The 144,179-nt window shown below is 43.1% G+C and overlaps 5 protein-coding genes and 1 pseudogene across 6 annotated transcripts in view; 4 read left to right on the top strand and 2 right to left on the bottom strand.

Annotated features, from left to right (window-relative positions):
• The window catches only part of LOC129867291 (AP-1 complex subunit mu-1-like), a 31,549-nt gene extending 10,190 nt beyond the window's left edge, over nucleotides 1-21,359 (bottom strand). Inside the window, exons 1-10 of the mRNA XM_055940586.1 lie at nucleotides 21,137-21,359; nucleotides 16,440-16,596; nucleotides 16,081-16,148; nucleotides 15,711-15,841; nucleotides 15,327-15,474; nucleotides 15,011-15,137; nucleotides 14,540-14,682; nucleotides 4,639-4,710; nucleotides 4,339-4,497; nucleotides 4,035-4,160 (exon numbers count right to left, since the gene is read on the bottom strand). Of these exons, the coding sequence (XP_055796561.1) occupies nucleotides 4,035-4,160; nucleotides 4,339-4,497; nucleotides 4,639-4,710; nucleotides 14,540-14,682; nucleotides 15,011-15,137; nucleotides 15,327-15,474; nucleotides 15,711-15,841; nucleotides 16,081-16,148; nucleotides 16,440-16,596; nucleotides 21,137-21,178 (1,173 nt within the window). The 5' untranslated portion in view covers nucleotides 21,179-21,359. The remainder of the gene's footprint in view (nucleotides 1-4,034; nucleotides 4,161-4,338; nucleotides 4,498-4,638; nucleotides 4,711-14,539; nucleotides 14,683-15,010; nucleotides 15,138-15,326; nucleotides 15,475-15,710; nucleotides 15,842-16,080; nucleotides 16,149-16,439; nucleotides 16,597-21,136) is intronic.
• Nucleotides 21,360-24,524: 3,165 nt separating this feature from the next.
• On the bottom strand, nucleotides 24,525-26,144 carry LOC129867290 (protein FAM32A-like). The gene is made up of 4 exons (XM_055940585.1): nucleotides 25,978-26,144; nucleotides 25,500-25,641; nucleotides 25,303-25,356; nucleotides 24,525-25,201 (listed from the first exon to the last, which is right to left on the bottom strand). Exons 1-4 carry the CDS (start codon nucleotides 26,127-26,129, stop codon nucleotides 25,133-25,135), a joined length of 417 nt encoding a protein of 138 aa, XP_055796560.1. The 5' UTR covers nucleotides 26,130-26,144; the 3' UTR covers nucleotides 24,525-25,132.
• Nucleotides 26,145-32,491: 6,347 nt separating this feature from the next.
• On the top strand, nucleotides 32,492-34,413 carry mrpl54 (mitochondrial ribosomal protein L54). Its single transcript, XM_055940584.1, has 3 exons — nucleotides 32,492-32,698; nucleotides 33,404-33,560; nucleotides 33,763-34,413. The coding sequence occupies exons 1-3, from the start codon at nucleotides 32,515-32,517 to the stop codon at nucleotides 33,893-33,895; spliced, it is 474 nt and encodes a 157-aa protein (XP_055796559.1). The 5' UTR covers nucleotides 32,492-32,514; the 3' UTR covers nucleotides 33,896-34,413.
• Nucleotides 34,414-35,095: 682 nt separating this feature from the next.
• Nucleotides 35,096-40,572, top strand: LOC129866551 (mucosa-associated lymphoid tissue lymphoma translocation protein 1-like; annotated as a pseudogene).
• Nucleotides 40,573-42,914: 2,342 nt separating this feature from the next.
• On the top strand, nucleotides 42,915-52,354 carry LOC129867288 (scaffold attachment factor B2-like). 2 transcript variants are annotated; one of them, XM_055940582.1, is made up of 19 exons: nucleotides 42,915-43,189; nucleotides 44,162-44,252; nucleotides 44,357-44,421; nucleotides 44,528-44,710; nucleotides 44,837-44,902; nucleotides 45,021-45,066; nucleotides 45,814-46,243; nucleotides 47,007-47,053; nucleotides 47,203-47,312; nucleotides 48,822-48,971; nucleotides 49,135-49,208; nucleotides 49,478-49,610; nucleotides 49,712-49,854; nucleotides 49,990-50,295; nucleotides 50,582-50,722; nucleotides 50,982-51,024; nucleotides 51,161-51,252; nucleotides 51,359-51,475; nucleotides 51,604-52,354. In XM_055940582.1, exons 1-19 carry the CDS (start codon nucleotides 43,025-43,027, stop codon nucleotides 51,722-51,724), a joined length of 2,523 nt encoding a protein of 840 aa, XP_055796557.1. In that variant the 5' UTR covers nucleotides 42,915-43,024; the 3' UTR covers nucleotides 51,725-52,354. The 2 variants fall into 2 exon arrangements, with proteins under 2 accessions (XP_055796557.1, XP_055796558.1); XM_055940583.1 differs by lacking the exon at nucleotides 50,582-50,722.
• A 15,094-nt stretch (nucleotides 52,355-67,448) lies between these two features.
• Nucleotides 67,449-134,775, top strand: si:ch1073-396h14.1 (disintegrin and metalloproteinase domain-containing protein 10). The gene is made up of 15 exons (XM_055940581.1): nucleotides 67,449-69,199; nucleotides 70,467-70,614; nucleotides 70,739-70,857; nucleotides 70,987-71,142; nucleotides 85,315-85,400; nucleotides 88,855-88,977; nucleotides 102,429-102,521; nucleotides 102,749-102,917; nucleotides 121,534-121,697; nucleotides 127,314-127,485; nucleotides 129,052-129,196; nucleotides 129,524-129,707; nucleotides 130,352-130,451; nucleotides 130,743-130,972; nucleotides 133,097-134,775. The coding sequence occupies exons 1-15, from the start codon at nucleotides 69,139-69,141 to the stop codon at nucleotides 133,199-133,201; spliced, it is 2,055 nt and encodes a 684-aa protein (XP_055796556.1). The 5' UTR covers nucleotides 67,449-69,138; the 3' UTR covers nucleotides 133,202-134,775.
• The last annotated feature ends 9,404 nt before the right edge of the window (nucleotides 134,776-144,179 follow it).

Here is a 144,179-nt window from a genome sequence, read left to right as displayed (position 1 = left end):
CTACACTACCAGTTAGTCACAGACAGTAACAAGGTTGGCTGATACGATTCTGTAATAAAACACAGCTAAATCGAGGTGTAGCCTACTATATTCTATGTCTAAGTTGTCTGGAGCCTTACAATTTTAGATGTTTGTTGTTATAAACTACTGTAAGACCAAAGCAGGCACGATTTGGCAACATTTTTCACACAGTCGGTATAAAAGTTTCAGACACATTTGGAGCAAGCTAAATATGCCATATTTCAAGGACACCCTCTTGAAATACAGCATATTTAGCTTGGGGATGAATGTGTCCTCAGTCTTCAAGGATTTCTCTGAGTGTATTCACATTCTGTATCGAGACAGTAGTTGTTTATAAGAGCTTTCTTCAGGCTCTGGTAGATCATTCACCATTTCAATAGCTCTTTGCCTCATGCTGATCAAATTAATAGCTTCAATTAATGCTGAAGCTAAAATAGGCACTGAACCTGTCAACCAGGGTCCAATAAACAACTTGTTTTTGAAGTTCTTCTTTGAAACAACTAGGTCTACATGACAGCTCTACTACCTACTGATAGATGTTTGATAATAAAATAAGTAAACAGAAATAAAACATTTTTAACCTTTATTTAACTAGGCAAGTCAGTTAAGAACAAATTCTTATTTACAAATGACGGCCTACAGTGGGTTAACTGCTTCGTTCAGGGGCAGAACGACACAGATCTTTACCATGTCAGCTTGGGGATTCGATCCAGCAACCCTTCGGTTACTGGCCCAACGATCTAACCACTAGTATACCTGTGCCACCCCAAAACAGGAACAACTTAATGTACATCAAATTAAGATCAAATGATCATGTGCTTACAAAACTTACAGCAAAGGCACATCCATCAATCAATTTCTTGGGCACCTGAATAGTACCACACAATAATATCTACTTTTCAGGATATCTGTCATGATGTCTGTGCCAAACACAATTCTTATTTTCATACACAGTACAAACATAATATGGACTATGATGTATTTATTGTACATTTTATAGTACATGAATACTTGCAGTTGGTCATGTGTTCTGTTCTGGTGGTTGACTGGGCCTATATGGAGTACATCTCTAAGGGGCTGGTGGGTCACGCCACTGTGTCTGAGGGGAGGGGGAACCTAGCTGTAATTATCCCCTAGAGGGGGACAGATGAGCCCTCATGTGGCTCCCCTACAATCAGCAGGCTATAAAAAAAAAAATGCTGCCCCTGCCTCTACAGCAGTCCAACCACTCTGGTGTTAAACTTCCCTTTTCTACCTCAGATGGGGTATGGCTGGGGAGCTTGATGCACATCTGCCTGTACGCCTGGCAGTGGGGTTAAACACCACTTTGATACGCTCTGATATACCACACTGTCTAATTAAGGAGCTGATGATGTGGTTCCTCTTTCTTTTTTTTGCTGGTGCCGCGTGTCGTGTGCGAGAGACAAGGGAGCGTGGAGAGTAAGCACGCACATTCGCACACATACGCTCACACATGTAGCCAGGCATACGCAGAGGCACGCATACATACGCCCACACACCAGGGTTTCTGTGAGGAAAATGTGACACCGGACACTTGACTGGCAGCATTTTAATTTACTGGACATTTAAGAAATGTACCGGACCAATATGCATTGGATGCATGACCTGATTAGGGTGTCAACCCACAATGCTCAGAATGACTGAAATCACATGCAGATTATAGTAGGCCTAATTAATTTTAACAGGACAGGATGCAATAGTGTGCGTCCTTATTAACGAATTCCGATCCCAATTTGAAGATGTTAGAATAACGGTCCACATTTACTTTTCCTCAGCCAACAAGATGAGTAACGAACAGCAAAATCACAAACCTAAGTCAATCTTACTATCCTCCATAGTAGAAAAGTATACCTATTCTATTGGTCAGCTTGTCATTCTGTGCGAGAAAGAAATAACTTATTCCAAACAGACAGAGTTGTCAGATGATTGATCCCAAACAACCAGTAGGCCTAAGCTACATCCAAAAACATTTTAAAAGCAATGAGGCTCATACAACAGATCAGATTTTTTTTGCTTAAAATGTTGATAAACTAGATTGAACAAAAATATAAACGCAACATGAAACTATTTTACTGGCTTAGAGTTCATAAGTCAATTGAAATAAATTACATTTAGCCCTAATCTATGGATTTCACATAATAAGTCCAAGCTGCCTAAACGTTCCCTCCATGCTAGAAGAGATCCTTGGTGGCGTGCGGTGGGCTCAGGGGTTCTGCACAATTCAAGAGGACCTGGAACACCAGCGAAGCGGCCTTGGGGTCAGCTAGAGCCAAAAAACACAGTAGCTCAATCAAACGCCCTAAATAGCAGCTTCCAGCGGCATCTCTCTGATGATGTCTCCATTGATCTCTGGTTGAGTGAGTTATTTTGAGGAGCTGCGGTTTACAAGCAACTCTTTCCTCAAGGTGCCATTAATGGGGTTAAGTAGGCCTACGTGTTGCTACGTTAACGAGAGCATCTTGGAGTGATGATGAAACCTTTCAGTGACCGTTCTCTGGTAGAACATAACAGGAAGACACTGTCAATATCTCCAATCGCTTGATTTCATTACAAAGTCCCCATTTTCCATTAGTGCCAAAATGTCCTGATTTCCAGAGAAATTCAAGCAAAGTGTAATTTAATCCCCTGCCTCTCAATTATGTGTGGGATGTTATTGAATGTGCTGCGTCCAGTGCAAAACATGATACGGGTTGTTTCACCTCAGAAAGCACTAGAGGATTGACACCCACCATCTCAGATTGTATCTGTTTCTAACAAACAGTTTCAGACCAATTACCATAATTGCAACATTCTGTTGAAATATAATTTGATCTGAGAAATTAAACTAATTGATTGCACCCAAATTGACCATTTTAATTTATAGGATTCATATCATATTCAATAAATATAGAAACTAACATCTGATTTGGACGAAACTTTTCTAACAACGAGTTCGACATGAGGAATCCAAAGAAATGGTCAAAAGCCCCCCACGGACCCACCACACCAATCAACCCCAAGAACAGGTAGTACGGAGGTGCCGGAGTACTGCATCTTCATCCAATGTAAAGTTCTCCCAGTGAATTTGGTGATGTTTTTTTTCTTCCACCTGTTCAGAGAAATGAGTCACAACTGTGGGAAGCATTGGAGTCAACATGGGCCAATATCCCTGTGAAATGCTTTCGACACCTTTCCCAGTCCATGCCCCGACAAATTTAGGCTGCCCTGAGGGCATACAAAGACACGAGGCGAGAGAACCTCCTCTGAGCCAATGAAAAGGCTTTCCTTTGATTCTCTGGGCTACGAAGTCATTTCCCTGGTGGCAGATCTGGAGGTTGATTGGATCGATCAGGGGACCCACAGCTCCCAGAGGGCTGTCAGGGAGAGAATGACATTGACCTACAACAATACAGACCTGCACACTGTACTGTGCTCCTAATTGTTCTTCACTTAACCATCAACAAGCTTTTGACCATTATGTCACAGTATTTGTCAAAACAATGTCTCAATACAACAAGGCAATTTTGAGTGCTAAAAGCAGTGTGTGTGGATCGTGTTTTTATTTTTGGGCAATTTCCTGATGCTGGCTATACAGCACCTGTGCAGATCTTTCTGGATACAGTGCACACATTCTGCTGTTTCCCAGAAAGAGAGCAACTTGTCAACTCCAAAGCTCTCCAGTGTAGCTTAGTGACAGAGAGGCCAACATCTCTGACAGAGACCCACCAGGCAAACACTATGGTGATGAAGGGATGATGTTCTCCCTGTGTTAACTGACAGTGTCACATAGTCTGTAGTCAAAATACCACATACAAACAGCACCAGTACCCGAAGCAGCAAACCAAGCGCACCAAACCAGACAGACCTCAGGTCTCAGCTTGAACAGGCAGACCTCATATGTGTTACAATAGCTCCATCATGTGTTAGAATGATTACCAGTTTCCCACTACTAAAAGCAACAAGAGACACCCCTGGTGGATAAAAGAGGTACTGCAGCAAGGAAGGCATCTTACCTGGATGCCAGAAGTAGTGAAGTAGGGGATCTCAAACTTGACACTGATGGGGGGCTTCCCCTCCTTGTCCTCTGCTTCCACACTGGGCAGACCGAAGTGGGCCCTCATCAGATACTCCTTACCCCCCTGGGACAAGACAAAAGAGCAACAGTTAGGATCATGGTGTTGTTTTATACATACATTTATTCAGGTTAGTTGTGACACTTGAGATCTGTATTTGTGGTTATGATGATCAGTCACTCAAAGAACCCCACTTTGAAAAATATGGTCTACTTTAGCATGCAGTCCAGTGTGTTGTACTCACCGGGAATGACTTAATGGACCAGATGACCTCGCTGTTCTCTGGGATCCACTTGACACTGCCCACCGTGGTCTTGAACTTGGGCGAGTCGGCATCTGTGGGAACTGGAATGTGGATCTCCACATTGTTGGCTGTGGACCGCCTCTTGAACTGACTCTTAGCCTGAGTGAGTGAGATCAATATATTGTATTTCAGAAGATCATGCTTATTGTGTTTATGATAGCTTCGTGGTTAACTATTGATTTGATACCTAAGCATACTGTTATCTTAGCTGCTGGGTAACGTTGCAGGGCTGGTGTTTACCTTAATCATGTACTCGATCCTGCTGTGAGAGTGTTTCTCTATCACAGACTCAATCCAGATCAGGGGCTTCACCTGGGGACAACACATTTCTAAGGCTTAAAAAAACAACTTCTCAACAATGCATCGAAAGGGTCATTTCTGCTTTGACACATCTTTCTCATATATGCATAATGTCACAATCTCATATGCATAAAGAAATATGATTACCTTAAAGCTGAAATCTGCATAAGGTGAAACAGTGCTACTGTTCAGCGCATGTATTATTGTTTTTGTTAATGAAACCAGATGAGCATCGAGCATCGTAGCAACAAAAAAAGTACACTGCTGTTCTATCGCACATGCAATGACGTCCGAGGGAAGAAAACAGTAGTCGTTGTTTGAACTAACTTCTTTGTAGTTGTAATGTCGCAAATGGATGTGGCAGTTTCACCAAGTACGAATTCCAACTTATAACACTTCTAATGGCATGCGCATCCCAAAAGGAGCGGTTTCCCGGACAGATATAAAGCCTAGTCTTGGACTAAGAAGCCATTTCAACTGAGAATCTCCATTAAAACAGGGCTTTGAAGCCCTTTGAATGGAGAATATCCATTAAAAAAAAAAAAAAAAACATGGGCTTGCAGATTCAATGACTAAAGATGCACCATGCAGAAATCGCGCTGCCATTTCCTGGTTGCTAAAATTCTAATAGTTCGCCTAATGTCAGTTTGTGAGACAAAACAAGCATTCATTGAGTTGAGAATCATTGTACCATCTACACTGCTGTGAAATACATTTTCCATAACCAAAAATATTGTATACTCAACAAAAATAAAACCCTACATGCAACGTCACTTATTTTACTGAGTTAAAGTTCATATGAGGAAATCAGTCAATTGAAATAAATTCATTAGGCCATAAACTATGGATTTTACATGACTGGGAATACAGATAAGCAGCTGTTGGTCAGATACCCTTAAAAAAACGGTATTCGTCACGGTATTTTTGTGCATTCAAATTGCCATCGATAAAATGCAATTGTGTTTGTTGTCCGTAGCTTATGCCTGCCCATACCATAACCCCATCGCCACCATGGGGCACTCTGTTCACAACGTTTACGTCGGCAAACCGCTCGCCCACACACCACCATACACGCGGTATGCGGTTGTGAGGCCGGTAGGACGTATTGCCAAATTCTCTAAAACAACATTGGATACGGCTTATGGTAGAGAAATTAACATTAAATTATCTGGCAACAGCTCTGGTAGACATTCCTGCAGTCAGCTTGCCAATTGCACATTCCCTCAAAACTTGGCATTGTGCTGTGTGACAAAACGGCACATTTTAGAGCAGCCTTTTGTCCCCAGCACAAGGTGCACCTGTGAAAAGATAATGCTGTTTAACCAGATTCTTGATATGCCACACCTGTCGGGTAGATGGATTATCTTGGCAAAGGAGAAATGCTCAATAACAGGGATATAAACAAATGTGCTCAACATTTGAGAAAAAAGCTTGGTATGTATGTAAAATATCTGGGATCTTTTATTCAGCTCATGAAACCAACACTTTACATGTTGCGTTTATATTTTTGTTCAGTATATTCAGCTGTTTGAAGCTGGTGTACAAAACCAAAAGACACAAAAACAAAACTTCAGAACGGGAAGCATAGAAATAGCACACACAGAACAGATCTACCGCTTTGTAGACTTGCTTTCAACGGGAATGAAAGGTCTAATCTCTCTGAATTTGGTCGGTTCCCCAACAAAGTAGCTTTAAATCCCTGCTGAATATACATTTTTATAAAGATGCTTTTAATGTATGACTTTATTTGGCCATCTTTTTTCATTCTCCTTCCTCCCGTCTTTGTTTCTTTGTAAGTACTTCTATTTTATGATGTGAAGCACTTGCATTGAAAAGCGCTATACAAATAAAGTTGAGGGGATCACAGCGAAGCTATTGTTATTCTTAGATTATTATTTGTCCTTGATATGGTCAAAACTTTAGCACACATTGAGTAACTTCGTCAAAAAGAATGGTACTGATTGGCCTATAGGTGGCGCTGTTATAAGCAATCTCACTTAAACCCTCACATCCACTATCCTCATTGACCTTGAGACTACATTTTTTATGTACAGTTGAGGTCGGAAATTTACACACACTTAGGTTGGAGTAATTAAAACTTGTTTTTCAACCACTCCAAACTTCTTAACAATCTATAATTTTGGCAAGTCGGTTAGGACATCTATTTCGTGCATGACAAGTAATTTTTCCAACAACTGTTTACAGACAGATTATTTCACTGTATCACAATTCCAGTGAGTCAGTACATACACTAAGTTGACTGTGCCTTTAAACAGCTTGGAAAATTCCAGAAAATTATGTCATGGCTTTAGAAGCTTCTGATGGGCTAATTGACATCATTTGAGTCAATTGGAGGTGTACCTGTGGATGTATTTCAAGGTCTACCTTCAAACTCACTGCCTCTGTTTGACATCATGGGAAAATCAAAAGAAATCAGCCAAGACATCAGAAAAAAAGAATTGTAGACCTCCACAAGTCTGGGTCATCCTTGGGAGCAATTTCCAAACGCCTGAAGGTACCACATTCATCTATACAAACAATAGTACGTATAAACACCATGGGACCACGCAGCCGTCATACCACTCAGGAAGGAGACGCGTTCTGTCTCCTAGAGATGAACGTACTTTGATGCGAAAAGTGCAAATCAATCCCAGAACAGCAGCAAAGGACCTTGTGAAGATGCTGGAGGAAACAGGTACAAAAGTATCTATATCCACAGTAAAGAGTCCTATATCGACAACCTGAAAGGCCGCTCAGCAAGGAAGAAGCCACTGCTCCAAAACCACCATAAAAAAGCCAGACTACGGTTTGCAACTGCACATGGGGACAAAGATAAAGATAGTACTTTTTGGAGAAAAGTAGTTATAGAATAACTATCTTCAAAGGATTGACTCAGGACGTCAGGTTTGATATGAAAGCTTCTTTTAGTAATAATACTTGTTCAAGTTACATTTACAAACTTTAGATTCTACAGAACAATGAATAATGAGTTGCTAGCGCTAAGGAGTCAGGATAATCACCTGTCAATTGCACTTAACTAGCGCATTCTCTCTCTACTTCCTGTCGCAAGGCATTCTGGAACTTGCAGTCAAAAGCCTAATTCAATACTAACCAGTACAAAATATGTATGTAGTTCTCTCAATCTCCAACACCCAAATTCTAATACAATTACAAATATCTTTAGATAGAGCTCGATTAATTAACTCAAACATGAACTCTGTGACCCATTAAAGTTACAACAGTAGTGTCATACCCAAGAAGACGCAAAACTGTAATCCCTGCCAACAGTGCTTCAACAAATTGCTGAGTGAAGGGTCTGAATACTTATGTAAATGTGACATTTCTGGTTTTTATTTGTAATAAATTTGCAAAATGTTCTTAACTTGTTTTTGCGTTGTCATTTTGGGGTATTGTGTGTAGATTGATTAGGGTGTGATTAGGGTGCAGGCCAGGCAAGCTGGCAGGCTGTTAGCCAGCCTGCCAGCTTAGTGGAGTCTGCCATTAGCAGTCAGTCTAGTCAGCTCAGCTATCCCCATTGAGACCATGTCTGTGCCTCGACCTAGGTTGGGCAAAACTAAACATGGCGGTGTTCGCCTTAGCAAGCTCACTAGAATAAAGATAACCTCCATTCCTGCCACTATTGAAAGAGATCATGATACCTCACATCTCAAAATAGGGCTACTTCATTTTAGATCCCTCACTTCCAAGGCAGTTATAGTCAATGAACTAATCACTGATCATAATCTTGATGTGATTGCCCTGACTGAAACATGGCTTAAGCCTGATGAATTTACTATGTTAAATGAGGCCTCACCTCCTGGTTACACTAGTGACCATATCCCCCGTGCATCCCGCAAAGGCGGAGGTGTTGCTAACATTTACGATAGCAAATTTCAATTTACAAAAAAAGAAAAAAAAAGAAAAGACGTTTTCATCTTTTGAGCTTCTGTCATGAAATCTATGCAGCCTACCCAATCACTTTTTATAGCTACTGTTTACAGGCCTCCTGGGCCATATACAGCGTTCCTCATTGAGTTCCTATCGGACCTTGTAGTCATAGCAGATATTCAAATTTTTGGTGACTTTAATATTCACATGGAAAAGTCCACAGACCCACTCCAAAGGGCTTTCGGAGCCATCATCGACTCAGTGGGTTTTGTCCAACATGTCTCTGGACATACTCACTGCCACAGTCATACTCTGGACCTAGTTTTGTCCCATGAAATAAATGTTGTGGATCTTAATGTTTTCCCTCATAACCCTGGACTATCGGACCACCATTTTATTAGGTTTGCAATCGCAATAAATATTCCTTGATGCCCTTCCAGACTCCCTCTGCCTACCCAAGGACGTCAGAGGACAAAAATCAGTTAACCACCTAACTGAGGAACTCAATTTAACCTTGCGCAATACCCTAGATGCAGTTGCACCCCTAAAAACTAAAAACATTTGATATAAGAAACTAGCTCCCTGGTATACAGAAAATACCTGAGCTCATAAGCAAGCTTCCAGAAAATTGGAACGGAAATGGCGCTACACCAAACTGGAAGTCTTCCGACTAGCTTGGAAAGATAGTACCGTGCAGTATCGAAGCGCCCTCACTGCTGGTCGATCATCCTATTTTTCCAACTTGATTGAGGAAAATAAGATCAATCCGAAATGTATTTTTGATACTGTCGCAAAGCTAACTAAAAAGCAGCATTCCCCAAGAGAGGATGGCTTTCACTTCAGCAGTAACAAATTCATGAACTTCTTTGAGGAAAAGACTCCCCTTTAACCTCATTAGGATAGGGGGTGCTGTTGTCACTTTTTCTGGAAATCGTGTAATTTTTAAACGGCTTCCTACTCAATTCTTGCTCGTACAATATGCATATTATTATTATTATTGGATAGAAAACAGTCTCTAGTTTCTATAGCCGTTGAAATTTTGTCTCTGAGTGGAACAGAACTCATTCTACAGCAATTTCCCTGACATGGAGTCAGATTTCACACATCTTGGCCCCTGATCTGGAGTCACTTTAAAGGTCTCTGTGAATGCTATGAGGATACTAACACTGCTTACGTCTTCCCCTGGATGTCTTTACGTGATGACGATTTGAATGGAGTCGATTGCGCAATCACAGCCTCTATAAAACAGATCAACGTGTAGGTAGTAACTCTTTTCCAGCTGCGCCGGACGCGCGGTGGACACCGACCTGCTCTTTTTCCAAGCTTTAGTGTAGCCAGTAATATTTCTCCGGTCATGTTTTTACTTGTAATAGGTGTTAAAGACATCATAAGGTAGTTAATTTAAACCGTTTTATAGCAATTTATATCCATTTAGTGCGATTTTGGGACATTTCTTTCTGAGACAATTTCAAGCTCTGGGCACGTTTCCAGTTCATGCCGTACGCAGTGGGCATTTCCACATGGGAAGAGGACAGCTTTCGACCAAAAGACGATTAGACCCAAGAAAGGATTCATAGCCCAAGATTCTGATGGAAGAACAGCTCAAAGTAAGAGCAATTTATTATGATAAATCGTGTTTGTCGAAAAATGTTAATCGCTTATGCCGCCATTTTGTTAGATGTAGCTTCGCTTGGCGCAAACTGTATTGAAAAGTAAGGTTAATTTAAAAAATGTAAATCAGCGATTGTATTAAGAATTAAATTGTCTATCAATCGCTGTCCACCCTATATTTTTTAGTCACGTTTATGAGTATTTATGTATACGACTAGATCACTGTCTAATATGGCGCACGACATTTTCTGACCAGCTGGGCAACTTTTGTCATTGTCTAACCATGATTTTGGTGGCTAAATATGCACATTTTCGAACAAACTCTATATGTATGTTGTAATATGATGTTACAGGAGTGTCATCTGAAGAATTCTGAGAAGGTTAGTGAAAAAATTAATATATTTTGGCGATGTTGACGTTATCGCTCTCTTTGGCTAGAATCAATGCTCTGGTAATGTTTGCACATGTGGTATGCTAATATAACGATTTATTGTGTTTTCGCTGTAAGACACTTAGAAAATCTGAAATATTGTCTTTATTCACAGGATCTGTGTCTTTCGATTAGTGTATGCTGTGTATTTTTACGAAATGTTTTATGATTAGTAATTAGGTAATACACGTTGCTCTATGTATTTATTCTAGTCGATTTGTGACGGTGGGTGCAATTGTAAACTATGATATCTACCTGAAATATGCACATTTTTCTAACAAAACCTATCCTATACCATAAATATGTTATCAGACTGTCATCTGATGAGGTTTTTTCTTGGTTAGTGGCTATCAATATCTTAGTTTAGCCGAATTGGTGATAGCTACTGGTGTTGGTGGACAAAGAAAAAATGGTGTCTTATGCTAAGGTGTTTAGCTAATAGATTTACATATTGTGTCTTCCCTGTAAAACATTTTAAAAATCGGACATGTTGGCTGGATTCACACGATCTGTATCTTTCATTAGCTGTATTGGACTTGTTAATGTGTGAAAGTTAAATATTTAAAAAAAATATTTTTTTTGAATTTCGCGCCCTGCCTTTTCAGTGGAATGTGGGAGGAGTGCCGCTAGCGGCACCCCTGGCCTAGACAGGTTTTAAATCTGCTTAGTTGTCCTGAGTCTGCACAACTCTGCCAGGAGAGACACTTAAGTGTTAAGTGACACTTAAGTGTTTTAGTACTATATCTCTTGACACAATGATGAAAATAATCATGACTTCTAAACCTTCAAGCTGCATACTGGACCCTATTCCAACTAAACTACGTACTGAAAGAGCTGCTTCCTGTGCTTGGCCCTCCTATCTTGAACATAATAAACGGCTCTCTATCCACTGGATGTGTACCAAACTCACTAAAAGTGGCAGTAATAAAGCCTCTCTTGAAAAAGCCAAACCTTGACCCAGAAAATATTTATTTAAACTAAATCGGCCTATATCGAATCTTCCATTCCTCTCTAAAATCTTTGAAAAAGCTGTTGCACACTGCCTTCCTGAAGACAAACAATGTATACGAGTCTGGTTTTAGACCCCATCATAGCACTGAGACTGCACTTGTGAAGGTGGTAAATTACCTTTTAATGGCATCAGACCGAGGCTCTGCATCTGTCCTCGTGCTCCTAGACCTTAGTGCTGCTTTTGATACCATCGATCACCACATTCTTTTGGAAAGATTGGAAACCAAAATTGGTCTACACGGACAAGTTCTGGCCTGGTTTAGATCTTATCTGTCGGAAAGATATACATTTCTCTCTGTGAATGGTTTGTCCTCTGACAAATCAACTGTACATTTCGGTGTTCCTCAAGGTTCCGTTTTAGGACCACTATTGTTTTCACTATATATTTTACCTCTTGGGGATGTAAATCGAAAACATAACGTTAACTTTCACTGCTATGCAGGTGACACACAGCTGTACATTTCAATGAAACATGGTGAAGCCCCAAAATTGCCCTCGCTGGAAGCCTGTGTTTCAGACATAAGGAAGTGGATGGCTGCAAACGTTCTACTTTTAAACTCGGACAAAACAGAGATGCTTGTTCTAGGTCCCAAGAAACAAAGATATCTTCTGTTGAATCTGACAATTAATCTTGATGGTTGTACAGTCGTCTCAAATAAAACTGTGAAGGACCTCAGCATTACTCTGGACCCTGATCTCTCTTTTGACAAACATATCAAGACTGTTTCAAGGACAGCTTTTTCCATCTACATAACATTGCAAAAATCTGAAACTCTGTCCAAAAATGATGCAGAAAAATTAATCCATGCTTTTGTTACTTCTATGTTAGACTACTGCAATGCTCTACTTCCCGGTTACCCGGATAAAGCACTAAATAAACTTCCGTTAGTGCTAAACACGGCTTCTAGAATCCTGACTAGAACCAAAAAATTGGATCATATTACTCCAGTGCTAGCCTCCATACACTGGCTTCCTGTTAAGGCAAGGGCTGATTAAGGTTTTACTGCTAACCTACAAAGCATTACATGGGCTTGCTCCTAGCCATCTTTCCGATTTGGTCCTGCCGTACATACCTACACGTACGCTACGATCACAAGATGCAGGCCTCCTAATTGTCCCTAGAATTTCTAAGCAAACAGCTGGAGGCAGGGCTTTCTCCTATAGAGCTCCATTTTTATGGAATGGTCTGCCTACACATGTGAGAGACGCAGACTCGGTCTCAACCTTTAAGTCTTTACTGAAGACTTATCTCTTCAGTAGGTCATATGATTGAGTGTATTCTGGCCCAGGAGTGTGAAGGTGAACGGAAAGGCTCTGGAGCAACGAACTGCCCTTGCTGTCTCTGCCTGGCCGGTTCCCCTCTCTCCACTGGGATTCTCTGCCTCTAACCCTATTACAGGGGCTGAGTCACTGGCTTACTGGTGTTCTTCCATGCCGTCCCTAAGAGGGGTGCGTCAATTGAGTGGGTTGAGTCGCTGACGTGGTCTTCCTGTCTGGGTTGGCGCCCCCCCTTGGGTTGAGCCGTGGCGGAGATCTTTGTGGGCTCCACTCGGCCTTGTCTCAGGATGGTAAGTTGGTGGTTGAAGATATCCCTCTATTGGTGTGGGGGCTGTGCTTTGGCAAATTGGGTGGGGTTATATCCTGCCTGTTTGGCCCTGTCCGGGGGTATGATTGGATGGGGCCACAGTGTCTCCTGACCCCTCCTGTCTCAGCCTCCAGTATTTATGCTGCAGTAGTTTAGACACTGCCCTGTGTAGGGTGCCGTCTTTCAGATGGGACGTTAAACGGGTGTCCTGACTCTCTGAGGTCATTAAAGATCCCATGGAACTTATCGTAAGAGTAGGGGTGTTAACCCCGGTGTCCTGGTTAAATTCCCAATCCGGCCCTCAAACCATCACGGTTGCCTAATAATCCCCAGTTTACAATTGGCTCATTCATTTCCCTCCTCTCCCCTGTAACGATTCCCCAGGTTGTTGCTGTAAATGAGAATGTGTTCTCAGTCAACCTACCTGGTAAAATAGCAGATAAATAAATAAAATGTGTCTGGGGGCTAGGGTCAGTCTGTTATACCTGGAGTATTTCTCCTATCTTATCCGGTGTCCTGTGTGAATTTAAGTATGCTCTCGCTAATTCCCTCTTTCTCTCTCTGAGGACCTGAGCCCTAGGACCATGCCTCAGGACTACCTGGCCTGATGACTCCTTGCTGTCCCCAGTCCACCAGGCTGTGCTGCTGCTCCAGTTTCAACTGTTCTGCCTACGGCTATGGAACCCTGACCTGTTCACCGGACGTGCTACCTGTCCCAGACCTGCTGTCATACTCTCAATGATCGGCTATGAAAAGCCAACTGACATTTACTCCTGAGGTGCTGACTTGTTGCAACTACTGTAATTATTATTATTTGACCATGCTGGTCATTTATGAACATTTGAACATCTTGTCCATGTTCTGTTATAATCTCCACCCGGCACAGCCAGAAGAGGACTGGCCACCCCTTATAGCCTGGTTCCTCTTTAGGATTCTTCGTAGGTTTTGGCCTTTCTAGGGAGTTTTTCCTAGCCACCGTGCTTCTACACCTGCATTGTTTGCTGTTTGGGGTTTTAGGCTGGGTTTCTGTACAGCACTTTGATATATCAGCTGATGTAAGAAGGGCTATATAAATACATTTGATTAGGGGGAAAAACAATTTAATACATTTTATAATCAGGCTGTAACATAACATGTTGGAAAAGACAAGGGTTCTGAATACTTTCCCAATGCACTGTATATTTATTAAAGCCCTTTCAATGGAGAAACTCCATTATTAGTCTAAGACTACACTTAATCTTTGTCCGGGAAAACAAACTATAATGACAAGCCCATCTTATGCAATTAAACTGGCCCGTCTCTGATACAGTACATACGTGTGTGTTGAGGCGGTAGGACATGAGCTCAAACTCTCCATCGGGAGGAATGAAAGAAATGGTGCGGTCATTCTCAAAGCGGGACAGACGCACACACTGGTGGAACTTCGTGTCCTCCAGCTCCACTGATTTACTCTTCCCACCTGTGATGAGCACAGCAATAGAAAAATATGGAGAGTTGGAGGGCATTAGAGGATTGGTCTTGGTACAAGTACAGTTCTGAGAAAAATGAAAGCTATGTTTAATTGAAATAGATTTAGAGGTAAGAGCTGAATCCTAACTTGAGATGTGTGCACAACTCCAACTGTCTTGAAAATCATGCATTGCTGTCTATGGGAAATTGTGAGCAAAAGGCTAAGTGTCTAAAGTTAGGGCTGAGAATCCACACAGAAGCAGCTTTGAAGTCTACATGCATTTGGCTTTTAACTGAACTGTAACCCATTCAGTGGTAAACAGTGCAGAGGAACTCACGTCCAGTGTTCTCAAAGAGAACTTTGTCGTTGAGCCCCAGACGCAGCTCAGGCATCCCTGACAGGAACACCCGCATCTTGATGGAGCCCACGATCTCACTGCGCAGCACGTTACCATTCGCACTGACCTGCACATCCATGAGAAAAGGGGAAGTAGTCATTTTACAACAATTGCTCAAATGTGTCTAAGATCAAATGGTTGATAGTATTTCAATAAAACACTGAATGATTTTGTCATAGACAAAAATAAACATTGCAAGCCACGACTGTATTAGAGGGAAGGGAGTGTTAGAACACAACGTGACAAGGCGCCTCACCAGAAGATTAACAGACTCAATGACGTCCAGGAAGACTTCGTTCTTCCTGTACTTGATGCCCTCTGACCTCCAGGACACTGCGTTGGTGACGGTTGCAGGGGGGCGCGGGCCCCCCGTGTCTAGCTTGTGCCCCTCTTGGGTGATGTACCTAAAAACCAACAGAGACAAACAGGGTGAGAGGATAGGACAACAATGACAGATACCACTCTGTCTGCAGCCATACTGGGTGCTTAGGTGAAATTCTAGATTTACGGTACATACACTACTGTAGATCACTACGTATCTTGTGTTTAACTTGGAGGAATTTGAAAATGTTTAATGGAAGCAAAACATAGGTTTGTACAGAGTTTAGGAGACTGATTAAGGGCTGGAGAGGATACTCACTCTTGAAGGATCTTGCTGTCAGTGGTCTGGGGGTAGCCAAAGTCCATCAACTCATCCATCAACTCATAGATGATGACAAAGTTATCTCTGATACTCTCCTCTTCCAACTCCTTAAAATACTCTGAGAAAACCTGAAGAGACAAAAGGACTTGAATAAAGTTACCCACCTGCATTTTCTCATGAAGTTGGTAGCAGTGCATCATATAATAATTTAAAGACAAGCTATAACACATTTCTTACCAGTTAAACATCTGTAATAACATATGGGTAATAATTGGCCAAATAAGACTACGATTTTCATCACCCTCCATAGTAAACACTCCATTGGACACCATTTTATACCGCATAATAGACAAAATATGCAACTCACCTGAATAATTTTGTAGAGGAAAGAGAAGACCAATGAGACACAAGCATTTTTCTTAGACGTTGCTACAACTGATTGAAAATATATTAAGGTGAAGTTGATGTGGGGTTGATAAGTAAAACTAACATGAGCTGGAAAAGGAGGTCAGTTTGAGAAATAACTGAAAGTGGTATTTACTGGAAGTGATCCTTTTGTGAGCTCTCAGGGAGTAGTAGTATATTTGACATAAGCAATCAAACTAACCATCACTCCCTTTTACCAAGCGCAAGTATAATTTTCCCATTTGTATTGGGTGCTCTAATATTGGAAAGGCAAAGGAATATTGAGGCAGTAGTAGGATGAGTGAGTGGCAGTAAGGATACGGTACAGGTTGTTGTGTTTGATCCACATGAAGCGGACACCTCCGTGGGCCAGGATAGGGGATAAGTTACCCTCCTCCTCTCTGTCCATGAGGATGGGCATAAAGTGCTCAATCTCTGACATGTCCACATCTCCTCTGTAGTTACGGCAAACCAGCACCTGAAAAGGTGAAACAAAACAACAGGAACTTACTCTCACTTTCTCTATCCTTCATGTTAGGACATCTACATCGCCTGTGTCTCCTGACGACATCCTGAACAGGAATCACTGGCAATGTATTCATATCTTCCATTGTCCTTGATATGGAACACAAAAATCTACATAATTGGACTATGCATTTGAGCTTGTCACACACAGCGGACAGTTTTTTTTAGGCACACCACCTGGTTCAAATGGTTCGCTCCTATGTACGTTGAGTGACGTGGATGTGGCTTGCTATAAAAAGCAGGCAGACAGAGGCATCCAGTTAATGTTCGATTCGACGTTAGAATGGGCAAAGCGAGTGACCTAAGAGACTGATCGTGGTATGATCGTCGGTGCAGGGCGTGTTGGACTTTCCACACACAACTATGTTTAGGATTTACTTAGAATGCTGCAATAAACAAAAAACATCCAGTCATCAGCAGCCCTGTGGGTGAAAACAGCTCATTGATGAGAGGTTGAAGGAGAATGGCAAGACTCTTGCAAGCCACAAACAGGCAAATAATGGCACAGTACAACAGTGGTGTGCAGAATGGAATCTCGTAACGCACAACTCGCCGGTCCTTATCACGGACGGGCTATTGCAGCAGAGGCCCATACATGGTTATCAGCAAAAACGACTCGTGGACACGCGATCACCACTGGACTATTGAGGAGCGGTCCAACGAATTCCAGTTCCTGTTGCGTCATGCTGATGGCAGAGTCAGGATTTGGCATAAGATGCATGAGTCCATGGCCACATCGTGGCTGTGTCAAAGGTACAGGCTGATCGCGGTGGTGTAATGGTGTGGGGAATGTTTTCCTGGCACACGTTAGGTCCCTTGATATCAATTGAGCAATGTTTCCATGCACCGAAGCATTCCGGCTGTTCTGGAGGAAAAGGGGGTACCGACCCGGTAGGAGACGGGTGTACCTAATAAATTAGCCTTTGGATGAGGGCAACAGTTGGTGGTCACGACAACCATGGATTATAACACCTCTCGTCTACTATTCACAAGGCCACCACCATTATCATAATCACCTTCATTGCAGAATTTGTCTTTAATGCATCACGTGATCCAATGAAACAGTCCATTCAAAAGCTGGTGGGGTAGCTAGCTAAGTAACATTATTTTCCCGCGGTTTTCAAAGCACTACTGATCTGATCGTTTCAAAAGGAACATTATTACTTGATCAATGATGTCCGAAGATTTGTTTGATCACATGGTTTTTCAAACGTGTGTTGCAAAATGCGAGATGCCACTGATGTCGCCGTGGTTCCGGTGAATTCTATGACTCCAAGCTTCTTTCAAACACGGACCTCTACTGGACACCGTACTTACAATGTACCGTATATAGACTTTTTCATGTAGCGTCACATGAACGATAGCTCAGCAGGTAGTCGCGGGGTCTAGAACACTCAAATGACAGGGAATGGGGCGAAGGCATTTAAAAAAAAAAATGTGTTTTATGCGACACCACATCATTTCTGCACATTGTTACTCAAATATGCACTATGCAGATGTAACAGTATAAACTTTACTTCGTCCCCTCGCCCCGACCCGGGCGCGAACCAGGGACCTTCTGCACACATCAACAACTGACACCCACGAAGCGTCGTTACCCATCGCTCCACAAAAGCCACGGCCCTTGCAAAGCAAGGGGCAACACTACTTAAGTCTCAGAGCAAGTGACGTAACTGATTGAAATGCTACTAGCGCGCACCCGCTAACTAGCTAGCCATTTCACATCCGTTACACTCACCCCCCTTTCAACCTCCTCCTTTTCCGCAGCAACCAGTGATCCGGGTCAACAGCATCAATGTAACAGTATAACTTTACGTCGTCCCCTCGCCCCGACACGGGCGCGAACCAGGGACCTTCTGCACACAACAACGGTTGCCCACGAAGCATCGCTACCCATCGCTCCACAAAGGCCACGGCTCTTGCAAAGCAAGGGGCAACACTACTTAAGTCTCAGAGCAAGTGACGTAACTGATTGAAATGCTACTAGCGCGCACCCGCTAACTAGCTAGCCATTTCACATCCGTTACACAGACACTGCTCAGTCACTTCCTGGTTGTTAAAATTCTAATAGTTTACCTAATTTCAGTGTGTGTGACAAAACAGGCAAGTGTAGTGTAGAGAATCATTGTATTTTACCTTTATTTAACCAGGTAAGCTAGTTGAAAACAAGTTCTCATTTACAACTGCGACCTGGCCAAGATAAAGCAAAGCAGTTCGACACAAACAACACAGAGTTACACATGGAATAAACAAGCGTACTATCAATAAAACGATAGAAAAAATAAAGTCTATATACAGTGTGTGCAAATGGTGTGAGGTGGTAAGGCAATAAATAGGCCATAGTAGCAAAAGTACTTAATTTAGCAAAATAACACTGGAGTGATAGATGAGCAGATGGTGATGTGCAAATAGAAATACTGGTGTGCAAAAGAGCAGCAAAGTAAATAGAAACAATATGGGGCTGAGGTAGGTAGATTGGGTGGGCTATTTACAGATGGGCTATGTACAGCTGCAGCGATCGGTTAGCTGCTCAGATAGCTGATGTTTAAAGTTAGTGAGGGAAATATAAGTCTCCAGCTTCAGCGATTTTTGCAATTCGTTCCAGTCATTGGCAGCAGAGAACTGGAAGGAAAGGCGGCCAAAGAGGTGTTGGCTTTGGGGATGACCAGTGAGATATACCTGCAGGAGCGCGTGCTACGGGTGGGTGTTGTTATCGTGACCAGTGAGCTGTGATAAGGCGGAGCTTTACCTAACAGACTTATCGATGACCTGGAGCCAGTTGGTCTGGCGACTAATATGTAGCGAGGGCCAGCCGACTAGAGCATACAGTTCGCATTGGTGGGTGGTATAAGGGGCATTGGAGACAAAACGGATGGGACTGTGATAGACCGCATCCAGTTTTCTGAGGAGAGTACTGGAAGCTATTTTGTAAATGACATCGCCGAAGTCGAGGATCGGTAGGATAGTCAGTTTTACGAGGGTATGTTTGGCGGCGTGAGTGAAGCCGGCTTTGTTGCAAAATAGGAACTGGAGATGTTTTGGATTGGAGATTTTTAATATGAGTCTGGAAGGAGAGTTTATAGTCTAGCCAGACACCTAGGTATTTGTAGTTGTCCACATATTCTAAGGTAGAACCGTCCAGAGTAGTGATGCTAGACGGGTGGGCGGGTGTGGGCAGTGAACGGTTGAAAAGCATGCATTTGGTTTTACTAGCGTTTAAGAGCAGTTGGAGGCCATGGAAGGAGTGTTGTATGGCATTGAAGCTCGTTTGGAGGTTAGTTAACACAATGTCCAAAGAAGGGCCAGATGTATACAGAATGGTGTCGTCTGCGTAGAGATGGATCAGGGAATCACCCGCAGCAAGAGCGACATCGTTGATATATATACAGAGAAGAGAGTCGGCCCGAGAATTGAACCCTGTGGTACCCCCATAGAGACTGCCAGAGGTCCGGACAACAAGCCCTCCAATTTGACACATTGAACTCTGTCTGAGAAGTAGTTGGTGAACCAGGCCAGGCAGTCATTTGAGAAACCAAGGCTGTTGAGAATGCCGATAAGAATGCGGTGATTGACAGAGTCGAACGCCTTGGCCAGGTCGATCTAAACTGCTGTGAAATATATTTTCCATAACCAAAAATATTGTATTTTCAGCTGTTTGAAGCTCGTGTACCAAACCGAAAGTAAAATAATGAAAAGTAAAACTTAAGACCGTAAAGCATAGAAATAGCACACGTAGAACAGATCAACCTCGTCTTACTTGCTTTCACCGAGAATGACTGATCTATAACTTACTTTTCTATGCAAATTTTGTTGGGTCGCCCAAAAACCTACACATTGCAGCTTTAAACAATTACTTGTCTTAAGGATCTTAGATAATACCATAGATTCCGTTTTTGATAGCAAAAAAATGTGATTCAAAGCAAAAAAAAGGAAAGCATAATGTAAGGTGCAATGGTAACTAATTGTAGGCTACGAAGACGAGCGAATAACCGCTGCACCATTGAAATTTGATGAATAGTGTGGGAAAAAACGTATAAAACATCAAACGGTACTTTTCATTGCTGACCAGAAGATGTCATTTACATTTTAGTCACTTAGCAGACGCTCTTATCCAGAACGACTTATGTATGTGAGTTCATACATTTTAACAACAAAAAAATGTGTACTGGAACCGGCACGCTTGGCACCGACGATCATCACTAACGTGAATTGTTAAAAAGCTCCGAGTAATTAACCGTTTTTCGGCACAATTTGGTAAAAGCCCCAAAGGCTTCAGAAAGCCTCGGTTTCCCATCACTACTTTCCCATGTCAACATAAAGCTCTCAAATTCAATACTCTATATTTTTCTTATAACGTAAACTAGCTAGCTTTATATTGTAACTTGTTCATCAAATCGTGCAACTCATTATTATCTAAACATTTTAATGTGAAACACTTGTTATTTAGCTAGCTAGCTAACGTTAGCTAACCCAAATCTGTCATGTCCTCTTACCTTGCCTTTGAGGTCTAACACGTAAACAGCACTTGCTGACATTTTGCTTCTAGTTCGCCGTAGCTTACCACGAGTTGGTGATAAATATATTTATAATATCTAAATATTACAATATAAAAAAAATGCGGTAGGGTAGCATCCAACTAGGGGTGCTAGGTGTTTTTCGCTACCATTGACCGGGTTTTGTGCACACGTCACTTCACAAACCAGAAGACACAAAACGTTATATGCGCCACTTCCGGGAAGCTGTCACCGCCTTCTTCGGTGGGGTTTATCGGCGGTTGGCATCCAACGTTATGGTGCATTACCGCCACCTACTCTACTCGAGTGTGAGCCAGAGACAAGGATAAACGAAATCCTACCTGCCAGCCCCGTTGCTCAAAAAATATAAAGTACTTGAGACTATATCTAATGAAGTTCCACCCAATATACTCTTTAAACTAATTTCCTGTATCTCCTTCTCCCTCATACTAGATCTAAGCCTCTCTCTATCCCTCTGATCCTACCCACACTGTAACAATACATGCTCCACGGTCTCTGTTTCCTGGCAATAATCACACTTTCCCGTTGGATGCTTTCCAATCACATTTAAAGTCTTATTCAACTGGCTGTGTCCCACCCGTAATCTTGTAAAAATAGCCTCCTCTCTTCTGTCCCTTCCTGCCGTCCTCCCCTCCCCGACTTTCCCCCGAACTTTAAATAAATGCCCGCCCTTAGTATCTCTATTCCACTGCTCCTGCCATCTCTCCACCATCACTGTCCATATCAGGCTTTTTGCCTCTGCTTTGCTTACTGAAACTACAACATCCCTACTACTAAGTGCTTGTTTAGCCAGTACATCAACTGCCTCAGTCCCCTCCAGCCCCACATGGTCTGGGACCCAAGTAAATCTTATCTGTATACCCATCTATCTAATCCTGCAATGGATTTGTAGAACTTCATAAAGTAGGCGTTGTCTGCTACCTGAGCTAAAGGACTGCAGACTCATCAACACTGCACATGAATCAGAGCAAATAATTACTCTGGCTGGCTTGACTTCCTCCACCCACTGCAAGGCCAACAGTATGGCCATCAGCTCCGCCGTATATACAGCAAGATGATCTGTAATATGTTTCCTGACTGCCACCCCACATTCCTGCACTATCTTTTGAACCATCTGTGTAAATGGCCACAAAATCCTGATACACAGTATACAGACATCTCTTAAACAAATCAGATGGATCAACACCATCCCTATCTTTCTGTAGTCTCTCCAACACTTCTAGAACTACTGGAGGCAGGAGTAGGGGCGAGGTAGATTTATAGGAATAGCTACCGTTGGACTGAACTCCCTTCCATATAGTCCTATCTCCTTCACCTGGGTATTACCCACCGACCCAAAGCTTGTGTTCTGTCCTCACTCATGTTCCCAGCATGCCTGTAAAATCCCTTTCGCAGGATGAGACACCCCATGTTCCTGTAGGTTGACCCAATAATTAATTGCCAGATGCTGTCTCCTAATCTGCAATGGCATATCCCCTATCTCCAGTGAAGTAAAAGTTGTCAAAAATATTAATGGTAAAGTACAGATAACCTAAAAAACTAGTTAAGTAGTACTTTAAATTATTTTTACTTAAATACTTTACACGACTGAAAAGATAGCTACAACAGTCTCCTTGTTCACCTGAGCCTTCGTGACCTCTGCTTCTAAGCAGAGCACTGGGTCCATAGTTCCCCTACCCTTCCTGAACCCACTCTGACAGGGTATATACTAGCCCACTGTTATCCAGGAAGTAAGTTAGCCTCACCGAAATCATACGCTCCATAATCTTAAATACATGTGATGTTAAAGCTATTGGCCGATAACATGTTGGCCTCATTGCGTCCTTCCCTGGCTTCCGGATTGGTACCACTACTGCCTCCTTCCAGCTGCCTGGTAGTATCCCCTCCTCCCACACTCTGTTGTACAACACCAATACCTTATCCAGTGCCTCATCACTAAGATGGGCTAACATAACATAGCACACCTCATCTTTCCCAGGTGAAGTTAACCCAGCCTTACCTATTGCCCTTTTCATCTCTGCCATGGTAAATGGTGCATTCAATGCATCATTTACATCCTCCCTCCTATCCAGCACTCCAGGGATCTCCTCTCTCGTTCTCTCTCTCTCCCTCCCTCCTCTGACAAATTTGCCGAGCTATGCATTTGGATGAACGCTTTGTCAATTATCTCTGCCTTCTCGTCTGTTACTGCCATATCATCCCCACTCGTCAACACTGGATAATCCCACCACCTTGTGACTCCACTCATCCTCTTAATCATCTCCCACACGTGTCGCCCTTCCACCATCCCCACACTTCCCATACTCATCCTCCCCTCCACACCTGGCACACCTGATTTTCTCTTTACATGCTGTTGCCACATGGCCAAACCTCTGGCAGTTATTACATCTTAAAGGCTTCGGGACATAAACCCTCACATAATAGCTCATACATCCTATGGTTGCTTTATTTGGCAGGACCCGGGCCTTGAAGTTTAACAGAATAGATGGGCTATCTACCCTAACGCCACCCCTTGTTGCTTGCAATCTTTGAGTGTTTACTACAATGCCTTCTCAAGTTGACGCTTACCTCTTTAGTGCCAAGGCACTCCTGTCATCACCCCTTTAATCCACTGATTCCCTGCTTGACCAGGCCAGCTGCTAGACACCACCTTGCACTTCCCTATTTACTTCACGCAGAGCTTTTTCCCTCTGCGCCATGTCCTTACAGAGCACCAACAAGCTCCCATCTCTTAACACTTTAGCATTGACAACTTCCCCAATCAACTCTTGTATCACAACCTTCACAGACTCATCACCCCAACTCCCCCTTCCTCCCTAAACTTCAGAATCACTTTATGCTCCTCCTCTCCATGCTGCCCTCGCAACTTCTCTCTACCCCGAAACCACCGCTAGAGTTGGAAACTATGTTCTAGCAACACCTTTTCCAAGACAAATGTTTCATTCATACATAAGACATCATTTGGTCGATATTGTTTTCTATTACATATTAGAATTATTTTAGAGACTACACAGTACTTATTTATGCATGTGGTGGTATAAGAGACCAGGGCGGGTATACACAATGCGTTTCAGAATAGGAGTGCTGGTCAAGGATCTGTACATATAATCATATTCATTATGATCTAAGGGCCAAAGCTTATCTGAGATCAGCACACATACTCCAACAATTTGGGGCTATAATAATTGTAGGATCTCTATGCCTCTACTTTACAAATAGATGGTTCTGCAGCTCAGCCTGTGGAAAATACCAACTAAATGTCATTGTGCAATCTTTACAGCAACTAACTACACACAGTCAATAATTACAATCAACATTATGGCGTATAAATTAATGAATTTCCAAATACAAGGAAAGGTAGCTCACTTTAATCAAATACACATGATTACAACAGCATTCTTGTATAATCTAGTATAATTCAGCATTTGGAACAAATGTATTCACAAAGGGTGTGTTCGTAAAGTCACTCTGGAGTGCACTCTGGGCATTTGTAAATTCAGAGCGTTGTAAGATTGTCTATTCATGAATTCAGAGCATACACTGGAAGCTCTGGCCGAGGAGTAGGATTGATTGGAGCGTTCTGACCTTACACGGCAGTAAAGCACCCAAGCTAACTGCCTAACATTGGCTAGCTACTTCCAGACACAAATGAGAGAACACCTCACTGATCATTTTACTCGCCCTAGCAGAGCTGGTTAGGCTGTTTTCATGTTATCCAGAGCGTTGGTGAATAACTGTGCTGCTGGCAACAATCTGGCCTATTCAACAGCATTAGCAAATTCATCAGTTATTCTGCGCTTTGGCACACAGATGAGTGCTCTTAAATCTGAGGAGATAGCCAGAGTGAATTTAAGAACTGACCCAAATTACATATTAACAAACAACAAATGTGTCACAATGGGCATAAAAGGAACTTTTAAAGCATATTCTAAAATAGTGATCCAGTAGTCCTCTTCATTTGGTCCAGCTGACTTTAGGAATATCGTAATGTTCTGTCAGGCTGTCCAGGTGACGGTTGAAATCCTGCAACAAAAATACTGTTGTTTATAGTAAATGCCTCAACTCAAATCTCCAAGCATATTTTCTGAATTACAGTAACTGCATAAAATAATAAAAAGTCTTACCTCAACTCTCCTCTTGTGAGTTTTTTCTGCTTTGTTCAAAATCCTCTCCATTTGCTTAAAGAAATGAAAGGGGGGGGGGGGGGGGTGAATAATGGTATTTTAAACTTTAAGCATTTCATCCCATGACCAACATTGTATCTATTTCAGTGCTTTAACATCAGTTGGACAATACATTTAGCTAGAACAATGAGTATTACCCTCTTCTCTTGCATCTTGTCAAATGCAATTTGAGCTGGTGTTCTTTTGTCAATGTATCCACTCTTGGTCTCCTCCTCTTCGTTTCGATTTGTATTAATTTGCTGCTCCAAACGCTTCTTCTCTTTGTCCTTCTTCTTCTTTCTAAAAAAATAAATAAGAAGGTAGGTAACGTTACACCAGCTAAAGCTTTGAGGGAAATACTAGATTAGGCCTACATGTCTGCTTACTTGCACTTAAAGCTACATGAATAGGCTGACACTAGCTATGTATGTAACAATTTACAGTGAACAACCGATGATGTTGCTGTTGTTGCCATGTGTGCTTGTAGCGAAGCTAACTTTAGCTGGTTAGCGAATTTAACGTTAGCTGGTTAATAGGGACAGAGCTAGCTACTCTTTCATGTCCGACCAAGGTGAAAGAGATACATGGGTTTTAGAGCACACTGACTTATAAGTAATAATAACATGAAATACATACTTTTTACCAGCGGACACAACTCCAATCCCTTTCAATTTCAGGGAGCCTTTCTGAACGGTGGCGTATTGATCCGACATCTTTGTTGTTGTGGATTCGTCGTCTTCTTCTTCTGTGGATTTATATGGCGGTTGGCAAACAACTTTAAGGCGCATTACCGCCACCAACTAGACTGGAGTGTTGATCAGAGACAGTGGAGGTCTAAATCGATGGGGGTATTTGTTATGTTCCTCTGGGTAGCAGCTCATGTGGGAGTAGAGGGGAATGAGGAAGTGGGTATTATCGCCAAGTAGGCTCTTAAACATCCTAATGTTGAGATGGAATTGTCAATCAGTAAATCAGAAGCCAAGGGGTTAATAAGAACAGTGGTTAAAAGTGGCAAGAATTGTGTAACAGAGAGACTAAGGTAAGACACCTGTATAAGATCCAGGAAAAGGTGGGGGCAGGGAAGTCCTCAGGCCGAGAGAGAAGGGAGGAAAGTGTACTCACAAGGCTGAGACTAGGACACACAAGGCTAAATAGTACATTGAAATTGGTGGAGAAACATCCGACTGGGAGGTGTGATCATTGTCAGGCGGAGATGGAGACAGTGGAACATGTTCTATTTCAGTGCCAGAAATATGTGAGAGAAAGGGAGTGATTGTCATTAGATTTGAGGAGTAATGGGGTTGAAAGGCCAGGATTAAGTGAACTGCTGGGGAAATCTAAAGGGGATGTAGTATTTCATTATGTATTTCGTTTCCTTAGGGAGACGAGATTATTGGGTAGGATTTACCCCATCTGTTTCACCCTATATAAGCACTGCAAAACCTCATAAAATACATCCTTTCCGCTCTGAGACACACATGAATTCTGGCCTCACCTCCTCCACCCACTCTGCAGCCAATAGTATGGCCAACAACTCCATTGTATAAACAGATAAATTATCCGTAGCTCTTTTCGTCACTGCCCCGTCGTCCCTGTTTTAGGGTTCTTAGATCCATCTGTGAATATATTAAAGAAAGCATACTATTGTGTTCTTAAATGTTCACTTGCAACTGAATCGACTCCTTCCTCAACACCCTCTCAAGCAACCCTAGATCTATCACTGGCTGAGGGAGAAACCAAGGTGGGAAAGCAGAGAGAACCACAGAGGGGCTGAACTTCCTCCCAAACAACCCCATCTCTCTCGCCATGTAATTGCCTATCCACCCAAAGCTTGTATTCAGATTTAGTTCACCTTTTTTGTAGGATGTGTAGACTTATGTCCTTGTAGATTTACACAATATGTCATGGCCAGCTGTTTTTTTAACTTAAACGGTATCTTTCCCAACTCTACCTGCATTGCTGCCACCAGGGAGGTCCTGAGTGCTCCACAACATATTCTTAGGGCTTTGGCCTGGATAACATCTAGCTTTTTAAAAAATGTCTGAGCTGCTGATCCATATGCTATACTTCCATAATCCATTGATGACCTTAACAACGCTATATATCATTTCCAATGCCCTTCTATCTGCCCCCACTCCATTCCTGACAAGCAATCCATCACTTTCAATATTTTCTTTCCTTTGACAACTACTCTCTTAATATGCTCCGTCCATGTCATTTAAAGTGTCAAACCAGAAGCCCAGGAACTTAAACCCTCCCCAGATTCCTTCCAGACAACTTCAGGTATATTTCCTCTCCAACCTTCCTTCTAGAAAAAAACACAGTCTGTGTTTTCTCAATTGAAAACTTGAAGCCCCACCTAAGGGACCACTGCTCTACTTCATTAATCACTTCTTAAACTCTTCTGGCTCTATGGGTAATATTTCTCCCTCTCTTCCACAGCACTCCCATCATCCGCAAACAACGACCTCCCAATATCAGATCTCACCTGAGAGAATACATCGTCAATCATAATGGAAAACAACAAAGGACTAATCATATCAAAATCAAATCAATTCAAACTTTATTTGTCACATGCTCCGAATACAATAGGTATAGACTTTACCGTGAAATGCTTACTTACAAGTCCTTAACCAACAATGCAGTTCAAGAAATATAGTTAAGAATATATTTACTAAATAAACTAAAGTAAAGAATTAAATGTTACACAATAAAATAACGAGACTATATATGGGGTACCGGTACAGAGTCAATGTGCGGGGGTACAGGTTAGTCGAGGTAATATGTACATGTAGGTAGGGGTAAAGTGACTATGCATCACAGGAGGCATAGTCACTTTTCAGCAAACTTAATGATGGTGTTGGAGTCGTGCCTGGCTGTGCAGTCATGAGTGAACAGGGAGTACAGGAGGGGACTGAGCACGCACCCCTGAGGGGGCCTTGTGTTGAGGATCAGCGTGGCGGATATGTTGTTACCTACCCTTACCACCTGGGGGCGAACCGTCAGGAAGTCCAGAATCCAGCTGCAGAGGGAGGTGTTTAGTCCCAGGGTCCTTAGCTTAGTGATGAGCTTTGAGGGCACTATGGTGTTGAACGCTGAGCTGTAGTCAATGAATAGCATTCTCACATAGGTGTTCCTTTTATGCAGGTGGGAAAGGGTAGTGTGCAGTGCAATAGAGATTGCATCATCTGTGGATCTGTCAGGGCGGTATGCAAATTGGAGTGGGTCTAGGGTTTCTGGGATAATGGTGTTGATGTGAGCCATGACCAGCCTTTCAAAGCACTTCATGGCTACAGATGTGAGTGCTAAGGGTCGGTAGTCATTTAGGCAGGTTACCTTAGTGTTCTTGGGCACAGGTACTATGGCGGTCTGCTTAAAACATGTTGGTATTACAGACTCGGACAGGGAGAGGTTGAAAATGTCAGTGAAGACACTCACCAGTTGGTCAGCGCATGCTTGCAGTACATGTCCTGGTAATCCGTCTGGCCCTGCAGCCTTGTGAATGTTGACCTGTTTAAAGGTCTTACTCACATCGTCCTTTGGAGAGCGTGATCACACAGTGTTCTGTAACAGCTGGTGCTCTCATGCATGTTTAAGTGTTACTTGCCTCGAAGCGAGCATAGAAGTAGTTTAGCTTGTCTGGTAGGCTCGTGTCACTGGGCAGCTCCCGGCTGTACTTCCCTTTGTACTCTGTAATGGTTTGCAGCTTCTGGGGGAGCATTTTCATGTTTGCTTATGGCCTTATACAGCTGGTTGAGTGCGGTCTTAGTGTCAGCATTGGTTTGTGGTGGTAAATAGACGGCTACGAATAATATAGATGAGAACTCTCTTGGTAGATAGTGTGGTCTACAGCTCATCATAAGGTACTCCACCTCAGGTGAGCAATACCTTGAGACTTTAATGTTAGACATCGCGCACCAGCTGTTATTAATGACACTTCCCTGGTGGGTACCATTATCTACCTCATAGCTTTCTGACAGAGCTCCCCACCCTCACTCGTATTGATCGCCCAAAAATCAAATGTATCCAGATAAAAACCCTTTGTCCAACCCCCATGTTATCCAGCTTGATAAGTAGGCCTTCCTTCCACATCATATCACGAGCCATCTCTACATCAAAGAAAATGGCTACCACCACCTCTTTATTTGCCTGTGCCTTAAGTATGATTGACTCGAGGCACAATACAGGTTCCATCGTTCCCCCTGCCTTTGCTAAACCCACTTTGATCTGGTGACAGTCCTCTACTCTTTAGAAAGTACATCAGTCTTTCCGTTATCATCCTTTCCATAACTTTCCATACATGAAATATCAACGCTATCGGCCTATAGCTTGAAGGACTAGTAGTGTCTTTTCCAGGTTTCCGTATTGGCACCACTATCGCCTGCTTCCAACTTCCAGGCAGTTCCCTTCCTGCACACCTTATTGTAAAGGCCCAATACTTTCCCCATTGCAGTGTCACTGAGATGAGCCATCATGATGTAACACATCTCATCCTTCCCAGGAGATGTTATCCCAGCTTTAGCTAATGCTCTCTTCATATCGGCCAACGTAAAAGGGCCATTCAATGTATCCCCCACCATCTCTCTCTGATCCAGGACCCCCCGGATGTCCTCCAATACTCCCTCTTAGCTGTAATTATGGTATGTTTTCAACATTCTGAAAGCCCTTTTCCTACTCTCCACTGTTTCTCTACACTCATCACTCCACTATTGGACTGTGTTACTCTTTCTCCCCTCTGTACCAATAGGAATCACCTGCCTTGCGGCCCCTACTATTGCTCCTCTTATTGCATCGACTGTTTCTATATCTGAATTAAGATCTACCTGAGACAACTCCTGTTCAGTCAACTCCTGGAACTGAACCCACTCCGCTTTCCCAAATATCCATCTCCTCAATTCATTTCCTACTGATTCTTCCTCCCTCAATCCTACAGTACATATGATAGGATAGTGATCACTACCCACTGCAGATTCTTCCAAAACCTCCCAACTACATCTGCCTGCCATTGAACTTGAGATCAAAGTAAGATCCAGAGCAGATTCATTTCCTGTTACTGGGTCAATCCTGTTCCCCAGCCGTCATTAAGACTCACAAGCCCTTTCTCATCCAGTAGTTCCTCCAACCCTGTCCATTTACCTAAGTCTGTAACCCCCCCAAGAGCGTACTATGAGTATTAAAATACCCACACCACATTACCCATCTCCTATCTTGACCTTCTACATTCCCAAGGACCCGCAACTCTAGTCTCTTATACGGGTTGTAAAAGTTCACTATTACCATATTCCCCCCTCCCAACCACACCTCTACCACTACATACTCCTGCTCCACTCCCTCTCCCACACACCTATTAGGGATCCCTCACTTTATAAAGGTAGCACACCCTCATCCTCCCCCTGCCACCTTATCTCTACGGACTGCAACATAACCTTGTATTACAAAACCTCTAGTAGGTTTTAGCCATGTCTCCTGGAAACATATCACATCAGGTTTGGCTGGTAACTCCTCAAGAAACTGGTTGAACTCTTGCCCATTAGCCATCAAACTTCTGGCATTCCATTGAATGATTAACACCATAATGCAAATTAACCAATACATGATTCCTGGCTGGACTGATTCTCAATCTTATTGAGGTCACCCTGTACATTTTCCCATGAAGTTACTGTGATCCCAAGATACCTCACTGCCTGCTCCACTATGATCTTCATCTTAGTCCTTGATTGTCATTTTTTGGTGCAATTGATTGCTGCTGTCACAAATGAAACAACCTTCCTCATGTCTCCTACCAGTCTTGTATTCTCCCCCATTCTGCTCCCTCCATCACGCCCAACCTACATCCCAATCTGCCCTGGAATACCTGTTCTTCTAGGTGCCCCGATTGTTTCTGTGTGAACTACCTTCACTGCTTCTGCATACGAGATGTTAAGCTCACTCCTCACCTGCTGCACTTCCCACCTGTATTTTCATCACTGAACAACCCCCATATGCTACACTATGGGCACCCCTACAGTTACAGCACTTTAACTGGTCCCCATCTCCCCATATGCATGTTCTCCCCCACACTTCGCACATCTCCTTTTGCCTTAACACACCAGAGCTACACGCCCAAACCTTTGACAGTTATAGCAATGCAATGGTTTCGGAACATATGCTTCGCACATAGTAACTCATATACCCAATCCTAACTTTTCCTGGCAATACCAGATCCTCAAAGTTTAGTAGCACTGACAAGCTATCCACCTTCTTCCTTTCTCATGTAATAATGCCCTTCACCCACTTCCGTCCAGTTTGATCCGGCATGCTACTATCAACCACACGTTTACATACCTGCTTGAGTTTGAGCGCCAACTCATACTGTTTAGCATTGAAACGCACCACCACCAAACTTCCATCACAAAGAACTTTAGCAGACACAAACTCTTCTACTTTACTCTCCAAAACCCTAGTCAACGCGATAGGACTCACCTTGATCCTTAAATTTCACCAACACCTTGAACTCCACTTCTCTCAGTACAACACTGTGAACCGAACCTCCCTCATCATCACTACTCTCCTATGACAAGACCTGCAAAGGCTCCTCAGGCTTCCTCTTCATCTTAACCTTTACTCTTACTCTTAAGATCCCATGGCACTTATCGTAAGAGTAGGGGTGTTAACCCCGGTGTCCTGGCTAAATTCCCAATCTGGCCCTCAAACCATCATGGCCACCTAATCATCCCCAGCTTACAATTGGCTCATTCATCCCCCTCCTCTCCCCTGTAACTATTCCCCAGGTCGTTGCTGTAAATGAGAACGTGTTCTCAGTCAACTTACCTGGTAAAATAACGGGAAAATAAAATAATAAATAAACCTCTACTTTTTTCCACTCCATCACTACACTCCATCCGTCCTCCTTAACTACTAACCCCGCTACCTTTCCATCCATCTCTGATACAGTCACAGTCCAGTATTGATCAACCACCTAAAACGGATTTCTGTGTCAACCTGTTGTTGTGGATATCTCCCTCTCTCGATTTCATGCAGATGAGTTTAATGATTGGTACTTTGCTGTCGCATAGAGGCACAGTGGTCGCATGCATTCCTCCAAGCAGGTGGCAGTAACGTGCAATAGAAATTCAGCGACGGCTGATACGCTCGGTTTTCCTTAGGAGAAGAAGTTACCCGGAAGTGGCGATTATGAATGTCAAAGACATGCATGGTGGCCATTTGTGTTATCCCTTACCGCAAGAAAGGATGGCAGGGTACGGATTATTCTGCTCTACAATGAGAATTAAATGCTTTGCGACCAATACGCCTGTGAGATTTTGTATGAGTAACCTGTTGTATAGAATTCCGACGTGTGGATATGCAAAGAAAGTTGGTAAGTAAATGGCGTCTGTAAAAATCCTTCTCCCCCACAATAAATGGTACGGTGGATAATATGTTTACAAGAAAATGTCTTTAGCTAGCTAGTTACCATTAGAAAAGATAACTGGGTGATGAACCCAGGAACAGGTAAATTACAGACATGATGAGCAATGTTATTTCTTTGATTACAGTATGAATAATTATAGCATCAATATAGTGAGGTAGCTAGCTACTTGCTATGTACCACAGTTCCTGACATAACTTCATGCATGTGCAATCAAAATAATTATTTCACACCCACCCACTGAATCACAGCATCTGACTTGCTTTTGCATATTATCTCTAATTGTGAAGTTTATCTCAAGGCACTGGATCTTTAGAATTTCATCCGAGTGTTTCCTTGCCACATAGCATTCAGGACAATATCTTGAGCCAATGATGTTAAATATATGCTATTGCATTTACAGATCGATTAATCAGTTAATAAATGTAACTGTAAGACTTTTTTCAAAATCTATACATGGAAACAATTTCATATGTTTATCAAAAACACTGGGGAGAGATGGCTAGAACAAAGCAGAGACAAAGCAGAAGTCCAATCTTGTTCATGTTCTCTAACTCATTATTCCATGTTTTGTAATAAGACCAGTGAAAGCCGTGCTAAATTATTGAATGAGTCATAACCTGTTTTCATCTCAACTTACTTTCTCTCTCCCAGCTGCCAAAGGGAAGGGCAAGGGCATGGTGAAAGATGTGCTGAAGGGACCGGAGGTGTGTAAGGACCCTGTGAAGCTCACCTCTCACGCTGTTGGAGTCAACATTTTTAAGCAAGGAGACGACCCTGCACTGAAACCTGCCGAGGAGTACCCAGAGTGGTAAGTGCTCAAATATGGTACTACCTTGAGAAGATAGCTGGAGATCAGTTATGTTTTTCTGGGATATTTTATTAATGCTCAACTTCATGTCCATGAATAGCAGCTTTTGTTTTAAACATATAATGTTATTAATTAATAATTACAAAGCATTTCATATGAACAATTTAAGTGACACCAAGCTGCTACCTCTCTTGCCTCCCAGGCTGTTCCGGTTGCAGCTGGGTCCCCCTAAGAATGTCCATGAGCTGGAGCCAGATAGCCATGAGTACTGGAAGGTCCTGAGGAAGGAGCACATGTTGCGCTTTAACAGGTTACACAAAGGGAAGAAGCTGTAGGACCCAGAGCCAGTGAGAGAGAGCCCCTCAGTGATCAGCTGCTCTCTGCAGATCTGTGTTCTGTGTACACCAGACACTACAGCATAGCTGTAACCTGACCAACTCAATACTGTCAGTCTGTATGTCATCTTTCTGCTGAAAAGGAATCACCAATCACCTTGAGAACTTGGACTTGTTGTAAGTAAAGTCAAAAAGAAAGACCTGGATTTTTTATTAATCTTAACTTTTGCCTTTTGATTTCTTATCTCAAATGTTACCATCTATAAGCTTCTTTGAAAAATATCACACATTCAATTTTCACATTATGTGAGAGTAGGAGTTTTGATTCACATCTTGCAGATGGCATCTGGAATACTCTGTGATCGATGCATGGCGGTGCTAGATACTTTCAGAAAAATGAAGGCCTTGTTTATTCTTGTCATTTGTCAGAGTGAACACCTAAATAAATAACCGTTGAGGTCTATTTATTTCATGCAAGAGTTTCTATCAATGGTGAATAAACATCATTCTAAATTCAATGACTGTTTCTGTTTTTATTATTTTAGACATTTTGATTAATCTGCAACATGTGGTTGAGTTTGATCATTCCAAGCTTCTCTGGCTGAGTTCACAATGGAGCCCAATTATGATATTTTTTCCACTAATTGGTCAATCACATCAGATCTTTTCTCAACAGCTCTTTTCCAGAGCTGATCTGATTGGTCAAAAGACCCAATTATTGAAAAAGATCAGAAAAGGGGCTATCTGTCTAAATGCATTCTTAGATATACTGTATATTTCCCCCTGAAGCTGAGTGTTGGTGTGCATAGATAGAGAAGGTGAAAGTAGGCTCAACCTAAGGGGGAACATGGTTGCTTTCATGAAAATACAAGGGATGACACAAAAAGAGGAAACGATGTGAAATGAGGAGTGACGCATTGTTAACCTAATTGGGAGAATATTATTCACACAGACAAGATTGGCAAAGGCAAATTACTGTAGGCTACTTCTGAAATAGAGATTGAGATTTCTGAACTAGTAGAGCGTTCGGTCTGTCTGTTCTTCCACTGTAAATTATTGAACAACTTATCTAATCGAAAACATCATCGGAATCGGTAAAGAAGCAGGGGTTTGTATGCTTTGAGATAAACATAGTAGTTTACGTGGACGAAGAAATTAATCTCAGGTTATTCCGTATGCATCTGAATAGAACGCAAGTAAATGGATGCGCTTTCAGTTTTTCGGTAAATTCGGATAAATAGGCTACAGCAGTTGGCAGATATTTATTTGTTGTTATAATCTAATGTGTTAATTTTTAGGAGGTAGATCAGCTTCTTTTTTTTTGTATACATGTTATAGCTTTTAGCTAGGCTATGTAAAATCCAATCATACGTTATTTTTGCCTGCTTTGCATACCAATCACTAAGCATCAGCAAGTGAAAGTTGTGACAATGTGTCTTCTGTATTGTTCTGCCATCACAGACACTCAAGGTGTGACTGGCACCCTTGACTCTGAATGACCACTGTTGCAGTCGAGTTACCGCTTAAAATTGTTTTAATTTGAGAACTGTGAAAACTAGGATCAATAACCATTATTTACAATTGTTATTTTCCCTCCAAACAACAGTATTGTTTAAAGACAGATTAGAGTTAGGTGACTGGAATCTAAGCATTGGGACGTTAAGTGAAGGAGCTCTGAACAGGTTAGCTGACATGCTGGACAAAGCCAAATGTGGATGGCGACAACTTGCCAATGTTATCACTGAGCAATCTCGATTCCGCTGCAGGTGAGACTTTGAAATTAAACACTCAATGTTAAAAACATTGACTCATAATCAATACAGATTTGATGTTGATATGTAAATCCATACCTTACATTCTTCACAGAAGAATCTTTGTCATCTTTACCCAATGATAAGAGTCAATTTGTAACTTTTAATTTGTGATGTTGTGAAGCTGTGGAAGTCTGAAAGATGGCATAAAGCCCCATGAAGAGAATGAGTGTTTCTTCTGACCTGACGGGTTTGCCACCATTGATTGACAGTGAGAATGAGATGATCAGCTGTTTGCTCCAGATTCTCAGCCTGACAGGCAGCCCCGGCCACTACCTCCTGGAGAGACTGTCTGAGCGCTCCTTCAACCTGGGCTTCCTGCAGCACTGCTTGAAGACAAAGGAGCACCATGACGCTGTCCAGTACCTCACTGCCACAAATAGTCTAAACCTCAACAAATTCCTGACTCTCTCTCTGAAATATGTGACATATAGTCCAGCACCATTTTGGCAAAACATCAACACTACAGGGATCCTCTCAGTCATCTTACCTGGTGTGTGCATGCATGCGTGTGTTTGTACGTGCGTGTGTGTGTGTTTATGTGTGCGTGTGTGTAGTGATGGAGCTGATCCAGATAACAATGCAGCCCAAGGCCCAGCATGCTACAGAGGGAGGCAGGTGGTGCTGGTCTGTAAGGCCAGTGGTCCTACTGCTATTGGCTTCCAGTGGTTCAGAGGCAAAGAAGAGGTCAGTCCATTGCATATTGCAGTCATTATATACCCAGTTCCCACATACAGTGAGAAGTACTGTTGATTTGAGGAAAGCATTTTAGACATGCAACACACAAAACATGAAGAAGATGCTTCCATGCCACTGGGCAGTGAGTGAGATAATAGGTTCTGGGTGGAAGCAGTCCAGAGCTGGTCCTTTGCCCTTTAACCCCAACCTACCATGGACACTGCATCTGCAGGTTCAAACATGGAGAGAGCTTAATCTTCTCCCAGTGTGCACATGTCCGCCTGGTCCGGTCAGCTGGCTCCAGCGCAGTTAACTCCATGATAAACTATGATATTAGAACATAATAAGGTAATGTACATGACTGCTTGCTTAGCCAGTACCACTTTCTCCTGATTCGGCCCATATCTGGCATGAACTCGGGACATCTGCCAAAATGCGGTGTGGTTCAACTATAACACTGACATTTTGCCAAGTCAGAGATGAGTGGCCGAGACCGAGACGCGTGCGGACAGCAGTGTACACATCAATTCAGGTTACAATCACTGATTCATAAACCCTTTTTGGTGTTTATCAAATGGCACATTAGCCTAAGAGTAACTGAAGTCTGGACACTGACTGTAGGCCTCACATGTAGCCTATTATAATGTTAACTCCTGCAGAATTAAGTGTTCCTCACAGTAAAATGATAGACCAAATGTACATTTTGTCTCAGGAACATGAGTGGAGAAATATTATTTATTTATTTCAACATCTTGAGAGAATGCGATTGCGCACATAGGGACTGTTGTGTAGTCTAAATGTGCAATTTCATCCAGCTATATAAAAGATGACAGTATTTCATTTTCAACCACATAAAATATGCATCCAAGACGAACTGAAATACTACCAGAAAGGTGTTGGATCGTTTTCACAGCTTTTCATTTTCTTTAAACCAGTCAAACTGATGTCATTTGGAAATCTCCCTGGTCCCCAAACGTCCTCGCTCCATGAGAGAAGCAGAAATGAAAGAGAAAACTTTACCGATGTCAACTAGATTGTTGATGATGCATTGATCATTCTATCAATTTATGACATCATTCTGATGAGCAAGGCTTTATTTAATATTCTGGACGAGCATCAAGTAATAAAAAAAGAGAAGCTACATGTACCTAATTATAGACAAGTTGACTAACAAATAAACTACCAAATGTCAGAAATTATAAGCAGAAAAATGTAATATTCCCGCACCCCCTGTCGTTCAGCTGTCCCTGAGTAACATGCGCAGGTAGTCTACATGAGCCTTTTGAAGTAATTGTTTGACAGTCAAATGAAAACGTCATGACTGGTTGTGTTTATGCCACATTAAAAGGTAGACTAATACTTTGAAAGTTAAATGACACATCTTTACTATTAGGCCCACAGAGATCCTATTAAATTAATAGGGATTCTATATGTAATTCTATGATTAGGCCCATATACACTACTGTTCAAAAGTTTGGGGTCACATAGAAATGTCCTTGTTTTTGAAAGCAAAGCAAAAAAATGTGTCCAATAAAATAAATTATCAAATTGATCAGAAATACAGTGTAGACATTGTTAATGTTATAAATTACTATTTTAGCTGGAAACGGCTGATATTTAATGGAATATCAACATAGGCGTACAGAGGCCCATAATCAGCAACCATCACTCCTGTTAGCTAATCCAAGTTTATCATGTTAAAAGGCTAATTGATCATTAGAAAACCATTTTGCAATTATGTTAGCACAGTTGAAAACTGTTGTCATAATTAAAGAAGCAATAAAACGGTCCTTCTTTAAACTAGTTGAGTATCAGCATTATGGGTTCGATTACAGGCTCAAAATGGCCAGAAACAAGAACTTTCTTCGGAAACTCGTCAGTCTATTCTTGTTCTGAGGAATGAAGGCTATTCCATGTGAGAAATTGCCAGGAAACTGAAGATCTCGTACAACGCTGTGTACTACTCCCTTCACAGAACAGCGCAAACTGGCTCTAACCAGAATAGAAAGAGGAGTGGGAGGCCTCGGTGCACAACTGAGCAAGAGGACAAGTACATTAGAGTGTCTAGTTTGAGAAACAGACGCCTCACAAGTCCTCAACTGGCAGCTTCATAAAATAGTACCCGCAAAACACCAGTCTCAACGTCAACAGTGAAGAGGCGACTCCAGGATGCTGGCCTTCTAGGCAGAGTTCCTCTGTTCAGTGTCTGTGTTCTTTTGCCCATCTTAATATTTTATTTTTATTGGCCAGTCTGAGATATGGCTTTTTCTTTGCAACTCTGCCTAGAAGGCCAGCATCCTGGAGTTGCCTCTTCACTGTTGACTTTGAAACTTCTGTTTTGTGGGTACTATTTAATGAAGCTGCCAGTTGAGGACTTGTGAGAAACTTGAACGACGGCATCCCTCCACAGCCAGGGTAACTGAAAGTGACTTCAAACTTAGTGTTTGGTATTGCCACGTGAGTTTCTTCTCTGCCGCCTAGAAGTACCTCCTTCACTCAAATACAAGTATCACAGAATGTGTTATATTAATCTCTGATTATGCCTCGGTGTGTGGATGCAAAGGCCTTTGAGGTGAACAAAGACGATGTGTCTCATGGAATCTTCAAACAGTTTCCTCAAACAGAAAGTCATGGAGGACGATAAGGTCACAGTCATGCTGGACAGGGTGGCCAAAGGTATCACTATTACTGATTACATTCAATATACGCTACACAAAAATACATATTTCAAAGTATTGTGACATATCATGAACACCAATCTTTAAAAATGTCTGTTAATGTAGTTTCTCTGTTTGGTTCATGTATCTGTACAGACATGGGTCTGTGTGAGATCACACGAGTGCGGCAGGCTCTAGAGTTAAGCAGTAATCTGTCCGAGCTAGTGCACTCACTGACCGCATCCAGAGCTCTTGCTGGTCAGAGACCACCTCAGCACGTATCCTGCAGTGGGCCATAGCACATGGTGAGACCTTTGGCTTATTCACCATGCATGTTTCAATCAAGGTACAGTAGTGGAGTGACCAAATGGATTTTGCAGCTGGGTCATCTGTGTAAATCAAGATAACATTATCCCTCTGAGCTAATGCCAAGGCATTCACTCTTGGAGCTGATATGAGTTCAGGTAGAGCTAAGTAAGCACTGCATAACGGCTTCAATAAGCATTGCCTGTCTCTGTCCAGTTCTTCCAGAGAGCCGTAACCTGCAGTTTGACTCTGGCGTAAAGGTGCAGCTGGGCTTCGCAGCAGAGTTCTCCAACATCATGATCATCTACACCAGAATATTGGAGAAGACCAAGGACATTGTGTCCTGCTTTGCCAATCTCACAGACTTTGCTGAGGTTAGCTGCGTCATTGTCAAAACATCTTAATATGTTCAATAGTCTTCCACTGCAGCACAATCTGGCTTGGTGACACTATTAAACATTGCACAGTAATATGTTTCTGTCCTGTAGACATGTAATCATACTCGTTCCTGTTTCCTATTGTGTTCTTTATGATGGCAGGGTTTGGATATGGATCTGAAGATGGGTAATCAGGAGAGCCTCCTAGATGTAGGGAGTTTACTGCTAATGGACATCCTTCTGCCCACAGAGCTTCCAGGCCTCTACACCCGCCTGAAGGGCGTACAGAGACTCAAGGTGAGGGTTCAAATTACACACTGACTCTCGGCGGTTCCACAAGACAGTGGGACCAGTGTTAGTATTGGAAATCCAAATCGGATATCATTGTTACCAGATTTGTCAAAATCAAATAACATTTTATTTTATACATGCACCAAATACAACAGGTGTAGACTTTACCGTGAAATACGTACTCACAAGCTCTTTCCCAACGATGCAGAGTTAAAAATAAAAACAATATATTGGATATGGGAGAGCCCAGCTACCCTGTAGGAACCTTGCTGAAGTGATTATGAATCCCTTCTCTGTGTAGGCCTGTGGTTTATATGAGCTATGTGACTATCCCTTTTTATGAGCTCTGACGCATCTGTCTTAGCTTGTTCTCATTACAGAAGGAGCTGACATTCACCTTGTACCTTCAGCATCGGTATGCGAACTTGGATGAGGAGGTCCAAGAAAAGCAAACGGTCATTGTGGGCAAACCACTGGTATCCAAACTAAATCTCCACGAACCTTGGCTTCCTTGCTCCTCATGGTCAAGTAGAGGACCTCACATATTGGTTCAGTAACATGCAAAACTTCCATTCATGTTAGTCCTGTCAATTTGTGGAACGTAAGCGTGCGACCCATTCTGTTTTGTCTACAGACCTACACATTAACGTATTGTGCAACTTATTGTTCTACTGTATTTTAGTCAATGCCACTCCGACATTGCTCATCCTTCTTATTTCCATTATTTTAGATTAGTGAATTGTTAAATACTACTGCACTATTGGGACGAGGAACACAAGCATTTCGCTACAGTACACCCGCAATAACATCTGCTAAATATGTGTCTGTGACCAATAAAATTGGATTTGATTTTCATTTGAACTTGCATTACAACAAATTGATCCCATAAACTGCATTGTTTATATGTTAAAGGATACAGAGATAAAAAAAAATTGTAATGGGTGTTTGTGAAAATTGTATGAAAACATAGTGCCTTTTCTATAGTTCAAAGCAGAACCACTACATTTTGGCATGGTATTATTACATTTCTTTCACATGGTGGTATGAAATATTAGTCATTTTTTAAAACATAAATAACTTATTAAACTGTGTTTTTGAACATTCAGAATTTCAAATTTCCCTTTAATACAATATAAACAAATAATTTCCTAACAAGGACACTGCCCGGGATGGTGGTAGGAAGAGCGTGCTTGTTTGAAATGGAAAAGTGTTGCGGTAGCTTTTGATAAAGAAGAACATCAAGACGAAGCAGCTGCTTTATAAGCGGGATGCACTGTTGAGCGCTACATCCTGAGGGTTTCATGCTGATTGTATGGAGATTGTGACAGCTGTTTAAATGGCGTCCCTTGAGAAGGCAAGAACAAGATGTATGCCAGGAGAAGTGCAGTATTATCAAAAGGAAACATATACTTGGAATACAGAGGAGGAATGGAGGGAAAAAGAGAGGCAGAGGAGTTCTAAGAGAGAGAGGGAGGAAGAGGGTGAGCTTGAGTCAGTTAAAAATGGTGGAAAAAAGAACAATAGTAGAAAGTGTAAGCAGAGTGAGCTGAAGAAGGAGGAGAAATGGAAGTGAATGAGGTCAAAGTATCGGAGGTGGTAGGTGTGGTGAGGTTCTCGGAGCCCGAGGCTTGCGCCATCGGTCAGGATAAAGATGAGTCTGTGATAGTAGAAGTGAAGTTTTTGGAAAAAGTCGACCCTTGCCTTTTGGCTGATCCATTTGAGGTTTCAGGGTGGGTGAAAACAGAGTTGGGTGCTGTGGAATCGGTGAGGGTAACCAGAAGTGGTCTTGTGATAATTGTTTGTGTTTCTGCTGGTCAGAGGGAGAAAGCACTCTGCATTAATCGAATGGAGGCGAGGAAATGTGAATTGTTTTGCTCTCAAGAAAAGCGTGCCATTGAATGGAGTGATAACTGGGGTAGCAGTAAATGTAAAAGTTGACCAACTGAAGGGGAAGATTCCCGGTGTTTGTGATGCTCGTTGTTTGGTGCGACGCAGACAGGGTGGCGTGAGTGGTGAAAGTGAAGAGTCATTGTCTGTTCTTTTGAGTTTTGATGTTGAATCTTTGCCCGACAAAGTGATGTTAGGATATATCCTGTACAAGCTTTTGTGTCGAATATATTACGTTGTTGCAGGTGTCAAGCTTATAGGCTTGTGGCAGCAGTGTGTAGGATGGAGGTTCCTAAGTGTGAGAAGTGTGCAGAAGGCCATGAGACAAAGGAATGTGTATCAATGGGGAAAGTAGTGGTATGTGTTAATTGTAGGGGTGCCCATGGGGCTGGGGATCAGAAATTACCCGTGCGAGAGAGGCAGGTCGAGGTTTCCAAGGTTAGAGTAGTGCAGAAGTTGTCATGTGCTGAGGCAGTGAAGAAAGTAGAGGAATATGGGTCAAGGCGGACGGATCCTGAGAGGAGTGGTGTGAGTAGTAAATATGTACCAGTAAAGAGGGATATGCCAATAAGTTATATGTTTCAGTAAGATTGGATTTTTTGCATTTATAGCGATGGTTATCAACTGTATTGCAGGGATGGAACGTAAGTCGCAGAAAAGGTTGTGGTGGCAGCTGCAGAGAGGTATGTGTGTGTGAAACTGAGTTACAGGGTGTGTTAAGTGGTGGTGTTCGATCCTTTCAGGTTCTTGGCATGAGGTAGGATTAAATATATTTAAAAAGTGGAGTACGGTGGTGTTATTTTTTGTGAGTGTAGTGTTAGATGGTCGGGTATTTGTTTATTTGTTTATCAAGTAAAGTATAAGGAAGTTGTATTCCAGTCTAGTAGGTGGCGGTAATGCAGCATTTATTGGATGCCAACCGCCGTTAAACATCGTCGAAGAAGAAGAAGAACACTGCCACCTACTGCCCTCAGGTACAAACTGTTATCAAAAAACGCATGCGCAGTGGAATGTCCTTTTCAAAGTACGCCATTTTGTAACAGTAGACCGCCTGTTTTCGCGCAAGAGAGCAGCTATTCGGTGATTGCAAACACTTTTTTGTTGCGTTTTCTCAGTGTAATAATGGCTGAAAACTCTTCGGCAGGAGAAGCTGGGGCTGTTGAGATTCCTGAGGGAGCGATTCGCAAATTGTCGGAGTTGAGAGTCATTGACTTAAAAGCCGAATTAAAAAGACGAAATTTGGACACCATTGGCATCAAGAGTACGCTGACTGAGAGGCTGAAAAAGGTAGACATGCTAACTAGTAGATGGATAACGTTAGTTGTGCTAATGTGCTTGGTATTTTGCTAAGTGAGATGACCTTTCGTGTTAATTCCACAATTAAGTGGAACCTGTAATTTAATTAGTTAATATAATTATCAATAGTTAGCTATAACCACTAGCATTAGCTAAATTTGATATTCACTCCAAATGTAAAGTGAACGTTAGCTAACCATGGCCTTGCGTTGCGTTAGCCACATGGTTCCCTTTCCTCGAGTACCCCTACTCCGTATTCTAGAACTAACACACCCGATTCAAATATCAAAAGTCTTGGTGGTTAGTTCACCATTTGAATCATATGTTCTAGTTTTGGAATACATAAAATACGTTGAATGGAGGTGGGTAACTTACTGAGAGGTTAGGGCGGCGCACAATTGCCCCAGTGTCGTCCGGGTAATGGGATTGTTTGGCCTGGGAGGCATTATAAGTAAGCCGTCATTGTAAATAATAATTTGTAATTAACTGACCTGCCTAGTTATATAAAGATTCAATAAAATAAAAATAGAGGTTTGCGAAACACGGCCCCTGCCTAGGCCTGCAGCTAGCTTCCCGAGTCAGATGGGCTTTCTAATGGCGTAGCGGTCTAAATGCTAGAGGTGTCACTACAGCCTCCCTGGTTCGAATCCAGGCTGTATCTTAACCGACCGTGATTGGGAGGCCCATAGTGCTGCGCACGATTGGCCCAGCGTTGGCTGGTGTAGGCCGTCATTTTTTCTTAACTGACTTGCCTAGTTAAATAAAGGTAAAATAAATATGTATACATAGATAGCTAACGTTAAGTAACAATAATTCCACCAGCCAGCACCCTTGTAACCTATAACTGACCACATAGCCGTGTGTTTGATAGCCAAATTGGCTTAACTCCTGAAACCAGATCTAACATAGTTGGCTAGGTAGTTAGATAATCATTCATTCATCATGTCATCAATTTCTCCACAGGCGATTGAAGAAGAGGGTGGAAATCCAGATGAGATGGAGGTTGTTCTCGATGGAACTCCTAAGAAGGCACTTGCTAAACGGACCTCCAAAGGTATGTTAAAGAAGTGGAAGCAAGGTCTTAAGTCAGCAATAATATCTTGAAGTAAAGATAAAATATATTACAGAGCCTTAAAATGAGACATTGCTCTTCTGCAGGGAAAAGACAGGAGAACGATGAACCAGAGGACTGCACCATGGAGGAAGATTCGGGTGATGGGCAGGTGTGTATCAACCATTGAATCACCTGGTTTAATCTAATGTAATCGCTTTGCTCTACTGTTAGTCTCCCTGGATAACAATCTATTGATGAATTCACATGCCTTCAAGGATGACATGGAAAACATGCAGGACATGGACATCCTGGATATGAATGTGCTTGATGAAGCTGAGAATGACAACGGTATGCCGGGAGAGGAGGAGTATGACACTGATGAAGTCCTGAACGAAGATGAACACGACATCGGCATCTCTGGCTTTACTGGGCCAATGGGCAAAGCCAAACCTGAAGAGGTGAGACACATGCGCTAGAGTTGTGTGGAACAGTCATGTCTAATGATGTTTACAATATTACCGTACTTGTTTGACATGTTGCACCATGCTGGTGTGTGAGTCTTTTTTTCCTCTTTCTAAAACTAGGATGTACAGCCTAAAGTAGCAGACATGGAAGATAATGAAGATCTCACTTGCCCATCAGCTAAAGAGGTATAGTTGGTCATTTGTTTGTAGTTGGAATGAAATCACACTGAGTGACAGTAAAAAGCCATTTGTGGTTGGTACCGACCAATGTTACACTAGATACATTTTCCCTTTATTTCTTTAGGTTCAAGAGAAGGATCCGGATCCCGAAGGCTCAAAGGAAGAAATAGGTACCTTTTTGAGAAGTGGTTGGAAGTTCATATGAATGCACACTTTCTTTTTGCAGTGTAAACCTTGGAATGCAAGTCCGTTAGATACAAATTATTGCTGTGGTTGGTCAGAGACTGGAAATCCAAAGATAATTGCTGACTGTGTGTTGATGCTTGTTAACTAAAATTGTTAAATACTCACATTAATCTGTCCATTTTTGGCACCCTCCTATTATTAACACAGAACTGGTTAACAATCTGAAGCACAGAGCCAGTAATTAAAGATGTAGTTAGTAAGATGTTGCAAGTGATATGCAGTGTTTTTAGGTTGCCACACAGAGCCAGAAGAAAAGAAGACTGAGGCCCATTTGAAACCAACCATTCAAACGCCTAATATTCTCACTGGACATGAGACTAATGGAATTCTGAATTCAATGTCACTTACCACATTATGGACACTCATGAAGTCAGCACTTGCATGAAGACGGACCTTCCTTGTGCCTCTGGTGATCTTGTGGCTTTCTTCAGATCAGATCTTTTTCTACCTTGCGATCAGGTGAACTGAAATGGTCGACTTGAATGAGGAGTTAGGCTGCTTGGTCAGTCTCTTTGGTTTTTCCAGTCTCTTGTTACGTGTATATCTGTGTATACATAGTTCAATGACAGCGGAGGGCCACGTCCTTTTCCAGCCTTGCCAGTTCCACGTTAACCATTGCTGTGTTTCAGAAGTAATTAAACTCTGCCATTCTATTCCTGTTAAATCCGTAGAAAATGAGAAAGTAGCCGGGTCTTGTTTATCTGAGCCACTAAATGAAGAGTGCCAGGAGCCACCAACTGAAGATCAAGGCACCACCGTGGACACGGTCAATGTTGCAGAGGAAGACGATGTGTGCGACACCACTAATGCAGAGGAGGCCATCGATGTAGAGACTGAACTGTCGACTAGCGACAAGGACGTTGCTAAGCTAACTGAACGTCAAATTAAAGGCGCTGAGAACACGCAAAATGTCCCGGAAGACACCGTTGACGCTGAAAGTACTCAGGCTGTTAGTGTAAACGAGCAGGGCGGAAGCGCTGTTGATTCTGAAATGGTTTCTAAGGCTGAGGGTGAGGAGGAAGACAAGACTGAAGAGAACGCTGCAGAATCAACGGCAGTGAAAGAGTCCTCTTCTGTTGAGGGCGATGATCAGAAAAAGAGGTTTGTTGTTTTCTGTCTACTAGAACAATGGCTATCTGTTGCATTGGCTCCTTTTTTAGCAAGTTTTGGTGCTCTTTTGGAGGCAAAATGGTCTGCGCATTTGTCAAGTTTTAATTTTGTCATTCCCCACCTATACCTCACCTCTTAACCATCATAAAGGAATGTATAGATGTGGTAAAGAGGTCAATGGAACTTGACCATAACAAAGGAAACGCGTGGTGGAAAGATGCCGTGAGGGAAAGAGCTCAAATCTCATTGCCCCCCCCCCAAGCAAAATTACTCTACTTTTAGGCTATTTGTGTTTTTTACACTATTATAAGGTAAAAATTGGAGTATAATGCTTGTATGGATGTCAACCCCAATGAATGTTCATGTCATCGTCTCCAACTGCATTACAGTTAAACGAGTGGCTATCATCGTCTATGCTACGAGCTTATACGAACAGGACAGCATTTACCAGTCACTTCTAAACCTGAAAATGCACGGCTACTAAATGTAATGCAGCCCAATCAATCCAAATAAGCACCATTCCGGCATCCTTCTATCCCTCATGGTCTACGTTCCATTGACCTCTTTACTGCATCTATTGGGAGTTTCTTTGACCATCTAAGGCAGCCTAGTGACATTGACACCCACCCAAATCACTGTGATGTTGTATATGCTGGGGATAATTCCTGTGTGCACAGGGTAAGTATAATTCATCTGGATGAGACCCAGGTCTTCTAAGTTCCAAATATTCATTGTGTGTTCTCTTTGCCTTTAGTTCTGATGAGGAAAAGGATAGCAAGCCTGACTCAAAAGAGGATAAGGGTAAGTGTGAATATTGTCCCCCTCTATCATTTTGTAATTGGGATGTCCATTGTAGATAATTGCAAGTAATGTGCTCTCACCTGAATGAGGTGCTGAATCAGCTCTGAGTTGAATGTCCACCTGAGTCATGTTTGTCTGTGTTCCAAAAGCCCCTGCAGGCAATGCTCCAGCTAGTAGTGGCAGAAACCTGTGGGTTAGCGGGCTCTCCTCCACCACAAGAGCGACTGATCTGAAGACTCTGTTCAGCAAGTATGGGAAGGTCAGTATCCTGAGGAGAAATACCACCCTTTTTGGTGTATGTGCATGCATGGTGCATGAATGTACACTGAACAAAAATATGAATGCAACATGTAAAGTGTTGGTCCCATGTTTCATGAGCCAAAAAAAAATTTGCCTGAAAGTTTCCCTACGTGCAAAGAAATGTATTTCTCTCAATTTTGTGCACATTTATCCACCTGGTGTGGCATATCAAGAAGCTAATTACACAGGTGCACCTTGTGCTGGGGACATTGAAAGGCCACTCTAAAATGTGCAGCTTTGTCACACAACACAATGCCACAGATGTCTCAGGTTTTGAGGGAATGTGCAATTGGCATGCTGACTGCAGGAATGTCCACCAGAGCTGTTGCCAGAGAATTTAATGTTAATTTCTCTACCATAAGCTGCCTCAACGTCGTTTTGGAGAATTTGGCTGTACGTCGACCATCCTAACAACGGCAGACCATGTTTAACCCTACCAGCCCAGGACCTCCACATTGTCTGATAATAGCCACCCGGACAGCTGATAAAATTGTGGGTTAGCACAGCTGAATAATTTCTGCACAAACTATCAGAAACCGCCTCAGGGAAGCTCGTCTGCGTGCCCGTCGTCCTCACCAAGGTCTTGACTTGACTGCAGTTTGGTGTCGTAACCAACTTCAGTGGGCAAGTGCTCACCTTCGATGGCCACTGGCATGCTGGAGAAGTTCTTTTCACGGTTTCAACTGTATGGCGTTGTTTGGGCGAGCAGTTTGTTGATGTCTACGTTGTGAACAGAGTGCCCCATGGTGGGGTATGGGTAGGAGTAAGCTACGAACAATGAACACAACTGCATTTTATCAATGACAATTTCAATGCAGAGGTACCGTTATGAGATCCTGAGGCCCATTGTCGTGCCATTCATCCGCTGGCATCACATCATGAGGGATGGATGTTTCAGCATAATAATGCACGGCTCCATGTCACAAGGATCTGTACACACTTCCTGGAATCTGAAAATGTGCCAGTTCTTCCATGGCCTGCATACTCTCCAGGCATGTCACCCATTGAGCATGTTTTGGATGCTCTGGATCAACGTGTAAGATCAACCTGGTCTTCCGGTTTCCCATCAATCTCCAGCAACTTCGCACATTGAAGAGTGGGACAACTTTCAATGCCACAATCAACAGCCTGATCTACTATATGCGGAGATGTCGTGCTGCCTGAGGCAAATGGGTACAACAGTGACTTGTTTTCTGATCCACTTCCTTTCATTTGTAAGCATCTGTTGGTCACAACTTGTCTGTATTCCCAGTAATGTGAAATCCATAGATTAGGGCCTAATGAATTTATTTAAATTGACTGATTTTTGTTATGAACTGTAACTCAGTAAAATCTTTGAAATTGTTACGTTTTATTTTTGGTAAGAATAATTGAGGAAGATGTGGAATGGTACTGCCTGTTCTTTTGGAGCCCACACACACACTTTCCCTGCCCAACAATTAGGGTCCTATCATTCTCCATCCCTCAGGTTGTTGGAGCTAAAGTGGTGACTAATGCCCGTAGCCCCGGTGCTCGCTGCTACGGCTTTGTCACCATGTGTTCCACAGATGAGGCCACCAAGTGCATCAGCCACCTGCACAGGACCGAGCTCCACGGGAGAATGATCTCTGTTGAGAGGGTGAGGGTCATTATCTACCACCGTGCATATCAGTTGCCTTTGAGCCCGACCACTGCTGTACACACAACAGTAAACCTGTAGTGTTTCTCAAATTAATGGGTTGCCTTCATTCAGAGAAGTGAGGTTTGACCATTCTAATCTGTCACTTTGACCGCTGTTCCAGGCTAAGAATGAGCCTGCTGGGAAGAAACCTGCTGACCAGTCTGGCACCGATGGGATACACTCCTCAGACTCCAAGTAAAGGCTGAGAACACGTCATTACACATTAAGTTATTATGTACTGTATGTCATGTAGTCTGTACAAGGTATGACAGCAATCCATGCTTTGGTTTCATTTCCCTGGCAGTGGCTGGTACGGTTTCCAGCACTTGGAAAACGTGCCAGGGAAACTAAACCAAAGCATAGATTGCTGTCATACCTTGTCCATAGACTGCTTACAGGTAAGGAAACCAATATGTCACTTTGTAGTTTGGGTGAACTATTCCTTTAACATTTTCTCTATCCAGGTCTGACGAAAACAAGGATGAAAAGGCTGAAGGGGAGGTCGGGAAAGATGGAAAACGCAACGAGAGAACAGTGGTGATGGACAAGTCTAAGGGAGAGCCTGTTGTCAGCGTGAAAGCCAAAAGCAAAGACCGGGTAAGATACCCACATGTTGACCTCTGTACTCCATCTATTGAACTTTCACTTCAAACTTTTTTGAAATGTGGTTACGCTACATGATCTGTTATTCAATCCAGAGCACCAAGAGTCGTGACCGCAAGTCTGCAAGCAAAGAGAAGGATATACTGTCGTTTGACCAGATCAAGGAGCAGCGTGAGCGAGAGAGACAGAGACAGCGGGAGAGGGACATCAGGGAGGTGGAGAGACGCAGACACTCTGGGTGAGGAGTTGCTCTAGTTGCAGGACATTTCACCCGAAGCCAGCTTGTTATAACAGTTGCTAGTATGCTTTGAAAAGGGACTCGTCGTTCAGTGGGATCAGCTAAAAAATATCTCTCGTCCTTTGTTTGTTCCAGTGAGCGCGGCAGTGGTGCAGACAGCCGCACGGAGCGCGAGCGTATCCGCCTGTTCCGGGAGAAGGAGGAGCGTGAACGCCTCCTGCGTAAGAGAAACTTCCTGGAGGTGGAAAAGGAGCGGCTGAACTTTGACCGCTTGGAGCGTGAGTTCCTGGAGCGCGAGCGTCAGCGAGTGGAGTATGAGCGCCGGCGTGAGCAGGAGAGAATCCAGCGGGAGAGGGATGAGCTCCGCAGGCAGCAGGAGCAGCTGCGCTTCGAGCAGGACCGCCGGCCCCTCAAGAGGCCATACGCCGACGTGGACAGCAGGTACACATTTTATCCCCGTCTTTCCCCCTCTCCATAGCATCAGTACCCCCTAAAATAGATTTTAGTTTATTTTTACAGGGACAGTGCACATTAATCAACGTTTCAGTAAAAGTGCCAGTTTTAGCCAACTGGCTAATTTGCGACCGCAGTTCCTGGGCAGGTTTTTAGATGGATATGGCCACAACCTCAGCCTCTAGATCTTCCGTATGCATGCCTGTCATGTAAAGGTGTGCGTGGCTTGAGAATATTTTATTGCGACTGACTGACAAAGACCTGCTGCTTGTAGGAAAGACAACTGGCAGGACAACAAGAGGCTGGCTATGGATGACCGCTATGGGGGGCGCTCAGACTTCGGTCGCCAGGAGCGCTACCAAGACTTTGACCACAGGGACCGCAGTCGCTACCAGGACGATTCCGTCATTGACAGGTACAGAGTAGGCTAAGGTTATTTGCCGCGAGCTGACATCAGCTGTTATGAAGGTTTATGACATCATTGTCCTTGTTGTGTAGGCCTTATAGGGGTGTCAAATATTTTTCGACTGATTCTGTAACAGATGCCTATATGTAAACTTATGTAAAGGTAGTATTACTGGCCAACTGCTTGTTTGTGGTGAATTTGTAGTTGTATGCCACATGCTTTGATCATTGCTGGATGTTTGTTTAATAATCTGAGATCTTTCCTGTAGGAGGGACACTTCACGGGCTGTGGTTGCGGACCGGGATAGTGCGGTAAGAGACATGGCCATATGTATGCATTGAGGTTCTTGTAGGACCACCTCTTTTACAACATTTTCTCCCATTTAGTGGCTTTTTAAATGTGTACTTTATTTTTTTTTATTTTTTTATCGTGCTTCCCTCTCGGCAGCACTTCTCCGACCGTACCGAGAGGCACGGAAGGGACACTCGTGACACCTGGACCGCTGCAGGAAGTTATGACAAGCGTTCTATTAATCCAAGGTCAGCTTGATTTAGATGGCTTTGACAAGTTTATTTACCTCTCACCAGTTGGAGACCAATGTGTGTTCTGCACTTCTCTGCGTCAACTGTCTGCTGTTTCTTTCAGGGTGGGCCGTGACTGGGACTCAGGACGGAAAATAGATGGGGATCGAACATGGCAAACAGGTCGAGATGGTGGCATCCCAGGCCAAAGTCACATTGGGGCACGGGGAGGAATGGCAGGGTAAGTTTAAATATATATATATATATAGATCGATTCATCTTTTGAGCCAGGTGCAACTTTTATTCCCTCCGGTTAGGGCGAAAAACCTTTTAGGAATACTGATATTTAGTGTCTTTTCTCACCCACAGTCGTGGTGGCTACATGCCAACGGGGACCTCCCAGTCCCTCTCTGGAGCTCTGAATCGTCAGAACCAGATGATGCAAGGCAGTGGGATGCAGGGTGGCGGGGCATTTGGTCGCCGCTACTGAGGTCTGAACACCCTTGTTCCCAGTCACACGTTTAAGTGTATGCAAGTGAAACCTTCTGCAGCTTGTATATTGCTCACGGAAGCTTCGTGAATTCAGATGTTGCTTTTATAGTCCCTTTGACTTTCTTTCCTCAAACTAAGACACGATTGAACTGAACATCTGAGTTTTAAATGTCTCTGATCAGATCATCCATCGGTTTTTCATTCTGACTGTCCTTTTGTTTTCAAATTGATTGGATTTTATTTTTGGTGTATTTTAAGTGATTTGTATGGGTTTGAGTTTTGGTAGAAATGCTCAGGAATGCGTCTGCTTAAACCGTTTGCTAAAACCTGTGGGGAACTTGGTTGCGGAGAAGTACGAACCCATTAATGATCATGATTGTGTTTCAGACTTCATTTCAGTAACTGTCACATTGTCTTTAGTTTTTGTACTTAAACAACTCTTTTTCAGACTTTGTATTGACACTGTAACTTCTTCGCAGAATAGAAGTACCATGTTCACAATAGGAAACAAATCAACTGTCAGATTCAACTGCAGTTGTACTATACCACTGGATGGCACCTGATGGCTATTTTTCTGCGAAATGAAAATGCTGCCTAATAAAATTCTTTTTGCAGTGCAACTGCTAAACGTTTTTTTTTATGTGTCTTTCTCATCATAATGACAATATAATGATTAACATTTACCTGTCAAACATGGTTAACAACAAAAGGATCATGGTAGATGTACAACTCTCCACAAATCCAATAGAATAGTGGGCTTATAAAAGCTCAGGACTCTTCATGCAACCAGAAAAAGAGCAAGAACATAATCCTTGTGAAATGTGTTGTGTGTTTATTTCAGGTTGTTTGAGCCTTACATTTAGCAGTAGTTAGGTTTAAAATTAGAAATTGTATAAATGGGTGGGGTTTAGCCATAATTATGATCTTTGTGGCTGTGTTAACTAATGACCTTTCCAAACGTGTGGTTATCACTACAGCCACAAAGTCAATTGTAGCTAAAACCTACATATTTCCAAAATGTTTCATTAAAATCTGATTTTAATACTAAACTTAACCACTTTAACCTTATGCCTTACCTTGAATTAAGACAAACGCACATTACATTTTTTTTACCATTTAGCCCATGTTGCTGTTGTAATTAGTGACAACCTTTTGAGTGTTGTAAACTTGCCTGGCAGCTCCAGTTCGTGCCATGCATTCAATATGATGGCTAAGACACAGTTGCTTGCAAATGGGATCCACCCAAAGTGATTTCAAGTGGAGGATACAGGTACTTTCTTACAGTTAATCCTTAAATCTGGATTGAGTTTTAAAAACCATTTAGGTATAGTATAAAAAAATAATTCTGGAAAATAGGTTTTTGACCCAAACCTTGTCCTGGGGACCCCAAGGATGCATATTTTTTTACCCTAGCACTACACAACTAATTCAAATAATCAAAGCTTAGTTAATTATTTGAATTGGTGCTAGGGCAAAAACTAAAATATTGTCCCCATGACTGAGTTAGGGAAACCCTGTATTAGCCCATAGAACCGTTTTGAGTAACAAATTCATACAAAGAAAAATTAATGTTGGCAGATAGGCGGTACCAACTTCACACGAGTCCGTGAGTCTTGTGGGTGTCAAAGAGAAACGGTAGGCCAAACCGTTTGGATGCTACAGAAGTTTGTGAGGAATGATTTTCGGGATGTCTCAGTCTGACAAACATCGCTGTAGCTCAGCCACCTTCCACTGCAGATGCGGAAGGCTGCCATTCGTCAGCCTTCGTCAGGGAAGGCCATGCAGCCGAAACGCGTCGGTTTAAAAAAAAACTTTGTTTCTATTGAACATCCCATACTACTAAAGGCATTTTAATTATTTATATGAAGAGTGCCTTGGTCCTCTCTTTTTGATTACCAATTTACCCCTTTTACCAAAGAGCACCTTCTATCTACCAAAATCTACTATAGTGTACCTTAGTAGCGCTTCCCTTCCTCCTCTTTCAAACTTTCAAAGTTCTTGACATTTTCCGGATTGATTGACCTTCATGTCTTAAAGTAATGATGGACTGTTGTTTCTCTTTTCTTATTTGAACTGTTCTTGCCATAATATGAACTTGGTCTTTTACTAAATAGGGCTATCTTCTGTATACCACCCCTACCTTGTCACAACACAATTGATTGGCTCAAACGCATTAAGAAGGAAAGAAATTCCACAAATTCACTTAGAACAAGGCACACCTGTTAATTGAACTGCATTCCACCTCATGTAGCTGGTTGAGAGAATGCCTAGAGTGTGCAAAGCTGTCATCAAGGCAAAGGGTGGCTACTTTGAAGAATCTAAAATATATTTTGATTTGTTTAACACTTTTTTGGTTACTACATGATTCCATTTGTGTTATTTCATGGTTTTGATGTCTTCACTATTACTCTACAATGTATAAAATAGTAAAAATAAAGAAAAATCCTTGAATGAGTCAGTGTTTACAAACTTTTGACAGGTACTGCATTTCATAGATGACATTCTCATACATAACATTTGTGTACAGAGACATAGATCTACCAGCAGGACTGAAAACGTAATTAAAGATGTTATGAAGCCAGATCTACGGTCTATTGACACTGGTCTCTTAATTGGGTTGTTGTTTTGAACAAGGTGCATGTCTGTGTTGAATCACACCTCAGTCTCAAATTTAGTGAAACTCAAAGTACTAAATGGGGAAGCAATCTTTGAATTCTATCTGCTCCCTCTCCTAAACCAGCACAGGCTTCCAAACTACAGTACTACCCGTTTACCTCAAATTATAAATTACATTCTGATATTGTTGAATGAATCTCACACAATTTAATTCCATGACTGGATCTTTGATGGTCTATGATCGGGTTCTTTATTACAGCCTACTGCATTCAAGTGCAATGTTTGGCTAAAAACGAGAACATTATGCAAAAGATGACAAGTTAAATGAATGTCATTGCCACATCTCTGGTCTGAGTTAAGAACACTGCAGACAAAGGGTGACTGCTTGTCTCTAATGAAATGTGCCCAACTAGAATCCTCAAGGGTAAAATTTGCACAGAATGTGCCAGTCAATTTTGATGAAATAAGGTGAAAGCAGATAGCGGGATGGATGACCTTTGACCCGTACACTGTACTGTACAATTTGTGTTGCCTTGACCCTACATTTATCCTTTTCCAAATTGCAATATTTGTTCATATTTCTCCTTGGTGAACAATACAGAGATGCCAATACCCAAACAGATACCTACCAGAGAATACATTTTTGCTTACTTATGATTTTTTTTTAAGTAGTGTTTTCAAATCAATAACAAAACATCAGTACGTTTCAAAAACATGGAAGGAATTCTTCTAATTTCTCAATTCTTTGAGCCCAATGCTTATTGTTCCTCTTCTGGAGTTCTCTGATAAGTTCCTCTCTATCCATTGCTCCCCCTCTTTGTGGGGTTTCTTCAAGACAATAGCTATTTCATTCAGAAAGAAGAATGGTAACAGCACCCTCAACATCTACACGAGACAACTAGATTATGTATATGGCCACTGTTAAGAAACATGGCATGGCCTATACAAGTGGGAAAGTGTCCTTTAAAATGTAATTGTCATGTCAGGTTACTATCCAACCCTGTTAATGAAAGTTAACTCTGGTTTGTGTGGTGGCACATGTTGTCCAAATCGGCCAGGGCATGGCAGCCACCTGTATTGAGGAAGAGAGTAATTTGATTAGTACTGCTGCAGACTCATAATTTTAACAGAAAAATGGAAGGAAATGATATAACTCCACCCTGACTACTTTAGGTCAAGTGTAAGGTAAATAAGGACTAGGGTTGCAAAGGAGGGTATATTACTGAAAACTTTTGAAGTTTACCAGTAAACTAACATGTGTATTTTTCAAGGATTTTATGTAATCTTTCACAAGACATCTAGTGGCCCTTTTGGGTACTTCAGATTATCACAGATGTCTAACAATCTCTGGCCCTCTGTGTGGCTTTATCACATGTAACATACAGGATATGAAATCATTGAATAATATGATTTTAAAATATAAAAAATAGAATGACAAAGCTGTCTTATCCTAAATATTAACCATTAACTTAGTGAATACCATTGGTGTTATGAAGTTTTCAACATGAAATATAATCTATATATTTGTTTTACAAACTTGCATTTATTTTTATATGTTAATATGTATTTGTTAATGTTTCGGCATCAAACTGGTGGCAGTTGTGAAAAAAGTCAATCAAATCAAAATCAAATGTATTTATATAGCCCTTCGTACATCAGCTGATATCTCAAAGTGCTGTACAGAAACCCAGCCTAAAATCCCAAACAGCAAGCAATGCAGGTGTAGAAGCACGGTGGCTAGGAAAAACTCCCTAGAAAGGCCAAAACCTAGGAAGAAACCTAGAGAGGAACCAGGCTATGAGGGGTGGCCAGTCCTCTTCTGGCTGTGCCGGGTGGAGATTATAACAGAACATGGCCAAGATGTTCAAATTTTCATAAATGACCAGCATGGTCAAATAATAATAATCACAGTAGTTGAGGGTGCAGCAAGTCAGCACCTCAGGAGTAAATGTCAGTTGGCTTTTCATAGCCGATCATTAAGAGTATCTCTACCGCTCCTGCGGTCTCTAGAGAGTTGAAAACAATAGTTGGAAGAGTTGCAGAGTTAATTAAAAATAGATGCTTTTTTCATGAACTTCTTATGGCTGCAGGGGCAGTATTGAGTAGCTTGGATGAAAGGTGCACAGAGGTGCCCAGAGTAAACGGCCTGCTCCTCAGTCATAGTTGCTAATATATGCATATTATTATTAGTATTGGAAGTTTCTAAAACTGTTTGAATTATGTCTGTGAGTATAACAGAACTCATATGGCAGGCAAAAACCTGAGAAGAAATCCAACCAGGAAGTGAGAAATCTGAGGTTGGTCGATTTTCAACTCATCGCCTATTGAAAACACCGTAGGATATGGATCTGTTTGCACTTCCTACGGCTTCCACTAGATGTCAACAGTCGGTAGAACGTTGAATGAAGCTTCTACTGTGATGTGGGGCTGAATGAGAGGGGAATTAGTCAGTGGTCTGGCAGAGAGCCAGGTCCTGGTCACGCGCATTCCACATGATATCGACTTGCGTTCCATTACTTCTATGGACACAAGGGAATTCTCCGGTTGGAACGTTATTGAATATTTATGATAACAACATCCTAAAGATTGATTCTATACTTAGTTTGACAAGTTTCTTCGACCTGTAATATAACTTTTTGAAGTTTTCGTCCGAAGTTCACCTGGACCTGCACGAGCGTTTGGATTTATGTACTAAATGCGCTAACAAAAGTAGCTACTTGGACATAAATGATGGACATTACCGAACAAAACAAACATTTCTTGTGGAAGTGGGAGTCCTGGGAGTGCATTCCGATGAAGATCAGCAAAGGTAAGTGAAGATTTATAATGGTTTTTATTAGTTTTGTTGACTGCACAATTTGGCGTGTCACTGTATGGCTTCCTTTTAGTGGCTGAACGCTGTTCTCAGATTATTGAATATTGTGCTTTTGCGGTAAAGATTTTTGAAATCTGACACAGCAGTTGCATTAAGAACAAGTGTGTCTTTCATTCTATGTAAAACATGTATCTTTCATCAATGTTTATGATGAGTATTTATGTTATTTGACGTGGCTCTCTGCAATTTCTCCGGATATTTTGGAGGCATTTCTGAACATGGCGCCAATGTAAACTGAGGTTTTTGGATATAAATATGAACTTAATCGAACAAAACATATATGTATTGTGTAACATGAAGTCCTATGAGTGTCATCTGATGAAGATCATCAAAGGTTAGTGATTAATTGTATCTCTATTTCTGCTTTTTGTGACACCTGTCTTTGGCTCGAAAAATAGCTGTGTTTTTCTGTGATTTTGCTGTGACCTAACATAATCGTTTGTGGTGCTTTCGCTGAAAAGCCTATTTGAAATCAGAAACTTTGGTGGGATTAACAACAAGATTACCTTTAAAATGGTATAAGACACATGTATTTTTGAGGAATTTTAATTATGAGATTTCTGTTGTTTGAATTTGGCGCCCTGCACTTTCACTGGCTGTTGTCATATCGTCCTGTTAACGGGATTGCAGCCATAAGAAGTTTAATTAGGCTATTTTCTCTTGAACCATATGGTCTATCTACTAGAAACTCATGGACAATATAAACTCAATTTTTTAAAAGTTATTCAAGTATAAATGACCAAAGTTACGGTAGAATGCCATGGATTTTCTGTTAATGACCACAATTACTGAAGATTAGAGTAAATTACAGATGAATTTGCAACCCTGTTCAGGACATAGGACTACTACTGTATTAGATTTTTCTCAGGCATGTTTTTCTTACAACATTCTTGAGTTTTCTCAGACGTTAATCTCATCTTGTTTTATGGTATTATGACATATGTAATAGGAATTGTGAGTGATATTGATAATAATATTATATTGTAATTATTATTAGTCATAGCTTCACCCAGCTGCAGATACCCTGGAACCCATACATGTCGGGTAACACAAGGACGTGTTTAGGCTTTTCTCCTCTAAGAAAAACATCTGCCATTCAAGGATTGATTATTTAACAAAACACAGAAAATTGAAATAGGCTAGAAAGGTCATTTGTACTTTATTTTATATCCCCAGAGGACTATCGCATGCTGTTTCTAATATTAAGTAGCTGATCACGGACAGTTCCTAATCAGTAGAGATAGCCACTGAATGTTTACTTCAAACATCCCACCTAGAAGTCCTTGCCTATCCTCTTGTTTTGGGATGCCTCTAGCATGAATGTCCTTGTGTCTGTTGAAGTGTTGGTCTCTTGGCTGCAGTGCTGCAACTGATGGCCCTTTCCCAAATACCATGCTTGCCTCAAAGAGGGTCTTTTGCACTCAAGATACTTTAATTCCCCAAAGCTTGCAGCAGGGGGCGATGCAATACCACATTTGGATTCAAATTATTTTCCATTGCCATTACCCCCCCAAGGTTACATCTAGAATTGATTGCACCTGAAGGTCTCATGGAGGATAAGACTTTTCAAACAGATAATCTTCTCTTAGTGTTGGGAATGTGGGTCTATTGACACACATTATGTCTATCAGGCTTTCTCCCCTCTAGAACTGGGAGTAGTGAAACGATATGGGTCGTTCCACCAATTGGGTGGGTGCCTTTTGAGTAGTGTAACTTGGTAGGAAGAAAAACTTGTTTTCACCTAATTTTAACATTCTGTCACAAAGATCACGTTCAACTGAATAAAAAACAGACTTTCCTATCTCAAGAGGTGTTAAATAAATAAAAAATGACTATAGTGAGTGCCTATTAAGTGCCAAGTAAAGTAACAGGTTTGATGATTCAATCTTAAATCAGCCATGGAATGGAAGCTTGTTGTGTGCAACAGGGAGGGCAATTGAATGCAAGCTTTTCTAGCCTATCTATGGGTAACAGGGTTCACGTGTTATGCTCGACCCACTCAGTTTTCCACCACAAAACACCAGAAAATTGCCTAAAAGAGTATAACCTGCTTTGACACTAGGGTTTGACTATAAGATTTTAAATGTTTCTTCTGAAAAAAAAAGGAATAGTCAAAAGGAATAGTTTCACCATGTTAAAATTAAGTTCAGTTCATATAACAGGGTCGACCTTAAAATGAATCACCAATCGCATTAAATAAATAATAATCGCCAGAAATGACTGTCAAAGCAACAAAATAACTAGGACTTTACACCTTCGAGAAATGTCTGGGTGGTTTAAAATTAGTTAAAATCTTCACAGTAGTTACAGAGGGTGTACAGAGGTACATTTCTGGCACTTTAGCAGTTCTTTAAAAAAAATCGGATTTATTGAATGTTCCATGCAGTGCTCAATATTAAAGGGCACTTCATTTAATATAACAGGCATTTAAAATGCAATATTTGTGCACAATTCTACTTAAAATATCAAAGGGACACAAAGGCACTAATTTCGTGGAACAACCCATATACCTTCACCTTTCCCAATCTTTGAAGCATCTTGAAAATAGTTCACTATGGCAGGGGTAGCAGCCTGCGGCACATGGGACATTGGTGGCCAGTCTAGAGTCTAACACGTTCCATTATGCTATGATTGCAGCCTGAATGGGCTTCAATGGACAGAAATGGGTCAAAATGTTGGCCCTTGGTTACACTTGAGCTCTCCTGCACTATTGACTTTCATACATGGACCCCAGACTGACAAACAGAGCCTTCAGAAAGTATTCATACCCCATGACTTATTCCACATTTTGTTGTTACAGCCTGCATTCAAAATGGATTACATTGATGTTCTCTCACCCATCTACACACAACATTTACATTATTTAGCAGACGCTCTTATCCAGAGCGACTTACAAATTGGAAAGTTCATACATATTCATCCTTGTCCCCCCGTGGGAATTGAACTCTGGTCCCCCCGTGGGAATTGAACCCACAACCCTGGCGTTGCAAGCCATGCTCTACCAACTGAGCCACACGGGACCACAATACCCCATAATGACAAAGTGAAAACATGTTTTTATAAATGTTTGCACATTTATTGAAAAATAAATACAGAAATATTTAATTTGCGTAAGTATTTATGCCCCTTTGCTGTAACACTCCAAATTGAGCTCAGGTGCATCCAATTTCCTTTGATCATTCTTGAGATGTCACTACAACTTCCTTGGAGTACACCTGTGGCAAATTCAATAGTTTAGACATGATTTAGAAAGAAACACATCTGTATATATAAGGTTTCAGAGCAGAAACTATACCATGAAGTTCAAGGAACTGTCCGTAGATCTCCAAGATAGAATTGTGATGAGGCATATATCTGGGCAAGGGTATAAAACAATTTCTAGAGTGTTGAACGTTTCCAAGAGCTCAGTGGTCTCCATCATTGGGAAATTGAAAAAAATGGAACAACCCAGACTCTGCTTAGAGCTGGTTGTCCGACCCAACTGAGCAAACTCTGACAAAACTAGAATGTTCCTTGTCTGAGATGGGAGAACCTGCTAGAAGGACAACAGTCTGTACAGCATTTTACAAATCTGGATTTGATGGGAGAGTGGCCAGACAGAAGCCAGTTCTTAAAAAAGGCAGATGACAGCACGCCTGGAGTTTGCAAAAAGGCATGTGAAAGACTGGTAGATTTTTTTTCTTCATGATATGGCAAGAATGCAAAGCGTTATGTCCGGAGAAAACCAGGCACAGCTCATCTCCCATCTAACACCATCCCTACCGTGAAGCATGGTGGTGGTGGCAGCATCATGCTATGGGGATGCTTTTCACAGGCAGGGAGACTACTAAGGACAGAGAGAACAATGAATGGAGGCAAATACAGGCAAATCCTTGATGAGAACCTGTTTCAGAGTGCAAATGACCTTAGACTGGAGGAGAAGATTTACGTTCCAACAGGACAATGACCCCATGCATACAGCCAAAGCAACAGTGGAATGGCTTCATAACAAGAATGTGAAAGTCCTTGAGTGGCCCAGCCAAAGCCCAGACTAGAATCCTAATGGAAATCTGTGGAAAGACTTGAAGATTGCTGTTTACCGCCTCTCCCCATCTAACTTAACAGAACTTGAGAAAATCTACAAGGAATAATGGGAGAAAATTCCAAAATCCAGATGTGCAAAGCTGATACAGACATACCCAAATGTGTTACTACAAAGGATTGACTCAGGGGTGTTAATACGGACAGTACCAGTCAAAAATTGACACACCTACTCATTCAAGGGTTTTTCTTTATTTTGACCATTTTCTACATTGTAGAATAATAGTGAAGACATCAAAACTATGAAATAACACATATGGAATCATGTAGTAACCAAAAAAGTGTGAAACAAATCAAAATATAATTTATATTTGAGATTCATCAAAGTAGCTACCCTTTGCCTTGATGACAGCTTTGCACACTCTTGGCATTCTCTCAACCAGCTTCATGAGGTAGTCATCTGGAATGCATTTCAATTAACAAGTGCGCCTTGTTCTAAGTGAATTTGTGGAATTTCTGTCCTTAATGCGTTTGTGCCAATCATTTGTGTTGTGACAAGGTAGGGGTTGTATACAGAAGATAGGCGTATTTGGTAAAATACCAAGTCCATATTATGGAAAGAACAGATCAAATAAGCAAAGAGAAATGACAGTCCATTATTACTTTATGACATGAAGGTCAGTCAATCTGGAAAATTTCAAGAACTTTGAAAGTGTCTTCAAGTGCAGTTGAAAAAACCATCAAGCATTATGATGAAACTGGCTCTCATGAGGACCGCCACAGGAAAGGAAGACTCCGAGTTACTTCTGCTGCAGAGGATAAGTTCATTAGAGTTACCAGCCAAATAAATGCTTCCCAGAGTTCAACTTAAACTGTTCAGAGGAGACTGCGTGAATCAGTACTTCATGGTCGTATTGCTGCAAAGAAACCACTACTAAAGGACACCAATAAGAAGAGATTTGCTTGGGCCACGAAACACAAGCAATGGACACAAGCAATGGAGACCGGTGTAAATCTGTCCTTTGGTCTGATGAGTCCATATTTGAGATTTTTGGTTCCGTGTCTTTGTGAGACACAGAGTAGGTGAACGGATGATCTCGGCATACGTAGTTCCCACCGTGAAGCATGGAGGAGGAGATGTGATGGTGTGGGGGTGCTTTGTTGGTGACACCGTTTGTGATTTATTTAGAATTCAAGGCACACTTAAACAGCATGGCTACCACAGCATTCTGCAGCGATACGCCATCCCATCTGGTTTGTGCTTAGTGGGACTATCATTTGATTTTCATCAGGACAATGACCCAACACACCTCCAGGCTGTGTAAGGGCTATTTGACCAAGAAGGAGAGTGATGGAGTGCTGCATCAAATGACCTGGCCTCCACAATCACCTGACCTCAACCCAATGAGATGGTTTGGGATGAGTTGGACCGCAGAGTGAAGGAAAAGTAGCCAACAAGTGCTCAGCATATGTGGGAACTTCAAGACTGTTGGAAAGGTATTCCAGGTTAAGTTGGTTGACAGAATGCCAATAGTGTGCAAAGCTGTCATCAAGGCAAAGGGTGGCTACTTTCAAGAATCTAAAATATATTCAGATTTGTTTAACACTTTTTTGGTTACTACATGATTCCATATGTGTTATTTCATAGTTTTGATATCTTCACTGGTATTCTACAATGTAGAAAATTGTAAAAATAAAGAAAAACCCTTGAATGAGTAGGTGTGTCAACTTTTGACTGTAACTGTATATAAATGAAATATTTAATTTACATTTTCAATACATTTGCTAAAATTTCGAAACATGTTTTCACTTTGTCATTATAGGGTATTATGTGTAAAACACAGCAAAATGAATAATTTCTGAATGCCCTGTACATGAATTAGAATGGTTGTCTGTTGAGCTATGTCAGTGTCATGAGAACAACAGGCAATTTGTTGAACACATCACAGTGTGGACATTATTTGGTTTAAAGGCATGAAATCGATGGGCTTCTCTGTATTGAATCATTTTATGAAGTGGGTTATGAACTAAAGGGGTTAATAGATGGATTGGGTAAGTCTAAAGATGAAGGTGGTTTGATAATTCCCATAACCTACGAACCCAGGGAGATCCAAGTAATCTAGGGCATAGTCTTCACTAATCACTCCCGACCCTTTGTCTCTGAATACCGCTCATTTGCAGGGTCAAATGTCACATCTAATGTTGGTTTGAATTAGTTTCACTAGCAACCAAAAAAGCTCACAAAGTTAGTTTGAACCATTGATACCCGTGGTAAAAACATATTATTCCTATGGGATTAGAACTAAAGGCTGAGTGTGCAGGGAACAGAGGAGAGAAGAGAGCTCTATATCTTGGCTTTTCCTAGGGCTGACTATTAAAGACTCCATATCGGACTAGAAAGCCGTACATTTACAACTTTAGAGACCTCATGAAATGTTGAGGTCACGTGGTTACATGTGGGTGGGATGGGTGTGGGATGTCATATTTCACATCAGGCCGTTCAACCCTGGCCAATCTTTTTAAGGCAGGGTGATTTGGGGGAGTCTGTCAGGGAGCGGAACAGCAGCAGGAGAGATAAAGGGTATCCTATGATTCAGGTTTGAGAAGTTAACTCAAACTTTGGTCAGTTCGGAGTTCAACACAGGATAACTGGTCATACGAATGTGGCTCACATTTTAGTCAGGTAAATGTCTATAGCAACGAATCCTTCAGAACTAACCTGCTCCGTGACAGGCTAACTCAGGACTAACTCCGTTTGTCTTGAATGAAGTCTCTAGGACCTGAGTTGATGACCAATGAAATGGGATTCTCTCACTCTCACAAGAATTGCGACATCGTCCCCTTCATTTGAGGAACTGATTAAATATTTTATGAATGAAATGTTTTTTTGTGTAAAAAAAAGAATAAGATGTTAAAGACGGCATTAACGATAAGAAAAAAGAGCACTTCAAAAAGCCTATTTCACAACATAGCCTGTTGAATTTGCAAGATAACTTTTCCTTCATTTTGATTTCGGCACAATTTTAAATGTGACACTGACTTGCCCATGGATTTATGTTTCAGTATTGTCTCAATTAAGAGTTTGGTGTTCGACCAGCCATGTGTGACTTACACACGCAGGCGGTCAAGCAATATCCGCTGTTGTAGTCCGCTGTTGTAGTGCGGATGAAACCTAAGCTGGAATGTGAAACTAACTGAATGTAACGTTCCTGACCTGTTTTCTGTTGTTTTTGTATGTGTATTTGGTCAGGGCGTGTGTTTTGGGTGGGCAGTCTATGTTTTCTGTTTCTATGTTGGTTTTGGGTTGCCTGGTATGGCTCTTAATTAGAGGCAGGTGGTTTGCGTTTTCCTCTAATTAAGAGTCATATTTAGGTAGGGTGTTCTCACTGTTTGTTTGTGGGTGATTGTCTTCCGTATCTGTGTTATGTTTGCACCATACGGGACTGTTTGGCTGTTCGTTATTTTGATGTAGTCTGTTCCTGTCCGTGAGTTTTACGTTGTAGTTAAGTAAGTTCATGTTCAGGTTTTCGTCTACGTCGTTTTTTTGTTTTGTAAATTTGTAAGTGTTTGTTTTCGTGTTGCCATCGTTGCAAATAAAGAGATGGCTTATTTCCCGAATGCTGCGTATTGGTCCACTGATCCTTCTCTCCTCTCCTCATCCGAGGAAGAGGAGAACGACAGCCCTTACACTGAAGCTGGTTAGCTTTAGAAAACCCTGAGTAGATCTAGCTTTCTTCGTATGATGCCCCTATAATATAGCCGTAAAGAGCAAAATATTTACCTGGAGGAGCCCACCTCTAGTCGTGACAGCTGTGTTTCTCTGGAGGTAAACCAGATCAGACAAGAAGTGGAATTAGGGTTTAGGTCTTCATTTCAGTGTCAGACACAGGACATTGTCTGGCTACTATTCTTACTGCCATGATTAGCTCCTCTGTGTCCCTGGCATGAAAATAGTTAATGTCATGTTCAGCAGTTGCTCTTCATCTATTACCATTTACAATAACTTGTATTAATTGTGATTTTTAGATCAGTTCGATTCTGTGTCCCCTCTAGGTACGTATATGCAGTGCTTGTCTTAGCACTCTTCCACCTCTCCTTTCATATTGAGGTAATATGTGCATACCTCAGACCAGATGAAGTACTGGTGTCTGGCTTGTGTCATCACAGTGTGGCCGGAGGAGATGCATTTCTCAGCTGTAGCCAGTTTGTCATGCAGCACTGCAGGGCCTACTGAACAACATCCAAATGAAAACACATTACAGTAAAATATGATTTAAAGCAACTGTTATCCTGCTGTGTGTAATCTCTTATATAGGAACCTGGCTTTGACCCTTTATGACTGAGAGTGCACCATAGTTCTGTCCAGTCATTGGGTTGCCTTGTTCCGTTTGGGATGGGGATGTCTCCTTTGAAGTTTCCTCAACTGAAAACTTTCACGTTTGTTAATTGAATGAGTGGATTTGCAAGTAAAAGGAGGTCTATGAAAACCCCAGATGGTCTTTTTTTGTTCTAGTTTCGTGAGGAATCCCTCAACTGGTTGCATTTATTAGAACTGGTGACGTCCATGGGTGCATCCCAAATGGCACCCTATTCCTTATAAACAGAGTGTACAAAATTAGGAACATCTGCTCTTTCAATGACAGACTGACCAGGTGAATCCAGGTCAAAGCTATGATCCCTTATTGATTGTCACTTGTTAAATGCACTTCAATCAGTGTAGATGAAGGGGTGGAGACAGGTTAAAGAAGGATTTTTAAGCCTTGAGACAACTAAGACATGGATTTTGTGTGTGCCTTTCAGAGGGTGAATGGGCAAGACAAAATATGTAAGTGCCGTTGAACAGGGTAGATGCCAGGCGCACCGGTTTGAGTGTGTCAAGAACTGCAATGCTCTTGGGTTTTTCACACTCAACAGTTTCCCGTGTGTATCAAGAATGGTCCAACACCCAAAGGACATCCAGCCAACTTGACACAACTGTGGGAAGCACTGAAGTCAACATGGGCCAGAATCCCTGTGGAACGCTTTCGACACCTTGTAGAGTCCATGCCCTGAAGAATTGAGTCTGTTCTGAGGGCAAAAGGGGGTGGTTTAACTTAAAATTACGAAGGTGTTCCTAATGTTTGGTATACTCAGTGTATCGCACTTGTTACGATGTACACTGAGAGTCGGGAAGCACGTTCAGGGAGTGAATACATTTAATAAATAAACGAACACAACAAGAAACATGACCAGCGCACCAACATGATACAGAAACAATGATGACTGGGGAAGAAACCAAAGGGAGTGACATACAGTTGGAGTCGGAAGTTGACATACACCTTAGCAAAATACATTTAAACTCCGTTTTTCACAATTCCTGACATTTAGTAAAAATTCCCTGTCTTAGGTCACTTAGGTTCACCACTTTATTTTAAGAACGTGAAATGTGAGAATAATAGTAGAGAGAATGATTCCCACATTCCCAGTGGGTCAGAAGTTTACATACACTCAATTTGAATTTGGTAGCATTGCCTTTAAATTGTTTAACTTGGGTCAAACATTTCGGGTAGCCTTCCGCAAGCTTCCCATAATAAGTTGGGTGAATTTTAGCCCAATCCTCCTGACAGAGCTGGTGTAACTGAGTCAGGTTTGAAGGCCTCTTTGCTCACACACACTTTTTCAGTTCTGCCCACAAATTATCTAGAGGATTGAGGTCAGGGCTTTGTGATGGCCACTCCAATACCTTGACTTTGTTGTCCTTACACCATTTTGCTACAACTTTGGAAGTATGCTTGGGGTCAGTGTCCATTTGGAAGACCCCTTAATTTTATTATTATTATTTTACCTTTATTTAACTAGGCAAGTCAGTTAAGAACTAATTCTTATTTCCAATGCTGGCCTAGGAACAGTGGATTAACTGCCTTGTTCAGGGGCAGAAGGACAGATTTTTACCTTGTTGGCTTGGGGATTCGATCTTGCAACCTTCCGGTTAATAGTCCAACGCTCTAACCACTAGGCTACCTGCCGACCAAGCTTTAACTTCCTGACTGATGTCTTGAGATGTTGCTTCAATACATCCACATAATTTTCCTGCCTCATGGTGCCATCTATTTTGTGACATGCACCAGTCCCTCCTGCAGCAAAGCACCCCCACAACATGATGCTGCCACCCCCGTGCTTCACGGTTGAGATGGTGTTCTTCGGCTTGCAAGCATCCCCTTTTTCCTCCAAACATAACGATGGTCTTTAGGGCTAAACAGTTCTATTTTTGATTCATCAGACCAGAGGATATTTCTCCAAAAAGTATGATCTTTGTCCCCATGTGCAGTTGCAAACCACAGTCTGGCTTTTTTGTGGCGGTTTTGGAGCAGTGGCTTCTTCCTTGCTGAGCGGCCTTTCAGGTTATGTCGATATAGGACTCTGTGGTTTTACTGTGGATATAGATACTTTTGTACCTGTTTCCTCCAGCATCTTCACAAGGTCCTTTGCTGTTGTTCTGGGATTGATTTGCACTTTTCGCATCAAAGTACGTTCATCTCTAGGAGACAGAACGCGTCTCCTTCCTGAGCGGTATGACGGCTGTGGTGTTTATTCTTACATACAACTGTTTGTATAGATGAACGTGGTACCTTCAGGCGTTTGGAAATTGCTCACAAGGATGAACCAGATTTGTGAAGGTCTACAATTTATTTTCTGAGGTCTTGGCTGATTTATTGTGATTTTCCCATGATGTCAAGCAAAGAGGCAGTGAGTTTGAAGGTAGGCCTTGAAATACATCCACAGGTACACATCCAATTGACTCAAAAAGACATGACATCATTTTCTGGAATTTTCCAAGCTGTTTAAAGGCACAGTCAACTTAGTGTATGTAAACTTCTGACCCACTGGAATTGTGATACACTGAATTATAGGTGAAATAATCTGTCTGTAAACAATTGTTGAAAAAATGACTTAGATGAAGTAGATGTCCTAACCCCACTTGCCAAAACTATAGTTTGTTAACAAGACATTTGTGGAGTGGTTGAAAAACGAGTTTGATGACTCTAACCTAAGTGTATGTTAACTTCCGACTTCAACTGTATAAAGGGCAGGTAATCAAGGAGGTGATGGAGTCCAGGTGAGTGTCATTATGCAGAGATGCGCAAAACGCTGGTGACAGGTGTGCGCCATAACAAGCAGCCTGGTGACCTAGAGGCCGGAGAGGGAACATAAGTGACAGCACTGCTTTTAACTTATGGGTTTTTACTTCCCTTTATATAAGTCTGATGACAGTCTTTCAATCAGAATATCTTGACTTTTGTTCCATATTGCTCCCCAAAATATAACACATTGTCTATTATAAAACATTCTCCAAATAGATCTAATTTGTGGGGGAAGTATGCCTATAGGCTAATCAGTCTATCACTGTCTCCAAGGGGAGTTTCCAGCTAACATGATCTAATACAACTAGCCTAAATAAAGATAATGGTAACTTCTCACCCCAATTCGTGTTATTGTGACTGTACCAACCACAATTTTTTTTATGACCTTTATCATTACCTCTATGAAACAGTAACACCATTGTTGTGAAACCACTTACCTAATACACATTCGTCTTCACTAATTATATTTAAATAATATATCATCATTTGGTGGGTGCTTATATTTGTCCTATTTCACACATGTACAAGTGTGTGTTAATACGCATGTGTGAATTGGAAATGTGTTTTTTTGCATATATTTTAAAGGACTCCCTAACTGTATAACAACAAGTCTGAATTTGCCTTGGACTGTGTGTGTTCCTAGCTTCCAACGGTAAGTCATGGCATGAGCAGCTATCTAGTCACATTCCACAGTGAGGAGACCACAGGTAAGCAGCGAGAGAGAGAGAGAGAGAGAGAGAGAGAGAGAGAGAGAGAAAGGAAGGAAGCACAGAAGACATCATGAATACACCCCAATACTGCCTTCTGATGTTGCTTATCTACTCGGGCGGACCCAATGCAGGTAGAATGGCTTTTATTTCCTGTGTGACACTTGACACTGTTAGGTTGTTTTTGAGGTGTGACAAGTCACGCGATGCAGGGGGGTTCGGTGGCCTACCCTTAGCTTGAAACTATCAGACAAGACGGGATCTGCCTGAGCTTGTCCTCTGTGTAATGCAATGGCCAACAAACACATAGGACTACATTGCTACAAAGGCCTCCATGTCTTGTTAATGCTGTGTTTTGTTTGATTAGATATGATATGAGATATTCTTTATGGAAGCTTTGTGGGAGTGTTATATGGACAGTGTGTGTAAGCCCTTGACCATCTGTTTGGCATGATCTTTGACAAAGGAGAAAACAATGTAGCACGATAATGGGGAAGTTGTTGTTATGATGAAATTATGTCACTTTTATCTGCTGTCCATAGGCCTACTAGAAATAGGGAAATGCCTGATATTTATAACACAATCTGAATGGCAAAGTTGAAATGGATGAGAAATGTTCTTAATGCCTGCCTCTACACAAAGTAAGCCCCAGTTCTGTGCATCACTTCCCTACAGGAGGTCATTTATCTATAGACATTGTTTGTTTTGCCCCTCTCAAACGTTGTTATATTATCAAATCAATCACATTTTTATTTTTCACATGCGCCAAATACAACAGGTATGAAATTCTTACTTACAAGATCTTAACCAACAATGCAGAGTTTTAAAAGTACGAAATTTGTGCAAAAAACAACAACAGTAACACAATAAAATAACAATAACGAGGCTATATACAAGGGGTAGCGGTACCAAGTCAAAGTGGAGGGGTACGGGTTAGTCAAGGTAATTGAGGCAACATGTACATGTAGGTAGGGGTAAAGTGACTATGCATAAATAATAAACAGAGTAGCAGCAGTGTATGTGAAGAGTGGGAAGGAATGTGAATGTATGTGTGTGTGTGTAGCGTCAATATGCATGTGTGTGCGTGTGTGTTTTGAGTGTGAGGTTAGTCCAGTGATTGTACATCGAGCCTGTGCAAGCGAGTCAGTGCTAAACATAGTAATAGATAATAATAAAATAAGGGGGTCAATGTAAATAGTCCTGGTAGCCATTCGATGAACTGTTCAGCAGTCTTATGGCTTGGGGGTAGAAGCTGTTAAGTCTTTTAAGCATTGTTTGTGCAGTTTTCTGGAAAATGTTTTTGATTACGTCACAAAGCAGGTTAACACAGTTCTCACACCAGACAAGATAAAGCCACTGTATCTAAACTTTCCTCTGTCATTTCTATGTCAACTTCTCTAGGAGCTCTGAATGGTATTAGCCCGTTCATAAGGCATTACGAAGGCTTGTCTTATGATCGTGAGGCCTTACACAGGAGACACCGGCGTGCCAAACGAGAGACCCAGCCTCAGGACCAGACACTGCAGCTGGACTTCAGAGCTTTTCTCAGGTACTGGACACAAGTGCAGGAGCTGCTGTTTCATTTCCTTTCCAATTGAGTATATAATTGTCAACACTTCTTTCAATGTTTGCTTCACTCTTTGTCCTTTGTGTCACACGATTGTTTACTGTAGGACCTTCCGGTTGCGTTTGAGGCGAGACACGACGGGATTCACAGAGCCTTTTGAAGTCTTCTCTGAAAATATATCAAGTACAGCAGACCTCTCCCATCTATATTCTGGAGAACTTGAAGGTATATGACACTTCAGGGATTCGTGGCTTTATAATCCAACATATTGTAGCCTGCCTCCCCTCAATCTGCCTATCAGTCTCTCTCCCCCCTCCATCTCTCCCTAACTCCCACCTGTCTGTTTCTCACCAGATGAGAAGGGATCTTCCTGTCACGGCTCGGTCATCCAGGGCCAGTTTGAGGGTTCTGTCCTCACAGCCAATGGAACGTATTACATAGAGCCCGTCCACAGATACACCAGCCAGCCCACACAACACCACTCCGTCATCTACCATGAGGACGACATGGGTAAGAGAAGACTGTTGAACATCTAATTAATGTTCTTCTCAAGTGTAATGCAGCCGTTTTCTTTTCTTCTCAAGTGCAATGCAGCCGTTTTTATCTCAATATCAAATCATCTCTGTGTAAAAATGAAGTACCTTACTGTGATTGTTTTCAACTTAAGCAGTCAAAAATAGTCTAATGGGAGAGATATGTAACCTGAAAACTAGCTGTTATTGGCAGTGAGGTTTGAAACTCTCTTTGTTATTGGTCTATTAACTTATACCGCATGGTGATGTCGCCAGGCAGGCCAAAACTCCACCCATACAAAACAAGCTGAAATTTCAGGTGATCTTTCCAAACAGCTCTTACACTAAAATGGCATTATCACCATTTTCACAACGTTCACAGTATTATTCCAACCTCATAGTGTGGACATATATAAAACACAGGAAAATCAGTTTGACTGCACTGGGCCTTTAACGGCTATATTGCTTCCCCGAAATGATAATGGTCTATTTCAAACGAATCTCAAAATATCTCTCCTATTGCGTCACATGTGTGTATCCACCCTTCCTCATTTTTGCAATAAAGAAATCAATATAAACCTATAATCAGACCATGAACTCATCTACCAAAGGTTAGGATGACATACAGTGCATTCGGAAAGTTTCCAGACCACTTCACTTTTTCCACATTTTGTTACGTTACAGCCTTATTCTAATATTGATTAAATTGTTTTTCCCCACATCAATCTACACACAATACCCCATAATGACAGAGCAAAAACATTTTTTTAGAAATTGGAAGGTGAACCCATCCCTGAGAACCTGTGGGCTCTGGAGCAGGTTTCATCAAGGATCTCTCTGTACTTGGCTCTGTTCATCTTTCCCTCGATCCTGACTAGTCTCCCAGTCCCTGCCGCTGATGCTGCCACCACCGTGCTTCACCATAGGGAGGGTGCCAGGTTTCCTCCAGACGTGACACCTGGCATTCAGGCCAAAGAGTTCAATCTTGGTTTCATCAGACCAGAGAATCTTGTTTCTCATGTTTTAGGTGCCCTTTTGGCAAACTCCAAGCGGGCTGTCATGTGCCTTTTAATGAAGAGTGGCTTCAGTCTGTCCACTCTACCATAAAGGCCTGATTGGTCGAGTGCTGCAGAGATGGTTGTATTTCTGGAAGGTTCTTCCAACAGGGGAACTCTGGAGCTCTGTCAGTGACCGTCCGGTTGTTGGTCACCTCCCTGACCAAGGCTCTTCTCCACAGATTGCTCAGTTCGGCTGGGCGGCCAGCTCTGGGAAGAGTCTTGGTAGTTCCAAACTTCTTCCATTTAAGAATGATGGAGGCCACTGTGTTCTTGGGGACCTTCAATGCTGCAGACATTGGTACCCTTCCCCAGATCTGTGCCTCAACACAATCCTGTCTCTGAACTTTACGGACAATTCCTTCGACCTCATGGCTTGTTTTTTTTCTCTGACATGCACTGTCAACTGTGGGACCTTGTATAGACAGGTGTGTGCCTTTCCCAATCATGTCCAATCAATTGAATTTACCACAGGTGGACTCCAATCAAGTTGTAGAAAAACCTCAAGGATGACCAATGGAAACAGGATGCACCTGAGCTCAATTTTGAGTCTTATAGCAAAGTGTCTGAATAATTTATTTGTAATAAATTTGCAAACATGACTAAAAACCTCTTTTCCATTTCTCATTATAGGATATTGTGTGTAGATTGATGAGGGAAAAAAGTATTTAATCCATTTTAGAATAAGGCTGTAATGTAACAAAATGTGGAAAAGGGGAGGGGGTCTGAATACTTTTCGAATGCACTGTATTTTATGACATCATGTTCAGATGAAATTGGACTAATGGTCAATGTCATGGCCTGATGCCTCCTACTCCTTACCACACAAAACCAGGGCAGATCAGCAGAGAAGATCCTGCTCCAGGGCCAGACTAATGACTGTCAATGGTTCCCTATCTTTCCTTTTAGCCTAACCCAGTCTAAAGCCTTAAACCAGTAGGCTGTGAGCCGGGGTTACAGTGGGTCAGTGATGCAGTCAATCTCTGTGCTATTTAGAGCAGAAAGGGTTAACGGGTTAACAGCAGAGTCCTCTTATGGAGCTCTGGGGGGTGGGAGGTGGAGACTCACTCAGAGCTCCAGCCAAAGAGAAAAAAAACCTGAGCTGGTGTGAGGAAGGAGGAGGAGTGTCAGGTGACCTGGCATCCTCCCAGGGCTGTGAACCCTTGGAGCTGGTTCTCATAGCGATTTTATATTAGGATCGCATCTGAGAGGTTTGGCCAGGTGGCACTCATTGGAAAGCTGTCATCGTGTGTGTGTGTTGTGTGTTGTGTGTTGTGTGTGTGTGTGTGTGTGTGTGTGTGTGTGTGTGTGTGTGTGTGTGTGTGTGTGTGTGTGTGTGTGTGATTAATTCCAGGAAAGAGGTGGAACAATATTGCGCACACAAAACCAAGACCCCCTGCTTGTACTGGAGTCTTCTCAAGGTTTTTGCCTCCACCTCCCCTAAAATAGCCCAAAGCCAAACTGTACATTTTAGAGGTTTGCTGATGCTGGTTGTAGACAATGTTCTGTACTTTTATACACTTGCCAATATACAGTATAAGCAGGAAGTTATATGGTATGTGATATTTCATTGAAACACAGTGTAACTGATGGCGTGTTATATCAGTAGGGGAGAGTGGGGTAAGTTGAGCCGAAGGGTAACTTGAGCCACCTTTGTTTCTAGTAAACCATACACACAATTAATCATTTGACCAAATATTTAGGAAGATGTCTTCATTTCATTGAGTCCGAGAAGGAAGAAACCACATGGAGAAAGTGTTAGCAAGTTAGGTAAAATAATTAAAATTGTTAAAATTGTTCTAAAAAAGTACAAAGTGTATGTTAGGTGATAAAATATGCTTAAAATTATTAAAAGACAAAAATGTATTGTGACTGTGTTGCATTGTGTTTGGGAACTAAAGGTAGACATGGTTTAAAAAGGTAGTGGTAGTTTTTCATTAAGTACAGAAATGTGTAGGCAGCTTAACTTACCCTGTGCCGCGGCTCAACTTACCCCACACTTGGGTTACGTTTAGTCCTTACCCTTTTTTTGAAAGCGCTGTTTTCAAAACTGTAATGTTTACATGATATTTGATTATTTCCAGGGATACACAGCATCCTGAAATATACTGTATGTAGATATCTTTGTTAGAAAGAATACTATATTTTGCTTCACGGAGTGATGCTGAATGTAAAAAATTACTCAACTTACCCCACAACTAGTGTGAGTGGGCCAGAGGTAATGGGGCCATTTTGTACTACAGTAACTGCCTGTGGTTGACATCTGAACTTGAGGTTGGATAAAGATGAAGGTCTCCTGGTCCCCAGACATGGGTTAGGCCCAGGTTTGTTTGTAAATAGGCTTTTAGAAACACATCCCTCCTGACAGACAGACAAACAGACAAACTGAAGGACAAGCTCATCACAAGCTAATAAAGAAGACACTATGGAGGAAGTTTTACCCCCCATCCATGGAGTCATAAAGCATTGAGATTATCTCCAGTGGCTTGGATTAGAGTAGCCTTTTGAAGTGTTTGTGTGTGTGTGTGCGTGCCTGCGCGTGCGTGCGTGTATGAGTGCAGTGAGGAGATAGAGAGGTGGGGGCAGGCTAGTACTGACAAGTCCCCATGCTGTATGGAGTGCTGAAAGAGGAGAAGCAGACAACCCAAAGTAAAAAAAAATACCAGAGAAAGGAGTGTCCGAGTGTGCCTGTTTGTGAGCGCTCTGTGGTTACCCCTGGTCATGTGACCACTCTTTTGAAGTCACACCACCATGGTGTGAGAGAGGGGTAACTATCGAGCATTTCCCATGCTCTCTGGGGCTCTGTCATTCACCCTGCTGGCACTCCTTCCGCTCTGGGTGTGATTAGTTAAGAGGTTCACTCAACCCACACCCTGCAAGCAAGCAGATGACAAAGTCTCTAGTTCTGACTGTAAGTGAATAATCACACAAAAACAACAGTGAAGAAGAATACGTACTCCAGATGTGTGAAAGCATTTTTGTTTTAAGATCTATTCGAAACATGGGCAGTCCTCACACAGTGCTTTCAACGTTGTTCACCTTGTGTGTTGTAAAGGGACAGTCCTCTAGTTGAATTGCATCCGGACTCAGACTAAATTCAGTCCCTTCAAGGAATTTCGCATGAAGAATCCGTGTTGGGAAATACCCAGAGACCACATTTCAGGTCTTGAACCCCCCCAGTGTTATCTCCTGGCCATGCTTAATGACATGATTTGTAGCCCACCATGGAAGGATGTCTCAGGCAGACTACTTTTAGCAAATTACTCTGTGACAATGATAGAACCTTTCCATCAGCACATTCAGGGGATGTGGCCAAGTTCTCCTATAACAGTGGTTCCCAAACTTTTTATAGTTCCGTACCCCTTCAAACATTCAACCTCCAGCTGCGTACCCCCTCTAGCACCAGGGTCAGCGCACTCTCAAATGTTGTTTTTTGGCATCATTGTAAGCCTTCCACACACACTATACGATACATTTATTAAACATAAGAATGAGTGTGAGTTTGTCACAACCCGGCTCGTGGGAAGTGACAAAGAGCTCTTATAGGACCAGGGCACAAATAATAATATAATAATAATCAATAATTTTGCTCTTTATTTAGCCATCTTTCTTCATCGAAAATTGTGAATAACTCACCACAGGTTAGTGAGAAGGGTGTGCTTGAAAGGATGCACATAACTCTGCAATGTTGGCTTGTATTGGAGAGTCTCAGTCTTAAATAATTTTCCACACACAGTCTGTGCCTGTATTTAGTTTTCATGCTAGTGAGGGCCGAGAATCCACTCTCACATAGGTACGTGGTTGCAAAGGGGATCAGTGTCTTAACAGCGCGATTTGCCAAGGCAAGAAACTCTGAGTGCAGCCCTATCCAGAAATCTGGCAGTGGCTTCTGATTAAATTCAATTTTCACAGAACCGCTTGTTGCAATTTCGATGAGTCTCTCTTGTAAGTGAACTGGAGGCAGGGCATGAAAGGGATAACAAATCCAGTTGTTTGTGTTGTCCGTTTCAGGAAAGTACCTGCCTAATTGCGCACCCAACTCGCAGGTGCTTCGATATATGACATTTGACAGTGTCCGTAAGCTTGAGTTAATTTGCACACAAAAAATCATACAATGATGGAAAGACCTGAGTGTTGTCCTTGTTAATGCAGATAGAAAAGAGCACAATCACCCAGATAGTCCAGTCATGTGAGAAACTCGTCATCATGTAAGCGGTCAGACAAGTGAAAATTATGTTCAGTAAAGAAAACTTTAAGCTCTTCTCTTAATTCAAAAAAACTTGTCAATACTTTGCCCCTTGATAACCAGCGCACTTCTGTATGTTGTAAAAGCATTACATGGTCGCTGCCCATATCATTGCATAATGCAAAAAATACACAAGATTTCAGGGGCCTTGCTTTAACAAAGTTAACCATTTTCACTGTAGTGTCCAAAACGTCTTTCAAGCTGTCAGGCATTCCCTTGGCAGCAAGAGCCTCTCAGTGGATGCTGCAGTGTACCCAAGTGGCGTCGGGAGCATCTGCTTGCATGCGCATTACCACTTCACTATGTCGCCCGGTCATGGCTTTTGCGCCATCAGTACAGATACCAACACATCTTGACCACCAAAGTCGATTTGATATCACAAAGCTGTCCAGTACTTTAAAAATATCCTCTCATGTTGTCCTGGTTTCCAGTGGGTTGCAGAAGAGGATGTCCTCCTTAATTAACCCCCCCGTAAACGCAACCTACATGTACCAGGAGCTGTGCCAGGCCCGCCATGTCTGTTGACTCATCCAGCTTTAACGCATATAATTCACTGGCTTTTATGCGAAGCAGTAATTGTTTCAAAACAACTCCTGCCATGTTACTGATGCGTTGTGAAACAGTGTTGTTTGATGAAGACATTGTCTGTATAGTTTTTTGGGCCTTTTCCCCCAGCATTGTCCCAGCCATATCCGTGGCAGCAGGAAGAATTAAGTCCTACACAATAGTACGGGGCTTGCCTGTCCTAGCCACTCGGTAGCTCACCATATAAGACGCTTCTAGCCCCTTCTTATTGAAGGTATCTGTTACTTTTATACATGTCTTCCTACTAGAAAGTTGTCTTTATTCTCGCTCAAAAACCTCCTGTGGCTTATTTTTTAATTGTCATGTTTCATTTCTAAATGTCTGAGCAAGTGTGAAGGTTTCCCACGAGAGAGTAACGGTTAATGTGATTGGATGTTAATTATTTGACTAGGCTACCTGTATTTGACAAATAATAATTTTAAATCATATTTTTACTTGGCGTACCCCAGACGGTATTGCGCATACCCCAGTATGGGAATACCTGTCCTATAGGATCAAATAATATGTCTGGTGACTGAGGGTTCTGGTCTACTCTGTGGCTGAGCATAGCACATTGTTTCAGTTTTATGAAATCCTTCTTTAGCCCTGAATTGGTTTGATCTTCAGGTCAACCCACTCAGAGTTTTTTTCTAGATTTAAAACCATTATATGTTTAAACTGTGCACATTTCAAATAAAAAGTGTAGTAGTCAGTTTAAAATACAGTGCCTTCGGAAAGCATTAAGGCCCCTTGACTCATCCACATTTTGTTACATTACAGCCTTATTCTAAAATGGATTAAATAAAATAAAAATCCTCTGCAATCTACACACAAAACCTCATAATGATAAACCGAAAACCGATTTTTAGAATTTTTTGCAAATGTATTTTAAACAAAAAACAGAAATAACTTATTTACATAAGCATTCAGATCCTTTAATATGAGAATTGAAATTGAGCTCAGGTGCATCCTGTTTGCATTGACCACCCTTCAGATATTTCTACAACTTGATTGGAGTCCACCTTTGGTAAATGTAATTGATTGGCCATGATTTGGAAAGGCACACCTGTTTATATGAGGTCCCACAGTTGACAGTGCATGTCAGAGCAAAAACCAAGTCATGAGGTAGAGGGCATTGTCCGTAGAACTCCGAGACATGAAGCACAGATCTGGGGAAGGGTACCAAAACATTTCTGCAGCATTGAAGGTCCCCAAGAACACAGTGGCTTCCATCATTCTTAAATGGAAGAAGTTTATGGTAGAGTGGCCAGACGGAAGCCGCTCCTCAGTAAAAGGCAAATAACAGTCCACTTGGAGTTTGCCGTTTTCAGCTGCAGGGACTGGGAGACTAAACAGGATCGAGTACAGAGATATCCTTAACGAAAACCTGTTCCAGAGCGCTCAGGTCCTCAGACTGGGGTGAAGGTTCACCTTCCAACAGGACATCGACCCTAAGCACGCAGCCAAGACAATGCAGGAGTGGCTTCAGGACAAGTCTCTGAATGTCCTTGAACGGCCCAGCCAAAGCCCGGACTTGAGCCTGATTGAACATCTCTGGAGAGACCTGAAATAACTGTGCAGCAACGCTCCCCATCCAACCTGACAGAGCTTGAGAAGATCTGCAGAAAAGAATGGGAGAAACTCGCCAAATACAGGTGTTCCAAGCTTGTAGCGTCATACCCAGGAAGACTTAAGGCTGTAAGGTGCTTCAACAAAGTACTGAGTAAATGGTCTGATACTTAGTATATAAATGTAATATTTCAGTTTTTATTTTTTATAAATGAGCAAAAATTTCTAAAAACCTGTTTTTGCTTTGTCATTATGGGGTATTGTGTGTAAATTGATGAGGGGAAAAAACGATTTAATCAATTTTAGAATAAGGCTGTACCATAACAACATTTGGAAAAGTCAAGGGGTCTGAATACTTTCCAAAGGTACTGCATGTATGGGGTATTTAAATGAACTCTACTGCAGTCAGACATAACAGGTTTAGTTATTTAAGTTGGCAAATAACTTATCCCTTGTTTTGCATGTCAAAGATGATGGTACAAAAAAAAATACAAAAGAATGGTTGTGAAAAGTGAAAGTGATTATTGTTATGTCATGCCATTATTATATAATATTTCATTTGACTTCAACAAGCCTAGTCTGAGCCAGAACAGCCCATAGGGCAGGAACCTATCTCCTGATTCTGTAGTGTGGGGCAGCTTGATATACAAGTGCAACCCCTGTACAGGACGCTAGTCTATCGCAGGGCCTTACCCCCTATCCATCTCTAAAATGCTGGGTGCCAAGAAGAGAAGCATCGGGTAAAAAATGTTTTGTCTTTGGTATGACTCAACCCATTTCAATATCAGGGTGGGCACTCTAGCTAGAGGCTCTTAAGGATCCGCCCCCTTTGTTTCAATTTTCGCTTCAAATGACATACCCAAATCTAACTGCCTGTAGCTTAGGCCCTGAAGCAAGGATATGCATATTCTTGGTACCATTTGAAAGGAAACACTTTGTAGTTTGTGGAAATGTGAAAGGAATGTCCCGTGTGGCTCATTTGGTAGAGCATGGCGCTTGCAACGCCAGGGTTGTGGGTTCATTTCCCACGGGGGGACCAGGGTTCAATTCCCACGGGGGGACCAGGATGAATATGTATGAACTTTCCAATTTTTGTAAGTCGCTCTGGATAAGAGCGTCTGCTAAATGACTTAAATGTAAATGTAAATGTAAATGACTGTTGTAGAATATAACCCAGTAGATCTGGTAAAAGATAATACAAAGCAAAAAACAACCATTATTTTGTAATTTTTTTTGTACCATCATCTTTGAAATGCAAGAGAAAGGCCATAATGTAATATTCCAGCCCATGTGTAATTTAGATTTTGGCCACTAGATGGCAGCAGTGTACATGCAACGTTTTAGACTGAGCCAATGAACTATTGAATTTTTGTTCAAAATTTTTTATCAATACTGCCCAAATGTGCCTAATTTGTTTATTAATAACTTGTCATGTTCAAAATTGTGCACTATCCTCAAACAATAGCATGGTATTCTTTCACTGTAATGGCTACTGTAAATTGGACAGTGTAGTTAGATTAACAAGAATTGAAGCTTTCTGCCAATATCAGATATGTCTATGTCCTGGGAAATGTTCTTGTTACTTACAACCTCATGCTAATCTCATTAGCCTACATTAGCTCAACTGTTGTTTTCCTCCTCAATCTTCACACAATACTTCACACAAATGAATAAAAAATAAAAAACAGATACCTTATTTACATAACTATTCAGACCCTTTGCTATGAGACTCAAAATTGAGCTGATCATCCTCCAGATGTTTCTACAACTTGATTGGAGTCCATCTGTGGTAAATTCAATTGATTGGACATGATTTGGAAAGGCACACGCCTGTCTATATGAGGTCCCACAGTTGACAGTGCATGTCAGACAAAAAAACAAGCCATGAGGTCGAAGGAATTGTCCGTAGAGCACTAAGACAGGATTATGTCAAGGAACAGATCTGGGGAAGGGTACCAAAACATTACTGCAGCATTGAAGGTCCCCAAGAACACAGTGGCCTCCATCATTCTTAAATGAATGAAGTTTGGAACCACCAAGACTCTTCCTAGAGCTGGCCGCCTGGCCAAACTGAACAATCTGGGGAGAAGGGCTTTGGTCGTGGAGGTGACCAACAACCCCCGATGGTCACTCTGACCGAGCTCCAGATTTCCTCTGTGGAGATGGGAGAACCTTCCAGAAGGACAACCATCTCTGCAACACTCCACCAATTCGGGCCTTTAGTTTGCCAAAAGGCACCTAAAGGAATATTCTCTGGTCTGATGAATTCAAGATTGAACTCTTTGGCCTGAATGCCAAGTATCACTTCTGGAGGAAACCTGGCACCATCCCTACAGTGAAGCATGGTGGTGGTAGCATCATGCTGTGGGGATGTTTTTCAGCGGCAGGGACTGGGAGACTAGTCAGGATCGATGGAAAGATGAATGGAGCAAGGTACAGAGAGATCCTAAATGAAAACATGCTTCAGAGTGCTCAGGACCTCAGACTGGTGTGAAGGTTCACCTTCCAACAGGACAACGACCCTTAGCACACAGCCAAGACAACACAGGAGTAGTTTCGGGACAGGTCTCTGAATGTCCTTGAGCGACCCAGCCAGAGCCTGGACTTGAACCTGATCGAACATCTCTGGAGAGACCTGAAAATAGCTGTGCAGTAACGCTCCCCATCCAACCTGACAGAGCTTGAGAGGATCTGCAGAGAAGAATGGCAGAAACTCCCTAAATACAGGTGTGCCAAGCTTGTAATGTCATACCCAAGAAGGCTGTAATCACTGCCAAAGCTACTTAAACAAAGTACTCAGTAAAGGGTCTGAATACTTATGTAAATGTGATATGAACTTTTTAAATTTTTTATAAATTTGCAAAAAATTCTACAAACCTGTTTTTGCTTTGCCGTTATGGGGTATTGTGTGTAGATCGGTGAGGGGGGGGAACTATATAATCAATTTTAGAATAAGGCTGTAACGAAACAACATGTAGAAAATGTTGAGGGATCTGAATACTTTCAGAGTGCCTTCAGTAAGTATTCATACCCCTTGACTTATTCCAAATGTAGTTGTGTTACAGCCTGACTCAAAATGGATTACATAGATTTATTTTCTTAACCATCTACACACAGTACCCTAGAATGACAAAGTGAAAACATGTTTTTAGAAATGTTAGCTAAAAATTGAAAACGTAATACAGAAATATCAAATTGACAGTAGTATTAACACCCCTGAGTCAATACTTTGTAGAAATAGCAGCATTACAGCTGTGAGTCTTTCTGGGAAAGTCTCTAAGAGTTTTTCACACCTGGATTGTGCAACATTTGCCCATTATTCTTTTCAAAATTCTTATAGCTCTGTCAAATTGGTTGTTGATCATTGCTAGACAACCATGTTCACATCTTGGGATAGATTTTCAAGTAGATTTAAGTCCAAACTGTAACTCGGCCACTAAGGAACATTCACTGTCTTCTTGGTAAGCAACTCCAGTGTAGATTTGGCCTTGTGCCTTAGGTTATTGTCCTGCTGAAAGGTGAATTAATCTCCCAGTGTCTCATGGAAAGCAGACTGAACCAGGCTTTCCTCTAGGATTTGGCCTGTGCTTAGCTCCATTCCATTTTTTTTATCCTGAAAAACTCCCCAGTCCTTTGTGATGACAAGCATACCCATAACATGATGTAGCCACAACTATGCTTAAAAATATGGAGAGTGGTACTCAGTAATGTGTTATATTGGATTTTCCGCAAACATAACACTTTGTATTCAGGCCCGAAATGTATTGTTTTGCCACATTTTTTGCAGTATTACTTTAGTGTCTTGTTGCATGTTTTGGAATATTTTTATTCTGTGCAGACTTCCTTCTTTTCACTCTGTCAATTAGGTTAGTATTGTGGAGTAACTACAATGTTGTTGATCCATCCTTAGTTTTCTCCTATCACAGCCATTAAACTCTGTAACTGTTTTAAAGTCCCGATTGGCCTCATGGCAAAATCCCTGAGTGGTTTCCTTCGTCTTCGGCAACTGCGTGAGGAATGACACGTATATCTTTGTAGTGACTGGGTGTATTGATACATCATCCAAAGTGCAATTAATAACTTCACCATGCTCAAAGGGATATGCAATGTCTGTTTGTTTTTTACCGATCCACCGACAGGTGCCCTTCTTAGCAAGGCATTGGAAATCCTCCCTTGTCTTTGTGGTTGAATCTGTTTTTGAAATTCACTGCTCGACTGAGGGACCTTACAGATAATTGTATGCTTACAGGTACAGAGATGAGGTAGTCATTCAAACATCATGTTAAACACTATTATTGCACACAGTGAGTCCATGCAATTTATGACTTATTAAGCACATTTTTCCTGCTGAACGTATTTAGGCTTGCCATAACAAAGGGGTGGAATACTTATTGACCCAAGACATTTCAGCTTTTAATTTTTAATTAATTTATAAAAAATAATCCCCTTTGACATTATGGAGTATTGTGTGTAGACCAGTGACAAGAAAAGCTGAATTTAATCGATTTTAAATTCAGGCTGTAACAAAGGTATTGCTGGAAAAGCAATGATTTTCTTAAAATGTTATGTATTTAGTGTGTTTTGTTCAGGATTTCGTCCTCAGTCCTCCAAGTTCAAATACGACTCATATGATATTCCGTTTTCAAAGTTTTCCTTACCAAAACATCCAATTTTATAGAGTATGAGATTATTGCACAACTGAGGTGCAAAAATACTAAAGCAGATTTACCTAACTCAGTGGAGATTGAAGGGATCTACAGAGTTAACCATCACTGAAACCGGGTAAGGTAGCTCCTACGTCTGTAGGTTCACAGTGAAGTAAGGTCCGGTGAAAGTTTGTGTAAGAGGGCTTTAGAAACAAAAATTGTGCAATGTATCAATCGACGAGACCTCATGGAGGGCCAGCCTACTTTCTGATACAGAATGCAGTGATGTGAACTGAACCTGACGCCTCTAATAAAGCATAGTGTGCTATGATAAACTGCATCCAATGGCTTTAATACATTGTCAGCTGCATTCATATAAACTACCGTTCAAAAGTTTGGGTCACTTAGAAAGGTCCTTGTTTTGATAGAAAAGCACGTTTTTTTGTTCATTAAATTAACATCAAATTGATCAGAAAACAGTGTAGACATTGTTAATGTTGTAAGTGACTATTGTTGCTGGAAACGGCTGATTTTTAATGGAATATCTAGATAGGCGTACAGAGGCCTATTATCAGCAACCATCACTCCTGTGTTCCAATGTCACGTTGTGTTAGCTAATCCAAGTTTATAATTTTAAAAGGCTAATTGATCATTAGAAAACCCTTTTGCAATTATGTTAGCACAGCTGAAAACTGTTGTGATGATTAAAGAAGAAATTAAACTGGCCTTCTTTGGACTAGTTGAGTATCTGAAGCATAAGCATTTGTGGTTTCGATGACAGGCTCAAAATAGCCAGATACAAATAACTTTCTTTTGAAACTCGTCAGTCTATTCTTGTTTCGAGAAATGAAGGCATTTCCTTTCGAGAAATTTGCACAGAAACTGAAGATCTCATACAACGCTGTGTACTACTCTCTTCACAGAACAGAGGCCCAGGTGCACAACTGAGCAAGAGGACAAGTACAACACAAAAAACTAAACAAATAGCATGGTTGGTTAAGAGCCGATAAGACGGCAGCCCTCCCCTCCGGCACCATCTTGTTACTGTGTATTTGTGCATGTGTTCATGTGTTTAGACAGTAGTTAGTATATGTTAACGTACAGTGCCTTTAGAAAGTTTTCATACCCCTTGACTTATTCCACATTTTGTTGTGTTACAGCCTGAATTCAAAATGGATTACATATTTTTTTTTTCTCACCCATCTAAACACAATACCCCATAATGACAGTGTAAACCTTTTTATTTGATTTTTTTTTTAAAGGAAATACAGAAATATATAGAATCACCTTTTTGCAGACCTGGATTGTACAACATTTGCCCATTATTGCTAAAAAAATTCTTCAAGCTCTGTCAAATTGGTTGTTGATCGTTGCTAGACAACCATTTTCAAGTCTTGCCATAGATTTTCAAGCAGATTTAATTCAAAACTAAAACTGTCCACTCAGAAACATTCCCTGTCTTCTTGGTATGCAACTCCAGTGTAGATTTGGCCTTGTGTTTTTGGTTATTGTCCTGCTGAAAGGTGCATTCATCTCCCAGTGTCTGGTGGAGAGCAGACTGAACCAGGTTATCTCTTTGCATGTGCCGAGCACCATTCTGTTTATTTTTTATCCTGAAAAACTTCCCAGTCCTTAATGATTTCAAGCAAACCCATAACATGATGCATCCACCACTATGCTTGAAAATACAGTCCCTTCAGAAAGTATTCACACCTCTTGACTTTTTCCACATTTTGTGTTACATCCTGAATTTAAAATAGATAAAATGTAGTATTTTGATCACTTGCCTACACACAATACCCCATAATGTCAAAGTGGAATTATGTTTTTAGGGTTGAATTCCTATTGACTCAAGACATTTTAGCTTCTATTTTTTTATATTAAAAAAAGAATGGTAATATACCACTTTGACATTATGGGATATTGTGTGTAGGCCAGTGACACAAAAATCTAAATTGACTCCCTTTTACATTTCGGGCTGTAACAACAAAATTGGAAAAATTCAATGAGTTTGAATATTTGCTGAGGACACTATGCGTGTGCTTTTCCAGTGTGTGTTTACATATGTGTGTGTGTTTATCCACATATAGATGCTCCTCCCATGGGAAGCAGTCGTGACGGGTTCTGTGGTGCAGAACGTCTGTGGCGCCTTGCCCAAAGCCTCAGACCCAATCAGGTAGTTCAGACCAGACATCTTATATATATACACTGCTCAAAAAAATAAAGGGAACACTTAAACAACACAATGTAACTCCAAGTCAATCACACTTCTGTGAAATCAAACTGTCCACTTAGGAAGCAACACTGATTGACAATAAATTTCACATGCCGTTGTGCAAATGGAATAGACAACAGTTGGAAATTATAGGCAATTAGCAAGACACCCCCAATAAAGGAGTGGTTCTGCAGGTGGTGACCACAGACCACTTCTCAGTTCCTATGCTTCCTGGCTGATGTTTTGGTCACTTTTGAATGCTGGCGGTGCTTTCACTCTAGTGGTAGCATGAGACGGAGTCTACAACCCACACAAGTGGCTCAGGTAGTGCAGCTCATCCAGTATGGCACATCAATGGGAGCTGTGGCAAGAAGGTTTGCTTTGTCTGTCAGCGTAGTGTCCAGAGCATGGAGGCGTTACCAGGAGACAGGCCAGTACATCAGGAGACGTGGAGGTGGCCATAGGAGGGCAACAACCCAGCAGCTGGACCGCTACCTCCGCCTTTGAGCAGGAGGAGCACTGCCAGAGCCCTGCAAAATGACCTCCAGCAGGCCACAAATGTGCATGTGTCTGCTCAAACGGTCAGAAACAGACTCTATGAGGGTGGTATGAGGGCCCGACGTCCACAGGTGGGGGTTGTGCTTACAGCCCAACACCGTGCAGGACGTTTGGCATTTGCCAGAGAACACCACGATTGACAAATTCGCCACTGGCGCCCTGTGCTCTTCTCAGATGAAAGCAGGTTCACACTGAGCATGTGACAGACGTGACAGAGTCTGGAGACGCAGTGGAGAACATTCTGCTGCCTGCAACATCCTCCAGCATGACCGGTTTGGCGGTGGGTCAGTCATGGTGTGGGGTGGCATTTCTTTGGGGGGCCGCACAGCCCTCCATGTGCTCGCTAGAGGTAGCCTGACTGCCATTAGGTACCGAGATGAGATCCTCAGACCCCTTGTGAGACCATATGCTGGTGCGTTTGGCCCTGGGTTCCTCCTAATGCAAGACAATGCTAGACCTCATGTAGCTGAAGTGTGTCAGCAGTTCCTGCAAGAGGAAGGCATTGATGCTATGGACTGGCCCGCTCGTTCCCCAGACCTGAATCCAATTGAGTACATCTGAGACATCATGTCTCGCTCCATCCACCAACGCCACGTTGCACCACAGACTGTCCAGGAGTTGGCGGATGCTTTAGTCCAGGTCTGGGAGGAGATGCCTCAGGAGACCATCCGCCACCTCATCAGGAGCATGCCCAGGCGTTGTAGGGAGGTCATACAGGCACGTGGAGGCCACACACACTACTAAGCCTCATTTTGACTTGTTTTAAGGACATTACATCAAAGTTGGATCAGCCTGTAGTGTGGTTTTCCATTTTAATTTTGAGTGTGACTCCAAATCCAGACCTCCATGGGTTGATAAATTTGATTTCCATTGATAATTTTTGTGTGATTTTGTTGTCAGCACATTCAACTATATAAAGAAAAAAGTATTTAATAAGAATATTTCATTCATTCAGATCTAGGATGTGTTATTTTAGTGTTCCCTTTATTTTTTTGAGCAGTGTATATACACACACACACACACACACACACACACACACACACACACACACACACACACACACACACACACACACACACACACACACACACACACACACACACACACACACACACACACACACACACACACACACACACACACACACACACACACACAAAGTACACCTGAAAAGAGACACTTCCCTGTCCTAATTTCAGTTTTTGTCCTCAATCTTGCTTAGCATTTTCTCATCTGTGAAACCATAATTGTAATTTTCTTCCGAACCCTTTGATAACCAGAACTAACCAACAAAATGTTTGACAGAATTCATGAGAAAAAGGTGTGTATATAAAAGATGAGAGAAAATATTTGATTTGTACTATTGATTTGCTTCTTTTTCCTCTGTAGACGATCTACAGATATAGTATCTATTGAAGATCATACAGTGAACAAAAATATAAAATGCAACATGTGAAGTGTTGGTTCCATGAATCATGAGCTGAAATAAAAGATCCCAGAAATGTTCCATACACACAAAAAGCTTATTTCCCTCAAATGTTGTGTACAAATGTGTTTATATCCCTGTTAGTGAGCATTTCTCCTTTGCCAAGATAATCAATCCACCTGACAGGTACTGATTAAACATCATGATCATTACACAGGTGCACCATAAAATGCCACTCTAAAATGTTCAGTTATGTCATACAACACAATGCCACAAATGTCTCACGTTGAGGGAGCATGCAATTGGGATGCTGACTGCATGAATGTCCATCAGTGCTGTTGCCAGAGATTTTAATGTTAATTTCTCTACCATAAGCAACTGAAAACGTTGTTTTAGCGAATTTGTCAGTACGTCCTACCGGCCTCACTACTGCAGACACGGCGTCCATGTACAGGTTCCTGTGGGCATGCGGTTTAATGATGTCAACATTGTGAACAGAGTGCCACAGGGTGACAGTGGGGTTATGGTATGGGCAGGCATAAACTATGACCAATGAACACAATTGTATTTTATCAATGGCAATTTGAATGCACAGAACTACCGTGATGAGATCCTGAGGCCCGTTGTGAGGCCCATTTCTTTTAAGGTACTGTATGTGCGACCAACAGATGCAAATCTTTATTCCCATTCATGTGAAATCCATAGATTAGGATTCATTTATTTCAATTGACTGACTTCCTCATATGAATGTTAACTCAGTAACATCTTAGAAATTGTTGCAAGTTGCGTTTATATTTTTTATGAGTATATATATTGTTCTTTAGCGCCATAATAAGCTACACTGTAAACTGATTCAATAAACAGCCTGCATGGCTTTGCGTGCCAGCTCCACGTATTTCCTCAATCTATTGTAGGCAGGCAGGCCATTGTCTCTGAGGCGTGAGGCTAATTGGTTTGTGGTCCCTACATCTTGATTAACAATGGATACAGGGACAATTGAACATGTACAGAACATCATGTATAGTTATTTATTTAGAGCCACTTGTTTGTAAACATACAGAATATCCTTTATTTTGAGATTAGCTATAAAATGTATCGAGCAGATGTTTTTGCCTGAGGAACTTTCCATCCTGCCGATCCTGTTCACCCTTCCTCAGACACTTTCCCACAGGTGACTGGCCCTGAGGTCACACTCTGTCTATGTGGTCATGCTAGAAAGGCTGAAAATTGGATTTTAACCACAAACCTTAGATTTACCCAACAGGATGTGCGTTATTGGTGAATAACCACACATTTGTGGTGGAGTGAGAATGCAAAAGGCCGTAAAATGAAATAACTAATGTTCTTCCTGAATGGTTTTGACTAGCTTCCTATTTTGTCATTTTGATCATGTCTATCTCTAGTGACTACTGTCTCATGTGACATTCACAGGAAGTTCCAGTGTCCAGGTCGAAGAGAACATTGGACCAGTCTAAAACCAGCTGTCTACTCCACCTCCATGCTGACCACTTCTACTACAGGAAGTTCAAGAGTGTCGAGGCTGTTGTGGCTCAGGTGACTGGTCGTAAGAAAAAGGCCAAATAGATGGTCTGTATGATATTGGATGTCTTTAAAAATAAATCATCCATGTCTATGGGTATGTAAGGGGCCTTCTTGTGCCTGTCCTTTCAGCCCAGTGGCCTTATACTACTTTCTGAAGTTTGTACCCCAAATTTCCAATTATGGAATGGAGAGTTTAATTGTATCTTTGGACTGATAACCAACCTCCGCCCTTTCCGCTTGCCATTTGTGAGTTCCTTCGATGGGAAGGGTCGGGGCCCAGGGTGTCTGTCAAAAATGACCTGTTCTATGTTTCAGGACCCAGAGAACATGCAGTACTTTTGAAACCCTAGCATGCTTGATGCAGTCATTATGTAACATTGGTATGTCAGAGATAATGCATCAGGATTTCCCTCAGTTCCCTCAGTAATCCTGTCCGCTCTATTTACTAACTTTGTTCTCGGATATCGCATTCAGAACTGGAGGTACTACACAATATTGGACACATCTGGACAAAAGTTCACTGACTTGTTTTGGGTAATTTTCTCTTGCCGTTTAGTCATTTGTTTTAAACATTGTCCAGCATATTTAAATCGTCTATCAGAACTTCTTATCAGGATGTTATGGTTTGTTGTCGCACTTATTGCTCTGAATTGTTCTAACTTGATAACTCTAGATCTTTTGGATCTGAACTGTCTGTCAAGCATGTTATTTAAAGCCATGCACCACACCCCAATATGGGATGCCGCTCCCCCCCCCCACCCACCCACTGAAGGTTGCCTAGCCACAATTACTGGAACCTAAAAGACACCCACCATGAGCAGTATCAGTGCTTGGGGAAAATCACTTGGGTAGCCAAGCCACCCCCCCCCCCCCCACCCCCCAAAGCCATATTACAACCTGTGTTGTGATAATTGCATTGTTTGCTCTATAACCTGTTAAGTCATATGCCTTTAGACCGTGATTTATAGGCCTAATGCTGAGACAATAAAAAGTCACAGTGGCAGAATAAATTCAACCACACCTTTGTTTTATCACAAAATTGGATAGCAACCTCTGTCTGGTGAAGTCCACAAAGCATATTGCATATAACAGACAGTTACATGAACAGTAGCATGGTGAAGCAAGTTAATGTTTCCAACATTTTCGGACCACTAAACAACTATTGATTTAGAACCACAGAGAGTGACCGCAAGTCACAAAGAAACAGGGGCTGCCTCCACTAATCCAGCACCAATTCAACTTCAACATTTCAACATCATCAAATCAACTCTGCTTAGTCTAATACATTGACAACTAAAAGACTCCATAAACAATTTACTCCAATCAATGTAAGCTAAATATGATGTGGCTGTCCATGGTTCTGATTTGTGTGTGGGTGTGTGCGTGCATACACGCACAAGTTGAAAACATGTTGACTCGCCGTACTTGTAGAGAAATGCCAATGCCATCCTCCTCTCTTTCATGTTGACGAAACTGTCTATCACTCTGTCATACAGTAAACGCTTTTATTTTTTGTTCTAGGCTACCTGGCTAAAATGCTGGCTCGCTAGCCTAACTTCCTTTCATGGGCAACGTTAGCTAGTTAACATTATCATTTTACATCTAGCTACATATTGAACTTCCATTCTCTCAGGCCAGGGGCGCAACAATGTATAAATTAATGGTTGGAGCAGAATTCGCCGTTATACTGTAATCATTGGCCAGAACGGAGAATTAAGTAAAACCACAAGTACAAATCCATATCTCCATCCATGGCTAATTTAGGAAAGGGACAATTTTATCTAGCTAGCTAGCCAGACACAAGAGGACAACACAACGAGATGCAACAATTCAAGTTGTTTCTGTCAATGACGTATCAAAATCAAATCAAGGACACTTTGTTTGTCACATGCGCCGAATACAAAGTGTAGACCTTACCGTGAAATGCTTACTTACAAGCCGTTAACCAACAGTGCAGTTCAAGAAGAGCTAAGAAAATATTTACCAAATAAACTAAAGTAAAAAATAAAATAAAAAACTTATAAAAAGTAACAATAATGAGGGGTTACCGGTACCGAGTCAGTGTGTGGGGGTACAGGTTAGTTGAGGTAGTTTGTACATGTAGGTAGGGGTGATGTGAATATGCATAGATAATAAACAGCGAGTAGCAGCAGTGTACAAAACAAATTGGGGGGGGAAGTCAATTTCATAGTCCAGTGGCCATTTTATTAATTGTTCAGCAGTCTTATGGCTTGGGGGTAGCTGTTAAGGAGCCTTTTGGTCCGAGCCTTTTGGTCCTAGACTCGGCGCTCTGGTACCGCTTGCCGTGCGGTAGCAGAGAAAACAGTCTATGACTTGAGTGACTGGAGTCTGACAATTTTATGGGCTTTCCTCGGACACCGTCTATTATATAGGTCCTGGATGGCAGGAAGCTTGGCCCCAGTGATGTACTGGGCTGTACACACCCTCTGTAGCGCCTTACATTCAGATGCCGAGCGTTGCCGTACCAGGTGGTGATGCAACCGGTCAGGATGCTCTTGACGGTGGAGCTGTAGAACTTTTTTAGGAACTGGGGACCGATCCCAAATCTTTTCAGTCTCCTGAGGGGGAAAAGGTTTTGTTGTGCCCTCATCACGACTGTCTTGGTGTGTTTGGACCATGATAGTTCGTTGGTGATGTGGACAGCAAGGAACTTGAAACTCTCGACCCGCTCCACTACAGCCCTGTCGATGTTAATGGGGGGCCTGTTCGGCCCGCCTTTTCCTGTAGTCCACGATCAGCTCCTTTGTCTTGCTCACATTGAGGGACCATACTGCCAGTTCTCTGACCTCCCTATAGGCTGTCTCATCGTTGTCGGTGATCAGGCCTACCACTGTTGTGTCGTCAGTAAACTTAATGATTGTGTTTGGCCACACCAGGGAGTACAGGAGGGGACTAAGTTCACACCCCTGAAGGGCCCTTTGTTGAGGATCACCGTGGCAGGTGTGTTGTTGCCTACCCTTACCACTTGGGGGCGGCCCATCAGGAAGTCCAGGATCCAGTTGCAGAGGGAGGTATTTAGTCCCTGGGTCCTTAGCTCAGTGATGAGCTTTGTGGTTACTATGGTGTTGAACCCTGAGCTGTAGTCAATGAACAGGAGTCTCACATAGGTGTTCCTTTTGTCCATGTGGGAAAGGGCAGTGTGGAGTGCGATTGAGATTGCGTCATCTGTGGATCTGTTGGGGCGGTATGCGAATTGGAGTAGGTCTAGGGTATCTGGGAGGATGCTGTTGATGTGAGCCATGACCAGCCTTTCAAAGCACTTCCTGGCTACCGGTCTGCGTGATACGAGGCGGTAATAATTTAGGCAGGTGACCTTCGTTTCATTGGGTACAAGGACTATGGTGGTATGCCTGAAACATGTAAGTATTACAGACTCAGTCAGGGAGAGGTTGAAAATGTCAGTGAAGAGACTTGCCAGTTGGTCCGCGCATGCTTTGAGCACACGTCCTGGTAATCCATCTGGCCCCGCGGCTTTGTGAATGTTGACCTGTTTAAAGGTCTTGCTCACATCGGCTACCGAGAGTGTTATCACACAGTCATCCAGAACAGCTGGTGCTCTCGTATGCTCTCAATGCGATTTGATAGGAGAGACGCCAAATCCAAGCTGGCTTCCCTTGACACTTTTTTTGGTGTCCAGGACCATTCACAGTTGAGCACGCTCAGTTTAGCTCAAAGCTGATTGGCTAATTTTGTATACTTTTTTTGTCAAGGGAGCCCAAATGCTTCTTGGTTTCCCTTGCATTCAATGCTACGAGCGGCAACAATGACAAACTCATTTGTACCAGACAGCATCAGATATATGGCCTACACGTAGAGAGACAAAGGGCCACTGTTTCGCTTGCTCGGATGCCTTCTCCTGTGAGATACATTCAGCCTCTTGTGAATTGAAGTAAAATTATGAAACAGAGTGAGAAACAAAGTTATTTTGTTCTTTTTTCTTGGTGATTTTTGGGGGTAAGCCTGGTTTCCCTTAGCATCCATGAATATACACCATTGACCATTAGCGGCCACTAAATTTGCCTAAGAAGAGGAAACAAAAGAAAACCCCCACCAAACTTAACAGGAAACAAACCAAAAAGTGGAGAAAAATGAAAACAGGGAAGATCAGATGAAGGATTGTCTTTCTAGAATTCAAATAGGGAAAGCCAAATAATAGTGTTGACCTTCCACATCTCTCAAGACAACTGGAACACTGGGCCAGACACTCTTAAATAGCACCTGGGCCAGCACAGGTGAAACACCTTCCCACTAACGAGATGGAAACCAGCACAGGTGCAGCACATACTGACTAACGAGGTGACACCAAATGGTGTGTCCAACGTGCTAACGAGCTATTCGTGCCGCAAGTCCAACCTCAAAACATAAATGGAAAAAACAAAATCTGTAACATCGGGACACTGGATTAAGTTATCCTAAATATTTTGATGTAATTTTGTTAAAACACTCCTGGACCAGACTTAACTCAGATTGTGGATAAATATTTTTTTCCTCTTTCTATCTGTAAAATAGTAAATACGTATGTGAAATGCATTTTTTTATTAAAAAGAAAACGTAATGTTGTATAATATCAACAATTCTCTCTGGGCAAGTCTCAAGAATATAAACGCACAATATTTGGTGAATTTAGATGCTTCTGAAGCTGAGGAAAATTAATTGGTGTCTGGGAAGAGTCTGACTTTTGGGAAATTGTCACACCCTGACCTTAGTTATCTATGTTTTCTGTATTATTTTGGTCAGGTCAGGGTGTGACGAGGGTGGGTATGCGTGTTTTTGTATTGTCTAGGGTTTTTGTATGTCTAGGGGTGTTTGTAAGTCTAGGCATATTGTAGGTCTATGGTGGCCTGAATTGGTTCCCAATCAGAGGCAGCTGTTTATCGTTGTCTCTGATTGGGGATCCTATTTAGGTTGCCATTTCCCTTTTGGTTTTGTGGGTTCTTGTCTATGTGAAGTTGCCTGTCAGTACCTGTCTTATATAGCTTCACGTTCGTTTTGTTACTTTGTTAGTTTGTTCTGTGTTCTTTCTTCATTAAAAGAAGAATGTATACATATCATGCTGCGCCTTGGTCTCCTCAATACTACGGACGTGACAGAAGAACCCACCAAAAAAGGACCAAGTAGTGTGAAAAGGAGGAACAGCGCTTTGTGGAGAATTGGACCTGGGAAGAAATACTGGATGGAGCAGGACCCTGGACACAGCCGGAGGAGTGTCGCCTTTCTAAGGAGGAGATAGAGGCAGCGAAGGCGGAACGGCGATACTATGAAGAGAAGTACCGAGGGGACAGGACTCTGCCATGGAGGCAGGTAGAAACAGTACAGGAGGAACGGCGACGATATGAGGGTACGGCTAGCACGGAAGCCCGAGAGGCAGCCCCAATGTTTTTTGGGGGGGCACACGAGGAGATTGGCTGAGTCAGGTTGGAGACCTGAGCCAACTCCTCGTGCTTACCGTGGGGAGCATGTAACTGGTCAGGCACCGTGTTATGCAGAGATGCGCACGGTGTCTCCAGTTCGCATTCTTAGCCCGGTGCGCTCTATTCCAGCTCCTCGCATTTGCCGTGCTAGAAGGGGCATCCAGCCAGGACGTATTGAGCCAGCTCTACGTTCCGGATCTCCAATGCGTCTCCACGGCCCAGTGAATCCTGTGCCTCCTTCCCGCACTCGCCCTGAGGTGCGTGTCCCAGCCCGGTACCACCAGTTCCGGCACCACGCACCAGGCTTCCAGAGTCCAGTACGTCCTGTTCCTCCTCCCCGCTCTTGCCCTGAGGTGCGTGTCCTCAGCCCAGTACAACCAGTCCTGGCACCACGCACCAGGCCTCCAGTGCGCCTCCACAGTCCAGTACGGCCTGTGCCTCTTCCCCGCACTCGCCCTGAGGTGCGTGTCCTCAGCCCTCAACCTTCCTCAACCTTCCGGCGACAGTACCCAGTCCAGAGCTTCCGGCGACAGTACCCAGTCCAGAGCTTCCGGCGACAGTACCCAGTCCAGAGCTTCTGGCGACGTTTCACAGTCCGGAACCTCCAACGACGGGCCACAGTCCGGAAGCTCCAACGACGGGCCACAGTCCGGAACCTCCAACGACGGGCCACAGTCCGAAACCTCCAACGGCGGGCCACAGTCCGGAGCCTCCAGCGACGGTCCCCAGTCCGGAGCCTCCGGCGACGGTCCCTAGCCCGGGGTCTCCGGTGACGGTCCCCAGCCCGGGTTCTCCGGCGACGGTCCCCAGCCCGGGGTCTCCGGCGACGGTCCCCAGCCCGGGGTCTCCGGCGACGGTCCACAGCCCCGGGTCTCCGGCGACGGTCCCCAGCCTGGGGTCTCTGGCAACGATCCACAGTCCGGAGCCTCCGGCGATGAGCCACGGTTCGGCTCTACAAAGGCGGAGGGACCAGTGTAAAGATGTGGGGCGGCGTTCAGAACCAGAGTTGCCACCGAGGGTAGATGCCCACTGGACCCTCCCCTATAAGTTCAGGTTTGCGGTCAGGAGTCCGCACCTTTGGGGGGAGGGGTGTCAAGCCCTGACCTTAGTTATCTATGTTTTCTGTATTATTTTGGTCAGGTCAGGGTGTGACGAGGGTGGGTATGGGTGTTTTGTGTTGTCTAGGGTTTTTGTATGTCTAGGGGTGTTTGTAAGTCTAGGCATATTGTAGGTCTATGGTGGCCTGAATTGGTTCCCAATCAGAGCCAGCTGTTTATCGTTGTCTCTGATTGGGGATCCTATTTAGGTTGCCATTTTCCCTTTTGGTTTTGTGGGTTCTTGTCTATGTGTAGTCGCCTGTCAGCACTCGTCTTATATAGCTTCACGTTCGTTTTGTTACTTTGTTCGTTTGTTCTGTGTTCTTTCTTCATTAAAAGAAGAATGTATACATATCATGCTGCGCCTTGGTCTCCTCAATACGACAGATTTATTACTAAATCAGGGGGCAGGAAAAGGGAAGGCAGAGGTCAGTAATCCAGATCAGAGTCCATAAAGTACAGAACGGCAGGCAGTCTCGGGGTCAGGGCAGGCAGAGGTCAATAATCCAGGGTGGTGTGACAAGGGTGGAAACCTTGGGCGGGTGAGTGAAATTGAACCTCCTCTCCTTTTTTCGCTCCCATAGTCGCTCATCGATCCGAAAGGTCTTGGCGATGAGCGAGTCGAGATCAGTTGGTAGTTCTCAGGCTGCAAGCTCGTCCTTTACTTCCTCTGATACTCTGTGCAGGTACATGTCGAACAGCGCATCCATGTTCCAGGTACTCTCAGCTGCCAACGTGCGTAAATCCACTGCATAGTCTGCCATACTGCAGGAGTCTTGCCGAAGCTGGAGTAACTTCCGGGCAGCCTCTCTCCTGGACAATGGAGCATCGAAAACTTTCTTCACCTCCACCACGAACTCCTCCAGACTGAAGCATTAGGCCGACTGTTGTTCCCATACTGCTGTAGTCCAGGTGAGAGCCCTCCCGGACATCAGCGTGATGAGGTACGCTATCTTAGAGCTGTCTGAGGGGAAGGAGGAGTGCTGCAGCTCGATGATGAGGGAACACTGAGCGAGAAACTCCCGACAGGTGCCCGACTCACCCGACAAGTGTCCGACTCTCTTGACGAACAAAACGAACTGGCGTCAGACAAACAGAGAACACAGGTATAAAGACATAATAATGGGGAAGATGGGCAACACCTGGAGAGGGGTGGAGACAAGCACAAAGAGAGGTGAAACAGATCAGCGTGTGACAGTTAGAGAAGCTTCCATTGAAGAACACTCTGCGTTCTATTGGATAATAACTAACCAACCATGTGATGGCAGGTGATGTAAAGCCATAGCAAGTGAGCTTCTTCAATAATAATTTATGATCAATAACATCAAAAAGTTAGAATAGTAAAAGTTAACATCAAAAAGTTAGAATAGTAAAAGTTAGCGCACGGAAAAGCAAAGTGCATAAGGGCTGTACCAAAGTGCATAAGGGCGCATGCAAGCATATGAGGAAATTTGGCAAGGATGGAAGAAATTATACAGTAAAACCTGCAAAAGGGCTAATGTAAACCAGAGAAAAACACACACTCTCCTCCCCTGTGTCCAATAAAAAAAACACACAGCCCTCCCCAAAGCAAAATTAAAACTTAGACAACCCTCCCCTATTTTGGAACACCCCACCATGATTGGAAAGTTAGTCTAGCCAATTATCTAAATTTGTAGTAATCATGTCCAAATACCGACCGAGCACTCAGGACAGGTGCCCTCACTCTCACTGAGATATCATTAACATGGCATAAGTCATGGCAAAATGTGTAGAATTGTAGGAAATGATCTGTAAAACTGCAAACATTTCTCTCCACCCTTTGGCAAAATGTGTAGAATTGTAGGAAATTAACTTTCAAACGTAAATTGTTCTCTCAAAATGAGTGGAATTGCATGAAGTGTTTGTTATAAAATTGCAAAAATGTAGGGTATCTCCACCCCATGGCAAAATGTGTAGAACTGAAAAAAACTTGCTTTAAAACTGCGAATAAGTATCCCTTCCCCATGGAAAAATGAGTAGAACTGCATGAAATGTGTTATAAATTTGCAAAATTCTCTCCCCGCCCCCATGGCAAAATATGTAGAACTGCAGAGAACGTGCTTTAAAACGGCAACATTTCTTAAATGTAGGTGTTCCAAAAGGTTCACATTAGTGGTTTGTAGGCTATGCGTGGAAGCCTGGAGATGATAAATGTGTTTATGTTCATTAACAGTCAATTACCGTGAGACCAGCAGTTATTTGCATGACAGATTTGCATTAAACAGATTATTAGGAGACAATTTCGAATTCCATTTGGTATGTACAATATGAATTAATTAATTCGCTCTTTATGTTAAACTTTCGTAAAAGGCCAGAGTCATCGTATTTGGTGGTGGTTATGCAGTCAGTGCCTGCAGAAAACCACCTTCTCTATGCCAATTTACAATCCTTCTCCTTTCTTGACCACACAGCTGCTGTGGCATTACACTGGGAAGGATTAGGAGAGAGCTGTCAGGGTGACATAGGTGCCAAGAGGGTGTGCCAGTCGTAAGCTCTAACTACCCCACATGGCTAAATTAACCCAATGCTGAGGGCATATCAACACAGGTTTAAGTGCCATTTGGATGCCTTCTATCTCTTCTGTGCCAGCTACACCCATCGGTATTTAGTAACATCATGGCCATGCCCAGCACTGTTACTATGGCAGCAGGGGCTGCCAAGATGGCTGCAGCCAAGTCTTTGACACCAGTAGTGAGTAGTGTGACTTTGAGACTCCATGCCCATGACACAGGCCCAGTCCCATAGACCTGTAGTGAACTCTGGCATAATTGGTGGACCGATTGGGTCAAAGGCTCAATGTGACCTCCTGCTAACCAGCCTGCCTGTCCACCCGCTGCTTGCCTAACTTGCTGGGATGCTGTACACTATACTGTATGAAAACTACCAGGCCTATGCGTAGTTTATCTTTGGAGTAAACTAGGTTTGCGCAAGTCTGACCACCTCTGCTATGAAGTCACACAGGACCATTCCAGTCCAGAGGAAACAGAACGTCCACTCAGCAGACCAAGTCTGACCACCTCTGCTATGAAGTCACACAGGACCATTCCAGTCCAGAGGAAACAGAACGTCCACTCAGCAGACCAAGTCTGACCACCTCTGCTATGAAGTCACACAGGACCATTCCAGTCCAGAGGAAATAGAACGTCCACTCAGCAGACCAAGTCTGACCACCTCTGCTATGAAGTCACACAGGACCATTCCAGTCCAGAGGAAATAGAACGTCCACTCAGCAGACCAAGTCTGACCACCTCTGCTATGAAGTCACACAGGACCATTCCAGTCCAGAGGAAATAGAACGTCCACTCAGCAGACCAAGTCTGACCACCTCTGCTATGAAGTCACACAGGACCATTCCAGTCCAGAGGAAATAGAACGTCCACTCAGCAGACCAAGTCTGACCACCTCTGCTATGAAGTCACACAGGACCATTCCAGTCCAGAGGAAATAGAACGTCCACTCAGCAGACCAAGTCTGACCACCTCTGCTATGAAGTCACACAGGACCATTCCAGTCCAGAGGAAATAGAACGTCCACTCAGCGGACCAAGTCTGACCACCTCTGCTATGAAGTCACACAGGACCATTCCAGTCCAGAGGAAATAGAACGTCCACTCAGCGGACCAAGTCTGACCACCTCTGCTATGAAGTCACACAGGACCATTCCAGTCCAGAGGAAATAGAACGTCCACTCAGCAGACCAAGTCTGACCACCTCTGCTATGAAGTCACACAGGACCATTCCAGTCCAGAGGAAATAGAACGTCCACTCAGCAGACCAAGTCTGACCACCTCTGCTATGAAGTCACACAGGACCATTCCAGTCCAGAGGAAATAGAACGTCCACTCAGCAGACCAAGTCTGACCACCTCTGCTATGAAGTCACACAGGACCATTCCAGTCCAGAGGAAATAGAACGTCCACTCAGCAGACCAAGTCTGACCACCTCTGCTATGAAGTCACACAGGACCATTCCAGTCCAGAGGAAATAGAACGTCCACTCAGCGGACCAAGTCTGACCACCTCTGCTATGAAGTCACACAGGACCATTCCAGTCCAGAGGAAATAGAACGTCCACTCAGCGGACCAAGTCTGACCACCTCTGCTATGAAGTCACACAGGACCATTCCAGTCCAGAGGAAATAGAACGTCCACTCAGCGGACCAAGTCTGACCACCTCTGCTATGAAGTCACACAGGACCATTCCAGTCCAGAGGAAATAGAACGTCCACTCAGCGGACCAAGTCTGACCACCTCTGCTATGAAGTCACACAGGACCATTCCAGTCCAGAGGAAATAGAACGTCCACTCAGCGGACCAAGTCTGACCACCTCTGCTATGAAGTCACACAGGACCATTCCAGTCCAGAGGAAATAGAACGTCCACTCAGCGGACCAAGTCTGACCACCTCTGCTATGAAGTCACACAGGACCATTCCAGTCCAGAGGAAATAGAACGTCCACTCAGCGGACCAAGTCTGACCACCTCTGCTATGAAGTCACACAGGACCATTCCAGTCCAGAGGAAATAGAACGTCCACTCAGCGGACCAAGTCTGACCACCTCTGCTATGAAGTCACACAGGACCATTCCAGTCCAGAGGAAATAGAACGTCCACTCAGCGGACCAAGTCTGACCACCTCTGCTATGAAGTCACACAGGACCATTCCAGTCCAGAGGAAATAGAACGTCCACTCAGCGGACCAAGTCTGACCACCTCTGCTATGAAGTCACACAGGACCATTCCAGTCCAGAGGAAATAGAACGTCCACTCAGCGGACCAAGTCTGACCACCTCTGCTATGAAGTCACACAGGACCATTCCAGTCCAGAGGAAATAGAACGTCCACTCAGCGGACCAAGTCTGACCACCTCTGCTATGAAGTCACACAGGACCATTCCAGTCCAGAGGAAATAGAACGTCCACTCAGCGGACCAAGTCTGACCACCTCTGCTATGAAGTCACACAGGACCATTCCAGTCCAGAGGAAATAGAACGTCCACTCAGCGGACCAAGTCTGACCACCTCTGCTATGAAGTCACACAGGACCATTCCAGTCCAGAGGAAACAGAACGTCCACTCAGCGGACCAAGTCTGACCACCTCTGCTATGAAGTCACACAGGACCATTCCAGTCCAGAGGAAACAGAACGTCCACTCAGCGGACCAAGTCTGACCACCTCTGCTATGAAGTCACACAGGACCATTCCAGTCCAGAGGAAACAGAACGTCCACTCAGCGGACCAAGTCTGACCACCTCTGCTATGAAGTCACACAGGACCATTCCAGTCCAGAGGAAACAGAACGTCCACTCAGCGGACCAAGTCTGACCACCTCTGCTATGAAGTCACACAGGACCATTCCAGTCCAGAGGAAATAGAACGTCCACTCAGCAGACCAAGTCTGACCACCTCTGCTATGAAGTCACACAGGACCATTCCAGTCCAGAGGAAATAGAACGTCCACTCAGCAGACCAAGTCTGACCACCTCTGCTATGAAGTCACACAGGACCATTCCAGTCCAGAGGAAACAGAACGTCCACTCAGCAGACCAAGTCTGACCACCTCTGCTATGAAGTCACACAGGACCATTCCAGTCCAGAGGAAATAGAACGTCCACTCAGCAGACCAAGTCTGACCACCTCTGCTATGAAGTCACACAGGACCATTCCAGTCCAGAGGAAATAGAACGTCCACTCAGCAGACCAAGTCTGACCACCTCTCCTATGAAGTCACACAGGACCATTCCAGTCCAGAGGAAATAGAACGTCCACTCAGCAGACCAAGTCTGACCACCTCTGCTATGAAGTCACACAGGACCATTCCAGTCCAGAGGAAATAGAACGTCCACTCAGCAGACCAATTCTGACCACCTCTGCTATGAAGTCACACAGGACGATTCCAGTCCAGAGGAAACAGAACGTCCACTCAGCAGACCTGGGTTCAAATACTATTTCAGGCACTTCAATCACTTTTCAACACTTTTCAACACAAGTATTCAGATAACCTTTATATGAAAAACAGGTAGTTGAATATTGGAATGTATTTGGGAATGCAATTGGAAAGTATTTGAAAATGCAAAAATACACTGACTCAAATACACTCCCATGCATTTAACCCAGGTATTTGAAAATAGTATTTGAAATAAGTATTTGAAAATAATTGTAAATACAATTTAGTTAACCAAATAACCATTTAAATATTCAAATAAAATTACTTGTTTTGGCTGTTTTTTTAGAATAAACAATCCCACAGAACATTGTATTTAAATTACAAATACTCTGAACCCAGGTCTGTCACTCAGTAAGTGAATGTGATCTCCCTGCCAGCTTTAATGGCACATGGCAGCCACGCCATCTGCTCCTGTCTTACCTCTCCTGACCTAGCCAGATTCTTTCTACTCGTGACAATTTATGTTTTCCATGGCGCTTGTTGTGGGCACTGGATGTCTTTATTTTTAAAACAAGCATTGTAAATGATGCACTAATGTCATCTGCGTGTAAATATGGATCTTGTTGTCACTGGTGACCATTCTCACAGGACAGAGAAGAGGCTGCTGTCTCCTCACTCCGAAGCAGAAATATTTATGGGAAGTTCACACTGTGCGTCGTTGTTGTTTGCAGAAGAAAAGGGATTCTATACTATGTTCTGTAGGAACTGGTTAGCATGTGACTGGTTTGCATGTGTACGGTATGCAGGGTACAATGTCACCAGTCTCCCACCCATGATGATAATACAGTGGATTAAATAGCTTTGTGGAGTAGATTATGAATTGTATTAATGCCATATCCACAGTTCTGCAATGACTCTCCTCAAGCAGCGAAGTAGAATGTCCTCTAAAGAGAAGCAGTGTATATAACACTGTGAGCTGTTTTATGAGAATCTTCTCCCTCTTTTGTCTCTGTGTCCTCCTGTCCTAGGTTGCCTCCTACGTGAGAGCGGTGAATGATATTTATGACAAGGCCGACTTTGACGGTCTCAAGCTAATCAACTTCAGAGTGAAATCACTCAGTGTAAGAACTCCACTCATTCACAATGGCTGCAATGTTCCGTGTTTCAAGGCTTATCCACTTTAGATTAGCTAAGCTACCAACTTGATATGTGCAATTCACAAACTAGTTATGTTTTCCCTTTCTTCCTCTCCTTCTTGGGCTTCTTGGCACCAAAATGGGTGATTTTGGGAAGAGCTATTATAGAAATAATGCAGCGTCCTCAGGTGCTGCTAATGTGTCTCCTACAGGTCATGAGAGAGGAGGACGAGACCAACCCCTTGAATCGGCCCTTCCTCGGCCCAGAGAAGCTGCTCAGTCTGTTCTCTGAGAGAGACTGGGGAAACTACTGTCTGTCCTACCTGCTGACCAACAGGGACTACAGTGGAGTGCTGGGGCTGGCCTGGGAGGGCAAGACAGGTGAGAGACAGGATCTGGAAAGCAATAGAGACACACACACGGACACAAGCATAAAAACAGCCCCGCTACCCTCCTAAACACTACCGCATTACACACACATACAAACCCACACAAACTCACACATTCCTGAGTTTTGATCACAGAGTCACATCTGATCACATCTCCAATCAAAGCTGTGGGTCCAATGTTTTCTCTAGAAGCCAAAATCTCATCTGACCTTTCCACATCTCATATGCGTCTTATTTGACCTAACTCAACCTGTTTAAATACCCCAGGTTTTGTGGGTAAAGTGTTTTACGGAAACAAATCATCTTTGCAAAACACCTCAGGAATGTCATCAATGAAACACACGTGCTGCTATTCTAGGGACAATGTGACAAAGCCTTCTCTGTTTTATTATTGTTGTATGCGAGGAAGGGGGGACCAGGGGGTGGAGCACCTTGGGTGTTTCCATCACATCGTTAGCTGGGACGCCTTTGATTGGCTGATCAGAGGGGCGTGAGAGAAAGACTTTCATGCGTTCTATGCGACCTCCTCTCTCCCCCTCCCCCTTTATGGTGCTCTAAACCCTGTTGAACCCGCTGAACCCTGAAGGGAATGAGGGCACTATGAGCAAAGCAAAACACACAACCCAAGACACACACACACACACACACACACACACACACACACACACACACACACACACACACACACACACACACACACACACACACACACACACACACACACACACACACACACACACACACACACACACACACACACACACACTGCCTTGCACAAGACTGAAATCAGACTCACATCACTGTAGAAGGACTCGCACGGTCCGGTTCACCACTCCACCACCTAGACTTTTGCTATCTACAGTTTTTTCTCAATTGCGTACAAGCATTTTTTGGAACAGTGTGGTCGATAAAATTAAAAAAAAATTGTCCACAAGACACAGAACTCTGTGGCCTTTTGCAAACAATAATTGTAGTTGCCTTCTCAAAACATAAATACATTCATCAAAACTATATTATACGGTAAAAAATGTGCCTGCAAAAGATTAACACAACCATACTTGTCTCCTGAGTCCAAGCAGACAAAACAGAAAGTTAGTCTGTCTTTTAAAAATCCCAGTAGATACATTTTGATCATCATGATTTAGTGACTAAATCATCACATCAAATTTTATTGGTCACATGTGCTGAATACAATAAGAATAAGAAATAAAAGTAACACGTAATTAACGAGCAGCAGTAAAATAACAATAGGGAGACTATATACATGGGGGTACCGGTACAGAGTCAATTTGCCATACCAGGCAGTGATGCAACCAGTCGGGATGCTCTCGATGGTGCAGCTGTAAAACTTTTTGAGGATCTGTGGACCCATGCCAAATCTTTTCAGTCTCCTGGGGGGGAAGAGGTTTTGTCGTGCCCTCTTCACAACGGTCTTGGTGTGCTTGGACCATGTTAGTTTGTTGGTGATGTGGACACCAAGAAACTTAAAGCTCTCAACCTGCTCCACTACAGCCCTGTCGATGAGAATGGGTCATGCCTGGTCCTCTTTTTCCTGTAGTCCACAATCATCTCCTTTGTCTTGTTCACATTGAGGGAGAGGTTGTTGTTCTGGAACCACACGGCCAGAACTCTGACCTCCTTCCTATAGGCTGTTTCTTCGTTGTCGGTGATTAGGCTTACCACTGTTGTGTCATCGGTAAACTTAATGATGGTGTTGGAGTTGTGCCTGGCCGTGCAGTCATGAGTGAACAGGGAGTACAGGAGGGGATGGAGCACACACCCCTGAGGGGCCCCTGTGTTGAGGATCAGCGTGGCAGGTGTGTTGTTACCTACCCTTACCACCTGGAGGCTGCCCGCCAGGAAGTCCAGGATCCAGTTGCAGAGGGAGGTGTTCAGTCCCAGGGTCCTTAGCTTATTGATGAGCTTTGAGGGCACTATGGTGTTGAACGCAGAGCTGTAGTCAATGAATAGCATTCTCACATAGGTTTTCCTTTTGTCCAGGTGGGAAAGGGCAGTGTGGAGTGCAATAGAGAGTGAATCATCTGTGGATCTGTCAGGGCGGTATGAAAATTGGAGTGGATCTAGGGTTTCTGGGATAATGGTATTGAAGAGAGCCATGACCAGCCTTTCAAAGCACTTCATGGCTACAGGCGTGAGTGCTATGGGTCGATAATCATTTAGGCAGGTCACCTTAGTGTTCTTGGTACTTGGTACAGGTACTATGGCGGTCTGCTTGAAACATGTTGGTATTACAGACTCGGACAGGGAGAGATTGAAAATGTCAGTGAAGACACTTGCCAGTTGGTCAGCGCATGCTCACAGTACACGTCCTGGTAATCCGTCTGGCCCTGCGGCATTGTGAATGTTGACCTGTTTAAAGGTCTTGCTCACATCGGCTGCGGAGAGCGTGATCACACAGTCTTCCGGAACATCTGGTGCTCTCATGCATGTTTCAGTGTTACTTGCCTCGAAGCGAGCATAGAATTAGTTTAGCTTGTCTAGTAGGCTCGTGTCACTGGGCAGCTCTCGGCTGTACTTCCTTTTGTAGTCTGCAATGGCTTGCAAGCCCTGCAACATCCGACGAGCGTCAGAGCCGGTGTAGTACGATTCGATCTTAGTCCTGTATTGATGCTTTGCCTGTTTGGTGGTTCGTCGGAGGGCATAGCAGTATTTCTTATAAGCTTCCGGGTTAGAGTCCCGCTCCTTGAAAGTGGCAGCCCTAGCCTTCAGCTCAGTGTGGATGTTGCTTGTAATCCATGGCTTCTGGTTGGGGTATTCTCGTAAGGTTACTGTGGGGACGACGTCATCAATGTACTTATTGATGAAGCCAATAACTTATGTGGTATACACCTCAATGCCATCGGAGGAATCCCGGAACATATTCCAGTCTGTGCTAGCAAAACAGTCCTGTAGCTTAGCATCTGCTTCATCTGACCACTTTTTTATTGATCGAGTCACTGCTTCCTGCTTTAATATTTGCTTGTAGGCAGGAATCAGGAACATTTAAATATGGTCAGATTTTCCAAATGGAGGGCGAGGGAGAGCTTTGCATGCGTCTCTGTGTGTGAAGTAAAGGTGGTCCAGAGTTTTTTTCCCTCTGGTTGTACATTTAACATGCTGATAGAAATTTGGTAAGACCGATTTAAGTTTCCCTGCATTAAAGTCCCCGGCCACTAGGAGTGTCGCCTTTATGTGAGTGTTTTCCTGTTTGCTTATGGCGGTGTCGTGTCTTAAGCATCATTAAAACTGAAAACGTATCTTTATCAAAAATTCTCTGTAATTATTATTACGCGATTAAACTGATTAATCATGTAACTGTAATTAACTAGGAAGTTGGGGCACCTGTAACGGCCATCGTTGCATGAAGAAGTGTTCTAGAGAATCCCAGGCGGGTTCCGGTACTCTCCCTGGGTCGACCGACCACCTCTCTATCTCCTCCCAGGTTGTCTCATACTCCAGATAGCACTGCTCACCTGTCCAGGAGTCCCTTTCACCACGCTGCTTGGTCCTTTGGTGGTGGGTAGTTCTGTAACGGCCATCGTTGCATGAACAAGTGGACCAAAGCACAGCGTGGTAAGTGTTCATGATTTATTCATAAAACTGAACACTGAATAACAAAAACAACAAAGAGAACGAACGTAACCAAAACAGTTCTGTCTGGTGCAGACACAAAACAGAAAACAACTACCCACAAAATACAGGTGGGAAAAGGCTACCTAAGTATCGTTCTCAATCAGAGACAACGATAGACAGCTGCCTCTGATTGAGAACCACACCCAGCCAAACACACAGAAATAGAAAACATAGAACACAAAACATAGAATGCCCACCCCAACTCACGCCCTGACCAAACCAAAATAGAGACATAAAAAGGACCTCTAAGGTCAGGGCGTAACAGCACCAAGGAAAATATTCAGATTATAAAGTTATAATTTTCCAAATATAACTTTCAGATATTTTAATATCTGATCACTTAGTCTTCTGATTAATGAATTATTATTTACCTCACGTTAGTCTCATTCAAACGTCGTAAATTGTTGGTTATCTGCACGAACCCAGTCTTCACTATGAGTCATCCATACATCAATTGTCTTAAAATCATTTATTTACTAACTAAGTAATTCACAGAAATGCATCACACAAACAAACAAAATAGATATGTTTACAAAGAAATTATAGGGGAATGTGCCCTAGTGGGCTAAACCGGTATGGCGGCTTGTTAGACAGAGTGATAATTATAACAATTGAAATGCTAATCCTTTGCACATGAACGCTCACTCATTCGGGAACAATTGCAATCAATATATATATATTTACGCTCAGTGTGTCGTCGGGATCTCTGTTGAAAAGTTTGTTTCTGTTGGAGAGTTTGTCCGCTCTCTCTCTGTCGTGGTTAGAATGGATAGCTCAGAGTGACATTCATTCATGTCGTTACAGAATAGGTGTTTCAGCGGTTGTCGGTCTTCGCGTTCAATGATACCGAATTCCTAGCTGCAGACTAGTAATTAATATCAAAGACTTGTTCTTATTCTGTCGGTATCGATAGTCTAAGAGTTTAACCACGTGGTATGGTTAAAAGATTCAGCCATCTACTCAAACCTTAGGTTTATGGCTTCTACTCAAACCTTGGCCCTCTCGTGGTAAGCTGGTCTGCAACCTTTAGCCATCTCGTAATTGAGGTAAGCTCGGTCTCCTCTCAAACCTTGGCCCTCTCGTTATCGAGGTAAGCTGGTCTGCTGATAGAAAACCCAGGTGGGTGTTTATTCAGAACATCGAAAAGGGCTGTCTCATGAAGCCAGGTCCTGTCTGTGCCCCTGGGGGCGTGCCAATGACTTAGTGAAACTTTTTAGGGAATTGGAGTTTCATTCATTAAACAGTCCAAAATCACAGTACACAATTTCACAAACAGTATCATCCTCACTCATTCATGTTATACAACAATTAGATGTAAGCCTCATAACTGAGGCTATTATATAAACAGCGTTATGGTAATGTGGCCGTATTGTCTCCCATGAGTTTCACAAAATTGTACCAAACGGAACAGTTCGTAGCTGGATTCTTCACCGATCTTTTATACCTTCTCCAGAACATAAATGCTGTTCGGACCTCAAGTTCTGTGAGGTGGAAGAAATTCCTTTGTTCTCTCTATGAAAGCTCATGCTCTCTCTATACTGTGGCCATGAGTAGATAATCTCCTCCAGGAATTTACGACCTCTCTGACCACAGCAGCCTGGTTGTAGGAGACAGAAAGAGGGGGATGGTGCTCGCTGTACCCAAAGAGGGCAACGTCATGACAGCGGAATACAGCTCATTGAGTGTTGTATTCCGCTGTGTTGTATTCCGCCCTGTGACAACCATTTTGGACCCCCTTGTGGCCCTCCTAAATGTGGAGTATGAAATAATTTTTACATAACTAATTTTTGCTATCGTTCTTTTTTTACATCCGTTATTAGACAGTGGCAACGATGATGATTATGAACATGGTCTTTTGCCTGCTAATGCCTGCAATGCAGTGAAGAAAACGATATGACAACAATAACGTCTAATGTAACTGGCCCCTCTAACAGTACAACTGGCCCCAGCTTGCCCCCCCCCCCCCCCCCCCCCAGTTGAAATGGTCTAGAACCGCCACTGCCTCCGGACCCGTTTTCTCCGCCTTTCTCCACCTTCTCTTCACGCAAATAATATGATGATCAAAATTGGAAGTACAACTATCCAAAGGTGCAGAATTAAGGGCAATTACTATCATTTTGTGCACCAAACCATTTCATACAATTTCATACACAAAATAAATAAATAATAATAAGCACATTTTGTGCAGGTATCATCACAATCCAATTCCATGTATTCAATACGAAGGTTGGTTTGCTAATTGTTTTGTAGACTTTCCATTGGTGCACAGAAATACAACCCACAATACAAATAAGGAAAGGTTAATACAAAGGAAGAACTCAACTGATATTAATGTATAGGCTTAAATCCACACCAAAGCAAAGCTCTAAAATAGAAGGTCACAATGTTGGAGATGATGACTTAGGAGTCACCCAAAGTAACGTAGAAGTAACCCAACTTCATTGCCTATGTCTTCCATATATTGTACATGGTATGACACTGATGGGGTGATTTACAATTTTGTGCAGTAGTATTTACTGATTGCCGGAAACAGTGAACACAATTGAACACATTTTTTCTTCTGATGAAAACACTGTGTTAATATTCCATGAACAAAACACTTAACAGTGAATTTTGCATTCACTGATGACATTTGTATTTAATGTTTTGCAATAGGTGGTCTAAGATATGCAAGTCAGGTGCTAAGTAGGGATTTACATCTTTCCCTCACCTGAACAGCTTCTACCCCAAGCCATAAGACTGCTGAACAGTTAATCACACACACACACACACACACACACACACACACACACACACACACACACACACACACACACACACACACACACACACACACACACACACACACACACACACACACACACACACACACACACACACACACACACACACACACACACACCCTTTCACATACGCTGCTGCTGCTCTGTTTATTATCTAACCCGATTACCTGGTCAATTTTACCACCACCTACAGTTGAAATCGGAAGTTTACATACACTTAGGTTGGAGTCATTAAAACTCGTTTTTCAACCACTCCACAAATTTCTTGTTAACAAACTATAGTTTTGGCAGGTTGGTTAAGACATCTACTTTGTGCATGACACAAGTAATCTTTCCAAGAATTGTTTACAGACAGATTATTTCACTTATAATTCACTGTATCACAATTCCAGTGGTTCAGAAGTTTACATACACTAAGTTGACTGTGCCTTTAAACCGCTTGTAAAATTCCAGAAAATGATGTCATAGCTTTAGAAGCTTTTGATAGGCTATTAGAGGTGTACCTGTGGATGTATTTCAAGGCCTACCTTCAAACTCAGTGCCTCTTTGCTTGACATCATGGGAAATCAAAGGAAATCAGCCAAGAAATTGCAGACCTCCACAAGTCTGGTTCATACTTGGGAGCAATTTCCAAATGGCTGAAGGTACCACGTTCATCTGTACAAACAATAGTATGCAAGCATAAACACCATGGGACCACGCAGCCGCCAATACCGCTCAGGAAGGGGAAGCATTCTGTCTCCTAGAGATGAGCATACTTTGGTGCAAAAAAGGCAAATCAATCCCAGAACAACAGTAAAGGACTGTGTGAAGATGCTGGAGGAAACAGGTACAAAAGTATCTATATCCACAGTAAAACGAGTCCTATATCGACATAACCTGAATGGCCGCTCAGCAAGGAAGAAGCCACTGCTCCAAAACCACCATAAATATGCCAGACTACGGTTTGCAACTGCACATGGGGACAAAGATATTACTTTTTGGAGAAATGTCCTCTGGTCTAATGAAACAAAAATAGAACTGTTTGGCCATAGTTTCTGTACAGCACTTTATGACATCAGCTGATGTAAGAAGGGCTTTATAAATACATTTGATTGATTGATTTGATTGAATGACCATCGTTATGTTTGGAGGAAAAAAGGGGATGCTTGCAAGCCGAAGAACACCATCCCAACCGTGAAGCACGAGGGTGGCAGCATCATCTTGTGGGGGTGCTTTGCTGCAGGAGGGACTGGTGCACTTCACAAAATAGATGGCATCATGAGGAGGAAAATTATGTGGATATATTGAAGCAACATCTCAAGACATCAGTTAAAGCTTGGTTGCAAATGGGTCTTCCAAATGGACAATGACCCCAAGCATACTTCCAAAGTTGTGGCAAAATGGCTGAAGGACAACAAAGTCAAGGTATTGGAGTGGCCATCACAAAGCCCTGACCTCAGTCCCATAGAAAATGTGTGGACAAAACTGAAAAAGCGTGTGAGCAAGGAGGCCTACAAACCTGACTCAGTTACACCAGCACTGTCAGGAGGAATGGGACAAAATTCACCCAACTTATTGTGGGAAGCTTGTGGAAGGCTACCCGTAATGTTTGACCCAAGTGAAACAATTTCAAGGCAATGCTACCAAATACTAATTGAGTGTATGTAAACGTCTGACCCACTGGGAATGTGATGAAAGTAATAAAAGCTGAAATAAATCATTCTCTCTACTATTATTCTGACATTTCACATTCTTAAAATAAAGTGATGATCCTAACTGACCTATGACAGGGAATTTTAACTTGGATTGAAAGTCAGGAATTGTGAAAATCTGAGTTTAAATGTATTTGGCTAAGGTGTATGTAAACTTCCGACTTCAACTGTATAGGAGAACTTTGGATTTCACCCCCCATCTCAAAATAGAATGTTTTTTACCAGTTGGACATTTTTTACAGAGTGATCTTCTTTCTCCCCTCGCTTTCGCCATGCGGTGCGCCTAGCAAAAGTCATTGCTGTTCTTATTATGAAATTATGAACATTACTCTGTAAATTTAAAAATAACCATATTCACAGATTGTTTAAAGCAAAACAAATATTGCTGTTGGTGATCCTCAATAATCAAAATAAAATCTATTGTAAGCTCTGTTCAGCAAGTAAAGCCAGTTGAGAGTAACTTTTATTACAGTAAAAAACAATTATCAACAGCGTATAGATAGCAATGACTTAGTAAATTGTATAGGTTGTCACTCAACTAACAAAGTCTAATATCACACAAGCCACTTTAGCATTTGAATGGTCAAGGTGGCGCGCAGATCAGGAACAGGCCGTTGGGCAGCACGCGAAGCTGGGCACAGTGCACCGTTTGACTAGGCTACTGACATTGCCTGGGGTTGTTCGTCATGCAAAATGACTTGTAGATCGATGACTGTTTTCACAGTTACATGCAGTTCAACACTGAAGGAGAGGGCGCATCAGTTGTCACAAAAAATGAGCGATATTTTCGGAAGGTAGAAAGAATGTAATATGAGCAAAAATATTTAGTGAACAAGTGATTCATAACATTTGAAATGATTTTCAAGATAGAAAAACCTTACAAAATATATTGGATTTCTACCTTTGAAACAACGTCAAATCTTCAACATAATATCCACTATAAGAAATATCATAATTCTGAACAGTCGTAACCTCCTTGGATCTTCAAAAACCCCAGCCTTACTTATGATTCAGTACTACACAAATTGGTTTAATTATTTATTTACTAGCTAACTAAATTATAACACAGGATAACATACACACTTAATACATTAAGAAAATGTCCCTGACGAACTGACACAATATGGTGGATTTTTACACAATGACATGGAGAGGGAGAGAGCGAGGGAGAGAGGGAGAGAGAGAGAGAGAGTGACCCATCGTTGATACATTTTAGAAACTATTCTCACAGTAATCATATACTTTGCACACAAACTGCCGTCCGTTTGGAGGAAGAAATCATGAATGTATTTACGTGTGAATGCCTTCATTCGCCGTTTATCTCTGTCGGAACCAGTCCTTCTTAGGAAGGTTGTTGGCCTTTGAGATTTGAGAAGAGTAGTAGGATGGTCCCACTTAAATGAGCTTTACTAGATATTTGACTAAGAACAGCTAATCAGCTGTGATTGTCTGAGAGGGGAGTTTTCTTCTCCAAATCGTGTTGGTATTCAGGGTTCAAGCCACTCTGGATGTGAGCTGCAGCTCTACACGCGTCTCTCGTCTGGGAGGTGAGTTTATTTTCTTCATCTCGTGTTGAGGTTCAAAGTTCCAAACATTTCAAACGTGTAGCTACCGCTTCATGTTTTTCTGGTCTAATGTTACTTTCTTTACCAATCTTTTTATGCACTCTGAGAGACAGGGACGGTTCCGTCAGACTGACACACTCTCTGACCTCACTCTGGGCGTGGCTACTTACTGTGTAAATTTTCTAGGAGGAAAATGTTCTTATGGCTCCTAAAATCACATTCCTATCTTTACATAAACATGTTCATCATTTTTTATATTTCATATACAACGTTAAGGATGGAGACTTCATACAAGTGGTGCATATACTTTTCAAGTTACAGTATTTCCTTTATAACCATTTTACTTACATAAAAAAATAACAACCATATGACATGATTATTCTTTAGATCCATTCTGACCATGTTAGAAATATTGTTCCAGTATTCGCTTTAGGACGTGTTAGAGTTTAGGCGGGAAACCTCTGTTAACAAAGAACATTCCTTTAGTTAATACTGGAGGAGGTGAGAGAGTCTTCTTCTCCTTTAATTTACAACAGGCGTGTTTCTCATGTCTGAGAGTTCTTTAGGTGCCTTTTAGCAAACTCCAAGCAGGCTGTCATGTGCCTTTTACTGAGAAGTGACTTCTGTCTGGCCACTCTACCACAAATACCTGATTGGTGGAATGCTGCAGATATGGTTGTCCTTCTGAAAGATTATCCCATCTCCACAGAGGAACTCTGGAGCTCTGTCAGAGCGAACATCGGGTTCATGGTCACCTCCCTGACCAAGGTCCTTCTCCCCTGATTGCTCAGTTTGGCCGGGCAGCCAGCTCTAGGAATAGTCTTGGTGGTTCCAAACTTATTCCATTTTAGAACGATGGAGGTCACTGTGTTCTTGGGGACCTTCAATACTGCAGACATGTTTTGGTACCCTTCCCCAGATCTGTGCCTCTACAAAATCCTGTCTTGGAGCTCTGAGGACAATTCCTTCGACCTCGTGGCTTGGTTTTTTGCTCTGACATGCACTGTCAACTGCGGGACCTTATATAGACAGGTGTGTGCCTTTCCAAATCATGTCCAATCGATTGCATGTACCACAGGTGGACTCCAATCAAGTTGTAGAAACATCTCAAGGGTGCTCAATAGAAACAGGATGCACCTGAGCTCAATTTCGATTTTCATAGCAAAGGGTCTGAATACTTGGGTAAATAAGGTATTTCTGTGTAACATTTTTTATAAATTTGCAAAAATTCTATAACCTGTTTTCGCTTTGTCATTATGGGGCACTGTGTGTAGATGAAGGGTATTGTAGTAGGTGCCAGGCGCACCGGTTTGAGTGTGACAAGAACTGCAACACTGCTGGGTTTTTCACGCTCAACAGTTTCTTGTGTGTATCAAGAATAGTCCACTACCCAAAGAACATCCAGCCAACTTCACACAACTGTAGGAAGCATTGGAGTCAACATGAGCCAGCATCCCTGTGGAACGCTTCCAACTCCTTGTAGTCCATGCCCGAAAAATTGCAACAACCTGGGGAATAGTTACAGGGGAATGAATGAGTCAATAGGAAGCTGAGGGTGATTAAGTGGTCATGATGGTATGAGGGCCAGTTCGGGAATTTAGCCAGGACACCAGATATTTTGTAACCACAGAGAGTCAGGTCACCCCATTTAACATCCCCCTATACAGGGCAATGTCTCCAATCACTGCCCTGGGGCATTGGGATATTGTTTTTGACCAGAGGAAAGAGTGTCTCCTACTGGCCCTCCAACACCACTTCCAGCACCATCTGGTCTCTCTTCCAGGGACAGACAAGGACCAACCCTGCTTAGCTTCCGAGGCAAGCCAGCAGTTACCATCACCACCACCACTACCACCATCTTTTAAGAATTATGTCTAATTTGTTTTATACTCAGCAAATAATGAACAAGACCAAGGAAACTCCTGTCACACTTCCCTACCACCCAGTCTGTCTCATTTCCCCTATAACAGTCCCAAGGCCTGAAGTGTATGTTTTGAGTATCAGGCCTGTCCAACACTGTCCAGCACGTGCTACCCATGTCTTTTATATAAGAACTCTGTTAAACAATGTGTCAGCACCAAGGAGCTGTTGCAGGTATATTTGGGGGAAAGGAGGTTTGGAGTCTGCTAAACATATCAGAGGCTAACTCTCATAGTTTTATTGACACAGAACAGTGTCCCCCTGGGCCTCTCACTAATAAAATAGCTTGTTTTATTGATTGCTGATGGACATACTTTAGAAGGATCACCTCCAAGAGTGTAGTCAGTGAACCGTGAGGGTTGAGCTGCAAAACAAGGCTGCCCTCTTTCACCTGCCTGCCAATACAAGGATGCAGTCAGTCATATATTATTTAGTCAAGGTTATTATGTAAGGTTAGTACTGGGGATATGGTAATCTGATCCTATATCTGTGGGTTAGGGCTACCTCTAATTTAAGCATCCTATCCATGCTGCTTTGTGGATGGGCCTGTTATTAAAATGTACATTAATCCGAGATTGTTCATCCCTGTGGGATTCAGCATTACATGACTTCCAGGAATTACACAAGTCTTGGAGATTCCCATGGCTTTGAGGCTGATCAAAAGGCAATTAAGGATCAGCATCAAAAGGAGCCCCTACTTGAGTGAGCATAGCCAACGCAGCCATGCTTCGCTTGGAGAACTCCCCATACAGGCCGGGCTGCCAACCTCAACATCTCCAGGCCCATTAAGAATGCTGTACGCATCCCCACTCTCTGAATTGAGCCAATGGGGCTATTCAGAGGGATGAGTTACTTAGAAAGAGCATGGCTTTGGCACCAGTGTTGTTATGAGCCTAGCTTGTGGTTTGGCTAAGCCAACTGCAATCAGCTCTGTTTAGGTTTGTGTCCCCCTCGTCCTCCTCTCCTCCTTAGAAAGATCCCTGATGAATGCCTCCTATTATTAGTCACATAGACTCACAGCACACACACACACACACACACACACACACACACACACACACACACACACACACACACACACACACACACACACACACACACACACACACACACACACACACACACACACACACACACACACACACACACACTCTACACCAGCACATACTCTCTCACAGTCTTGGACAAACACAGTAACACACAACATTACAGTGAGGACCTGGATCTAGTGAGGCTCTCTTATGACGATCGAGAAATAGAAGGGGTGAAATGGAGCGTAAATGGGCCACGTGCGCTGTAAAAAACAACAACACGCTCACATCATTCAATCACATAAAGCAATTTTGGGATCTGTGTTGAAACGTTTCTACAGTAATACAGCAATGATAAAATGCTCAAATACATTTACAGAACTTCTGATCATGTTCTTGCCTTTGTACTAGGGATGTGACGATTCACCTATAAGCATTGTTCCCCGATTCAAATGTTTAAGATATAGCCCACTGGGCACACCACATCATTTCAACGTGGAGAATTGGGTAATATTTGGTAGATATGTTGATCAGTGAGAGTTCAACCTATTTTCACTCAATCAAAAAGACAGCCAAAAGTTTGTTGAATTCCCAATGTTTTTTCACTATGTTGTCAACCATCTAAAAGCATCACCAAATTCCAATGGAAAATCTATCTGATTTCTGGTTTAGGTGTCAAAGTTTAAATGGGAATACAAGAATACATTAGATTAGATTTGTTTATTAGTCACATGCACAGGGTCACATGCACAGGGTGTAGAATGTCCATAGTGGGAGCAGCAGGGGGGGAACTGAGAAGTGAATGAAACAATAATGATATCCTACCCTCGGGGACAGGCCAAATTTCTTCAGTCTCCCAAAGTTAAAGAGTAGCTGTCGTGCCTTCTACACCATAGTGTCTATGTGGTTTAATCATTTCAGCTCATCGGAAATGTCTACTCCGAGGAACTTGAAGTTTTTCACTGTCTCCATAGTCGCCCCGTTGATGAGGATGGGGGCGTGTCTAGCCTGGTTCCTCCTGAAGTTCACAATCAGCTGCTTTGTTTTGTTGATGTTAAGGGAGAGGTTGTTTACCTGGCACCATGCTGTCAGAGTGCCTACTTTCTCTCTGTAGACTGTCTTGTCATTGTTGATAATCAGGCCCACTACTGTCGTCAATGAACTTGATCATGGAGTTGGAACTGTGTGAGGCCAAGCAGTCGTGGGTATACAGGGAGTACAGGAGGGCACTGAGGACGCACCCTTGTGGGGCCCCCGTGTTGAGAATCAGTGTGGAGGAGGTAATGTTGCCTACATTTACCACCTGGGGGCGTCCCGTCAGGAAGTCCAGGACCCAGTTGCATACAATAGGGAGGAGTTCAGTCCCAGGGTCGTGAGCTTTGTGATGAGTTTAGAGGGTACTATGGTATTGAACATTATCCTCACATGTGCATTCCTTTTGATCAGTGTGTGGGCTATGTGCAGTGCAATGGCTATTGCGTCGTCCGTGGATCTGTCAGGGCGGTAGGTGAATTGGAGAGGGTCGAGTGTGTCAGGGAGGTAAGAGGTGATGTGGTCTTTGACTGGACTTTAGAAGCACTTCATGATGACAGAAGTGAGTGCTGCGGGTCGGTAGTCATTCAGTTAAGTTACTTTCCCTTTCTTGGGCACGGGGATGATAGTGGACATCTTGAAGCAGGTGGGGATAACAGCCTTAGCTAGAGAGAGATGAAAATGTCAGGAAACATAACAGCTAGCTGGTCTGCACATGCTCGGATGGTGCGGCTAGGGATACTGTCTGGGCCGGCAGCCTTGCGAGGGTTAACATGCTTGAATTAGCACTTTGCCCTTGTTGTCCTCAGGGGCTCCTCGGCAGCTCAGAGTCGCTATTCTCGAAGTGGGAGAAAAAGGTGTTTAGCTCGTCCTGTAGGGCAATGTTGTTGTCCGTGACGTGACTGACTTTCATTTTGTAACCCATGACCGTTAGAAGCCCCTGCCACATATGCCTGGGTCTGGCCCGCTGAAATGCTCCTCCACTTTGTCCCTATACTTGTCCCTATACTATACAACAATCGCTGTGCTTCCTCTAATAGAACAACCAAATTACCTGGATTGCAGTTGAGATTACATGAAAGTACACAGTGCAAGTCATCAATGCCATTTGAGATTCTCTGCAGATTATTACAGCAACTGTGAATATTTCCACAGACCTGTAACCCTGAACATGCACACTTTATATGATTACATAAGAAGACATTTATTGTTGAAGTAACCTCAAAATGTGGTCATGGATGTATTAGTCATTTTAAGGTTGAATAAATACTGTTAATTAGTTTGTAAAATAGCCTTAACGTTAGGCTATTTATTGTCTAACAAAAGTAATATTAATTGTGTTTGTTTGACAAGGTAACTAAAGGTAAAAAAAAATTAAGGAGATGTTTCTACTGCTTGATTAGTTAGATCTGAGCCACTGGCTTAATGCTATTATTGAATTTCTTTAACTTTTATTTTTGGTTGAGATGGAGAAGTTAATCCAACATACAATTTGTTAACTTGTTGACAAGTTAATAGGCAAGGCTATCTAACGAATTGCAAAAGTGATATTGAATTTTGTTTGGTTGTCAAGGCAAGAAAATATCAACATTTTAAGGAGGTGTTCCTTCTGCTTGGATAGCTCCATCGGTGCCATTGAGTCTGGATTTATTTCCATTTTGTCTACAAATTAATAACTGATATGTTGTATTCACGTCTCCATTTCAACTCAAAATCTAAGTTGAAGAATAGCACTGAATCAAACTTGAAACGCACTTTAAATCCTATTCTTACAAGCATTCGAAACAACATTGGGTGTGGATACAATGGGAACATGGGTCTCAGCAAGTTTGATGTCTGAGCATTGGTCTGAGCAAGTGTGATGTCATTAATGTTTGTGTAATTGTTAAGTTGTCTATTGTTTCTGTCTATGTATGTTTTTGTTTATTGTAAAATATATGTACATATATACAGTGCATTTGGAAAGTTTTCAGACCCCTTCCTTTTTCATCATTTTGTTACAGCCTTATTCTAAAATGGATTAAATTAAATGTTTTCATTAAATCTTTTATCTTGCCCAGTCACACTCTGAATGGCACCCATACACAATCCATGTCTCAATTGTCTCAAGGCTTTATAGGGATAGGCGTCCTGTCAACAGGCCAGTTGTAAATCATGCAGCGCCTTGTGTCACGATCGCAGATTTTAGAGAAACAACAAATGTCGGTACATATAAGTGTCTTATATCGTCTGAAAGCTTAAATTCTTGTTAATATAACTTTCCAATTTACAGTAGCTCTTACTGTGAAAAAATGCCATGCTATTGTTTAAGGAGAGCTCCTAACAACAAAACACTTTTTTCACTGCGATAGGTTTGATAAATTCACCTCAGAAGGTGAAATGTGTACTTACATTCTGAAATCTTGCTCTGATTTATCATCCAAAGGGTCCCAGAGATAACATGAAGTGTCGTTTTGTTAGGTTAAATGCTTTTTCATATCCCCAAAAGGTCCATATAGCATGCACGATCGATTTTGTATTTTCACTCGTTCAATTTGCAAAGAAAGGAATCTGTGAAAATCTAACCCTAAACGTTGTTTCAACCAGTCAAATCCTGTTCGTATGTATTCCTCAGATCATTGAATGAAACGAGACTTCACTATATAATTAGGGGTGTAGTATAACCTGTAGGACACCCTATTTGGTCTGAGATCAACGCCTTCATGGCACGCCGATGACGCGGGCGATCTTCACTTGAACGACTCTAACTTTGTCAAATAAGCACCAATTGGGGTCAAACAAAGCTAGATAGATAGCCAATGAGCTGGGCTTTACAGGAGTATCCGGAAACCCTGTATCTGTCGTAAAATGTAGCTACTAACCTTGTACGACAGCCTGCCTTTTCCTTTTGGACAAAAATTATAAGAATATTCAGTTATGAAGTTATGAAAACTGGTTGTTTTGCAAATGTTGAACTTATAATATAGCTACTAATACTGGAAAATCAAAGTTCAAGTATACAGATTTGACGATATTCTTGCAGAAAAATTTAACATGAATGCTAATGTCTCCTTCACGATTTGCCCAAATGTACCTGGGTGACATCACACTAAATGTAATTTAGTTCGCTCATACATATGTTATCCGTCTGAAACTTTGCACATACACTGCTGCCAAAACTGGTAGTTTTTTCTTTGTATTTTCTTCTACCAGATCTATTGTGTTATATTCTCCTACATTCAATTCACCTTTCCACAAACTTAAAAATGTTTCCTTTCAAATGGTACCAAGAATATGCAAATCCTTGCTTCAGGGCCTGAGCTACAGGCAGTTAGATTTTGGTATGTCATTTTAGGCAAATATTGAAAAAAGGGGGCTATCCCTAATAATTAAAGACCCTTCTTTAACCTGTCTCCTCCCCTTCATCTACACTTATTGAAGTGGATTTAACAGGTGACATCAATAAGGGATCATAGTTTTCACCTGGATTCACCTGGTCAGTCTGTCATGGAAAGAGCAGGTGTTCCTAATGTTTTATACACTCAGTGTATATGACTATAATGTTAATGTAGTAGTAGTAGTAGTAGTAGTAGTGGGAGTTGTATTACTAGAGGTGGTTATATTGCCTGGGGAACAGTAGAATCGGACATAAGTGTTGTCCTTCGCTCACTAAGCTGCAAATATCCTTTGCCTGTGGCAATAGTGGCTGTGCCCCTTTGCAAATATATCTAGTGCATACTGTGAAGCCAAGCCTAGTTAAATAAAGGTTACATTTAAAAAATAAAATAAACAAAACATGTATTTTTTTTTAAAGCCAAGGTTAACTCCCAACTCCTATAGCCCATGTCAGCTCCATGACCAAAGCTTTTCTATGATCCACATACTGTAACAAAACGGGCCTCTCTGAAATGAGTGGTGGGCTAGCTGAAAGATGATGTCACAGTACTGCATTCTGTGAGGAAAAAGGCCAGCTGTTTGTAATTGGTGGCCGGTGGGATCGCATGCAGTGCAGGAGCATTATATAAGCCAACAAGTTAAGGCAAGTCACCGATACACAGACCCATCTGGCCATGAGGCTTTTATCTGCCCCAGTGAGAACTTAGCCTGCCTTCTGGCCTGTCAAATCAAGTCAACGTTTATTTGTCACGTGCGCCGAATACAACAGGTGTAGGTAGACCTTACAGTGAAATACTTACTTAGGCTCTAACCAATAGTGCAAAAAAGGTATTAACTGAACAATAGGTAAGTAAAGAAATAAAAACAACAAAAAGACAGTGAAAAACAGTAGCGAGGCTATATACGAAAGCGAGGCTATAAAAGTAGCGAGGCTACATACAGACACTGGTTAGTCAGACTGATTTGAGGTAGTACGTACATGTAGATATGGTTAAAGTGACTATGCATATATGATGAACAGAGAGTAGCAGTAGCGTAAAGAGGGGTTGGCGGGTGGTGGGTGTAGGGTGGCGGGACACAATGCAGATAGCCCGGTTAGCCTATGTGCGAGAGCACTGGTTGGTCATGCCAATTGAGGTAGTATGTACATATGTGCATGAATGTATAGTTAAAGTGACTGCACATATATGATAAACGTCCATACTGTCCATACTTTCATTGATATTTAGGGGGCTGGGTACAACCTCAATAAAACATGAATAGGGCCCTGTGGTGTTAAAGAGAAAGGTCAAGGTCACGTATGCAACCTATACTGTAAGCATATAGTGAAGGGTGGACAGCCATAACACAGCCATTACAGTAAAAATGGCACATTAGTAACAACTAACACGTTCATGACGTTAAGCAACCCAGTTGCAGCTGAGATTTCTCACGCTTTATTTATACTGCGCTGAACATGTTGTTTACTGTACACATTCTGCCAAGGAAATTGCCCTTTCACCTAAATGATAGTATCAAGTCTAGACCCTATTCATACCTTATCTTTACTCTCCTTACTTTTCCCTTATATTTCAGGGAACTGGGGAGGGATTTGTTCGCGACACACGCTCATGCGGGATGGTAGCAACGCCAGTCTGAACACGGGCCTGATCACGCTGCAGAACTACGGCCAGTACCTGCCCCCCCAACACGTTCAGCTCACCCTGGCCCACGAACTGGGCCACAGCCTGGGCGCCCCTGTGAGTTCTGGACAGTATCACCCTTGGCTATCCTTAATGTTTTACCCCCATTGGAGTCCTAGCACTTTCCTTTACTTGTTATTTTACTGATATTTGGTGTTATTTTACTTATACATGTAATTTCATCACTTTACCTTTTTTGTTGTACCGGTCGTGTTGCAGCTCTCTGCATTCATTCCTTGCAGGATTTGAACCCCTGTGCGCAAAGACGTTCTTATGTTTTGAAGTTCCGACAGTATGTGAAATAGCTGTTTTCACATGTTGAGCTTAAGGTTTACATGTGAAACATATGTATTAAATGTTAAATATTAACACCACCTTTTCACATGTGAGGAGAATAATATGTTTTCAGGTTTTTGCAGTTTTACATGTTAAGACTTTCATATCAGAGAATCGGATATGTCATTTCACATGTTAAAAAAATCTCACTTTCACATTTGGAATTGTAGGTTGATGGGAAAATCAATCACATGTGAAAATCTAATTTGCAGGTTCACATGAAAGAAAACTCCACATTTACGCTAATGTTTGTAAACAAAGTAAATGTATACAAACATTGTATAGCCTAAAACCATGGTAAAAACTATAATTTTTATATCATGGATGGCATAGTCTCCTTGCATCCATAGTGTAGTCTATTGATTTGAGAGTGGTTGCATTTTTCCAGCCTCATCCCTCAACTCTATACACATTTACTATTCTCCTGAGTGACTCAGCGGTCTAAGGCACTACATCTCAGTGCTAGAGGCATCACTACAGATGCCCAGGTTGTATCATAACTAGATACCCAAAAATAGTTTTCAGTGCTTTTTAAAAATGTTTATAATAGCGTAATTAAATAAAACGCCTCCTTCTTTCCTACAATTTTCCCAATCTTTGGTTATGTTACCCTGGCATTTTTTTTCATTTGCAAGTTTTAGTGTATTAATTCCAGCAACATAGCACCCTACATCTACTGCTGGTTTTCTTCTGAAGCTTAGCAGGGTAGGTCCTTGTCAGTCCCTGGATGGGAGAGCAGACAGTGTGAAAATAAACGTGAGGGGAAAACACGTGAAAAGTTAATGTGAAACTTCACACTTGTCCAAAAACCATGTGATTATCGTTTTTTTTTTTTTGTAAGGAAGACCTTCCTGCCCTGGCCTTTGGTAAAACAGTATTTGTTGTGAGTGTGTATATGTAGCATGACCAATCCCAATGATCTGTCAGTTCTGCATTTCCCACGTATTGAGCACACTTAACGCTACGTGGTTGTTTGCATTGTTCCCGAAGAAATCAGCAAATGATCCACTTCACTGCTGCCGATGTTATAAAAGTTGGTCTTTATTGACTAATGTATAGTGTTGAGCGATTAACAAAAATATGGGCATTTGTTTTGTTTTTAAACAACTAATTTACCTATGTAATTGACCTTCAATTATTTTTATTTAATTTCGTTCGTTTTTTTTATGTGAGCTCTATGCGCACATTGTGCAGTTTCTGTAGAGATAAATCAGCTCAAGCCCATACTGTGAAATGTTAAAGGGAGTTGTAATTTCCACACAGGCCAATATTCTACATAGTTCAGAGCAGAAAACGTGGTAATTAATTACAATGACCATAATCCATTGAAAACCTACTTGTCCAGTCTGTGTGTTTCTTTTAGCCTGCTACATAAAATATACAGAAGGATTAGAGATATAGAGGGATAGATGGACAGAGAGCAGTTGCTTCCCAAGGTACTGTATCTCTACCTAAAAATAAATGACCTAAGTGATTGATCGTTGGTATTCAGTAGTCAAAAAATTACACCTTATTTGCTACTTAAATTGTGATTTTGTCAGACAGAATAAGCCGCAGACAAAATAAAACAAACGTAATATACACAACAACTTACAAAAATAAAAAAAGTTAAGTAATGTGAACAAATTATGGTTAACAAGTGATAAGCAGTAATGTTCAGTCACTACCATCATGGGACTTTTATTCATTGTTTTATTCTGTGTTGTTACAGCATTCAACCCACATAATGCATAGTGTATTCAATGTATTAATCGAACCAAACCGAACCAATCTCAAAAAGCACTAATCGCTCAGCATTACTAATGATTAGTGCATTTGGAAAGTATTTGTGTTACGTTATAGCCTTATTCTAAAATAGATTTAATAACAATTTTCCTCATCAATCTACACACAATACCCCATAATGACGAAGCGAAAGCAGGTTTTTACAAATGTTTGCATGTCAGAACAAAAACCAAGCTATGAGGTCGAAGGAATTGTCCGTAGAGCTCCGAGACAGGATTGTGTCAAGGCACAGATCTGGGGAACACAGTGGCTCCATCATTCTAAAATGGAAGAAGTTTGGAACCAACAAGACTCTTCCCAGCCAAACTGAGCAATTGGGGGAGAAGGACCTTGGTCAGGGAGGTGACCAAAAACCAGATGGCCATTGACAGAGCTCCAGAGTTTCTCTGTGAAGATGGGAGAACCTTCCAGAAAGACAACCATCTCTGCAGCACTCCACCAATCAGGCCTTTATGGTATAGTGCCCAGACGGAAGCCACTCCTCAGCAAAAGGCACATGACAGCCCGCTTGGAGTTTGCCAAAAGGCACCTAAAGGACTCTCCGACCATGAGAAACAAGATTCTCTGGTTGGATGAAACCAAGATTGAACTCTTTGGTCTGAATGTCAAACGTCACGTCTGGAGGAAACCTGGCACCATCCCTACGGTGAAGAATGGTGGTGCCAGCATCATGTTGTGGGGATGTTATTCAGCGGCAGGGACTGGGAGACTAGTCAGGATCGAGGGAAAGATGAACGGAGCAAAGTACAGAGATCCTTGATGAAAACCTGCTCCAGAGTGCTCAGGACCTCAGACTGGGGAAAAGGTTCACCTTCCAACAGGACACCAACAGTCACGCCCTGACCTTAGAGAGCCTTTTTATATCTCAATTTGGTTTGGTCAAGGTGTGATTTGGGTGGGCATTCTATGTTCTTTATTTCTAGGTTTTGTGTTTCTATGTTTTGGCCGGGTATGGTTCTCAATCAGGGACAGCTGTCTATCGTTGTCTCTGATTGGGAATCATACTTAGGCAGCCTGTTTTGCCACCTTAGGTTGTGGGATGTTGTTTTTGTTAGCTCTATGTAGCCTTCAGAACATGACGTTCGTTGTTCTTTTGTTGTTTTGTTTGGTGTTCGGTTTTAATAAAGAAGCATGAACACGTACCACGCTGCGCTTTGGTCAAATTCTTCCGACGAGCGTCACACCAACCCTAAGCACACATGACTCAAGGCTGTAATCGATGCCAAAGGTGCTTCAACAAAATACTGAGTAAAGTGTCTGAAAACATATGTAAATGTGTAAATTATTTTACTTTTAATACATTTGCAAAAATGTCAAAAAACATGGTTTAGCTTTGTCATTGTGGGATATTGTGTGTAGACTGATGAGGAAAACAATCAATTGAATATATTTTAGAATAAGGCTGTAACGTTATAAAATGTCAAGGGGTCTGAATACTTTCCGAATGCACTGTATGTTATAAAGTCTTGGCACATGCTCACTCACTAGCTTACACATTATTTTGAAAGCCTGCCATAAATAAGGCTGCCTGCCACCCATTATTGGTACCCCTTACAGCAACCCCCCCACACACCCACTTTCCCTCCATAACCACCAGCAGCACCATCTACGACCTTTCTCCCACTGCCTCAAATGCCAACATTCCACCCCCCTCCCTATACCCTGCTCCCCCAGAGATGTTATTCACACTTCCATAGGCAGCAATGGATTCTTCCCAGGCGTTCCTGCACAGATTAGTTCTGCTACAGTATGTCGGCCTGTGGCCCTTTTATAAATCCAGCAGGTTCTTGGCTGAACGGTGCGGTACCCCGGGTACACTGACAGGCATGCCTCATTGTTTCCAGATGGAGGATGGGATAGGGCACAGAGAGATCAGAGGGCCTGCTTCACCTGAGATGTATGATGAGGGGGAAGGGGGAGGTAAGGGGTCTGAGGGGAGAGAGGGGGCCAGGCCTTCGGCCTACTTTGGTGATGATATTCTCTCCCATAGTCCCATAGTGTCTGGAAACCCTCTTGCTATCCTTCATGTGACAGCATGGCCCTCCGAGAGATAGAGGGAAGAGAGAGGGAAGAGAGAGGGAAGAGAGAGGGAAGTGTGAGGGAAGAGTGAGAGAGGAACCTAACAAAAGTCATTTGTCTACACATAGTTTATTTGCCCTTAAACTGTTCTAAGTGATTACATTCCCAGTCTACATTAACATCTCAACAGCAGATTTAAACACATGAACGATCGGACCTCGTCATTTGTTCTGGTAGATAATCAGAGAAAGTTGGTCTTGGAGAGATTCAGAGAAGAAGACCTCAGGGCTGTATCTATCTGTGCTGTCCTGGGTGTGCCGTTTTTTTTTTTTATTATTAAAAAAAAGGTTTAAATTTTATCCCATTTTCTCCCCAATTTTCGTGGTATCCAATCGCTAGTAATTACTACCTTGTCTCATCGCTACAACTCCCGTACGGGCTCGGGAGAGACGAAGGTCGAAAGCCATGCGTCCTCCGAAGCACAACCCAACCAGCCGTACTGCTTCTTAACACAGCGCGCCTCCAACCCGGAAGCCAGCCACACCAATGTGTCGGAGGAAACACCGTGTACCTGGCCCCCTTGGTTGGCGCACACTGCGCCCGGCCCGCCACAGGAGTCGCTGGAGCGCGATGAGACAAGGATATCCCTACCGGCCAAACCCTCCCTACCCCGGACGACGCTATGCCAATTGTGCGTCGCCCCACGGACCTCCCGGTCGCGGCCGGCTGCGACAGAGCCTGGGCGCAAACCCAGAGACTCTGGTGGCGCAGTTAGCACTGCGATGCAGTGCCCTAGACCACTGCGCCACCCGGGAGGCCCGGTGTGTCGTTAGTTATGAGAACATTGTATTCCTCTTCCAGAACCATGGCCTACAGTGACACAGCACTTTTGTCTCTCTCCTAAAATTACCTTCATTTAAGTTAACAAGCGCTTGTATCCAGCAATAAAGAGAGACATTTTTAGTCTAAAAATCTGTCTTTCTGCCACCGAACAAAGCAGTTAACCCACTGTTCCTAGGCCGTCATAAATAAGAATTTGTTCTTAACTGACTTGCCAGGTTAAATAAAGGTTACATCTTGGGGGCTCCCGAGTGGCGCAGCGGTCAAAGGCACTGCATCTCAGTGCTAGAGGCATCACTACAGACCCTGGTTTGATTCCAGGCTGTATCACAACCGGCCGTGGTTGGGAGTCCCATAGTGTGGTGTACAATTGGCCCAGCGTCATCCGGGTTGTACCCTGGCCAAACCCTCATTGTAAATAATAATTTGTTCTTCATTTTTTACAATGAGTTCAGTAGTTGCTTTCCCAGAATCACCCCATACAAATCCCTCCGATAGTCTTACTTTTAATGAAAAAGGATATTCAGTATTAACTTCCTTTTCATCTGGTGGAAATGATTGAATTTGACATAAATATGTTTGAATATGAGGGCCCCAATGTCCATAATCTTGTACTAGAAGGAGACAAAACTTCTTGAGCTCATTCTACTGTGAAGTAGAACCTTTATGTTCTGTGTTGTATTTGCTTCTCAGCATGATGAAGGTTTGGATTGTGGGAACCTGGGTTCTTCTGGAGGGAAAGGCAGGTTCTTGATGTTCCCTCACGCTACCAATGAGGTCCGGGAGAACAACGATAAGTTCTCTCCCTGCAGCATCAAGCATATCAGCCGAGTCCTGAAAGTCAAGAAGGATGACTGCTTTGTGGGTGAGGCTCTACATGTAGGTCTAAACAAACCAGACCTCCTCTGTGGAAAAGAGGACATCAATAGCATGTAGTGATCTGTTTCTCTACAGTGCCGCCAGAAAGTATTCATACCCATCGACTTTTTCCACATTTTGTTGTGTGAAAGCCTGAATTTAAAATGGATTAAATGTAGATTTTCTTTCACTTCCCTACACACAATACCTGATAATGTCAAAGTGGAATTATGTTTTTCAAAATGTTTACAAATTAATAAAAAATGAAAAGCTTAAGTCAAAAGTATTCAACCACTTTGTTATGGCATGCCTAAATAAGTTCAGGAGTAGAAATCACATAATCACATAGTAAATTGCATGGACTCACTCCGTGTGCAATAGTAGTGTTAAACGTGATTTTTGAAAACTACCTCATCTCTTTACCCCACACATACAATTCTCTTTAACGTCCCTCAGTTCCAGCAGTGAATTTTTAAACACATATTCAACCACAAAGACCAGGGAGGTTTTCCAATGCCTAACAATGAAGGGCCCCTATTGGTAGATGGGTAAACATAAAAAGCAGACATTTATTATCCCTTTGAGCATGGTTATTACTTTTACACGTTGGATGGTGTATCAATACACCCAGTCACTGCAAAGATACAGGCATCATTCCTAACTCAGTTGCCGGAGAGGAAGGAAACAGCTCAGGGATTTCCCCATGAGGCCAATGGTGACTTTAAAACAGTTACAGAGTTTAATGGCTGTGATAGGAGAAAACTGAGGGTGGATCAACAACATTGTAGTTACACCACAATACTAACCTAACTAACCAGAGTGTAAAGAAGGAAGCCTGTACAGAATAAAAGTATTCCAAAACATGCATCCTGTTTGCAACAAGGCAACAAGTATCTGCTTTTCACCAGACACTGGAAGATGAATTCCCATTTCAGCAGGACAATAACCTTAAACACAAGGCCAAATCTACACTGAAGTTGCTTACCAAGAAGACAGAGAATGGTCGAGTTACAGTTTTGACTTAAATCTACTTGAAAATCTATGGCAAGACCTGAAAATGGTTGTCTAGCAATGATCATCAATCAATTTGACAGAGCTTGAAGAATTTTGAAAAGAATAATGGGTGAATGTTGCACAATCCAGGTGTACACAGCTGTAATCGTTGCCAAAGGTGCTACTACAAAGTATTGACTCAAATAAATATCTAATTACATAAGTATTCACACCTCTAGTTCATCTTCAATAAATTTGCAAAAATGTATAAAAACGTGTTTTACATTGTCATTATGGGGTATTGTGTGTAGATTGGTGAGATAAAAAAATATGTTTTAATCAATTTCGAATTCAGGCTGTAACAACAAAATATGGAATATGTCAAATGGTATGAATACTTTCTGAAGGCACTGTATCTCTCTGTGTCTCTCTCTGTGTGTCTCTCTCTCTGTATCTATCTCTCTCTTTCTCTGGATCTGATTTATTCCAATCATTTATGAAGATACTACAGGACATCTACATGAGTCAGCAGTGTTGAAATGAGCTAATGTGTGTGGCTATATGTGTTCTGTCCTGTCAGTCAGTGATCAGCCCATCTGTGGGAATCGGATCGTGGAGGAGGGGGAGGAGTGTGACGTGGGCCACAACGAGACAGACCTCTGCTGCCAAAGCGCCAAGGAATCTGTGGGCATCCAGTGTCGCCTGAAACCTGGCAAGAAGTGCAGGTAACTTCTGTTCCAAAGTTTCGCAATTAAAATCAGTAGTAGGATTAAAATTCTCCTTTTGCAATTTGCTGATTCTAGATCTGTTTCTATGGGTCATTTCTATACAAAGTTACATAACATCACCCATGGAACATTTTTGTCAAAGCAGAGTTGTGGTTGTGGATGTGAGGATAATTACCTCTATCTTACCATTCAAAAACAAAGCAGTAAACCACAACACCTATGTTAAGAAATTGTCTTTCTTTGTCTATCTGTCTGTCCGCCCACCTGCCTGTCTGTCTCTCTGTCTGTCTATCTGTCTGTTTGTCTTTCTGTCTGTCCCCTCAGTCCCAGTCAAGGTCTGTGCTGTGGGCCAGCATGTGTCTTGAAACCGTCAGGGGTCAGCTGTGAGGAGGAGTCAGACTGTCAGCTGGAGAGTATATGCTCTGGTCTCTCCCCCATCTGCCCCGAGCCTGTGGCCAAGGCCAACATGACCGTATGCAGTCTGGGCACCCGGGTGTGTCTCAACGGGGTGAGCACCGTAGGAGGGCCAGACAATGACTCAACCTTTTCACCCATTGCACCCACTGTCTCATTTCGAAGATATTCCAAAGTCAACAGTATCCACTTTCACAGGATCTGTTGTCCTTGGCTGCCAACTTGAGTACATTTACTAATTTTTTTCACCCATTCAGATGGTAAATGGGGTTCTGAGTTTGGAAAGTTGTTCTGAATGTGAAGATTGCTCAAGTTTTTCAACGTAAATTACATACGTATGGCTCACTATGGGGGCATAAATCCTGAAATATAAGATTTGGACCAGAACACATTTCCGAGGCTGCCTGGAGCAGGGAAAAAGTTAACTGAATACAGATGTTTAGGATTTGGGGAAATGAGCAGGCCTGTCCTGCATTTTTGTCTGTGAGACTTCACTGGTGGCCATAATATACCAGAGCTCATCCAGACTTTGGTGTTCTCCTCTCTGTTATTCTCCTTTCATTCTCTTTATGTCTTCTCCCCTCTCTCCTCTATTTCACCATCCTTCTTTCCCTCTCTCTCTATCCTTCCCCTCCTCTGCCCCTATCCTTTCCCCTTTCTCCATCTCTCTCTCTCTCCCTCCTTCCCTCCTTCACTCTTCCCTATCCTTTTCTCTCCATTTCTCCCTCTATTTCTCAGAACTGTGCTAAATCACTGTGTGTGAGGTACGGCCTGGAGCAGTGTGACTGTCTGGGAGAGTCCAAAAAAGAAAAGTGCCACATGTGCTGCCAACAGCCGGGTAAGCACAATCCCTCTTCTCCTCCCTCACCCTCGTTTCCTCTGATGTGCTTAGATCTGGGGACTGTGTTTATGATTGGGGCACAAACAAAGCTGTGTACATTTGCTTTGATTTTCCCATCATAATACGTTCTTCTGTTCGAACATCTGATGTGCTGTGGAAAAGTTCAATTTAACAAGGATAAGGAGCTTAGTTACAAATGTGTGCATGTGCTTTTCCACTCAGTAAACTCAATCATTTCACCTATAACAAAATGTTCACTGTATTTCTCCATGTATTTCTTCACCTCAGACAAGCCTGCAACCTGCGCCAGCACCACATCCTCTGTCTTGACCAAGCATTTCCAGGGAAAGCGTGTAGCCTTGGTTGCCGGGGCACCGTGTTCAGCCAAGCAGGGCTACTGCGACATGTTCCAGGTGTGTCGCATCCTGGACGCTGACGGGCCCATCGCCAGGCTGAAGAACTCCTTCCTCCACCTGGTAGACCTGGATGAGTTTGATGACCTGGCTGAGTGGATAAAGGTTTGTTCTATGTTTGTTGTGCTTGAGGGGGTCGGCTATCTATCTACTCTATGACGTATTTATTTTACAACAGGCCAGAGGATCCTAGCAGATGGGGTGTGTTGAGATGCGTGTTGAGCTCAGTGTATATACAGTCGTGGCCAAAAGTTTTGAGAATGACACAAATATTAATTTTCACATTCTGCTGCCTCAGTTTGTATGATGGCAATTTGCATATACTCCAGAATGTTATGAAGAGTGATCAGATGAATTGCAATTTATTGCAAAGTCCCTCTTTGCCATGCAAATGAACTGAATCCCCCAAAAACATTTCCACTGCATTTCTGCCCTGCCACAAAAGGACCAGCTGACATCATGTCAGTGATTCTCTCGTTAACACAGGTGTGAGTGTTGACGAGGACAAGGCTGGAGATCACTCTGTCATGCTGATTGAGTTCGAATAACAGACTGGAAGCTTCAAAAGGAGGGTGGTGCTTGGAATCATTGTTCTTCTTCTGTCAATCATGGTTACCTGCAAGGAAACACGTGCCGTCATCATTGCTTTGTATAAAAAGGGCTTCACATGCAAGGATATTGCTGCCAGTAAGATTGCACCTAAATCAACCATTTATCGGATCATCGAGAACTTCAATGAGAGCGGTTCAATTGTTGTGAAGAAGGCTTCAGGGCGCCCAAGAAAGTCCAGCAAGCGCCAGGACCGTCTCCTAACGTTGATTCAGCTGCGGGATCGGGGCACCACCAGTACAAAGCTTGCTCAGGAATAGCAGCAGGCAGGTATGAGTGTATCTGCACGCACACTGAGGCGAAGACTTTTGGAGGTTGGTCTGGTGTCAAGAAGGGCAGCAAAGAAGCCACGTCTCTCCAGGAAAAACATCAGCGACAGACTGATATTCTGCTAAAGGCACAGGGATTGGACTGCTGAGGATTTTCTCTGATGAATCCCCTTTCCGATTGTTTGGGGCATCCGGATAAAAGCTTGTCAGGAGAAGACAAGGTGAGCGCTACCATTAGTCCTTTGTCATGCCAACAGTAAAGCATCCTGAGACCATTCATGTGTGGGGTTGCTTCTCAGCCAAAGGAGTGGGCTCACTGACATTTTTGCCTAAGAAAACAGCCATGATTAAAGAATGGTACCAACACATCCTCCGAGAGCAACTTCTCCCAAACATCCAGGAACAGTTTGATGATGAACAATGCCTTTTCCAGCATGATGGAGCACCTTGCCATAAGGCAAAAGTGATAACTAAGTGGCTCGGGGAACAAACCATTGATATTTTGGGTCCATGGCCAGGAAACTCCCCAGACCTTAATCCCATTGAGAACTTGTGGTCAATCCTCAAGAGGCGGGTGGACAAACAGAAACCCACAAATTCTGATAAACTCTAAGCATTGATTATGCAAGAATTGTCTGCCATCAGTCAGGATGTGGCCCAGAAGTTAATTGACAGCATGCCAGGGATTGCAGAGGTCTTGAAAAAGAAGGGTCAACACTGCAAATTTTGACTCTGCATCAACTTTATGTAATTGTCAATAAAAGCCTTTGACACTTTTGAAATGCTTGTAATTTTACTTCAGTATTCCATAGTAACATCTGACAACAACAAAAAAAGACACTTCTCAAAACTTTTGGCCACGACTGTAGAAAGCTTCCTCTGTTGATGTTCTTCGTTCAGATGTTCCAGCCTCAGTTGGCTTTGAGCTTTGGTCTCGCTAGAAAGCGCAGCGAATCAGGAATGCCCACAGGGATTTAAAAGATCTGTTCAGGTGCGTCATGTTGAGTTAGCGAGATGGTGGCACCTACTAGTGCTTAGATGTACCGCTCACACAATTGGTTTGGGAGCCATGCCAGCTAATGGTTATTAGACTTAGATATGGCAGTAGTAGTGTTTCCATACCACATATGAATTGGCTACTGCATGCCCATTGGTTCCATCCAAATGAGTGTGACACATAAGGAATGCTAGCTGACTAACATCCTGTAAAAAATGGCTTCTTGAAGAAAAGAACACATCAATGTGAATTAAAGTAAGTTGCAGTGGTGTTTTGACTATTTAACATCTGACAATAGCAGATTGGAACTAAAGTGGGTGAGTGTTTGACTTGTTGTGCTCTTGTCGTCTGCAGACTCACTGGTGGGCCATTCTCTTGGCCATCATGACTCTGTCTGCCGTGATGGTCAGCACCGTGTGCCTGTGTGGACGTACCCTGGACATGGGTGACCCAGAGTAACCACTGTAGCTCCAACAGTGGCAGTTGGTGCCATTCAAGATTAGGGAGAGCGGCAATATTTTTTATGAGCATGGCCTTATTTCGATTACAGCATATTGGATGACTGCCATTCATATTCCCTTCACCCAGCTCAATGTAACATCGATAGACTTAGGTTACTACATGCTACTCGAATTGGCCCTATACCCATCATGAGGTTGCTACAACCTAGTCTAAAAATGAAAGTTTATAACGTAGGTGCACAGGTCTAGAGACAAATTGGAGTAATCACATTCACATTTAATTCCGACTTGTACACTCTTGCCTGCATCTATCTGATCTGGGGTGTAATCATTAGTCCAAGCAGTTAGAAAACGTTCAGTTCTGCAACTAAAACTATACGTTTTGTAACAGAACCGGCGGAATGAATACTCCCCTGATCATCTGCACACATAGTTCACTTTCATAGCAGCCACATACAGCATCATCACTTTGCTCGTTGTATAATTAATTCTCGCATCTACGCGCTCTCCTTCTCTCACCTTTTTCCTTCACGTGGACTTCAGTTTATAACTCAACAGCTGTCTGTGATTAGGCACAAAAACCTCTCCAAGCCAAACCTTCATAACATAACCACTAACCGCTACACAGCCTACATCGTTGTCACCATATTAACGTTATAGTCATCAAACTATAACTAACGTGTTAGTAAACCCATAATCCAAGCCATGTGTACAATTACACAGTACAGTGTACAGCAAGCAGTTTAGCAGTTACCACGGTGGGCTCAGGTAGCAATACATTTATAAAAACGAAAGCTTACCTTGACTTTGAAGAGTTGCAGTGTTGGATAGCTTTTGCCAGCTAGCTAACATAAATAGCATTCTTCTCTGCTCCAGTCAGGTTGTTGAGTAGGCTAAATTAGCTGCATTAGCTAAGTAAGTGAAAGGGGTAAATTAAGAATTCAAAAAATACAATGAAATGTATCTCTCTGCTGCTTCTTCTTAATTTTTAAAGAAATGTATTTCTTCAAAACAGTTAAACTATTGTCTTTCTCTTTAAGTCAACTACTCACCACACTAGCTTATGCTTTCAGTAATAGATTAATTCTCTGATCATTTGATTGGATGGACAAGATGTTAGTTCATACTGCAAAAACTCTGATAGGTTGGAGGACGTCGGAGGTGGGATCAATACACTATCATTCAAGTCTCAATTCGAGTCCCAAGTCGAACGGGTTGAGTCTCGATGTCACACCCTGGCCTAACCAAAATAGAGAATAAAAGCCTCTCTATGGCCAGGGTGTGACATCGAGACTCAACCCGTTCGACTTGTGACTAGGGTGTGCATTCTAGTTTCTTTATTTCTATGTTTCTATTTCTTTGTGTTTGGCCGGGTGTAGTTCTCAATCAGAGGCATCTGTCTATCGTTGTCTCTGATTGAGAACCATACTTAGGTATCCCTTTTTTCCACCTGTCTTTGTGGGAAGTTGACTTTGTTTAGGGCACATAGCCTTTAGCTTCACGGTTTGTTTTTGTAGTGTTTATTGTTTTGTTCTGCGTCATTTTTATTAATTAAAGGAACATGGACGCTGACCACGCTGCACCTTGGTCCTCTTCTTTTAACGGCACTGACACTCGAGTCAAGTCCAAGTCGTGCATTCTTAAAGCAAGTCAATTCGAGTAGAGTCACACGTTTCTTCAAGTCAAGTCTCAAGTCAGTAAATAAATAATCTATACATGCAATGACTTGTGCAGCTTTTTCTGTTTAATGAGGCTACCAGACTGCACTTTTCATTATTTTGTCTACAACATATTTTGATATATTTCAAGCACTTTTGACATACCAAAAGACTATGCAAGTAATTGTTGCTTGATGACCCATTACTTGTAAGCTTGCAAAGTAAACAATTAATATTCTTGATCACCAAAATGTTGTGGGAGCTAGACATTTATTTATGGCAATCCTCTCTCCCTTCCATTTGACTTTTGCACTGCACCCGATCCTATAGCTGTACAGAAAATCCGAAATCTGTTCACTAGCTCTGTGGTTCTCAAACTTTTTGACACGCAAACCCGCAAAAAGCAGTGGTTCAAAGCTTGCGGCCCCACACGCACGCACGCGCGAACACACATGCACAATGGCTGGGCAAATGAAGTCTGACATTGCAGCACTAAACAGCAATGCATTTTCATTCATTTGCTTTTTTTTTTTTTTAACTAAGTTTTTACACCTGCATTTTTTTGTTGAACGTCATTCACGTTAGCAGCCAATATATCAAGTAGAGATGTACTGTCACTTCTATGGAGTCCAGAGCAAGCATAATCGTACAACCTACATACCTATTTATTTTTTATTTAACCTTTATTTAAAAAACTTCTTCGGGATCGGTGTCCCTTCCACGGGACAGTTCAGCTAATGTATGCTAATGCGATTAGCATGAGGTTGTAAGTAACAAGAAAATTTCCCAGGACATAGACACATCTGATATTGGCAGAAAGCTTAATTTCTTGTTAATCTAACTGCACTGTCCAATTTACAGAAGCTATTAAAGTGAAAGAATAACATGCTATTGTTTGAGGAGAGTGCACAATTTTGAACATGAAAAGTTATTAAAAAACTAGGCACATTTGGGCAGTCTTGATACAATATTTTGAACAGAAATACAATGGTTCATTGGATCAGTCTAAAACGTTGCAGGTACACTGCTGCCATCTAACGGCCAAAATCTAAATTGCACCTGGGCTGGAATAATACATGATGGCCTGTCTCTTGCATTTCAAAAATAATAGTACAAAAAAATACAAAATAACGTTTTTTTTTCTTTGTATTACCTTTTACCAGATCTAATGTGTTATATTGTCCTACATTCCTTTCACATTTCCACAAACGTCAAAGTGTTTCCTTTCAAATGGTACCAAGAATATGCATATCCTTGCTTCAGGGCCTGAGCTACAGGAAGTTAGATTTGGGTATATCATTTAAGGCTAAAATTATTTTTAAAGGGGGCGGATCCTTAAAGAACAAATTCTTATTTACAATGACGGCCTACCCCAGCCAAACCCAGACGACACTGGGCCAATTGTGCACCACCCTATGGGACTCCCAATCATGGCCAGATTTGATACAGTCTGGAATCGAACCAGTATTGTACACACTGCAAAATTACTGCAGTAAAAAAAACGGTTATTTTGGATGCAGTATTTGCAATATTTGACGAAACACCCCAAACCGGAACTAATGCTACTGGGATCTCACACATCCCATTCAGTCCTGGCAGATTCTCTACGTCTACAGCAGAATCTGCCCACAGGAGATTATCCTTCAACCAGTTGATCAGGACAGGCACAATCAGTGCGCTTTCTGATGTAAGATAATGGGGTCACCCTGACCTGGTTAACCTAATGGAATGGGGTCAGAAACTCAGGGACACAATGGAATAAGTCAGGTTTATTTGGGTGCAGCAGAAGGATTATAACTTGTATCAAAAACACAATGGGTGTTATAACATTACCTGCATAATTTGTAAACCCTTTATATACAGTACCTTCAGAAAGTATTCAGACCACTTGACTTATTTCACTTTTTGGTAGGTTACAGCCTCATTCTAAAATTGATTAAATCGTTTTTTTCCTCATCAATCTACACACAATACCACATAATGACAAAGCAATTTTTGCTCCTTTGTGTGCTTAGGGTTGTTGTCCTATTTGAAGGTGACCTCCAGTCTGAGGTCCTGAGCGCTCTGGAGCAGATTTTCATCAAGGATCTTTCTGTACTTTGCTCCGTTCATCTTTCCCTTGATCCTGACTAGTCTCCCAGCCCCTGCCGCTGAAAAACATCCCCACAGCATGATGCTGCCACCACCATGCTTCACCGTAGGGATTGTGCCAGGTTTCCTCTGGATGTGATGCTTGGCACTCAGGCCAAAGAGTTAAATATTGATGACATCAGACCAGAGAATCGTGTTTAGGTGCCTTTTGGCAAACTCCAAGCGGGTGGTGATGTGCATTTTACTGAGGAGTGGCTTCCGTCTGGCCACTATATCATAAAGGCCTGATTGGTGGAGTGCTGCAGAGATGGTTGTCCTTTTGGAAGGTTCTCCCATCTCCACAGAGGAACTCTGGAGCTCTGTCAGAGTGACCATCAGGTTCTTGGTCAACTCCCTGACCAAGGCCCTTCTCCCCCAATTGCTCAGTTTGGCCTGGCGGCCAGCTCTAGCAAGGGTCTTCGTGGTTCCAAACTTCTTCCATTTAAGAATGATGGAAGCCACTGGGTTCTTGGGGACCTTCAACGCTGCAGACATTTTTTGGTACCCTTCCCCAGATCTGTGCCTCATCACAATCCTGTCTCGGAGCTCTACCGACAATTCCTTCGACCTCATGGCTTGGTTTTTGCTCTGACATGCACTGTCAACTGTGGGAGTAGTGCAGAGCGTTGCACGAGATCTTCAGTTTCTTGGAAAATTCTCGCATGGAATGGCCTTCATTTCTCAGAACAAGAATAGAGTGATGCGTTTCAGAATAAAATTATTTGTTTCTGGCCATTTTGAGCCTGTAATCGATCCCAAAAATGCTGATGCTTCAGATACTCAACTAGTCTAAAGAAGGCCAGTTTTATTGTTTCTATAATCAGCTCCACAATTTTCAGCTGTGCTAACATAATTGCAAAAGGGTTTTCTAATGATCAATTAGCCTTTTAAAATGATAAACTTGGATTAGAAAACACAACGTTGTCACGCCCTGACCGTAGAGATCCTTTTTATGTCTCTATTTTGGTTGGTCAGGGCGTGAGTTTGGGTGGGCATTCTAGGTCTGGTGTTCTATGTTGTCCTTGTTTTGTATTTCTGTGTGTTTGGCCTGGTATGGTTCTCAATCAGAGGCAGCTGTCTATCGTTGTCTCTGTTTGAGAATCATACTTAGGTAGCCTGTTCCCACCTGTGTTTGTGGGTGGTTGTTTCCTGTTTAGTGTTTGTTTCACCTTTCAGGACTGTTCGTTTGTTGTGTTTGTTGTTTTGTCAAGTGTTGCGTATTTTATTAAACAATATTAACACTTACCACGCTGCACCTTGGTCCTCTTCTCCTTCTCCCGACGACATGTGTTACAAACATGCCATTGGAACACAGGAGTGAGGTTGCTGATATTGGGCCTCTGTACGCCTATGTAGATATTTCCTTAAAGATCAGCTGTTTACAGCAACAATAGTCATTTACAACATTAACAATGTCTACACTGCATTTCTGATCAATTTTATGTTATTTTAATGGAAAAGAAATAGCTTTTCTTTAAAAAACAAGGACATTTATAAGTTGAACAGTTGTGTATATACAGTTGAAGTCTGAAGTTTACATACACTTAGGTTGGAGTCATTAAAACATGTTTTTCAACCACTCCACAAATTTCTTGTTAACTTCTCTGCGCTACGGATCCCTTTTACGGGATCATTTTCCTAAACAACCGCTGAATTGAAGCATGCAAAATATGACAAAAAATATTTATAATCATGCAATCACAAGTGAAATATACGAAAACACAACTTAGCTTGTTGTTAATCCACCTATCGTGTCAGATTTTGAAAATATGCTTTACAGAGAAAGAAATCCAAGCTTTTGTGAGTATCAATCAATGCTAGAACAGCTAGCCTTATATTAGCATGGTCACGAAAGTCAGAAAAGCAATAAAATTAATCGCTTACCTTTGATAATCTTCGGATGTTTGCACTCACGAGACTCCCAGTTACTGTCACGCCCTGGCCTTAGTATTCTTTATTTTCTTAATTATTTTTAGTTAGGTCAGGGTGTGACATGGGGAATGTATGTGTTTTTTGTAGTGTCTAGGGTGGTTATATGGTAAAGGGGGTGTTGGGTGTAGTGTATGGGTTTGTGTTGAGTGAATGTGTCTAGCTGTGTCTATGGTTGAGTGTAGGTTCTAGGAAAGTCTATGGTTGCCTGAATTGGGTCTCAATTAGAGACAGCTGGTTATTGTTGTCTCTGATTGGGAGCCATATTTAAGGCAACCATAGGCTTTAGCTGTTTGTGGGGAATTGTCTATGTCAGAGTGTTTAGTGTCAGCACTTATGTTTGTATAGCGTCACGGTCGTCTGTTTTGTTGTATAGTGTTCGTGCCTTCTTTCTTTAATAAAGAAGATGTACTTTCCACGCGCTGCGCCTTGGTCCTCTCTCAGTCCCGTTGACGATCGTGACAGAATTCCCCACCCACTTATGCGGGATCAAGCAGCGTGAAAAGCGGCAACAGGAGCAGCGCAAGGAGGCATGGAAATGTGAGCGTAATCTGGACTACACTACGTGGGAAGAGATCGACAGGTGGGGGATCGACCCAGGGCGAGTGCCGGAGCCCGCCTGGGATTCTCTGGCGCAGTGTGAGGAGGGATACCGGTGAATGGAGGCAGCACGACGATGCGGTAGGAAGCCTGTGAGTCAGCCCAAAAAAATTCTTGGGGGGGGGCTTAGAGGTAGTGGGCCGAGGGCAGGTAGGAGACCTGCGCCCACTTCCCAGGCTAACCGTGGAGAGCGGGAGTACGGGCGAACACCGTGTTACGCAGTAGAGCGCACGGTGTCTCCTGTACGTGTTCATAGCCCGGTGCGGGTTATTCTACCTCCCCGCACTGGTAGGGCTAGATTGGGCATTGAGCCAGGTGTCATGAAGCCGGCTCAACGCGTCTGGTCTCCAGTGCGTCTCCTCGGGCCGGCATACATGGCACCAGCCTTACGCATGGTGTCCCCGGTTCGCCTACGTAGCCCGGTGCGGGTTATTCCACCTCCCCGCACGGGTAGGGCGACGGGGAGCATTCAACCAGGTAAGGTTGGGCAGGCTCGGTGCTCAAGGGAACCAGAACGCCTGCACGGTCCGGTATTTCCGGCGCCACCTCCCCGCCCCAGTCCAGTTCCACCAGTGCCTACACCACGCACCAGGCTTCCAGTGTGTCTCCAGAGCCCTGTTCCTCCTCCACGCACTCGTCCTATGGTGCGTGTCTCCAGCCCGGTACCACCAATTCCGGCACCACGCACCAAGCCTCCTGTGCGTCTCCAGAGTCCTGTGCATCCTGTTGCTGCTCCCCGCATTAGCCCTGAGATGCGTGTCCCCAGCCCGGTACCACCAGTTCCGGCACCACGCACTAGGCCTAATGTGCGTCCCCAGGGTCCAGTATGCCCTGTTCCTTCTCCCCGCACTAGCCTGAAGGTGCGTGTCCTTAGCCCGGTGCCTCCAGTTCCGACACCACGCACCAGGCCTACAGTGCGCCTATTCCGGCCAGAGCCATCCGTCTCCCCAGCGCCATCTGAGCCATCCGTCTCCCCAGCGCCATCTGAGCCATCCGTCTCCCCAGCACCATCTGAGCCATCCGTCTCCCCAGCGCCGTCTGAGCCATCCGTCTCCCCAGCGCCGTCTGAGCCATCCGTCTGTCCCGAGCCATTAGAGCCGCCCGTCTGTCCCGAGCCGTCAGAGCCGTTAGTCAGTCAGGAGCCGCTAGAGCCATTTGTCAGTCAGGATCTGCCAGAGCCGCCAACCAGACAGGATCTGCCAGAGCCGCCAACCAGACAGGATCTGCCAGAGCCGCCAACCAGACAGGATCTGCCAGAGCCGCCAGCCAGCCATGAGCGTCCAGAGCCGTCAGCCAGCCATGAGCGTCCAGAGCCGTCAGCCAGCCATGAGCAGCCAGATCCGTCAGCCAGCCATGAGCAGCCAGATCCGTCAGCCAGCCATGAGCAGCCAGATCCGTCAGCCAGCCATGAGCAGCCAGATCCGTCAGCCAGCCATGAGCAGCCAGATCCGTCAGCCAGCCATGAGCAGCCAGATCCGTCAGCCAGCCATGAGCAGCCAGATCCGTCAGCCAGCCATGAGCCGTCCAGCCAGGATCCGCCAGAGCCGCCCAGCCAGGATCCGCCAGAGCAGTCATCCAGCCAGGATCCGTCCCTCAGTCCGGAGCTGCCGTCCCTCAGTCCGGAGCTGCCCCTTATCCTGGTGCTGCCCCTTATCCTGGTGCTGCCCCTTATCCTGGTGCTGCCCCTTAGTCCGGTGCTGCCCCTTAGTCCGGTGCTGCCCCTTAGTCCGGTGCTGCCCCTTAGTCCGGTGCTGCCCCTTAGTCCGGTGCTGCCCCTTAGTCCGGTGCTGCCCCTTAGTCCGGTGCTGCCCCTTAGTCCGGTGCTGCCCCTTAGTCCGGTGCTGCCCCTTAATCCGGTGGGGTTAATGTGGAGGGTGGCCATTTGGAGGAGGCTACGTAAGCGGGTAGTGACTATGGTGGGGTGGGGACCACGACCAGTGCCGGAGCCGCCGCCGTGGACGGACGCCCACCCAGACCCTCCCCTAGACTATGTGCTGGTGCGCCCGGAGTTCGCACCTTAAGGGGGGGGTTATGTCACGCCCTGGCCTTAGTATTCTTTGTTTTCTTAATTATTTTTAGTTAGGTCAGGGTGTGACATGGGGAATGTATGTGTTTTTTGTAGTGTCTAGGGTGGTTATATGGTAAAGGGGGTGTTGGGTGTAGTGTATGGGTTTGTGTTGAGTGAATGTGTCTAGCTGTGTCTATGGTTGAGTGTAGGTTCTAGGAAAGTCTATGGTTGCCTGAATTGGGTCTCAATTAGAGACAGCTGGTTATTGTTGTCTCTGATTGGGAGCCATATTTAAGGCAACCATAGGCTTTAGCTGTTTGTGGGGAATTGTCTATGTCAGAGTGTTTAGTGTCAGCACTTATGTTTGTATAGCGTCACGGTCGTCTGTTTTGTTGTATAGTGTTCGTGCCTTCTTTCTTTAATAAAGAAGATGTACTTTCCACGCGCTGCGCCTTGGTCCTCTCTCAGTCCCGTTGACGATCGTGACAGAATTCCCCACCCACTTATGCGGGATCAAGCAGCGTGAAAAGCGGCAACAGGAGCAGCGCAAGGAGGCATGGAAATGTGAGCGTAATCTGGACTACACTACGTGGGAAGAGATCGACAGGTGGGCGATCGACCCAGGGCGAGTGCCGGAGCCCGCCTGGGATTCTCTGGCGCAGTGTGAGGAGGGATACCGGTGAATGGAGGCAGCACGACGATGCGGTAGGAAGCCTGTGAGTCAGCCCAAAAAAATTCTTGGGGGGGGGCTTAGAGGTAGTGGGCCGAGGGCAGGTAGGAGACCTGCGCCCACTTCCCAGGCTAACCGTGGAGAGCGGGAGTACGGGCGAACACCGTGTTACGCAGTAGAGCGCACGGTGTCTCCTGTACGTGTTCATAGCCCGGTGCGGGTTATTCTACCTCCCCGCACTGGTAGGGCTAGATTGGGCATTGAGCCAGGTGTCATGAAGCCGGCTCAACGCGTCTGGTCTCCAGTGCGTCTCCTCGGGCCGGCATACATGGCACCAGCCTTACGCATGGTGTCCCCGGTTCGCCTACGTAGCCCGGTGCGGGTTATTCCACCTCCCCGCACGGGTAGGGCGACGGGGAGCATTCAACCAGGTAAGGTTGGGCAGGCTCGGTGCTCAAGGGAACCAGTACGCCTGCACGGTCCGGTATTTCCGGCGCCACCTCCCCGCCCCAGTCCAGTTCCACCAGTGCCTACACCACGCACCAGGCTTCCAGTGTGTCTCCAGAGCCCTGTTCCTCCTCCACGCACTCGTCCTATGGTGCGTGTCTCCAGCCCGGTACCACCAATTCCGGCACCACGCACCAAGCCTCCTGTGCGTCTCCAGAGTCCTGTGCATCCTGTTGCTGCTCCCCGCATTAGCCCTGAGATGCGTGTCCCCAGCCCGGTACCACCAGTTCCGGCACCACGCACTAGGCCTAATGTGCGTCCCCAGGGTCCAGTATGCCCTGTTCCTTCTCCCCGCACTAGCCTGAAGGTGCGTGTCCTTAGCCCGGTGCCTCCAGTTCCGACACCACGCACCAAGCCTACAGTGCGCCTATTCCGGCCAGAGCCATCCGTCTCCCCAGCGCCATCTGAGCCATCCGTCTCCCCAGCGCCATCTGAGCCATCCGTCTCCCCAGCACCATCTGAGCCATCCGTCTCCCCAGCGCCGTCTGAGCCATCCGTCTCCCCAGCGCCGTCTGAGCCATCCGTCTGTCCCGAGCCATTAGAGCCGCCCGTCTGTCCCGAGCCGTCAGAGCCGTTAGTCAGTCAGGAGCCGCTAGAGCCATTTGTCAGTCAGGATCTGCCAGAGCCGCCAACCAGACAGGATCTGCCAGAGCCGCCAACCAGACAGGATCTGCCAGAGCCGCCAACCAGACAGGATCTGCCAGAGCCGCCAGCCAGCCATGAGCGTCCAGAGCCGTCAGCCAGCCATGAGCGTCCAGAGCCGTCAGCCAGCCATGAGCAGCCAGATCCGTCAGCCAGCCATGAGCAGCCAGATCCGTCAGCCAGCCATGAGCAGCCAGATCCGTCAGCCAGCCATGAGCAGCCAGATCCGTCAGCCAGCCATGAGCAGCCAGATCCGTCAGCCAGCCATGAGCAGCCAGATCCGTCAGCCAGCCATGAGCAGCCAGATCCGTCAGCCAGCCATGAGCCGTCCAGCCAGGATCCGCCAGAGCCGCCCAGCCAGGATCCGCCAGAGCAGTCATCCAGCCAGGATCCGTCCCTCAGTCCGGAGCTGCCGTCCCTCAGTCCGGAGCTGCCCCTTATCCTGGTGCTGCCCCTTATCCTGGTGCTGCCCCTTATCCTGGTGCTGCCCCTTAGTCCGGTGCTGCCCCTTAGTCCGGTGCTGCCCCTTAGTCCGGTGCTGCCCCTTAGTCCGGTGCTGCCCCTTAGTCCGGTGCTGCCCCTTAGTCCGGTGCTGCCCCTTAGTCCGGTGCTGCCCCTTAGTCCGGTGCTGCCCCTTAATCCGGTGGGGTTAATGTGGAGGGTGGCCATTTGGAGGAGGCTACGTAAGCGGGTAGTGACTATGGTGGGGTGGGGACCACGACCAGTGCCGGAGCCGCCGCCGTGGACGGACGCCCACCCAGACCCTCCCCTAGACTATGTGCTGGTGCGCCCGGAGTTCGCACCTTAAGGGGGGGGTTATGTCACGCCCTGG

This window comes from Salvelinus fontinalis, chromosome 12, assembly GCF_029448725.1.
Source record: "Salvelinus fontinalis isolate EN_2023a chromosome 12, ASM2944872v1, whole genome shotgun sequence".
NCBI classification, from domain to species: domain Eukaryota; kingdom Metazoa; phylum Chordata; class Actinopteri; order Salmoniformes; family Salmonidae; genus Salvelinus; species Salvelinus fontinalis.
Note: the sequence above shows the minus strand (reverse complement) of the source record. Positions and strands in the feature narration are given on the sequence as shown.

Excerpts from the sequence above, each read along its gene's own strand:
- LOC129867288 (XM_055940582.1), top strand. The coding sequence starts at position 43,025 with ATGGCTGAAAACTCTTCGGCAGGAGAAGCTGGGGCTGTTGAGATTCCT. Across the intron at positions 47,313-48,821 it reads TGTTCAGCAAGTATGGGAAG|GTTGTTGGAGCTAAAGTGGT; the intron begins GTCAGTATCCTG and ends TCCATCCCTCAG. Across the intron at positions 51,253-51,358 it reads AAGCGTTCTATTAATCCAAG|GGTGGGCCGTGACTGGGACT; the intron begins GTCAGCTTGATT and ends TGTTTCTTTCAG.
- si:ch1073-396h14.1 (XM_055940581.1), top strand. The coding sequence starts at position 69,139 with ATGAATACACCCCAATACTGCCTTCTGATGTTGCTTATCTACTCGGGC. Across the intron at positions 69,200-70,466 it reads CTCGGGCGGACCCAATGCAG|GAGCTCTGAATGGTATTAGC; the intron begins GTAGAATGGCTT and ends CAACTTCTCTAG. Across the intron at positions 85,401-88,854 it reads AAAGCCTCAGACCCAATCAG|GAAGTTCCAGTGTCCAGGTC; the intron begins GTAGTTCAGACC and ends TGACATTCACAG.
- LOC129867290 (XM_055940585.1), bottom strand. The coding sequence starts at position 26,129 with ATGCGCCTTAAAGTTGTTTGCCAACCGCCATATAAATCCACAGAAGAA. Across the intron at positions 25,357-25,499 it reads ACAAGATGCAAGAGAAGAGG|CAAATGGAGAGGATTTTGAA; the intron begins GTAATACTCATT and ends CATTTCTTTAAG. Across the intron at positions 25,202-25,302 it reads CTCACAAGAGGAGAGTTGAG|GATTTCAACCGTCACCTGGA; the intron begins GTAAGACTTTTT and ends TTTTTGTTGCAG.
- mrpl54 (XM_055940584.1), top strand. The coding sequence starts at position 32,515 with ATGAATGTCAAAGACATGCATGGTGGCCATTTGTGTTATCCCTTACCG. Across the intron at positions 32,699-33,403 it reads TGGATATGCAAAGAAAGTTG|CTGCCAAAGGGAAGGGCAAG; the intron begins GTAAGTAAATGG and ends TCTCTCTCCCAG. Across the intron at positions 33,561-33,762 it reads GCCGAGGAGTACCCAGAGTG|GCTGTTCCGGTTGCAGCTGG; the intron begins GTAAGTGCTCAA and ends CTTGCCTCCCAG.